Source organism: Tiliqua scincoides, chromosome 2 (genome assembly GCF_035046505.1).
Source record: "Tiliqua scincoides isolate rTilSci1 chromosome 2, rTilSci1.hap2, whole genome shotgun sequence".
In the NCBI taxonomy this organism is placed as follows: Eukaryota; Metazoa; Chordata; class Lepidosauria; order Squamata; family Scincidae; genus Tiliqua; species Tiliqua scincoides.
In genome coordinates, this window is record NC_089822.1 from 105,667,040 (window position 1) to 105,793,806 (window position 126,767).

At 43.7% G+C, this 126,767-nt stretch overlaps 4 protein-coding genes and 1 pseudogene across 9 annotated transcripts in view; 3 read left to right on the forward strand and 2 right to left on the reverse strand.

The window, feature by feature from the left end:
• The first annotated feature begins 18,819 nt into the window (after positions 1 to 18,819).
• Positions 18,820 to 58,702, forward strand: SIDT1 (SID1 transmembrane family member 1). 4 transcript variants are annotated; one of them, XM_066613744.1, is made up of 24 exons: positions 18,820 to 18,896; positions 22,019 to 22,064; positions 23,337 to 23,438; positions 24,259 to 24,342; positions 25,946 to 26,039; positions 27,588 to 27,659; positions 28,906 to 28,999; positions 30,407 to 30,450; positions 36,913 to 36,984; positions 39,767 to 39,915; positions 41,354 to 41,427; positions 42,064 to 42,130; positions 42,889 to 42,962; positions 44,009 to 44,132; positions 46,364 to 46,481; positions 49,604 to 49,740; positions 50,266 to 50,374; positions 50,897 to 50,911; positions 52,915 to 52,991; positions 54,152 to 54,198; positions 55,009 to 55,114; positions 55,697 to 55,807; positions 56,434 to 56,547; positions 58,317 to 58,702. In XM_066613744.1, the coding sequence occupies exons 1-24, from the start codon at positions 18,835 to 18,837 to the stop codon at positions 58,377 to 58,379; spliced, it is 2,055 nt and encodes a 684-aa protein (XP_066469841.1). In that variant the 5' UTR covers positions 18,820 to 18,834; the 3' UTR covers positions 58,380 to 58,702. The 4 variants fall into 4 exon arrangements, with proteins under 4 accessions (XP_066469841.1, XP_066469840.1, XP_066469842.1 ...); XM_066613743.1 differs by lacking the exon at positions 50,897 to 50,911; XM_066613745.1 differs by lacking the exon at positions 24,259 to 24,342.
• LOC136642428 (5S ribosomal RNA) lies at positions 34,427 to 34,543 on the forward strand (annotated as a pseudogene).
• A 2,662-nt stretch (positions 58,703 to 61,364) lies between the features above and the next one.
• USF3 (upstream transcription factor family member 3) lies at positions 61,365 to 89,398 on the reverse strand. The gene is made up of 6 exons (XM_066615890.1): positions 89,327 to 89,398; positions 81,425 to 81,486; positions 76,751 to 76,779; positions 76,488 to 76,570; positions 75,049 to 75,145; positions 61,365 to 72,331 (listed from the first exon to the last, which is right to left on the reverse strand). The coding sequence occupies exons 1-6, from the start codon at positions 89,375 to 89,377 to the stop codon at positions 65,838 to 65,840; spliced, it is 6,816 nt and encodes a 2,271-aa protein (XP_066471987.1). The 5' UTR covers positions 89,378 to 89,398; the 3' UTR covers positions 61,365 to 65,837.
• Positions 89,399 to 97,663: 8,265 nt separating this feature from the next.
• On the reverse strand, positions 97,664 to 113,093 carry NAA50 (N-alpha-acetyltransferase 50, NatE catalytic subunit). Of its 2 annotated transcripts, none has more exons than XM_066617834.1 (5): positions 112,967 to 113,093; positions 104,571 to 104,704; positions 103,162 to 103,281; positions 102,578 to 102,644; positions 97,664 to 100,701 (listed from the first exon to the last, which is right to left on the reverse strand). In XM_066617834.1, exons 1-5 carry the CDS (start codon positions 112,972 to 112,974, stop codon positions 100,521 to 100,523), a joined length of 510 nt encoding a protein of 169 aa, XP_066473931.1. In that variant the 5' UTR covers positions 112,975 to 113,093; the 3' UTR covers positions 97,664 to 100,520. The 2 variants fall into 2 exon arrangements, with proteins under 2 accessions (XP_066473931.1, XP_066473929.1); XM_066617832.1 differs by having other exon boundaries at positions 104,571 to 104,707.
• Positions 113,094 to 113,270: 177 nt separating this feature from the next.
• ATP6V1A (ATPase H+ transporting V1 subunit A) overlaps positions 113,271 to 126,767 on the forward strand; it is a 31,597-nt gene continuing 18,100 nt past the window's right edge. The window contains exon 1 of one of the 2 annotated variants that reach the window (XM_066616193.1): positions 113,271 to 113,345. The gene's annotated coding sequence lies outside the window, so the exon portion shown is untranslated. Of the gene's footprint in view, positions 113,346 to 118,401; positions 118,485 to 126,767 lie in introns of those variants that run through there. The other variant, XM_066616192.1, reaches the window with a different exon arrangement.

The window sequence follows — 126,767 nt, forward strand, 5'->3', positions numbered from 1 at the left end:
TCACTGTACTGTTGCCCAAGGACAATGCCCTGGAATGCTTTCCAGAGTTACAAAAACCAGTTTGACTGAAGTGGCTGCATTCAGAGCCTAATCCTATGCATGTCTGCTCTGAAGTGACTCACAGATAAGTGTGGATAGGATTGCAGCCTTAGGGCCCAACTTTCCGACTTGGTGCAGTTGCAATGCAGCAATGGAGGTGAGAGAACCAATGTTCCCTTATCTTTCGGAGGCCTCCATAACTAACCTCCCACCACAAGATGCAGTGTATACCCACTGAGTTGGCAACCTTCAGTCTTGGAAGAATATGGTATTGCGCTCTGGATGGTGGTTCTGGCACAGCGTCTAGTGTGGCTGAAAAGGCTGATTTGGGAGTGATAATCCCTTCCACACTGGGAGCAAGTACAGTCTGTCCCTGGTCTGTCTCCCTGGCTATGGGCCTTCCTTCTTTGCCTCTTTGCCTCAGCCTGTTGGCCAAGTGTCTCTTAAAGGCCATGCTGCACAGCCTGCCTCCAAGCGGGCCGCTCAGAGGCCAGAGTTTCCCACCTGTTGAGGTCCACTCCTAAGGCCTTCAGATCCCTCTTGCAGATGTCCTTGTATCGCAGCTGTGGTCTACCTGTAGGGTGCTCTCCTTGCACAAGTTCTCCATAGAGGAGATCCTTTGGGATCCAGCCATCATCCATAGTGTATACCCCACTGGCATGACTACACCAGGGCTGGAAAGGGGGATAGGATTTGGACCTCACAGCCCAATCCTATCCACACTTTCCTGGGAGTAAGCCCCATTGACTCAAATGGGACTTACTTCTGAGTAGACGTGCCAAGGAGTGGGCTGTCAGTCATTTATCTCCTGTTCAACATAGGCTGCAATCCTCACCACACTTCCCTGAGAGTAAGCCCCATTGAACGAAATAGGACTTACTTCTGAGTAGACCTGGTTAGGATTGCGCCCTTGGTTTTCAAACTTTAATGTTAAATACTGTTTACCGCTGAAAGCCAGTCAGCCTGTGTGCAAATGGGCAGGCAGGAGAGGGGGAGAGAGAGAGAGCGAGAGAGAATGGACGTGTTTGCAAATGGGTACGTGGCACGAAGTGGTGCAAACTGGCGTCAGCGTAGCCATGGCTTTAAACCAGGTAGCCAGGATTCTCAGTCGAGGGTGGGGATTTGTTTTGTTTTGCAAAGTGGTCGCTCCACAGTGACGCCTGCAACTGGAGAGAGACCCGACCCGTGTTCCCGTTCCCGTTCCCCCCATAGGATGCAGTGCAGGCGATCTGAGCGCAGGAGATCTGTGCGCAGACCCCCCCACCCCCCCAAAAGAGAGAGTCTCGCCTTTTGACGCGCTCTTACGCAAGACCAACTTGGAGAGGGACACATTCCACGGCCAAGGTGGGGAGGCAGCCAGTTCGTTCCGCCAGCGAGCGATCCTCCGTCCCCAGGCAGTGTGTCCAGCAGGATCCCGGCAAATTGGATGCGCAGCTGCAGGACTGGGCTGGGAAAGCGGCGCCTGGACCGAGCACTCGCCTCCCCAGCTCCGCCAAAGGAGATCGGCGCGTAGGGTCAGGCAGGAGACGCGAGGAGGCCACGCCTCGACCCAGATCCCTCCACCTGGGTGCCTTGGACATGCCCCGGGCTGCTGACGGGGGCAGCCCCGGGCGTGGTGGGCAACCCCTGGCTGCGGCTTGAGGAAGGAGGCGGCAGGCCCCGGGGCAGACCGTGCTGGCCCTCGCCTCTCCACCTGGAGGACAATGAATGGCTGGGCCGGGCTCGCCTGGCTCCTCCTGGCCGCCGCCAGGGCTCAGGAGTTGGCGGCGCGGCTGCAGCCCCGGAGATCCCCCAGGGGCAGCGCCAGCCCTCCCGCCCAGGCAGCCGAGTTCGGGCACCGCTACAAGGGGACGGTCAGCCGGCTTACGGAGCAGCTGTACGCCTTCAACTACACCAGCAAGGCGGGTCAGGTAAGGCGAGGCGAGCTGGGTTGCCTCTGGCTGTCTGCCCAGCAGCGGCTTCGGAGCCCAAGCCGATGCATGCCTACTCAGCAGTAAGTTCCATTCTAGTCAGTGGGGCTTACGCCCAGGTAAGGAGGGATAGGATTGCAGCTTCAAGAGCTCGCCACCACTGCGCTGCAGACTATGCTACATCTGCCCCCGGGGTATAGTAGCCACACCACAGCATCTCCATCAGTGTGCCCACTCGGTGGGACCCACGGGTTGGACCCACCTCTGGCAGGATGCAGTTACAGACCTCTGCATACTGCCCTCTGCCCATCTCAAATGGAACCTCCTTGTTCAGGGGCACTCTATCATGAACAGGAGAATTGTTTGCCTTGATGCCCTGCCTGCATCTGGCTTGCTGCTGGGCTAGGTGGACGTTATGTGATCCGGTGGGAAGTCTTACATTTTTTGCCTTCCCTGGATGTGGAACTTCTTGCCCCAGGATGTGGTGATGGTACCTGGCCTAGATGCCTTTAAAAGGGGATTGGACAATTTTATGGAGGAAAATTCCATCACAGGGTACAAGCCATGATGAGTATACTTCCTGGTTCTAGAAGTAGTCAACTTCAGAATTCCAGGTGCAAGGGAGTGGCTCCAGGTTGCAGGTATCTTGTCTTGTGTGCTGTCAGAGGCATCTGATGGGCCACTGTGAGATACAGGAAGCTGGACTAGATGGGCCTTTGACCTGATTCAGCAGGGCTCTTCTTATGTTCTTATGAGTTCCAAAGGGATTGGCTTTGGGGCTGGTGTGCGGCCACACTTCTTCCCTTACATTAGTTTTTGCAGCAGCTCTAAACTTCAAAAAGAACCCCAAAACTGAAAGGTCCAGTTGTGCGACTCAACATCTTCCCAACCAGGCCTCCTGTGCTCTGCCATCGGTGCCCAGGAAATCCATGAACTTCTAGCCTCTGCACTTACAGTACTCTGTGTGAAACATGTTCTGTCATTGCTGATTTGGAAGCTTATGGAGAGGGCAACTTCCCTCCATTTTTGTCCTGAGACTTTCAAGCCCCCCAAGTTGTTTACTACCTCCTTCCAGCTGTCCCCAGTCAATCAATTCATGCCAGATGTATTCATCCTGGCCAGAGGAAGGGACAGTTTTTGGTGAGAATGCAGGACAAGGCCATGTTGGAATAGTGTGATTCCTAGGTGGCAGTCCTATACACACTTTCTTGAGAATAAGGCCCATTGAATTACTTCTGAGTAATGCACAGGATTGTGCTTTTAGTCTACCAGTTTCATATCTCATTTGTTTTTCCCATTTTTCTACCACCTTTCCTCCAAGGAGCTCAGAACAGTGTACATTGGTGCTCCCCTTGTTTTCTCCTCACTACAACCCTGTGAGGTAGGTGAGGCTGACATATAGTGACTGACCCAGGAAGCTTCATGGCTGAGCAAGGGGATTTGAACCTGGCTCTTCAAACTTCCAACCCCTTACACCATCCTAGCTCTTAGTTATGAATGATATGAGCTCAAACACTGGAGCTTTGTATAGAAAAGGCTTTCTGCAAAGAATAGTATCTAATTTTTATCTATTGTTGATTTAAATCACTGCTGGTCCAGCCGTGAGGTAAGGGTGAAAAGATTGATGCTGCAATCCCAGGCTTAATCCTGGGAGTAAGCCACATTAGCTATAATGGGGCTTACTTCTGAGTAGACATACCTAGGATTGGGTTCTGTATCAGTGGCAAATTGTGAGGGGTTTGAGGGGGGCAGCAGATCTGGGGCAAGCTTCACCCCAAGTCTGCCACCACCTCTCTCCAGCCCACCACTGACTACAATGATCCACTTCCCACTCACTCAAGCGAGAAGCAGATCTATCTCCTCTCTCACCTTGCTCCCCATGCAGTTTCCTTAAACCTGGTAGTGCAAGACTTCTGGCTTTATTTCCCAAGGTCACATATGGAAGTGCAGAAGTCTCATGCTTCTAGGTTTGATGAAACCATACAGGCAAGTAAGAAGCAACTTTTTTTATTTTCTACAGTGCCACGGCAGATACAACAGGTGTGGCAGCAACATGGGGCAGCACTCCCAGTCATACTGCCTCTTATCTAAATGTACTATTTCCCCTGAAACGCCAAGAATATTTTAGCAAACTTTGGACACATGTGGTCTGTTGAACCTGATCATCAAGATTCCTTGAATAATGTTTTCAAGTTCTTAACTTCATAGAACAGACAAAGAAGACAGATCTGTCATATTTTGACTGCAATCCAATGCATACTTTCCTGGGAGTAAGCCCCATTGAACACAATGGGACTAAATTTTGAGTAGACATGCCTAGGATTGTGCTGTTAGAGATGAAAGGGATGTGCAAATCTTCTAATAATTCTATTTAAACTGCTTTTAAATAATACCTGTATACATTATTTACTACTGAAATATCAATTTAGCATTTGAATTTAATAGCAGAGGCCAACACAAGAAAATGAACAACACTTATTTCCCCTTTCAGTAGGATAAAACACACACAAATTTTATCATTTTAATACTCCCAGCTATGGAACCGGAGGAGGACTGTAAGAAATTTACCACAATAAACACTCACAAGGGTTTGTACCAGTACAGTAGATTGCCTGCCTATGGAGTATCGTCAGCACCTGGGATATTCCAGAGAGCCATGAAAAATCTACTGAAAGAGTTTGCTCATCCCTGACAAAAGTGATCAGGAACACCTCTCCTCAGTGGTTAGCATTAGAGGAAGCAGGGCTGCACTTAAAACATAAATGTCTTTTCGTGAGGCCAGAACGATGGTACTTGGGTTACAAGGCTAACAAGGATGTCCATCCTGTGGCAGAGAAAGCCAAAGAGAATGAAAAAGCATGTGTTTTGCAAAACTCATCAGAGCCTCATGCATACTTGGGTATGTTAGGGCCCAATCCTGTGGTCCTTTAGCACTGGCACTGAGCTCCAGCACTAGGTGTTGTAAGCATGCTGTGAAGCATGTTTACAGCACCATGGGAGGAAGGAGCGCTGGCACTGGACCCAGTGCTGGAAGGATGCTGCCTGGAGCAGCTCTGGGCAGTGGTGTAGACTTTTATGGTGGGGGAAGGTGTTCCAGGGTGGGGGAGGGCAGGGCGGGGGGGGGGGGACTGGCCTGGGAGGGAACCCTGGTCCATCAGATCCTATCTTCCATGTTGGACTGAAATGCATGGCACAGAGGTTCTCTAATCCAGGGGTGCCCAAACCCTGGCCCTGGGGCCACTTGCAGCACTTGAAGACTCCCAGTGCGGCCCTCAGGGAGACCCCAGCCTCCAATGAGCCTCTGGCCCTCTGGAAACTTGCCGGAGCCCGCACTGGCCCAATGCACCTGCTCTCGGCGTGAGGGCGACTGCTTGACTTCTCAAGTTAGCTATGGCATGAGGGCTCCCTCCACCACTTGCTGTTTCATGTCTGTGGTGCAGTAGTGGCAGCAAAGAAGAGACCAGCCTTGCTTTGTGCAAGGCCTTTTATAGGCCTTGAGCTATTGCAAGACCTTGATTCATTCCTATAAGTTCCACCTCTAGTATATTCATTTATGTAAACTTATGTAAATTTATTCAAATTTTAAATGTAAATTAATTATTCCCCCCCCCCCGCCCCCAACACAGTGTCAGAGAGCTGATGTGGCCCTCCTGCCAAAAACTTTGGACACCCCTGCTCTAATCTGAGGAAGGACACTGTGGCATTGGAGAAGTATTCCAAGAATCTAAAGGGCTCCTGGTTCATTTTGAGCCCCCCCTCCCCTGCCCAAAGAATTAATACTGTCCTGTGGACAGTATTCATCCTATGGAGTAGGGGCTCTTTTCCTCATAAAATGGGGAATAAGGAAGAACGAGCTGTTTAGTGTCCAGGGCACTAAATAAAGCTGAACAGGCTTACTGTACTCTCAACTGATAAAGAAAATCTAGGCATCATATTTGCCATTTAAAAAATTCCTGGGAAACTTTTCATCATTGCAACAGATCACAAGCCAGTGGTTGGGCTTTTCAGTGCAACTACTTGTGGCAGCAGCACAACTACAGTGTTGGGCATGGACTTCAGAATACAAGAATATTTACACCATGGGAGGTGTAACAGCATGGCAAACTGAGGCTTTAAGCCTCTGAAACAGCCTGAATCGTCTCCAGCTGAGGAAGTTGTACACCTGACTTCTACACCAGTGAAGGCTCTCCAGGTAAGAATATGGACTAGAGAGGACCTTATCCTGTCCCAGATAATTCAGTACATATTATAGGGCTGGGCAAAAAAGAAAAATCTCAGAGAACTCCATCCATTTTGGAGCAGGAATATAAAACCAAGCATAGAGGATGGCTGGATATTGTGGGACTTCCAAGTTGTTTTCCCCCTCTCTGAAAGGCTAACTCCAGGTTCTGGCAGACTTGCATAAAGACCATCCAAGAATTTCACTCATGAAGGCTTAGCTCACAGTTGTGTTTGGTGGCCACACTTGGATGAAGACTTGGTAGTCAGGAAGTGTCTCCAAAATCAGGCACATCAACAGAGTCCAGCACTGCCCCCTTTCATCCTTGGGAGTGGTCAGGACAGCCATGGTTTTGACAGCCTACACTTTGCAGGGCCCTTCATAGGAAATATGTTTTTGATTATTTTATTTCTCATTTTGATATCATCCTTCCACCACAGAGCTCAGGGTGGTATACATTGTTTCTTCTCCCTTTTTGTCCTCACAACTGTGTGAGATAGGTGGAGCTGAGAGATAGTGACTGATCCAAGGTCACCCAGGAAGCTCCGCGGCTGTGTGGAGATTTGAAACTGGTGGGCTCTCCTGCCCGTTCAAAGTGGTTGGAAGTGCACCCAGTGAACTCAACCATTTCAGCAGCCACCTGTGGTAAAGCTCCAACAAATCTTTATCACTCATGGACTGCTCACGGATAAGGGACCAAATTTTATCAGCCAGGAATTTAAAAAGTTGTTTAGCCAAAATAGAATTACATATATTTAGACATCACTATGCCATCCAGTATCTAGTGGACTAGCCAAAAAGCTATATGAAACTTTGAAGAGGGGCTGGAAAAAAATCACTGCAGAATTTGGAGATAAAGCTAGCCCAATTCCTTTTGGAATGTAAAATCACAACCCAGACTGCCATAGGTTTGAGTCTAGCCCAGCTACTGATGGAGAGGAAGATAAGGATTCATCTTCCGTTAATGCCTCCAATTATGGAAGGGGTGCAAAAGAAACAGGTCCTTCAAAAGCAAATCCATGATTATCATGCCAGGGAGAGACTTGAGGGTCTCTCCCAGAATCATGTCAATACTGAAAGTTTTAGTACAAGTCAACCTATTTGGATTCCTGTCAGATCCAAGAACAACTCTAGGCTTTCTCTTTTGAAATCTGTTTAGGTCAGCCATTTTCAACCACTGTTCCGTGGCACACTGGTGTGCTGCGTGAATGGTGCCCAGGTGTGCTGTGTGGGTTTTATTAATAGGACCATTGGGGAATATGAACCCTCCACCAACAGCATGGTGTGCCTTAGCAATTGTCCAGAAACTGATGGTGTGCCTTGACAATTTTGGTACCTTGTCAGTGTGCCATGGGATGAAAAAGTTTGAAAATCACTGGTTGAGATGATGGACGAATGGTCTGGAAAGATCACATCACATGCGAACCAATGTGCCAGTGGCAGAAGAATGAGCTACAGAGTCCCAATAGTGTTTCTGCAGCATCAGAACTTGTGATGACTTGCAGCCATCTACTATTGAGGAGACTGGATATGAGAACATATCCCATATTCCAAAGGAGATCCTGGTTTCTGCAGAAAGCCATTATCCAACAAGAGAACAAAGAACTCCTTGTTATTTGAAATGCTACATTTGAGTTGTAAGCTAAATGAGAGTGATATACCAACATAGGCACTAAAACCTTAGAACAGGGGTGTCCAAAGTTTTTGGCAGGAGGGCCACATCAGCTCTCTGACACTGTGTCAGGGGCCGGGGGGGGGGGAAGAATTAATTTACATTTAAAATTTGAATAAATTTACATAAGTTTACATAAATGAATATATTAAAGACGAACTTATATGAATGAATCAAGGTCTTGCAATAGCTCAAGGCCTATAAAAGACCTTGTACAAAACAAGGCCGGCCTTTCCTTTGCTGCCACTAAGGCATCACAGACGTGAAACAGCAAGAAGTGGAGGGAGCCCTCATCCCACAGCTCATGTGAGAGGTCAAACAGTCACCCTCACACTGCGAGCAGTTGCATCAGGCCAGTGTGGGCTCCAACAAATCTCTGGAGGGCTAGAGGGTCATTGGAGACTGGGGGCTTCCTGAGGGCCGCATTGAGAGGCCTCGAGGGCCGCATGTGGCCCAAGGGCCAGAGTATGGGCACCCCTGCCTTAGAATGTCTATTGTGGGATGGAGCTACGTATACTCTGTTTTTAGACTTTTCTTTCTTGTTCCTTGTATTTGCTAGCTTAGGGCTTGTTCTGCCAAGCTCCCTGTTCTGAGCTTTGCCTAGAGATCCTAGGCCCACTTTAAGGCTAATTAGTTCCCCCAGCTTGACTACAGCTAAATCTGCCTGTACCAGCAGGAAGGACACCAGTAGGTGGCTTGCCTATAAGTCTGCAGGGTCACAGCTCTCCAAGCAGCAGTCCTTCCAGGTAAGCAGCAGCACCTCAGCTTTCCACCACTCAGCAGTCTGTTTGAGTAGTCCATTAGTTGGTCCGTGAGCCAGATAATCAGTTCAAAAGTCCAGTGCATCGGTAGCCAGTCTGTTGGTTCATTAGCAGAGTCGTGGGTCAGTCATAAGAACATAAGAACAGCCCCGCTGGATCAGCCCATAGGCCCATCTAGTCCAGCTTCCTGTATCCCACAGCGGCCCACCAAATGCCCCAGGGAGCACACCAGATAACAAGAGACCTCATCCTGGTGCCCTCCCTTGCATCTGGCATTCTGACATAACCCATTTCTAAAAACAGGAGGTTGCACATACACATCATGGCTTGTACCCCGTAATGGATTTTTCCTCCAGAAACTTGTCCAATCCCCTTTTAAAGGCATCTAGGCTAGATGCCAGCACCACATCCTGTGGCAAGGAGTTCCACAGACCGACCACACGCTGAGTAAAGAAATATTTTCTTTTGTCTGTCCTAACCCGCCCAACACTCAATTTTAGTGGCTGTTCCCTGGTTCTGGTATTATGTGAGAGTGTAAAGAGCATCTCCCTATCCACTCTGTCCATCCCCTGCATAATTTTGTATGTCTCAATCATGTCCCCCCTCAGGCATCTCTTTTCTAGGCTGAAGAGGCCCAAATGCCATAGCCTTTCCTCATAAGGAAGGTGCCCCAGCCCCGTAATCATCTTAGTTGCTCTCTTTTGCACCTTTGAGTCTGTGAGTCAATAGCCAGTAGGTCAGTTAGCCAGAAGGTTAGTCCATAACATAGAGCCGGAACTCAGTCCGTGAATCAGCAGTCCAGTAGGTCAGTTAGCCAGAAGTTCAGTCTGTTTAGTCCACAAGCCAGTCTCCTTTCCCTTCTCCACTACAAACCAGGAACCCTTCCTGCATCAGGTGCTCCTTATATCACTAGGGACCTCATTGCCTCTAGTGGCTGCAGCTGTGCAGCACACGTCTGCTCAAAGCCCAGGCCTTAACCCTTAAAAGGGCCACTGCTGACACCACACCTTAACTCCTTGCCGGATCTTCCACAATTCCAATACAGGGCACAATCCCATCCAACTTTCCAGTGCTGACGTAGCTGTGCCAACAGGGTGTGTGCTGCATCCTGCAGTGGGGGTGCAGGCATAGAGGCCTCCTCAACATAAGGGAACATTTGTTCCCTTACCTCAGGGCTGCATTGTGGCTGCACCAGTGCTGGAAAGTTAGATAGGATTGGGTCCTTAGTTGTTGTGTTCTGCCCTACAATAAAGAAGTATGCGTGTTTGATTGCAATAAACAATAAGTCTTCAGGAACATGATACCCTAAACCAGTGGTTCTCAAACTGTGGGTCGTGAGCCAATTTTAGGTGGGTCCCCATTCATTTCAATATTTTATTTTTAATATATAGACTTGATGCTACAAAGAAATGTGTTAAAAGTTTGAGAACCACTGCTGTATCCTGAGATCCTGCAGGGATCCTTGCATTGATTACAACTTGCATTGATTGTGGCAAGTGCTTATGAGGGCCTGGAGCCCACTTGGGCATATGCAGCCGAAGCTTGGGCCACAAAAACAACAGATTCTCATTCTAAAAAGTGGGTCCCAGTGCTAACAGTTTGAGAACCACTGCCCTAAACAAAGCAAAAAAAATGGAAAATGGCTGCCTCCTGCAGTAACCTAAAGCCACATTTTGTGGCTTTATAATGAATTGATTGGTGTCTGGGGTCTCTGTTATTTGTGACGTTCATATGTGTTTGATTTTGTTGAATTTATTATTTGTTGTTTTAATTATATTTTCATTAGCTGTCTTGAGCTCAGCAATGTAAAGTTGGATAGAAATGTAAATATTGAAAAACAAGATTAAAGAAACATAGTTTGTAAAGGTTTCAATTCTACGGATTAGTGTGAGATCTAATCACAAACTGAATGAACACTACACATTGCCATGGGATGGAAAACAGTACACTAAGCTGTGTACAAAGGTAACATTATTTGAGCGGTGAGCTGCTGTAGAAGTGTACGTCTGTATTTTCTTCAGACAAACATTTATTTATCTCTAGAATTGAGCTAAGGGAAAACTGGTTTTGTAAGTTTACAGCAGAAACTGGCAGTGCAAGATGCTGGTTGGCTTGCACCAGTGACATCACAAATGTACTCTTCCTATCTCTGGAGTCATTTTGCAACTGTTTTAAATCAGTTTTTAAAAAAATATGGCAACAAATAATAAGTTTAAAGCTGCAATCCTATACCTTACCTGGAACGAAAAGTCCAATCCTATCCTAAGCCATCCCAGAGCATGTGGAGTAGTTACTTACTACTTACTGCCTTGTCCCCAATGGGCTTACTTTAGTGGTTCTCAAACGTTTAACACTGGGACCCACTTTCTAGAATGAGAATCTGTCAGAACCCCCAGAAGTGATGTCATGACCGGAAGTGACATCATCAGGCGGGAATATTTTTTGCAGTCCTACCCACACTTATCTAGGAGTAAGTCCCATTTACTATCATTGTTAAAAGTATATACATAGTAGTCTATCAGATGTGTAGCATTTTCCCAAATGCAGTCACATACTATGTTAGCATCAAGTCTAATATATTTAAAATATTGAAATGAATGGGACCCACCTGAAATTGACTTGTGACCCACCAAGTGGGTCTTGACCCAGAGTCTGAGAAACACTGGCTTACTTGTATCTGCACCAGCTCTTTGGCTGGCATAAATCTGAATGGGTCCAAAGGGGGTTGTTGAGGCTAGGCTAGGGGCATAGGATATCAGCACTGCTGCTTCCATCGATATCCACCTGCAGCCCATTCTCAATACGCCCCTGGCCTGTCCTGATCCCTGACCTGATCCTGTTCTGAGTAGAACATGCCTAGGATTACACTGTGAATTGATAAACATAATACAGAGTTTTAAACATGAGTGTGCAAGTACACTTACGCAAAGATGGGGAAAACCAGTGATTTATTCATTTTGTTTCCTGCTCATCCTGTAGCCATTCAGAGTGATTTTCAATATTACAGTGTAATAATAAGAAGCAACAGTAAAGCATAAAAGTAGTTGAAAACATTGCATAACATAAACATAGTAGCACTAAAAACAAATTTGAAACAGCTGACTGCTAAAATCCTAAAAACCGGTAGACAAATTAAACCAGGGGTATCAAACCAAGGCCCGGAGGCCGGATGCGGCCAGTGGAAGCTTTTTATCTGACCGTCGGGCTCTCAGCTGCTGAGCAGTGCTAAGGTGTTACTGCTGAAAGGGTGGCCTGCATGATACTTGGGCTCCCCCATATCTTGAAATATGATCAAGATTTGTATATTTTCTCTTCTGTCATTTGCAGCTAATGTGTTCCTAACTGAGAAAAACTGCTTGTTTCTGGTTATGACCTGTTAATGACATCAGTTCCTGCCTAATGACATCACTTCTAGCCCTCAGCAGGTGTCATAAATGCCATTTGGCCCACTGTATGAAATGGGTTTGACACCCCTGAACTAAACATTAACAGCCTGAAGAAATGAATAGATCTGCAATTTTCAGCCTATGTGTTGTGGCACATTGGTGTGCTGTGAATGGTCTGCTGGTGTGCCATGGGAGTTTGGCAGAGGGTCATTTATTATTAAGGCCATGGGGATGGGGATGCCATGGGGATGTAAATCCCCACCAGCAGCATGGTGTGCCTTGTCAATTGTAAAAAAAAAAATTGGTGTGCCTTGACAATTTACTGTCTTGTCTGTGTGCTGACAAGATGAAAAAGTTTGTAAATTGCTAAAATAGATGGTCAAACAGTGACTAAAAACACAGAAAGAAGGGTTCCAGCAGATTTTTCCACATCATTCCACAACTTTGACACAATTATTAACAAGGTCTTGTATCTTGTATCTGTCCGCCTAATCTGTCATAATGATGGGATGGTGAATGGGTCCCCATAGTTAATAGTTAGGCTCATTTAAAGGAAGTAAATGGCTCTTGCTATATAATAATAATAATAATAATAATAATAATAATAATAATACAGGTATTTATATACTGCCTTTCTTGGTCGTCAGATTTCTCCTCAGACTTTATTCAAGGCAGTTTACATAGGCAGGCTGTTCTAAATCCCCATAGGGATTTTTACAATTGAAGAAAGGTTCTATCTTTCAAGAACCACAACATTTCAGATGGATCTTTCTGATCTGGTATCATATAGGACCATATAACCACATAAGACCATATAAGCTGATCCTAAACCATTAAGGCTTCAGGAGGTCTTCAGAAAAGTGCCCACTATGGGCCTCATTCTACTTGGATGGGCCCTGAGAGAGATGAAGCCACTATGAACACAAAAGTGACCTCAGAGATAAGCAGTGGGCCCTTCTGAACACTCTGGGCCCTTGACAGCCACCCAATAATTCCAAGCCTTGATGCTAATTGTGGTTAAGAGCTTTATAGCGGAGGGGAGGGGGGAGGTCAATGAAGCTGCAGCATGATCAAGGATACGTGAAATATCAGAGATCTTTCCATCTCTGGGTAGCAGGTGCCAGGTCTCAGGGCATTTGAGACCAAGTGCAGTTTTGAACTGTTAATCTCGTATAGCGAACATTGCAATAGTCCAACCTGGAAGTAGAATCATAGAATGTGGGAGATCATCTAGTCTGACCCTCTGCTCAGTGTAGACAACTGATATAGCATCCCTGGCAGTTGGCTGTTTAGCCTTTACTTGAAAATGTCAAATGAGGAAGCGCCCACAATTGCACAAGGTAGTATAGTTCCAGTGCCAGACAGCTCTTACAGTTAGAATATACAGGGATGGAAGAGTGGGATAGAATTTGTATGTATAAATAAATAAATGTATGTTCCTTTGGGTCCTTATTAGAGAATAGTGGTGTAAAGCTTTAAAAAAATTAAATTTTGAGACATTGGACTGAAAGCTTGTACTGTACTGCATTAATGAAATGGACAATAATTATATTTTTAAAGTGTGGATCTTAGCTCAAGCTCTCCACCTGTTTGAGCACATTTGGTTTGCCTATACAAATTATGCATAATTTTCTGCCCATCTTCCATTGTTCTTTTCTATTCCAAGTGTAACTCATCCTATCTGGAGAGCATAAAAGAGATAGGGGAACCCTGAGAGCAAATTATCACCAGGGATCCTGGACTTAAAATCACTTTCCAGCTTGTATTAAGCTTTAAAGAAGGAAAAAAATCTGTTAGGCAAGCAGTTTGTATTGCCATAGCAACATAAACAGACGTATGTCATGAGGACATCTGGACTCTTGAGCCATCTCTGTCCTGCAGATGTCTGACAGGCTTTTATAGGCTCCCCTTCATTTCTTGTTGTTACAAGCCACTGAAAATTGAATTTACGTGCTAGAAATGGTTGCAACGGACAGAGTACATAAGAACGTACCTCATTCTAAGTACATAATTTTTTTTATGTGTTATCTGAAATATATTGTGTTTGCTGTTAATTAGGAACCAGAAGCCAGATGCAGTCTGTTAAAAAAGCTGGAGGCTGACCAAAGAGAGTACTGCCTAGTGGGCTATGCTCAGGAACCCCCCTTTCCTTTTCTCCCCTTGTGTTAAATACCCAGTTTTTCCCCCCAGTTTTTCCCCCCTATTTTTTTTCCTTATGTTAGTTCTCTTCTAACTCCCCAGAAGCTCTAGTGCAGGTTCAGTGGTCGTGGACCTGCTAGAAGAATCTCCTGCAGCATGCTTGTTCTTTGTTTGATCCCCAATTCCCGTGAGATGTGTGCGCGCCTGCCAATTGGGCAGCAAACCTGGACCAGTGGTTTCCAATCTTTAGGAGCCTACAGACCACAGAGGGGAAAATTGGTATCATTGTGGACCACATGAAACCCTCAGCCCACTCCCTGCGCAGAAAAAATGCAATTAAATTTGTCAGTCTGCAGGGGCGTGCTCAGTGAGACACTGGAAGGGCCAGCTGTGGCTGTGGTCGGTCTGTTCTCCACCTTCTATGGTGGTCTGTGGAGGAAGCTCTTGCTCTATGAGACAACAGAAATGATCAAAGACCATCTTTTTTTTCCTGAGACCTCGCAGACCACTTCTCAGGGTCCCTGTGTCACTGATCTAGGTAAAGGGGTGGGGCTGAGAAGCCAGGTGGGTTCCATTCCTACATTTCACTTGATGATGCCTGGAGTCCAGTTCAGTGTGCACCAGATCCTTGCCTTCCTTTCCAGTCTGGGCCTGCTGCCTGAGGCTCCTCCAACTTATGCCATCTAAAGTCATTGTTACGATGATCTGCCCTTGAAAATGTGAGACATTGTGGTTTGATCCAAAAAGTCTTCATCCTTCTTATAGTGAACTCATTTGAGCTGTGCAGTTTTTAAAAATAACTTAAGAACTTCTCCTTTATCTGTGATAAGGGGTACATAAGTAGAACCCAGTGTCTACTACCCAATGGATAAGGGAGCAATAGTGTCTCTAATGTATCTATGGTTTTCCATGTATCCATGGTTGTGGTTCTCAAACTTTTAGTGCAGGGACCCACTTTTTAGAATGAGAATCTGTCAGGGCCCACCAGAAGTGATGTCATGACTGGAAGTGATATCATCAAGTGAGAAAATTTTTAACAATCCTAGGCTGCAATCCTGCCCACACATACCCAGGAACAAGCCCCATTTACTACTATTGTTAAAAGCATATACACAATATACCCTGTGAAAAGTATAGATCTGTAACATTCCCCAAATACAGTGACATACCATGGCAGCATCAAGTCTAATATATAAAAAATAAAATACTGAAGTGAATGGGAACCCACCTGAAATTGGCTCGCGACCCACCTAGTGGATCCTAACCCACTGCATTAGAGACATTCTACCACACATTGAAGGATGGATGGAGGCTAATCACTTCGTCTCTCTCTCCCCAACTCAAAGCAATTTCAAAATTTTTTTATAATGAAGGTAACCAGTATGTCCCTGCTGCTATTCAGGTTTTTCAGTCTAAAATTCTCTCCCATTTGTTTTACGGTGCCCCAATATGGATTAAAGTAATCAACAAGGATATTGATCAGATTGCAGCAACTTTTTTCGTAGAATTCTAGGGATCCCAAATTCAATTCGTGTTTCCACAATTATTTTAGAATTAGGTATACATCTTCCAACAACCACAGCCTGGTTACTTACTTTTAGATTTTGGTTTAAACTGTTTTTAAATTCTCATTCTGGGTCCCTTTTATACGATTTGTTAAGAGACTCTTATTTTTTTTCTTGGTTTCGTTTGATAGAAAACAAACTTGCTTCTCTTGATCTTCCATTAGAATCCCTGGCAGATATGAGTCTTTCTAGAGCATATTCATTGATAAAAGACAAGCTTTTATCATCCAAATTCAATTATCTAAGTAATAACCTTAATCCTACTTGTTCTTCTCTTTCTTTTGGTTTGGCCCCATCTTTCGATCATGCCCCTAATTATTTCTGTACATTAACCAACCCGTTACATAGACGAGCCTTTATGTTAGCTCGTTTTAACATTTTCCCTTCAGCAGTTCATTCTGGCCGCTTTTTTAATATTCCACGGGAGAAAAGGCTCTGTCCCTTCTGTCACGAGTCTCCTGATTTTTTGTCTCACATTCTCTTTTTTTGTCCAGTACACCTTGATATTCGTAACCATTACCTTACTTCTTGGATTTGCTCTGATCTTACCCCTTCTGATATTACCCTTTCCAAGTTCATGAGTGATGTTTGTGTTTCTCTGAGTGCAGCTGTGGCTGGTTATTTATCTGAGATTCTTAAAGTAATGTTGTCAGAATTTAAATAACTTGATATCCTGCTTTTAATTGTCCAGTTTGTTATGCAAATTGCTGTGTCAATTGTAAATTTTAATTGCAAATCGTGTTGACATGCCAATAAAGGTTTCAGAACAGAACAGGATGGAGGCTAATAAAAAGATTGTCATATTATTGAAGGTTGGGACAGTGAAGGTTGGCTCTTCACTGCCAGGGGCATTTTGGTTAACAAGAAGCTGGTACTAGTTCTAGAGAAGTGATAATTCTCTTTTGGTGGAAACTGTGACAGGTATGTGAATGGGAAGCCTCCGTATTACATAAAGAAGGTGATCTAGTGCTTGGCAGGCCTGTTGTCCAGTCATGGCTCAGATTGAGGAACCAAGCCTGGAGCAACTACTGTCTGGGATTAGCTATGCCCCTGTTGGTTCCTCATATCACCTGGGCTAAAAACCTGTAGTCTCAGTGTCACTGGGTCGTACCAGGGCCCATGAGAGGGAGTGCAAAGGGGTAATTTGTACCCAAGCCCAGAAGCCAAAGAAGGGGGCCCAGAAATTTCCTGGGATCTTATATTTTCCTGTCTCACCTGGACTCGCTACCTGTGTAGAATGCTGGATGTGCGGCTACTGCTGCTACATAAAGCGATATGTGCTATCCTGTGATTCCTGTTCTGGTGGAGCACAACGGACACATCAACAAAAAACTCAAAATGTCTCTTATAATTGATGCAGCACTCTCTTGTAAACAGTGTCTTTATTTACTCCTGCAGATATGCAAGTCCTTTTGCTTCTTAATTCTGTTATATTGTTACGTAACAGCAGCAATCTGTGCATCCCAGATGGAAGTTAAATGGTCCTGGTGTGGTGTTGCTTGGATCTCAGAATAGCAGTATCACATAGCACATACTTGGCTTTGACAAAACTGCTTCATTTCAGTCTGCCCACCCAACCTGCAGTGTCAGCTGTACTTCTAGCATGTCGGTTGGTAAAATTGTTGGGGGTGATGGTGGTGGATTGGGGCATGAAGAGAGCATCTCTAAATAACTTATACAATTTAATGTGGCGCACATTTTGCTTCCACTCACTGCCTGCTCTAGCCACATAGCAAGAGTTGGTGGTGATTTCTGGCTCAGGCTGCAGTCCTATCCACACTTACCTGGGAGTTAGCCCCAGTGACTATAATGGGACACTTCTGAGTAGACATGCATAGGATTGGGATCTCAGTAATCTGTTTGTATGGGCTACTGAGGCTATACTAAGGGACATCTCAATCTATTCTGGATACAGTTTTGCTGTGATGGGATCCAACCCCTACCATGAAAGATTTGTGGGACAGTTTTCTTGTGAGGTTGCCTTGTTGCTGTGGGGGGGGAGGTGTCATGTGGTGTAGCAACAAGCAGAAGGTAGAATTGAAAGGACCGTAACAAACTTTTGAATGAAATGGGATGGTGGGGGCGTTGTATTGTTAAGTTGTCTGTGTATCTCTCCACAGGTTGATGCCGTCCGAGTTAATGTAAAGAGCGACTCTGAAGAGCTTCAGTATCCAGTGTTGTTTGTAGTTCGGCAGCAGAAGGGGGTCCTGTCCTGGCAGGTTCCTCTTATTTTTCGAGGCCTGTAAGTAGTCATAATACTGTTGTGTGCTACAGAAAGCTGTGAAAAAGGAAGTTGTCTGTGATAATTTAGACTCATAGCTGCTAGATAAATGCTACAGGAGGCAACAGTGAGGAGTCTAATGTTCTCGCTTTCTGTCTGCTTCCTGGGCTGCCCAGATGCTCATAAAGCATCCAATCAGATGGGGCAATAATCTCATTGAAACTAGGTTGCTTAAAATCAAGCCCAAGGATTCTCAGGTGCATTACAACGTGGCTTCCTCAAAGTTCATCTCTGATCAAGTCTTCCCACCTTGCTAGATCAGAGAGGTGAAACGGGGTCCAAAACTGATGCCCAGGTGTAAATCCAGATAAGTGGTATTGTCTCATAATGGATTTTATTTTGCTTGAAGATTTCCTTGTAATTGCTTGCTTGCTTTGGTATTTTCCTATCATCCTGGAGTCCTGGCTACATGCTACTGAATAGGCTTTTGGAAATATTTCATGCAACTGGGACAGAGGGTGTGGCTTTGTTTTCATGGTGGCAGCACAGCCTACCATTTTGACCTGAGTTAATGGGCAGATCTGGGAGATGGGGAGAGGCACCAGCTTCAGGGCTTCCCCCTCCCCTCCTCACCACACCTTTCCTCAATAGACCCCGGGAAAGTTGGCCGGGGGGGGGGAGTGCTCCTGGGCCTAGCTTTCTCTTTTCTTCTTATCCCTTTCACATCACTATTTATGTCTTTCCTCTCTGGAATTCAGTGGTATGAATTTTCTTTGACATAAAGATCAATTAGTTTTGTTTTTGTGTTTGCAGGTACCAAAGAAGTTACAATTACCAGGAAGTGAGCCGTACCCTCTGTCCGTCAGAGCCCACAGCTGAGAGTGAACCTTCAGAGCAGGTCATATTTGTAGATGTGGCTTCCATGGCCCCCTATAATGCTCACTATCAGCTACAGGTAACCAGGCTCAAGAACTTCCAGCTTGGGTGAGTGCTCAAGGCAACTAAAAACACAAAATTTTTTAAAAAAAATAGTTGTAGAATAAGCCAAAAACATAAAGAAACAAATTGCTAACACATCCATTTTCAACCATTTTAGTCTCACGGCACTCTGACAAGGCGCTAGCATTTTCAGGGCATACCATCAGTGTTTTGACAGTTGACAAGACACATCCCGCACTGCTGGCAGGGGGCTCATATCCTCCACCGGTCCAATTAATAAATGTCCCTCTCCCAACCTGCTGCAGTACAACCGCAGACCATTCATAGCACACCAATGTACCACTGCCCTGTGGTTGAAAATCGCTGCAGTAAAACAAGTAATCAGCAGCATAATATTCAGCAACAAGATTTAGGAGCCAACCAAACCATAAGGCTTCAGGAATACAAATGTTGTGGTGCAGGGAGTTCCAGATCCTGAAGGTCCCAATGAAGAAGGCCCTCTCATCTCCCCACCAACTATGGCTGCTTTCCTTTTTACAGCTTCTAGCGTTTTTTTAAGCCTTCAACATGCTTGACTTGCTTTCTTTTTATAGGTTCTAGCGTGCTACCTGTCGTACACTTGGCCTCACTCCTAGGGTTCTGGGGTGCTCAGAGTTGTTGGTTCTGAACCCTAGAGCCCTCAAAGATCCCTGTTCGGTAGTACTGCCACCACCCTGTAAGAGCCAGTGCCTCAGTCCAGGGACACCAAGACCCTCTAGGCTTAACTATATCCCTTGTAGGCACTGAGCATTTTCTTTACTTAAAGTCTCAGTCCTCAAGTTACTAGTCCACAATGAGGATTTTTGGTAGCTTGCTGAACGGCTAGGCAGGATTCTGAACCTTTGTCCCCAACAGACAATGAACCAACATGGTAAAAGGATTTTTACTTTATTAAGTACATAGGGTTACAAAAAGTTACAAAAGGCAGCAAATGCTAGAGGCAGAAAAACTTCTAGGAAACATATCAGCATAAAATAATAAAGCTAACTGGCTAACTCTATTATTCTCTAAATCTCATCTGGGTCAGCTTCTTTTGTAGATCCTCAGGTCAGTTACCTAAAAGGCCACATGGTCCTGGCGGGGCAGGATGTGCACCCACCTCCTATCTCACCAAGAGACCAAGACCAAAGACCCTGTCCTCCGGAAGTAGGGCTGGAAGCTCACCCTCTCAGCTCTTCCCTCCCCCCTGGAGATCTACAGCTGCATTCCATCCTTGATGGGCGTCTTTCTGGCTGCCTAGGTGCTACATAATCACCTTCCATTGAGTTGTAAATAGCTTGCAGCTAGGAACTGCAAGCCACTTCTGTGTTACTGTTTTAGCTTGGTTCAGGCTTTACATGTTACTAGGCCTAAACTGTACATATTCATGACACTACCCATGCTAGAATTTTTACAAGTGAGCTCCGTGCTAGAAAAAATGGCCGCCACCATGCTTGGATCACTTCCGCCTATTTTCTATCAAAATGAATTCAGGAACGTGTCAGGAACCTGGCTGCCTCCATAGTTTATTGAGTGTATGGTGAAAACATAGTGACCTCCATACAATTGATTTCAATGAGGGAACACCATTTTGCCTTTTTTTAAATTAACCTCACTGGAAGCATGCTAGGAGCATGCTGGAAATATCGCTTCTTCATTTTTTTCTAGCTAAAAAAGAACACAGCCTAAATCTCTGGCGGAGGCAGAACGCAGAGCAGAGCCTCCCCCGAGGAACTGAGTGAGCAGGCAATATAATTTGGGAGGAGACAGTCCTTCAAGTAACTGCTCCAAAACTTCTAGGACTTTAAATGTAAGAACTAGCACTTTAAACTGAGTTGAGAAACAAACCACAAATTCAGGGCAGGTGCAATATTAGCAGAGTGTTCTGTCTAGTCTATCTTAGGACCAGTGCTTGCATCTGTCTGTTTGTCTTTCAAGTGTTTATATACTGCCTTTCTCATAGACTCAGTGTGGTTTACATAGGCAGACTGACTATAAACCTCCCTTTTTTTTTAATCAAATGAGGTTTTTACAAGACTTGTTCTAGAAGAGAAACTCATAGAACCCTCCATTTCTCCAGGTATTTACTCTCTTAGTGCAGTCATCATCCTGGCTGCACAGCTGTTGTGCTTTCCAAGCTTCCACAGGTATCTGCAAATCATGTCCCAGGCTGGTTCTTAATACGTTATCCGTTCTTGCCAGCTGACTCCTGTTTCTATAGCCACAGTTTCTATGGCCGGCCCTACTACTTTCATTTCATTCCATCAACTGCAGGGCCCTTGCCCAGCAAGAAGAGGGAAGCAACAGGAATAGGGGAAGAAACCAGACTTCAGCTGAGTGCTTTCCACTTGTCCCCTACCCTTCACTTTCCCACTCTTGCAAGGACAGTACTTTTGGTGGAAGGGTTGTCAGGATCATTTATGTGAGCACAAGATGCCATGATGTACACCACCAGAAACCTTCCAAACGTGGGCTGGTTGATGATATGCAGCTTGTATTTGTGCAATTCTGACAACTCCACGAACAGGAGGTAAAAGTGTGACAGGACCAAAGAGGTCCTCTGGTGATGCAGTTAACCCATTATTGCCCAGCCCACAGTGTACACATATGGTCCCTGTTGCATATATGCAACGTTGGGCAGAAATGGCTTAAGCTGACTGTTTTCCTTCTGAAAGAAGGTTCTGAGGATACTATTGAGGACAAACACTGTTCCTGCTCAAGGTCATCTGGTTCAAGTAGTCATTTTGCCCTTCAGCTTCTCCTTAGTTTTGGTTCAATACCTGCTTTCCCACTCTATATTCATTTGTCTTATCTAGACACGGATTATTTGAAAAGATTAAGGGCCCAAACCTATCCAGCTTTCCAGTGCCGGTGCAGCCGCAGTGCAGCCTTGAGGAAGGGGAACAAACATTCCCTTACCTGGAGAAGGCCTCTGTGGCTGTCCCCCTACCATAGGATGCAGCGCATGTCCCATCGGCACAGCTGCACCAGTGCTGGAAAGTTGGATAGAATTTGGGCCCAAATCTGCCGTGAATATACAGTATATTACTGAGATCTGGATGAAGCTTCAAGAAAGCTACTGCCTGTCAGATCTGTGTGTGTTTCAGTTTTTATGCTATTTCCTCCCCCCCCCCCCACTTTTGTTTCAGAACGGGTACTGCTTTTAACTTCACTGCCAGCCCTTCCCAACCTCAGGTAAGCAGGACTACTGATTGCCTGTACTGGTTACTACTATTACTACTACTACTGGTTACATATGACTTTTTCGTAACAAATGAATTTCATTCTTATCCAGCAAGTGAGACTGCAAGAATCAAGACCATCCCTTTTTAAGGCGGTGTTATGACCTATTTACATAGCACAAGACTAGACAATGTAATCCAACCACCATAGGACAATCAAAATATGTTTGTGAAACATCTGAAATCTCTCACATGAAGATTCTTGTGACCATGGGGAGTAATTATATTGTAAAACAGATGCCTGTTTTATTAATCGCTTTTGATCCTTGCAAAATATATGGATTGTATCTGGAGCAGAGCTCCCCATGAGTTAAGGGGTGGGAGAGTTCATATACACTTAACAAATCCTGGCAATTGTACTTTAGAGAGACTGCAAAAAATTCTCTTAGAGCGCAATTCAGAGTTGTGCTTAAGCTGGTGCAAGTCCCTTGTGCTGTCTTCTAGGTGTCATGAACATGCCATAAAGCACGTTCATGCCACCACAGGAATCAAGGAGGCCAGTGCAAGGACACACATTGGCCTCCCCACAGGAATGCAGTGTACACAGGCAAAAAAGAGCTTTCTTGTTTGCCTTAATAGCAAGGGAACAACCATGTTTGCATCCTGTAGTATATGATACTGCCCAGCATTTGTTATATCTGGGAATGCACCTCTCAAAAAGAGACAGAACAATGCCAATATGTGGACATTGTACTGCTGTACTTAATATTAATGGACAGCACATGTTTCAGCTTGCCACGTATAAAGTCAGTCAGCAGTACTGGGGGACAGAAACATAAATTGTCATGTGATGTGAAGGTGTCATGTGAAGGTGAAGAGTTCTTAAAATTAAAGCTTGCACAAAAGTAGCCAGAGTAAATTAAATTTTAGCAAATAGTAGTATTGTTTAAATTACAAAATGGCTCTGGAGCTTCACAGTGGAATGCAAGCAGGGGAATCTTCAGGTGCAAACTTGATTTTGCCATCAGAGAGATCTCTTTATTACAGTTGTATCTCATCTTTTGTCCATGGTGCCCAAAGCTGGGTACATCATGTTCCTTGAAAGTCTCCTATCCTGGCACTGATCTGAACCAAGTTGCTTAGTTCAAACAAGGTTGCTGCATCATGTTTTTGGGCTGTCATTAGAAGTTTGTACTCTCTGATATGTGGGATTTTTCACCTTTCATAAGGATGTCTTTATAGTTTATCACAGCAAGAATCCTAAAATTATTTCCTCTTCTTGAAGTATTTTCTGTACAAGTTTCCTCCAGATGTGGATTCCGTTATAGTCAGAGTGACTTCTGAGACTGTCTATCCCTGCTCTGTTGTTTCCATCCAGGACATTGTGGTAAGTGCTTGCAGAGTGGGTGGGGCCAATAAACTCCAACTAGTAAAACAGTTGGTGTAGTTTTCTAGACCTTGGTTTGCACATTATTAATAAGATTAGAAGTACTGGGGGCTTTATCTTATCTTATTTACAGTGCAGTGCTATCCAGTGGCATGACCAGGGGGTGCAGGCCACACCAGGTGACACGCACAGGGGGCTGAGACCACTACTTGCCAAAATTTTTAAAATCTTGGTATTTTTGAATATCGCAATGTTATATATCAATCAGTGTGTAATTTCATGCAGAATGCAATAAATTGCATTGAAATATCTCTATTCATCAAAAATGATAGTCCCTAGAAAATAGCAGGGCAGGGTAATGGTACATGACCACACCCACTGCCTGGGGCATTGCCCCGCCTACTGCATGGGAGGATGTCCATCATAAGGAGTGATGCGCTGGACTCCTGCAGCGGGTGACATAAACCCTAGTGACACCACTAATCCTATCCACACTGGTGCCGGCAGAGTGAGTGAGTACAATTTTGTAAATGTGCCCTAAAGCACATTGCAACAGTGCAGACTATTAGGCACCAGCGGGACGGCCTGCGCGGCCAGAGCAGATAAGTGCCATACTTCCTGACAGCCAGTAAAAGGAGGTTTCACAATATGCAAATCTCCATTGTCACCAAGACCAAAGTGAAACTAAATTTTAACTAGTTGCCCATTTCATGCAAGATAGAATACCAGTGAAGCAATGGCTCTAAATTAGATCCTGGAGCAAATGGTAACAGTTTGCGAAATGCTTTTTGAAACTAATTCGAAAACCCATGTGTTGTAGTGCCCAGTTTATGATTTGGACCATAATGTGGAATTTAATGGAGTTTACCAGTCCATGACAAAACAGGCAGCCATCACTGTGCAGGTGAGTGGGTTATACTGTCCTATGCATAGTTGTAGGCTATGCACTGTTTGATATTTTGTCCCGTATGTATGTATGTATGTATGTGTACATGTATTATGTGGCTTATGATAACAGCGCAGAAAAACCCAGGAGCCACTTAATACTCTGGCTGATGGCAGAGGACAAAGGATGCCTCCCCTCACTTCTCCTGTCCTTTGCCACATTGGAGCAGCATTCTTTTAGGCAGGGAGGGAGAAACATGCTCCCTGCAGCTGCTCCATTCTCTGGCTAATGATGGGGGCTGGGTCGAGTGCTTCTGATTTCAGGAAAATACAGGAAGTGAAAGCATTTTGTGGAAATGAATGAAAATCAGTTGTATCACTCTTTCAGGGTGCAGCAAGGCAAAGATGCCATGCCAGAAGCTGCTCCTTCCAGAAGCACAGATTGTCGTACAGTGCATACAGGTTGGCCCTCCTTACCCACAGGTTCAGGACCCATGAATTTGATTTCCTGTGGGTCCAAACCCTCATCGGGAGGGCCTCACAGAACCTCTCGGACATGACCAGAAGTGCTTTCCAGCCGTGTCTGGAAGGTGTTCTGAGGTGCGGGGAGGTCACACACAACCTCCCCTATCTCAGAAGGCCTCCAAGTGCCTCTCAGAAACCTCTAGGAGGCCTTCTGAGGCATGTGGTGGCTGCAGGCAACCTCAGTGCGCCTTAGAACACCTCCAGATGCAACCAGAAGGCCCTTCCAATCCCGTCCCAAGGTCCTCTGAAGGCCCCCTGCAGATCTCAATATCTGCATGTTCGGTATCCATACATGGTCCTGGAACAGATCCCCTGCAGATACCAAGGGCTAGTCTGTATTCGCTCAGAAATAAATCAGATTGATTTCAGTGGGACTTGTTCCCAGGTAAATATGTGTAAGAGGATTCCCTAGACCAGGAGTCCAAGTACATGTGTCACTCATGACATGAAAAGAAGTCGTGTATAGACAAGGCTCTGACTGTGGAGAATTCCAGTTCCCCTGGAAACAGGCAGAAAAAACTGGAGGGGATTATAGAGGCACTCCCAGTGTTATCTGTGCTGTTGTTCCCTAGGAATTTAGAAGTACAAGGACAATTAACCATTAACAGATGGATAAGATAAACAATGATAAAATTAGATAAACTATGGTTAGAGAAGGGTGACCAGCAGCTTAACAGTCCTCTCTGGCTTACTCTGCCTGCTTTTCAGAAATTCTTTAAAATTCTCCATCAGAATTAGGACTACATGTGGCTACTTACCACATGGTGGGTAGTAAAGTGTATCAGTCCCAGCCTCAGAGGCTTGTGAGATTCCTTAAGTCTTGTAGTCCCTGACCCTTGATTAATGCCACAGGAGGTCAGTAGGAGAATAGCAACATCCTGAAGGCTGAGCCCAGATTTTGCAATTTGAGTCCTCCCAGGAAGGAGCAAAAATCACTAGCTGAAAGGTAAATCAACACTTGTGAGAGTCATGGCTATTGATCTCCAACAACTATGAATAATATAGTCCACAAATAAAGTAATGGAATTACTTTCAATTTATAGACTCCACTTATGTTTTGGAAGAACCAGCCTTATTTTTTCCCTGTTTTTGTGCAGAAAAAGGACTTCTTGGGTGAGCAGTTCTTTGTCGTTTTTGTCATAAAGCCAGAAGATTATGCCTGTGGAGGCTCAGTGCCTTTCTCCATTCTGGGTAAGATGGACGGAAAGAATTGGGAAAAGACTGTATGTAAGAGACACTTGGACACTCTTGGTTTTCCACACCGTATTGCAATGGCAGTGTCCCCAGGGAATTGTATCAAAACAAGATTCTTTGGGCCAAATGTTACAGGAATCCTAGAGCTAAATGACACCTCATGTTGGAACTCTGTGATTGGGACCCCAAAGCTAGTTTTCTTCTTGCAAAAGCAGTTGCAAGGACTCCAAGACAGCAGCTAGCCAAGGGCAGTGTTACCTGGGCCAGTGATGTCACACAACATTGTGAAGTCACTTCTGGGTTTGGAGGAGTGCGGCAGCAGCTTTGCAATGAGGCTGCCCCCCAGTGGCATACACAGGGGGAAATGGGGGCAAATGCCCTGGGTGCCAGGCTTGGGGAGGCAGCACCATGACTCATTCCCCCACCACTGTCTTTTTGGGCAGCCTGGAACCACCCCTACAGTGGCTGTGCTCTCACTGTCAGCATGGTTCTGCACCAATCCGAGAGCCACCCTTTTCTACTCTCCTTTCTTTAAAGCAGAGGAGAGGAGGGCAGCCTCAGATCTTCGGAAACCTCCTGCAGCCCCTGTCGGTGTTGTTCCCGACCACATCTGCGGACCACTCTCTTCTCCTCCCCTTTAAAGAAAGGAGAGGAGAAGAGGGTAGCCCTCAGAATGGCTGGGTAGCCGGCTGGAACTGGCGCTAACCTCCTCCGATTTGGAGGAGACATGCACCGCTTCTGGTTCAGGTGGATCCTTTCGTGCCACTGTTAATCAGCATGAAAGGCTGTGTCAGAGCTTTCTCTGATGAAACTCTGATGGAGCCTTTCGTGCCACTCAGCAGTGACGCAAAAGGCTCCATTGGAGACTGTGCTAACCTCCTTCCTCCCCCCCTTTTTTCCAAAGGGGGAAAGGAGGTGGTGACATGGAAGTTATCGCAGTGACTTTGGGGGGGGGCCTCTGGTGGGAAAAGCACCAGGACCACCACTGACCCCCTCCCCCCGATTCCTTCTCCAGCAGCTTCCTAGCTGACTTCTGGCTTCTACTGAGCTGCTCCAGACCTCTGAGCACAGCGCTCTGCTTGGAGGCTTGCAGCAGTTCAGCTGAACTAAGAGTTGGCTGGTAAGCTGCTGCTAACTCAGAGTCTCCAGAGGATGAGGAAGGGGGCAGTGGCCACATTGTGAAACCAGATGGGGATTCCAGAAGGGGGTGCATGAAGAAGCCACCACTCTGAGTTAGGCTAAGTGACTTCTTTTGGAAAAGGTTCAAAATAATGTTTAGTTTGGCCTCTACTAAAGCCCAACAAAAGGATGTGAAAAAAGCATAAGGCTTCCAAATTGGGAACGTTCCTGTGTATTCTGTATCCATATAACATCAAATAGAATATTATAGAAAATGAGGTACCTGGGCTGTGCTGCTAGAGCACTTCTAGGTATGGGACTCCTTATGCCTTAATCTTGCATGTATGGTGCTACTGCTCAGAATTGCCCTTGAACTACTCTTGGATTACCAACAAAGTAATCATCTTTTTAAAAACCTTCTTACAGGAAAGACTAACGAAACCTGGAATCTTCGGAGAATGAAGAGACTTGCAGTAACCGTTGTGCCGTCCATTAAAGGTTATTGTCTCTGAGTAGAATTCTATGACTTCTCATGATTAGCCTCATAATCTAGCCTCTTCAAACGACTGCTCCTTTAAATATGGTCTGTACGACATTACTACAGAATGGTTGTTGAGCATGTAACTGCACCGTTCTCAGGAAGAAGGGCCAGACCACCACTTGGTGTGGGATCCAGGGCTGGTGTCAGATTGCACCAAGACCTGGGGCGCGGTAAGGACCTAGACCTCTGTGCACGTGGCTCCCGTGACACTCCCTTCCTGTGCCAAGGTTACCTGGCAGAGGTAACACCTTGAAGGGTGGAAGAGAAGGAGTTGCAGCCGTCTTTGCAACTATCTTACTCCCAGAGATCACTTGCAATAAGGCGGCACCCAGTGCTTAGGAGCAAGACTGATTGGTTTGTTGGGAGAAGAACTGCCTGTGCAAGACTCATGTGGGCATTTCCCCCTCCCCACCAGCAGATCACATGTGCTCCAGGCAGTGGCCATTGCACGATCACATGGAATGCTGGGAGCAAACATGAGTCACAGAAGCATGGAGCTTAGTAGTAAGAGTCAAATTTTGACTTCAGATTGCACATAGAGTTATATACCACTTTTCATCCAAAAAGTTCACAAACTATTTTTTTACATAACAAAATTAATGAAAAAAAAAAATGTTTCCCACCCCAAGGGGCCACAGTTGTTTTTTTTAAAAAAAGCAAGCACATACGCAAGAGAGAAATACCTGCAAACAGCCACTGAAAAAGATACTATGCTGGGATTAATAGGGAGAGTTGCTCTCCGCCTGCTAAATATAAGAAAACCTCATTGTAAAAGTGCCTTAAAAGTTAGTAGGAGTAAGAAAAATATAGTCACCCTGCAACTCTATTTTTTAATTATGTGTCTTCATGCTGTTGCATTTCACAGGGCAGTTCCTTGCAGGGCTGGATCCCATTCCTGTGTTGGCCCCTGTGTGAGTGTGGGCCTTGGGCTCAACCAGTCCCCCTGTGTGACACTGCCCTTCCCTAGGTAGGATCAGGTATACCAGCTTCCTTCTGATCCGTTTCAGTTGTGGGACCTCAACACATCTGTGTGATAGAGAAGAAAGTGGATGTTTACAGTCCTTGGTCAGTTCTAGCAAGGAGATGAGGCTTTGGAGAGTTTAAGAAACATATCTGAAGGAGCAAAAGGTTGATTGATTGAGGCTCAGGGATGGGTGATGGCTTCTGCCTTGTATGTTGACAATAGGTTCATTCTCCTCACAGGGTCCGTTTATGTGAATGCCATGCTTTTCAGCCTCCTGAGTTTCTTCTCCTTCTACCTGGTTGCACTGGTGGTGGCATTTGTGCACTATATCAGGTAGGTCAGGTTCAGCAGGGTCAACAAGGAGGGCAAACCTCTGCCTCTTTCTCCATTTACTGAAGTGCCTAGTGCTGTATGAAGTTCAAAAGAGGCTGAACAACACAGTTTACAACTGCTTAAGTTGCTTGTAATCCAGAGAGTAAACTGGTTTGGCAGGCTTCTCTTTTTTTCTGAATGGCAAAGAATATCCATTGGAAAATCAGGTTGCTTTCTTTATGTCTTACATCATCCTTGTGTTTTCTTATAAAATAAAGACCGAATGTTATTAAATCAATAGAATTGAGAAATGTCTTGCAATGACATATCAAGGGGGGGGGGCAGCATAGTAAGTACTGCAGGTGCCTCAATGTGCTGTGTAAGTGGCCCTGCCCACTTGCCATCAGAGCCATTCCAAGCAGTGATGGCAACATGGCAGCACTCCCATGCATTGCTGCCCAGGATTGCTCCAACAGCGAGTGAGAGGCTGCTTACACAGCATGTTGCAGCACCTGCAGTACTTGCCACCATCACACACACTCCAGAGCCATGCTACTATGGTCTGGAACACAGGTGTCAAACATAAGGCCCAGGGGCCGGATGCAGCCCACGGAAGCTTTTTATCCCGCCCTCAGGCTCTCAGCTGCTGAGGTGCTACTGCTATAAGGGCAGCCCACATGAAAATTGGGCTCTCCCATATTTTGAAATATGATCACGATTTTGTATTTTCTCTTTTCATTTGCAGCTAATGAGTTCCTAAGTGAGAAAAAGTGCTTATTTTGGGTTATGACCTGTTTAATGACATCATGACCTGTTTAATGACATCACTTCCGGCCCTTAGCAGGCACCATGAATGCTGTTTCGGCCCTTGGTATGAAATGAGTTTGACACCCCTGGTCTGGAATATCCTTCCATTACTAAATTCACTTCTTTGCATGTGACCTTTTATTAATGCAGCTTCTTGATCAACCTACTGTTATTCTTCCCTGTAGGGAAGGAGAACGCTCCATGCTTATTTGCCCAGCCAGGTTGTCCTCTACCATTGCTGAGGAAAGGAGTGTAACCCCCCAGTTCTCTCTATTATGTTATGGTTATTTTCCTTGAAGTTAGCATGAATTCCAGTTACCTAATGGTTCTGGAGTTTGTGGAATCTACAAAACAAATTCGGTGCATGACGAAAGCAAAAGTTTGTGTTGGTCAGACCTCATCAAATACATTCTGCTTCTGGCTCTCCAGTGCCTCATGCATCAGAGGAATGACTATGTGTTCCACCTATGCAATTTTAGAAGCAAAGAGCTTTAAGCAACTTGGTTTTTAGAACCAAACTGCCATGCCTTCTAAAGCATAGAAGCATCATTTTTTTCACATGAGAGTGACAATTGGGTAGTTTGATGGATAATAATTAACCATGTTTGTATTTGCTTTCAGGAATCAAAGGAAGACCTTGACTGGAGGAATCAGTCCTGATGATGGTAACATGATAATATATACAATGATCGGAGACTCACATTCCAATCCTAACTCATGCTGAAACGGGGAGGCTGGCTGGCCTATCTCGTATCCAACGCAGGGCTGGGGCGGGTTGCAGCTCCAAGGGCAAGGGGAATACATTCCCCTTACCCCTGGTAATGCCGCTGCAGCCCCAATGGAACTCCAATGGAACTACTTGGATCTGCTCCACCTAAAGAGGTGGCACAGATCTGAGAACTGCTCCAGGTTGCCCAGAACTGGGGCTAGGATCTGGCACTTGTGGCCCCATCTCCCCTATGCGACTGCAGCCTGCCAACGGGTCTGCCCCCCAGACCCCCTGCGCTGGCCCAACACAGCCAGCACGGGCTTACCTTTACTCCAACGCAATGGCACCAGCGTCAGTCTCCAGAGGCCGACACACATCTGTACACTGGCCTCCCTCCTCTCCCTGTGGCACGATAGTGCCTTACAGCACTTTTGCAACATCTCTGGGCTGGCGCAAGGGACTTGTGCTGGTCTACTGCCTTTTTTGGATTATACTCTAAGGCGGTGATCCTATATGCACTTTCCTGAGAGTAAACTCTGTTGAACACAATGTGATTTACTTCTGAGTAGTCATACAATTTCAATAGACAATCTCAGGTGATTGTGTCTAACATTTTGCCAACAGCTGGCATCCTACTAACAATACCTGTTTTGGAGGAAAAGAGAAACTCTCCATTCTCAAACTACAATATTGAGAGAGCTGATATAGTGCAGTGGCCAAAAATCTGAGCATTGAATCAGAAAGTCCCCAGTTGGAGTCTCACTTCTGCCACTACTTCTTTAGATACCTTTCTGCAATATGGGGATAATAATTCCGACCTACTGTATGGGGTTGTTGTAAGGATTATAACAAAATAATGCATGTGAAACACTTTCAACCAGTGCTTCCAAACATTTTAGCACTGGGACCCACTTTTAAAAACTACAATCCATTACAACCCACTGGAGCAAAAAAGAGATCTAGAAAGAAATATTTATTAATTATAAATTAATAATCAGGGTTCTATATGCCTAAGACTGCTAGAGACTTTACATATATATGTGTGTAGACATTTGTTAGACTCTCCCTTGAAATGGAGTTCAAGGACTGTTTCCCCAAACTTTTAGTCATTCCAGCGTACCCAGAAGGCGTAACTGGGCAGGAAGATGTGCTGTTAGGGACTTCCAGGCCAGGCCACAAACTGAAACTGGGTTCACATGTGATCAACAACGTGACAATTACTAGAGAAAGTTGGAAATGTGACATTTTAATTTGGTGGTAAGAATATTATCTCATACCACAGATTAGCATTCCAGGTAATGATTTTCGTTTGCAAACAGGTGCTTGTAAAGTGTTTTTTTTTTAATGTTTCAAAAAAATTTTGCGACCCACCAGAAATCGGCTCATGACCCACTGGTGGGTCCCGACCAACAGTTTGGGAAACACTAAGCCTTTAAAAACATTGTATCGCTTCTAAATGTTATCAAGCACCAGCAGATACCAGCTGATAATTCCTTGACTGCTGAAGGAATAGTTTACTTTGCTTATCTATGTCTTCCACAAACAAATTTAGGGCAAGCCTAGGGAGTCTCCTTTCTTAAGTACACAGGCAGGAAACATGGAAAGAAACTCCTTTCTCATATTCAGCGCTGCTTTTCTATACTGTGAGACATGGTGTATGTTATCATGGGCAATCCATGCTTTAGTCATGAGAGCTGGTGCATTGTAGTGCCAAAGAGACTGGGCTGTGAATCAGGGCTCTGAATGACGACATTTGAATCTTATCTCTGCAGTGAACTCACTAGGTGGCCGTATCATAATAAATGTAGTGCTTTACACACTCAAAAGTGCTGTACAAATGCTAAGTATCTTCTTTCTGGTCACAGTACTGTACAGTAATAACCTCTGTATGGAACTGCCCTTGACAAATGTTTAGAAACTTCAATTGGTACAAAATGCAGGAAAGGCTTTGGCTGCAGCTCCTAGTTGGTAGTAGATCCTAGTAGATCCTAGTAGATCATCCCCACCTATGATTTGCATTTGTGATCTGTTTGTTTCTGGGCATTGTTCAAGGGCATTGTTTGTTTCTGGGCATTGTTTATTAGGGTTAAAGCCCTAATTTTGTCCTGCTGCAAAATTTGGAACCTGGGTGCCTTAAGACCCCAGGGTTCTTATTTGGAACCGTCTCTTGAATATGGGAACTTCTCCTTAATGTGCCATCTTGATCACGTACTTGGATTGCTATCTTTAGTTTCCATTAGGTATATGGTGGACATCTACTAGGAGCAGATAATTTTTGGTACTGGCACTCATCCTGTGGGATGTCCTTCCTCTTGAAGCCTGACTAGCTTCAATGGCTAAAGAGGGTGCAAAGCACTCAGTTTTGCATGGCACCTCACTGTGGCATGCAGGCACTCGTCCCCTTCGAAGCCAATCTGGGCCACTAGGGCCAAACAGACTAGATGCCTCCGCTTTGCTCTAGTGGCCCAGAATGGCTCTGAGGGGGAGGGGCTGCCCGCATGCCACAGTGTGGTGCCCTGCAAAACTGAGTGCTTTGAACCTTCTCTGGCTATGCTACTGGTGTTCATTTCACAAAGTAGTGATCTACACATTAGCAGCTAAACTGGACCAATGGTTTGAAATTCCTGCTTTTGTTCTGAAAGATACATACTAGTGCTTTGGGAGCCTCTGTGTTTTGTGGAATGCACTTCTGGGTATACCAAGCCTTATTCCTTTCACCCTCTCCTAACTTGTAATGCTTCCTTTTGGAAAGGCACTCATTGCTCAGTTCCACCTGCCCTCCTGCTCAAAGCAAATACCTTGTAAGCTTAGGTTGTGCCCTTATTCCTATTTCTTGCCTCCCACCTGAGTAATCTGTGACCAACTGTTGACCATCTTTCCCTTTCTGTTATTTTATTTAGCCTCACCCAATTAAGGTTCTCACTTCGGCTCCTCCCATCATTTACTTCAAGGAAATGTAGAAACCAGTTTTGTTTCATTACAGCATATTAAATCAACATTGGCTATGTTGTCTGCTGACTGGTCAGCAGTTTCTTGTACACAAACACACACATCCCTCCCTGTTAACTCCCAGAGTGACTTGATGAAGCAGAATTGACTACTAACTGGGAAAGTCTGCTACAAAATGCTTAAGCTGGTCTCTCACAGCCTAGTCCTAAGCTGTGTGGCATCCAATGCATTTTAGGGGTAGGCTAGAGCTCTCCTTGAAGTAAGGGGATTTTCCCCCCCCTTACCTCAAATAATGTCCTAGCCACCTCTATGGAGCTTCTTGGATCCATACCTACTATATCGTTGGTGCAAATTTGGGAAGCCTGTGTAGGGCTGCCTGGCCTGGGAGTGGGGGTTAGGATATGGTGGTGGAGGAGGCCCCCTCCCATCCTCCAATTCACCATCCTGCCACCCTCCCCATTCCCTGCAGTGCCCAATATGAACTTACCTCTGCTGGCCAGCTCAGGGTTGGGATCCAGTGTTGCACAGGCCTTTGCGCCAGCCCAGTCAGCTCCCAAGTAGCCACAAACGTGCCTTATGGCATGTACGCAACACTCTGAGCCAGCACAGGGATGGCTGTGCTGGCTCAAGTTACACTTAGAATTGTGTTGCTAGTCACTTACCACAGACAGTTCCTTTTGCAAAGCATATTGTTTTTTAGGACAGAGCATGTGTGCAATTCGTGCAGAATGTGTGGTGACTACTGAGGAGGCCAAAGTGAGGGAGTGCCGACAGCTACTAGCTTCTTCTCTAGTTCTTTGTGGTGCAGTCTGGAGGGACAAACACTGCCATTTGCACTGTTTTTCACTTCTTGCCCTGATTCTTCCTTTCAGGGTAGTGTTGCTGCAGATCTCTTGTTAAGGCCAAACTACATATGACAAAGAATATGCTTGCTTGCTTTAAAAAACAAACATACATTGGGGAACATGCAAAATGTCACAAAAGCATGAAACTGTTACCCTGCACATGCCTGATCTCATCTGATCTCAGAAGCTAAGCAGGGTCAAGCCTGGTTAGTACTTGGATGGGCGACCGCCTGGGAATACCAGGTGCTGTAGGCTTATACCAGAGTCTTTCAAGACTGAAGCTTGCCAAACAAACAGAGGTTTTTAGTGCTTAACCCCTGCCATGCTTCCTATCTTGATCTTGTGTCGTCGTCCCCCATTCCATTCTACTCATACAGAAGTTTCAATAAGCTTCAACTGGCTTTCAAAAGAACTTTTTTTCATTAAAACTGTAAATAGCACATGGGGAAAGCCACATGATTGGGTATAGCATGTCCCTGTGCTTTAAAGAAAAAAAAAATGGAGTATTTTTTCTTTATTCACTGTATTCACACGTTTTATAATGCATAGTTTGGCCCTTATCCTCTGCCTTTAATCAGCAGCTCTCAAGCTATCCTTGCTTCTTATTTTATTTTTCTCCTAGAAAAGCATCCAGGCATCCCTGTTGCCTTGGCAACAAGGCATCCACCACCATCTCCTTCCATTTTCCCTTAAGAGTGGCACAGACATTAGCCTCCTACAGATCCATCAGGTCCCACCATTCTCCTACCTCTTTGCTTTCTTACACTTTTTAAACAGCAAACTCAAATAGTCAAACAGAGTAGCATCACTTCCAGCTTTATCCTCTGCAGCATCTTTCTGGTTTTATATTGCCCGAAACCTTTAAAACACTCACCTATGCTCAGTGGTGTCACCCAGTGTGGGGCAAGGGGAGGGTGGTGATGAAGATGGGTGAAATAGGACGGGGGGGGGCAAAATAGGCCAGAGAGGATAGCAGCAACCAGAAAAGTCTCAGGAGCCCAGATGGGTTGACCCCTATGGACGAAACTCCAGCCAAGAGGCCAGGTTGATCAGGCTTCCCTATGCAGGACCAAAGTCTACCTGCCAGCTAGACCTGGCCTCTTGGCTGGAGTTTTGTCCATAGGGTGAAGTCAACCCATCTGATTCCAGAGCCCAGGTCCACCAGGCTTCCCAAGGCAGAGCCCAGGTCTACCTGGCCTCCCAGTTGGCCTGGTCAGGAAATTTCCAGCTCACCGCCATGGTGCCACCCAGTGTGGTCCTCACCCCCCAATGATGTCATTGGCTGTAATAGGTTTTGCTTTGCATACCCTTCTCATGCTGGAACCAGAACTAACAGGATTTGGGAAGGTTCCATTTAAATGACTTCCCTCAACCAGAACACAGGGTTTTGTTGAGATAGTTTTCAATATTCCCCTCCACAGAAGGGGGGTTGTGTTTGAGCATGGGGGTGACGACTAGACCTCTCCTTTGGTCTGAACCAGAAACAAAAGGAGCACCCAGTTCTTTGTCTGACTGTGGTGCTCTAGAACTTCTTACTCTGCTTTTTATACATGGATCTCCTGCCAGGCTCATTTTCTAGCTTCCCTATGTCACTTGTGAATAGACTCTTAATAGAGAGCAGGGGTACTTGTGAGTAAGCCATCACCCAGGATGATGGCCTTGGGAAGATTTTCATATCATCATAATGGAATATTACATTATCCCTACTGAACAAGCTGCTGGGGGGGGGCGTGTATAGAAAGCCCCAATATAGCAGCATTACTACTTCTCCCATCTCATTGAAATGTATTTCCCCATTTCTGTTTGACCTTAACCTTCCCGCCCCCTCCCCCAATGCCCTCTCACCATCTGGGATCTTCCTTTTATGTTTTGGGACCCCAGCAAGGCAGGGCTTCCCCCTGTACCTCACAAAGGCAATCTATGTAGAGCCCTGTTTGACAGTGTCAGAAGCTACGTGGTAGGAAGAATCTGGTCTCTCTTCTTAAAATTAGTATAGGTTGGGTATCCCTTATCTGGAATTCTGAAATTCAAAGTATTCCAAAAACCACAACATTTTTTTAGCACTGTGTTTTGCCAAATTTCCAGTCCAAGCTTTGCCTAGAGAACCTAGGCCAACTTTAAACTAATTAGCTCCCCTTTGTTCCCCAACAATCACCCTAGTTCTGCATTGCTGAACCCTACTTCCAGGGTAACTCACCTGTTCAACTTACAAAGGTTCTCCTGCCAGCACCTTCTCCAACCACGACAGCAACACCTTAGTCCTCAACAGGTCTTGGGTGTGGCAGCCCAATTGTATAGAAAAGGAATAAGCTGCACCTACTGAAATTCTCTCTCCAGTCATTAAAGGTCCAGGATCCCTAAAGTTGAAAGTTTGCCCACTCCTAAGGTACATATGAAACATAAATAAATTTTGTATTTAGGTCTCCCCCCCCCAAGATATCTCATTAGGTATAGCAAGTATTCCATGATACAGAAAGATGTGATATCCAAAATGTTTCTGGTCTCAAATACTTCAGATAAGGGATGCCCAAACTGTATCTCCTCCCAGTCTATTTTGATGGTCTGTGTGAGCTGTTGGACCAGTCCAATGTAGAAGAACATTCGCTTGTTTGTTTCCATTTCAGGGACTGGAACTGTGGCTTCTTCTCATCCTATCACTACCAGCATGCCTGAGGGAAGCAGCTATGGAGCTATTGGTATAGTATTGTTTTAGTTACTATAGTTATAGTATAGTTACTATTGGTATAGTAACTCAGGACTGGAATTCCAAATTCAGTTCCACAGAGGCAGTTCAGATAATACATCTGCCAGCCCCTCAGAGTTACATGGAGGAGGAGTGTGTACACACAAATTCCCAATGCACAATTATGCTGCTGCATAGTTGTGCAGAGGAGCCGTTCATTTGACCTTCCCCTCATTGTGCCATTTAAATACTACTTTAATATTTAAATTATGAATGGCGACTTGAATGAACCCCATGCACACCCCTGATTATGCCAGCTGAATGATAAAATGCCAGTATGGGGGAGATGCACATGCATGCACTCCTTCCCCATGTAGTTTGAAGGGGATCAGTATATGTGTTGTCCAAACCAACCCACTGTGACATATGTCTGTGTGGTCCATGTAGCTGATAGTAATTTTATAGCAGTGTTTGAGTGTTAAAGAAGTTAGCAAAGTGTGACTGTAATACAATGACAGCAAAATCCAAACCTTGTCTTTGATTGGCACCTGGTGAGCAAGCAGCACTGATGGGGAGGCCTGTGTCACCGGACAATGCTGCATCCAGAAGTTTAGCTACCAGCAGAGGTGACTGAAGCACTGGGTGGAGAGAGGGTGAAACAGAGGCAGGTTGGAGATGTTTCTGGGTGGGGAAGGATGGAACAGGTGGTGGATCAGACCCAGGAGGGGAGTGAGATTGATGGAGGGGTTGCTTGGACTTATGTCAGTGAATTAGCTAGTGCAGATCTGAGTAGCCCCTTCAGATTGGCTGTAGCATTACTCAGAATAAGGAGAAAATATCCCTTATCCTGAGTACTCAAGCCTGCTCACACTGGATATAGTGGAGGCTGTGCCACCCCACTGGCCAGAGCTAGTTAGGATTGGGCCATGAGAGGATTTGGTCTGAGCTAGGATCCTTTCAGCACAAAGAAGGCATTGTTGAATTAGATTGCATTACTGGATACAGTGAAATAATGCTTAGTGTGTGGTACAGGATTTGCTAACAGTGCTAGCAGACCAATTATTAACAGAATCTTTAATTAGGAGTAATGCATGCAATTCCTCTTAGTACAGGAAATAAATTCTAGCACTAATTCTAGCATACAAGTAAGGGAGGTCTAATTGTTACTGAGTTTACTACTAATTTGTTTTTGGGCTGGCTCATATCCAACTGCAGGGAGAGACTCACAGCCCAATCCTATGCTTTTCTACTCAGAAATAAGTCCCATTAGAGTCAATGGGGCTTACTCCCAGGAAAGTGTGGATAGGATTGGGCTGTCAAATGATTGAATGCTTATCCATACAAATGTTCTGTCTACATAGAAAACTGGTTTTTTAAAGGGAAGACTAAATTAGAATTTCTCTCTAATTTAGTGCCAGTTTTCTTTGTGCAAGTTTTATTTGTTTTCTTATTTGTATGGAAGAGCTACATTTGGTTACATGAGCTTGTGGTCAGAAATGATATAGCATGTGACTTTTACAACCTCAGGCCTGAAAATTAAACTAGGAGGATTTCCTGCTATAGGTGGCGGCGGCAGGGGTGGGGAGGGTGGGGGGGTTTGATTAGATGACCTTATAGGTCCCTTCTATGATAGATGTGGCCAGAATAGCCACATATGTTTATCCATGTATTTGCACATAGTAAACAGGAGATGGAAACCTCAGCTTTCACCATCAAAACAGGTGAATAGATTAAGAGAGTTGAACCCTTCAAATGTTGGTGTGGGGTTTAAAATAGTAACAGAGACCATAGGTTAAATTTCAGATGAAGTTCAGGCATGTGGCAGAGCCCATTTGAGATTGCATGCGTTTTAGACAAACTGGTCCACATTGGGGGACTACTGTGCAGGAGAACTTTGTCAGTTTAAGGTGCAGTTAATTTCAGATATTTGTCCAAAATTTGCTGCACAAATGTTCTCAAAGTTTTCAGGTGGCAGTTGAGGAGGCCTTGCTCCCAGGATATCCATGCACCATGTATTGCCCAAGGTAGAGGTGTTCAAAAATGGTGCTATTTACTTTACTCAGTCAGAGGTTGGTAGACCTTGAATTGAGATCTGTGAGAGCCAGACTTTCTGTGTATGTTTTTCTTGGGGATCAAGCTCTTGCGTTTTCTCCTGGCAGATATTTTTATAATATTGTTATTCCTAAATTTAGGATTGCTTTTACTAAAGCCAGGTGTAATGCACTTTTATCAGCAGTTCTTTTGGGGCGTTATGCAAGGCGTCCCTACTCAGAGAGACTGTGCCCCTGCCCTCAAAATGTGGTGGAGACAACTGCCCACATTGTTTTGCAATGTCCATACTATGATGATTTGAGATCTAAATTTATCTCTCCGATCTTCGGTATTGAAACAGGGATGCAGGTGGAGGAAAAGCTTGCTTTTCTGCTTTCTGATGTATGCTCAGATATATCACTCAGGGTTGCCCACTTCTGTTATGCTGCACAGTTGGTAAGGAAGAAAATTGAGAGTGTAAATCTCTGATTTTATGATTTTACATATGCGTAATGGGGTGTTGGTTTTAATTCTGTGTATTTTGTTTTGTTGTTTGTGATCAGCTGGTCGGATGACTGTAAATAAAGTATCTATCTACTTTACTCAGAAGTAAGCCCATTGTGTTCAGTAAGACTTAGGCTCCTTTCTTACTCACCGGAAACAAACACCGCTAGTCATAGGTTTCAATTCAGAGCGTGATAGCCCACCAGGAGTCCCTGCAATTCCTTCTCCAGAGAGTCACTTCATTTCTGTATTATTTCCAGATGAGTCCAGCTCCAGTGGGGGGCAGCAGTTATCTCCTCTTGGTCAGAGGCCCCCTTGTGGCTCTGACACAGACAGCTCCGTGGAAGAGGAAAGTGACTTTGACACCATGCCTGAAATTGAAAGTGACAAGAATGTCATCCGCACTAAGGTATTGCTCACCTTTGTGAGGAATGTCTCCATTGTATCCTTCACTAATGTATCCTGCATTAGAGAAGGCTCTTTTTTCAGGTGTCCCTGCCATCTAAAGTGCCTGAGATCTAGAGACTTATTGAGGATGGCACCCAAGGTATGTAACACCCTGTGTCCAGGGAGTAACACTTGGAAACTTTCCGTCTTCAGGGAGCAAGTGAACACTCTTTTTATTTTAATAACATGAATTCTTGTGCTACCTTAAAAACAAACAAATCTATTGTACTCCATGAAAGCTTGTTTATTTAAGAGATTTTTATCCTGGCATTCTTTCCTCTGGGGGGGGGGGGGACCACCAGGGCAACTCACAGCAATAACAATTATTATTCAATTTCTATGTTGCTCTATCCCTTGGGTTCATAGAGGCTTGCACTATTATGCTATAATAAATTGGTTAATTTTTATTGGGTTTGCTGCAGCAGAGTGAAGTTCTTTGGAAGTTCTTTATTTTAAAGAGCTTTTGATTTGTGTTTAGCTTGTCCTCATTATGAACAGTGGTTTTGAAGAAATGTCTTGAGTATTTCTTATTATTGTATTTTTACCATAAATCATTCAGAGAGCTTTATTAAGGAACATTGTAAATAAATATTGAGTGGATTCTGCAGCAGTTTAGGACCTGCCAGCAATAATTCTGACTGGGTGAGGCAGTGGTCAGATGGGGCACCACCCTCTGTTCCAGCCAGAGGGATAAGAGCCACTACAAGACTCTCCCAGTTTGTACTTTGCAGCCAGATGGTATCAGAAGCAATGTTAGAACTCTTGGTATGGCTAGCGCTGCCCCTCTAACCAAAGTGACAGCAGAGAAGACTCTGCATTCTTCACACTGATGCTAAACACGGATGTAGGGACTGCACTGGGAAGAATTCCAAAATTACCTAATGTCTCGTTATCTTATGCTTTTCTCTCCTCCCCCACCTCTTTCATCTCTGTCAAATGCTGATCTCGACTAATAATTTTTTTCGACTGCAGTTTTAGGTGGAAATATTTAGTTAATAAACTCCAAAACTCTGGTTGAAGTATGAAGTATGAACTTATACTTGAAGTATGATTTCTAAGATCGCTTCTCCAGAAAATGTTTGCTACCAAAGGCTGGAAAGAAACAAATCTGTTTAGAAGTCATTGAAGCAGATTTGGACCTTCGGCTTGGGTGGTGTTAGCTGTGGTAGTTCTTATTGTTCTTTGTGGTCTCAGGGCAGGCTCACCTGTTGATTCTGTACCTGCTCAGAGCTGACATTGGCAACTTTACACAACTAAATCCCAGGAACATACTCGCCCTTTGAAGATCAAGTTGCCTTTGCCAATCAAAGTTCTCAAAGCACTCGACTTGCACTAGGCTTTTTGCTCGATAGCTGATAATCCATTAAAGCATCACAAAATATAATGGTCTCTCATTCTAGGTATTCCTCTATCTGTCAGATTTATCCAGAAAAGATAGAAGAATTGTCAGTAAAAAGTATAAAATTTATTTCTGGTAAGTATTTGACACGCAAAATGAAGTTCTTTTTGCCAAGGTGAAAGCCCCAGCCCTGGGACTCAGACCTGTGCCAGCAATATCGCTGGCATCGTCTGAGTTGTCCTGTGTCAGCGAATCAGGGCCAGAAAGGGGAATAGGATATAGTGTGCACTGGTGTCACATATCCCAGCTTCATCCCAGGCTTGAATTGCCCACCCCCTACCCCCATCGCTGCCCCCTGCCCCAGTCTGACCCCGTGGCGCACTCACCTGCTCCAGTGGGCAAAGCTCCAGCCACTGGCACTAGCAGGAAGACTCAGGCCTTCCTGCTGGTGCTATTTGAAGGCATGCTGTTGCAGAGTGCTTTATGACATCTTTAAACAAGAAATGAGCTCCCTAAGGCATCAAATAGATAGAAGGTCCTGAGTTTGGAGGATGAGCGGATACAGCATTATGTGTATAATGGAATTCATAATGCAGACAGTCGTAGTGCCCGTCTGTCTCCTTTTGCATTTACCTTTCACTATGTTCGCAAACAAGTTTCATTTTTCTAAGTCTATTTAGGTAAAAACACCTAAGACCCCTTAACACCCAGTAGAAATGTGTGTATGCCTTTTTATGCTCATGTATAAGTAATGCTCTTCTCGTTATGTAGGAACATCATCACAATTGCTGTCTTCTACGCACTGCCTGTGATCCAGCTGGTGATCACATACCAGACGGTGAGTTACCTGCCTTCTCTTAGTTTGGGTTTCCAGATCAAATGGACTCTCCCCCACTTCCATTTCATGTTTGCACCACTTAGCAAACTATTTGTTCTGTTCAGTTCAGTTTATTTTCTTTAAATTTTTACACTGAAGTTCAGGACTATACAACATGTTATGTTAATCCCATCATTACAGCTGATGTGCTTGATTTTTTTTCCTTATTAGGAGCTGGGGGGAGAGATCTAAGCTGAGAGTATGGCATGAGGTAAGGGGCTTTAATCCATTGCCCTGCCATAGTCCCAGTCTGCATCTCCATATCGCAGCTGCCCTGAATAATCTCCTCTGCAATAGAGGAAATTCACAGATTTAATTCAAAAAAGGAGGGGGGCAGCAAACAGTAGCAGCTTGGCCACCATTCAACCTTGCCCCAGAAATGCCTGTACATTAGATAGAATTGGACGTAAAGGAGGGCTTGGGCTTTGCTTTTACAAGGGATAATTCTGTTAGGCCAAGAGGAGTACTGTATTTAAGAAAATAAAACAGCACTGTGTTGATTAATCCCAAATAGGTACTTTTGTAATATTGGAGTATCTAGCCAATGGAGTGCAGGAAACTGTGCGAAACGGGTGCATTTTTCAGTTTGCTTTTTATTACGCCACTCGTTTGTCTCTCATTTTGTCATTGTCTCTTTGTGTTTATCTCTGGCAATGATAACTGGGATGTTGTATAAAAGATGCAGGTGAGCCCCTGTACTGTTCTTTCCTCACTCCTAGGTAGTGAATGTGACTGGAAACCAGGATATCTGCTATTACAACTTCCTTTGTGCACATCCCCTGGGAGTCCTGAGGTGCGTATGGATAAGTTCTAAGGTATTTCTTGAACTTTACTGCCCAATCTATGCCCCGGCAGCACCCAGAGGAGGAGCAGGGCCAAAATGGGCACAGCTGCATCTTATCGGGCTGGGCAGCTGCTGGAGTCTCCTCAGGGTAGGGGAATGTTTGTCGCCTTAGTCCAGGTAATGTAGCTGTGGGCCCAGTGGGTCTCCTCAGAGCTGCACCAGCTATTTTGCTGGCCCAGAACTGAGGAGGCCCATGTAGGACTCCGTGGGCCAGGAGGGGCCATAGGATTCAGCAGCAGAGTCTGCTACCATCTCCTCCCCCCTCCTGGGCCCAATCCTCCCTCCAGCCTGCCCTCCCTCCGTCTTGTTCTACCCCTTCCCATTTCCCCCCCCTCCCCAATAAGCCTCCCCGCCAGCCAGTGGGAACACTTAGAGCTGGCTGCTCATTCGCAACATCTTCTTGGTGCTGAGACTTGGTGCCAGAGCAGAGGTGTCTTATGGTACTTTTGTGGCGGCAGTTGCCAAGAGTATAGGATTGGGCCCTTAGATTCGTTCTCCTTTCTTGAGTATGTAAAAGTGGAGAGGAGTATTTTTCTAGGTACCTGTGTGGAAGATAAGATATATATTCACGTCGTAATAGTTTCAAATTATCAATTTGTTGTGGGTTTTTTTTGTGAATTTTAGCTGAGTTTTTATGCTTTGGTGTTCTGCTTTATTTCCTTTGTTAAACTGTTGTCAATCAATGTTTTGGTTTGTTGTTTTAATTGTTTTGTGATTGTCTAACACCAAGATACAACTTTTAAAACAAATAAATAAAATGAATCATGAGTAAGCATACTGCCCTCTGCTTTTCTGAAGTTCTTCGTTGGCTCCCCACTCTAAGAAACCTTGCTGTCCCCTTTCATCAGTGTTAGAGTGTCCCCACCATCAAAGCATACATCCAAGAAAATGCTTTCCTCTGTTTCCAGCCATATCAGAACTTCAGAAACCAGCAAGAGACCCTAATCCTTATTCCTTTCCCTCCTTCATGGTATCATCTTCTTCCTTCTCTGTAGTGCTTTTAACAACATCCTCAGCAACGTGGGCCATGTGCTGCTCGGTTTTCTCTTCCTGCTGATTGTACTGCACAGAGACATTCTGCATAGGCGCTCCTTGAAAACCAACGACACCCACACAATGGTATGGAATATATCTGATTTGGGCTTAGTAAAGAAAGGGGGAGGGGCAGTTGAAGTGGAATTCTGCCACCACCTGTCCATTCCAAATTGACCTCCCAAGTTTGTTTTTATCCTTACCAGGGAAAGATCCTCAGAAAAGCAGTTTGGGAAGGGATCTCTGGACTGTGTACACTCTTGCTCTCCACCATATGAGAGGCCAGATCAGTGCATAGTGGGCAAGAATGCACAGTCATTCTTTCAACTATTTTGAGGGGGATTGGAAGCTCCCCTTTGGAGCTTAATTTTTAAAGCAGTGAACCTCTGCATACCTTTGTTGCCTTCCTACCACATGGCCATACTGTGTTCATACTGTGTAGGCCCTATTTTGCCTACAAAGCTATTAGCACGCAAGTCCTGAGTTCAGAAATAGAGAGAATAATGGTGACATAATGAGGCCGCAGTCCTAATCAACTTTCCATCACTGACATAAGGGCAATGCAACTCCAAGATAAGGGAACAAACATGGCCTTACCTTGAGGAGGCCTCTGTGACTGCCTCCCAACTGCAGGATGCAGCACATGTCCCACTGGCATAGCCATGCCAGTGCTGGAAAGTTGGTTAGGATTGCACCCTGAGTTGTTTGCTATGAGTACATATATGATAAAGTATGCCAGATGCAAGGAAGGCCACCAGAATGCAGGTCTCTTGTTGTCTTGTGTGCTCCCCGAGGCATTTGGTGGGCCACTGTGATATACAGGAAGCTGGGCTAGATGGATCTTTGGCCTGATCCATCGGAGCTCTTCTTTTGTTCTTATGTTCTGAGCTGAATTTTGTAGGTCCACCACTTTCACTAGTTTTTTGGGGGGAGGAGGCGTTTGGAGGAAAGTTTGCTTCTGAGGAGGAAGTAAAAAAAAACTTATGTGATTTCTGGGGCAAGAGTGGCAATTTGGGGGGTAGGTGGGTGTTAGCAGTAGTGTTTTCTTCAATGGGTTAAAACATGAAAAACAGCCACTGGTTAGGGCAGCAGCAGCCACACCAAACGCTCTGCTTCTCTTCTTGGAGTCAGATGTCGTTTCCTGTCCTAGAATACTGTGGTGAAAGAAGGCACAAACAGAAAGTGCAGGCAGAGGTCATCCCTGGTGCAACACCTCGTGGTTAGTAACAGCTGTCCTACTCCCTTACCCCTGCTCTCTCCCTTCTCTCTCCTGCTGGTTTGTCTGAGGGTCTGTGGAGATCTGGTAGGATTCCACTGCCACCACCAAGGCTTCCCAGCTAGACCAAGAGGGATTTCCTTGGAGAACCTTCCTCCTTCCCTAATCTGTAAAGGGGCTCTCAAAATCTGAGGGATTCTTACTTAACCAAACACCAAAACCAAGCAAGAATTGAGGAATCTGGAGAAGCGTGGACAACTCACTCCCTGCAAGTTGAGCCCAACCAGGTACAGGCAGCCCTCATTATTTGCGGGGTTTCCAATCTTAGAACCCCCGTGGATGAGAAGAACTGCAGGTATTTGAAACATGCATTCCCGTCCCCTGGAACTTGACTGGAACTGAGCTCCAGTTGTGTCCAGAGGTTCTTCTGAAGTCCACAGAGGAGTGCAAACTACAGCTCCCCTCACTTCCAGAGGATCCAGGTTGGCCTGCACTGCAGGTTCAGAGACCCATGGATGAAGAAATTCATCCCAGAGATAACATGGGCCACCTGTAATTAAGAACAATAAAAAGAGATCGTAAAGCTGGAAGCGGTTTTCTGTTATTTTTCTTCAGTCTTAGGCTTGGGGCCTACGCAGGGCTCCCCGCACTCCCCGGAAGCCAGTACAGATAACTATGAATAAACAAACCCCCTTCTGACCCTGGCAGTGGCACAATCCTGGGGATCATGTTGCTGCCATTGCTCCATACTGCCCCTTTAGGGGCCAGGGAGGAGTGCTTCCCTGGCTGGTGGGTTGTGACCCACCAGTTTGGGAACCACTGTCTTAGACCAATTGCTGAACAAGAAGGGTATGTTTCTGCTTTTTCTAAGTTGAAATTGAAGTTTTACTTGCAGAGATTTGGCAGTTCAGGCAACTTAAGCATCTCCTGACTCATTTTTGAACCATATGTACGTGCAGCTAATGAGACTCCACCACCACGATTCGATTTGGATAATATGTTTTCTGAAGCTCACATTCTTTCTATATGTAGATTAATGGCCCTATCCAAGCTTATAAGTTCTAATAACGAGTGGTATTGTTTTTGGTACTTTCTCTTTCAGGAATATGGAATTCCCAAGCACTTTGGCCTCTTCTATGCCATGGGTATCGCTTTGATGATGGAAGGCATCCTCAGTGCTTGTTACCATGTCTGCCCCAACTACTCCAATTTCCAGTTTGGTAAGAGAGAGCTTTCTTCCATCAACATGAAGTGAAGGTTTTCCTTCCCTCTGTTGTGTTTGGAGCAGGGTCCCTAGGAACTCCTTTTAGTGGTAGCATTAGGGTTTCCAGAGTTTCAGGCAAACACTTGAAATCAGCTTTAATGTTCAATCATTATTCGTGTACATTGAATGCTGAAGAAATGCCAGTCTGAGAACTTGTTCGCCTGTATGCACTGATCTCATTCCTGTTTCACAGCCACTAGCATACCTGGAGAGGCGGGGGGGCAAACGCCCTGCGGGGTGCAGCATCGCACCCTCCCTCGCTGCCCATTTTTTTTAAACTGGCTTTTCCAGGCCTTTGCAAGGTCTTTTGAGGGTTGGGGAGACTGCCCATGGCCTCCCCTGCCCCCAGAAGGCCCCCTGAGGCCTCTGGAGGGTCTTCTGAGGCCTCTGAAAGGCCTAAAAACGTTACTTCTGGTTTTCAGCAAAAACCAGAAGTAGCCTTTTTAGCCCTTCCAGAGGCCTCAGAAGGCCCTCCCAGTCGGGGAGCCCCCAGAAGGCCCCCTGAGGCCTCTGGAGGGTCTTCTGAGGCCTCTGAAAGGCCTAAAAACGTTACTTCTGGTTTTCAGCAAAAACCAGAAGTAGCCTTTTTAGCCCTTCCAGAGGCCTCAGAAGGCCCTCCCAGTCGGGGTGGGGTGGGGTGGGAGGTGGCGTTTTGTGGTCCAAGGGCCAGGATTGCAATTGTTTACAGCATGCTGGGTTTGCAGGCCTATGTTGACTTTGCTCTGTGTTTAGCTTTGCAAATAGGTTGTTGTTATGCATCAATCGGGAATGAATTAGGAAATTATGCTACTTCATTACAAATAAATTCTCTCACAGATTTATTCAGTTTGGCTTAAAGATAATGTAGGCAAACAGTACAGTGTTCGATGATCCTACCTGCAGTGCATTTGTATGCCTGCCATGTGAACGGTCCATGTAGCTCTGGGAATTGCATCTTCCACATACCGCTGATTCTTGGGGGCCACCCAGGGTTGGTTCCAAGGTCTGTTGGGTCCTAGAACGTGATTCAGTTCTGGGCCCTTTTGCATGCCAGCCTGTCATACTCCCCTACCCCAATTTTGGGCCCTCTGTTTACTAGGGGTTGACAGCAGTGGGTGGGCATGGGGGCAGCTGCAACCCCCCTCACTCTTCCTGCTGGACCTGCACACAGTGACCACTTCCTCCTCTTCCCCGGAGGCCAATCTGAATTATTCCCAAGAGCCCTAGAGGGCAAAATTCCATTGGCTTAATTAGGAAAACCCAGAGTTGCTCAATGAATATGGGAGTGGGGACTATCACTCTCGGCATATGCCTAGGTAGATCCACCCTCTAGGGGTGCCCTTGGGATCACCCCCTCTATCATATGCTCTTCCACACATATGAATTCCCTGCTGTGATTCCCCCCCCCTTCCACTGTGTTAAGGATTAGAGAGGAACCTTAGGTGTGTCCCAGGGTAGAGCAGCGTGCACAAAGACCAGCAGACACAGCAGAGTCCTTGAATTAGCTGATGTATATTAGAGCAAGGGGGTTCACACAAAGAGTAGGCAAAATACAGACCAGGTCATACAGGTAGAGCATAGCAGTCCAGTTTTACCTTATCCAAATCAGTATCCACAAAACACAGTCAGTTAGTCAGTCCAAGGTCTTTCACAGCATATAGACACACAGTTGTCAGTTCATCAAAGTCTCCGGCAGCAGTATCACAGTTTAACAGCTACTGCACTGGTGGAGCTGCAGACTGGGGTTTAAGTATTATTATTTATTATTAACAGTATTTATATACCGCTTTTCAACTAAAAGTTCACAAAGCGGTTTACAGAGAAAAATCAAATAACTAAATGGCTGAACTAAGTAGTCTGAGCACCCAATCAGATTCTGCTCTGTTAACTAGGGCGTGGCAGGCTCAGGTGCAGAGTAATTCTGCTGACTCAGTGTGACTCAGCTGCCTGCAACTTTCCATGAACCAACTAGGTTAGCTTTGTCTCTGGCTCTGCCTGGGCAGAGAGCTAACACACTGGTGCAAAGCTTTGCGTACATAATTTGTTATGCAACCTGGATTAACTCCCTCATTGTCACCGTGATTTGCATATTCAGAAATATGCAGATACAGCCCTTTTATGTAAAAGCCTATAATTTAGGATTCTTGATAACAACCACAAATGATTTGCTGTGAAGTTCTGTGCATGCTTACTCAAAATGAAGCCCCTTTGCGTTCAATGAAACTTACTCCCAGGTAAATGGGCATAGGATTGCATGCAGAATATTCCAATTACTTCATATGCAGTATCTCAGTAATACATCTGTACATCCCAATTTCTTGTTATCTTGATCCTATTTTGAAACATATTTTCACATGATCCTAGTAAGATCATGACGGGGACAGGGAGGGGGCAGAATGGGGGTGGGGGGAGGCTGCAGGAAGGAGTAGCTCTGGCTGTGGTGGTATGCGCCAGATCCCATTCCTTTGGGCAGCAGCCTCACTACCCTGTCTTTCCTTGGACTTGCAGTAGCAAAATTGCTGGCACAAGTCCAAGGAGACCTATTGAGGAACGGGATGCTTACAATTATAAGGGAATTTAAATCCTCTTCCCCCCCCCAAAGCCTCCCATTCCACCCCCACCCACCACGACACAGTGTGCCAGTTTTTTTATGTGGCTGCAACAGCTTAGGATTGGGCTGCCAGTTCCGTTCCCAGTGCAGGCCTCTTTTAAAATGCACTTACAGACATTGACTGCTTTGACATGGCAAATTAAAAACAGAGCAGCGTATGCAAAAGACAGTGAGCAAAGCTGAAAACTGTGCCTGAGGAAAGAGAAAAAAGTATGTGCTGAAGGCTGCAGACACAGAACTAAACTACATCTTACGTTCACTGCCAGTGTGCCTCTACCTGAACTAGTAGTTAAAGCGGACATGTGACGCACTTGGTATTTCTCTGTTCCTGAGATGCAGAGAGGAGATGAGGGTTAGCCATAGGAGAAGTGCTCATGGGTGGGCTTGAGCAGAGGCCGCGGTGGGTGACAGATTCAGGTGACATCCTGTGGTGTAAAAAGGTCCTCTCTGTTCCATAGCTAGTAATGTCTTTTCTCCTCCTTTGACAGACACATCATTCATGTACATGATTGCAGGATTGTGCATGCTAAAGTTATACCAGGCCCGTCACCCTGACATCAATGCCAGTGCCTACTCTGCTTATGCGTCCTTTGCGGTGGTCATATGCCTCGCTGTCCTTGGAGTGGTATGTCTTGCCCTTTAGAGAAGGGCTGATTCAGCAAGAGTTGGGAGGAAGATGGAAGCTGCTTTGTGAACCTTTTTGTTGAAAAGTGGTGTATAAATATTCTTAATAATGATACTTTAAATTATTATTATTATTATTATTATTATTATTATTATTATTATTATTATTATTATTATTATTATTAATTCATTTAGAACCAGGATTGAGCCCTTGCCCCGGATCTTGAAAACATGCAAGGGAAGGAAGGAAGGATTCTCCTTCTGATCCTGGCTTGCAACAAGATAGAATTTGTCATGCCTTAATTAGGGGGATCCTAACTTATTCTAACCAGAATTTACAAATAAGCCTGGATCTGAAACCAGCATTTTATTAAAGAGGGCCGAAAGGAACAGATAGAGTAAAAGTCAATAAACTGGATAAATAAGACAACTGTAATGTGTCTTTAATCTCTTTAATTGTATAGGAGTAGACATCTTTTTAGAAAGCAGGGTTTACTTACCCAGAATGATATTTGTTTGATTCCAGGTTTTTGGAAAAAATGCTGTGTGGTTCTGGGTCCTCTTCTCAATTGTACATGTTGTCGCCTCACTCGGTCTCAGCACCCAGATCTATTACATGGGCCGTTTCAAGATAGGTAAGTGAGGACAAGTAATTGGCATTTCAGCTCTCCTAAATAAATGCATTTACCTGGAAGTCAATCCAAGAAAAATCCATGGACTTGTCTTTGTGCTTAGATTTGCAACCTTAGGCACAAAATGAGAGCAGTGCTTGTTCCCTTCCCACTATATCTGTTTCTTCAACTGAGGCTTTATATTGATATTTCTGCTGGCTCACTGCCTGACAGTGAGCTTTAGCACTAGCGAATTGCACCTCAGCTCCCCATAGAAGCTGGTACTGGCTTTGCCTCTGCCACAGTATTTGACTGAATACCAATACTGTGCTATGTGTCCAAGGCCTTGTTTGCCTTCCTGCAGGTGGCACGATCCTCAGGGCTGTTGGTGCATACATCCTTTAGGAATCAAACCACTCTCTGCTTTGGTAGACATCCTGGGGAGCCTCTCAGCTACAGCATACATGTTGATCCTACACTGCTGTACCATTATTCTCCTCTCACAAGCACCTTTTTTCCTTTCTCTTCTGCTTCATTTGGCCACAGATGTCTATGATTCAGGTAATGAATGCTTTGTGTTAACCCATATCTTATTTGAACTGAGTAAGCAGGAGCCAGAATAGTAAGCACTGTTTTACCTTCTAAAATGGTGGTTCTCAAACTTTTTAGAGGTCCTAGAGGCTGCTGCCTGAAGGGGTATGGCTATAATGGTGACTGGACAGTAGTTCTCCTCCCCTCCCCCGTAGCAGTTTGTTTAATCCTTGTTGCACTTAGCCACAAGTGAATCTTGTCAGTTTCACAAACCACTCAAAACTTGGTCATGATACATAGGTGGATCCTGGACCCAAAGTTTGGGAAATGCTGTCCTAAATAGTGAGAAAAAGATGCAAGCTTGAGCTGCAGATGCAACCATGAGTGCCATCCCTCTTCAGGATAGATACAGTAAAGCCACCTGGAGATGCTGGAGCTGCATTCTGTGACAATCCTGTGGAGATGTCTCAAATATGCCTGTGGGAGCAGAGTCGCATATGAATGTGTGGAGCCAACAACACCTCTACCAGTACTCTGAGAGAAACCACTTTGTTTATTTATCTAAAACATTTCTACCCCATCTTTCTATTTAAAAACATCCTTGGTGCCCAATTCTATCCAACTTTCCAGTGCCAATGCAGCTGCAGTGCAGCCCAAAGGTAAGGGGACATATGTTCCCTTACCTTGAGGAGGCCCCTGTCACTGCCCCTCCCACCATAGGATGCTGAGCATGCCCCATTGGCATGGCTACATCAGCACTGGAACATTGGATAGGATTGGGCTCTAAGAATAGCAATGAAAGCAGCAAAATAAAATCAACAAGCAATAAAATAGTGGCGCAGGTTAAAAGAGCACCCAAAACCAACTTTGACAGCTTCACAGTTTAAGCTCTCTGTTAAATTAAGCTCTATCACAGTTAAGTTTAAAGGCCTGAGTAGCTAAAGCAGCCATTTTCAACCACTGTGCCGTGGCACACTGGTGTGCAGCAAGTGGTTCACAGGTGTGCCACAGGAATTTGAGGGTAGATCATTTATTAGTAGGGCCAATGGGGAATGTGAGCTCCCACTGGCAGCATGGTGTGCCTTGTGAATTGTCAAAAACCTGATGGTGTGCCTTGACAATTTTATTGCCTTGTCAATGTGCTGCGAGATAAAAAAGGTTGAAAATCACTGAGATAAAGGCTGGATAGATAAGCAGGCATTTGCCTGACACCTGAAGGCCTTTAAAATCAGCACCAAGTATGGAGACTATATTTCTTAGTCTTAGTGCCAGAGTGGAAAATTTTTTTTCTTTGGTCACCACTGCCTAGTTTCTGATGACAGGAGCATCCTTAAAGGCTGTGAAGTGATTCTCTTAACAACTGGGCCATACATGTATCTAGGTCCCATACAGGCATCTATGTCCCAAATATGTATCAGTGGGTGAAAATGGTTTTTATTTTTTCACAGATTTCAGTGTTTTCTGAAAATAAGAAGTGCAGAAAGCAGTGTTTTTATCCAGTTTTATACATTATAATCAGTTTGAAAATGTAGTAGGTAGGTGATATATGTGGTGTAATGTCAGCAGATGCAGCCACAATCATTACCAATATGTACAAGTGTTAGAAAACTTTTTTTTCTCCAAAAATGTTAGGTATTTTTAATTCATTATCGCCCAGAAACCCACTTCTACAAATATATAATAGGGGTGGCAGTTGTAGTTGGTGGAATGTGCTTCGTGCTGCAGATGCCAGTTGGGCATCAGGTGATGCAGTTGGATCACCACTACTAAACTTGAGACCCTTGATTTTTAGGGGGAGTGCAGTCCCATCCAGAACAGGTTGATCACCACATGGGGGTAACTTGGCTAGCTGGCAATCAGCTCTCTTACTCTGCATTAAGAGACTCTTACAACAACAACTCTATTACCATGTGTATCTTTGCAACACTTATAACACTGGGATAAATGGCTCCCTTACTAACCTGTTGGTACATTATTGGCTGTCTGCTGGTGAACCACCAGGTTTTGATCCCCTGTGCTCTTGTCTCTCGTAGACATGGGGATTTTCCGACGTGCAGTTATGGTACTGTATACAGACTGTATCCAGCAGTGCAGCCGGCCAATGTACATGGTAAGTACATTGCGTCTTCCAGAAACTCTCTAGCCAGTCTTGAAAGCTGTTTATGTTCTTTCCCATGAGTATGCATCAACTGGGAACAGGAATGTCTTTACTATTACTGGTCAGAAAAAAATAGCGGCTTTATGTTTATTAACATAAACTTCTACAGGTCAGGTCCCAAATTCAGAACGTGACAGATTCTTTTATCGGTCCATAGTCATTCTTCCGAGCAAATAAAGCCCTTTTCACTCATTGTCTTGTGAAGATGTAATTAGTCAGTATAGATACATTTCCCCTGAAACGTTTCTCACTATAGCAGCAATTTTCAACCGCTGTACCACAGCACATTGGTGTGCTGCAAAAGGTCCATAGGTGTGCCATGGGAGTTTGGAGCATCCCGGCACCCAGGGCTGCAGTAGCACCGAAAGGGTGAATGCTGTATCCAGCGGGGCTGGGAAGCAGTGCCAAGTCTCCTCTGGGTAAGGCAGCTTGATTGTGCTCTGGGCACACTGATTGTGCCTTAGGCACTTGTGCATCCAACTTATGCTCCCTTACCCCCATAAGACCTGGGCGGCCCCAATGAGTCTCCTTGGATCTGCAGGCACAGAATGGAGAATCATGTCAGGTCTTCTGGGATGGGAGGGGGATCAGGATACGATGGCAGAGACTACCGCCTTCTCCACCCCTTCCTGCACTACTCCCACCCCCGCCCTACCTTCCCTCTGCCCCCACTCACCATTTTACCGCCTGGCGCTCACCCAGAGCTCCAGGCAGTGTTCAACCAGACTCCGCCCGGCGCTGGTTCAACTTAGGCTCACACTGACCCAGTGCTAGCGCCGGTCAGGTGGCAAGTGTTGCAGGCATGCCTTACAGCATGCTTGCGACACTGAGCACCAGCCCAATAGGATTGGGCCCTTAGAGCTCAGCCTTTGTGCTCTTATCTGCACTGTGCTGTTCATGTTAAAATCAGACATCACTCTGCTTTATATGTGAACAAGGCGGATTAAACATGTTTAAACAAATATAGTTTCTGCCATCAAGCCGACATTCATCAGAGCCAGATAGCTTGTGCCTTAGGCGCCTGTGCGTCAAACTGCATAACAACATGTTCCGCTTGTGATTTCCTGACCATTTCTGGTGTGCTAATTCAGGGTTTTCTTTCTTTTCCATAGGACAGAATGGTCTTGCTTATTGTTGGGAACCTGGTGAACTGGTCTTTGTAAGTTGTGCGCACGCCTGTGTATGTAATACTGGCAGGAGGGCAATCAGAACAGGACATGGGAAATGGAGAACTGGGTTTGGGTTTCTTTTCCACTCCAGAAACACTGTCCACTTTCAGGCTGTAATCAGATTTTTCAGCAGCCTTGAAGGTTAGAAACATACACGTTAAAAAAATCTCATTTAGGAATCTCCCCTTCTAGGGTTGGTTCTTCTGCCCCCCCCCCATAAATTTAGAGTGTTTCTCCAATCTCAGTTTAATTACTGTTATTTTTTTTTTTTTTAAAAAAACCTCACCCTAAAGAGGCATACAGGTAACTGTTAGTATAGTAGGTGCTAGTTGATTCCTCCTCCTTACATCTACATACCTGGTTTCTTCTACACTTGGCTCCAAGATGGTAGGATTTTACAGGTAGACTATCTGTGACATGCCAGGAGCAAGGGAATGACAACAGGATATGGCTATCTTCTTCTCATGTGTGCTCTCAGAGGCATCTGGTGAGCCACTGTGAGATAGAGGAAGCTGGACTAGATGGACCATTGGCCTGATCCAGCAGGGCTCCTCCTCCTTGCCTTATGACATGAAGGATAACTTTGATTAATTGATTGAGACTTTTATTGGCATAAAATGAAGGATAACTTTATTCTAGGTTCATATGTAGTTGCTGTTTGACTGGTAGAGATCTTTCCCCACTGTTTTGATGATCTAGATTAGAACATTTTACTTGAGTGCTTGAATTTCATCTTATGTGGGGTTCAGACTAGGTACTAGGTGTTAGATTAAGTTTTCTTTATCCTTCCTCTCCCGCAGTGCTATTTTTGGACTGGTGTATCGGCCAAAGGACTTTGCCTCCTATATGTTGGGCATCTTCATCTGTAACCTTCTGTTGTATCTGGCCTTCTATGTCATCATGAAGGTAAAGGAGCCGTGCCAATACTGGGCCGGGGGGAGGGGTGCCTGGGGGAGGGAGCAGGGTGGAGATGGTGGCAGACTCTGCTGCCTTATCCTAATGCCTCTCCTGGCCCAGGAGACCTGAAATGGGTCTCCTTGAATCTGCACCTGCTCAGTAGCAGGCACAGATCCGAGGGCCTGTGGGGAAAGGGAGCATAAGTTCTCTTACCCTGAGTAACCCCGACAGTGCTTCCCAGCCCCATGGAATGCAGCAGTAGCCATTTTGGCACCACTGCAGCCTTGGGCGCTGGGAGGCATAGGACTGGGCTGTTCTGTTCCTGGGCTGATTGCAGTTAAGCACCTTGCAGAATGACAAATAGCTTCCAGAAAATTCAAATTCTCTAACTCCAGCTTTGTGACTGGTCTGAGCAGAATGCCTCTGTCAGCTTGCTTTCCATTTGTATTTGGGTGGGAATTGAGGACTTTGTGATGTGCCTTTTGGCTTAACTGTGTGCACATGTAGTTCTGGACACCTGGAAAGTGCCCACTCAACCATCATTTATTTGGGAGGTGCCATGTTAAGGTCTTCTGCCTTTTGTCTTTTCAGCTCCGCAGCTCAGAGAGGCTTCTGCCCATCCCCCTCTTTTGTATTGTGGCCACTGCTGTGGTTTGGGCTACAGCCCTTTATTTCTTTTTCCAAAATCTCAGCAGCTGGGAGGTAAGATTCTTAACTTTGCTTCTTGTACTTCAGACTACTGAAAATGAGTGACAAGGCTGGTAGACAAGTCCCTTGTCAGAGCAGCACAAGGGTACTTTTGCAGTTTAAAGTCTGAAAAGGGAAAGGACCATCACTCATAGCATATGCTTTGTGTGCAGGAGGTCTCAGGTGCCATCCCTGGTGTTTTCAGTAAAAGGATCTTGTCAAGCAGGGCTTAGAAAAACCTCTGCCTGAAATTCTGAGTCAGACAGTACTGTGTCTGATGGACCAATAGTCTGATATGGCTTATTTAACAAGCTTCACTTTTTTTTTTGAGTGACTATTAGCCAAACTATTCCTTGCCCAGGCCACTCAATATGCTAGTGGGTCCTACTATTCATATAACTGAGCTTGTAACAAAACTTGGCTTCCTGAGAATTCCCATTTGCATGTTCTTTGTAGCAAGTCTTCATCACTGTAGTCAAAAGTTTACGAGTATTTCTGGAGGGCTGGACTGTTTTTACTGCAGCTCTCCATTCCTGTCTTCTCATTCCTTTGAGGTACACGCAGCTGCTATCATGTTTCAAACCTCTCTGCAACAATGAAGGGACAGAATTACAATTCTCTGCTGTGTCCTTTTGCACCAGGAAACTCCATCAGAATCCCGAGAAAAGAACCGTCCATGTATCCTTCTGGGTTTCTTTGATGACCACGATGTCTGGCACTTCCTCTCAGCAGCTGCCTTGTTTTTCTCCTTCTTGGTGAGGAGTGCATTTTCACACAATGCTAAAAATACTTTTAACACTTTTGTTTTCCTGCTTCTTAAGTAGAAATGCAGGCCCATCCATGTCATGAAGTGAGAGCAAAGTCTCACTTGTTTTGCAAGGCACTATGTCCTTCCTTCTGCCAAGGAAGGAAGAGGCTGCTTCTCCCTCAAGGAGGATACTAGGCCTGCCCTTTTAATACAGTTCTTAGTGAGGCACAATGAAGGGGAACAGGGTCCAGTCCTCAGTCAACCTGGGCAGTGAACCAGGCTATCACTGCCACTTATAAACCACTATTTATAAGCAGATGTTATAAAACCTGGGCTTGAAAAGCCTAGATGTTATAAAAGCAGATGTTATAAAACCTGAAAACCTGGGCTTCATAAAGGTTTTATACCTGTCTTCCAGAGATTTCTTTCAGATTGCAGCTCTGTCTAAGACTATCTCCTTGGCTAACCAGTTGGCTAAGAAAAAGCCACCAAACTCCTTGACATTCTCCCAGAGCAGTTTCATCCTCTGGTGCTCCCATAGCACTGTAGAGCAACAACAAGGTTTTTGACCATCAGTATTCATTGAGCATTATACCCTGACCATGAGGTTGAGTGCTGATGCCTCATGTTTGTGTGCCATTCTGCATAACATTTTGCCCTGATTGACCTGCACACTCCTCCAGCTAACAGGGGAACTAGCTAGTTGCCATTAGGCATGACTGCACAGGGACCACAAAAAGAGGACAGGTTGCTTACCTGCAACTATAGGTCTTCAAGTGGTCTTTGTGCAGACACATGACCCACACATTTCCCATATTCTGGGCATGGTTGTGAAGTGTCAAGAGGGTCTAAGTCTATTACTAGTCATCCTCATGGCTGTAGGTTCTATAGAAGAGAAGTACCATGCAACATAGTTCCTTTCATAGAATTTGAATTGGGTTCTGACTGTGCTTATAGATTCCTCTTGTTCTTTGATGTTGCTTACACTCAAAACTGAATTTCTAGTGACTATGATGTCTGTTCAGAGGGTGCCAGAGTTGGGAGACCTATCATCCAGTCCACAACTGTGCACATTCCATTAGGGCAAACTAGTAGTTCTCAGGACAACCCCATACTGCCTTCCCAAAATGAATTCAGTTTTTCATAAGACTCAAAAAATGGTTTTGCCATCATTTTGCCCTATGCCAGCCAGCCACAGGAGACAAAATGGCACATGCTCGATGTGTGCAGGGCTCTTCATTTTTATTTAAGTTGTACAGTGGCGTTCATCCTCCACGATGACAAACACCTAAGAAAGGTGTCCCATTTCACTATTTCCAGGTATGTGTTCAACTGGTATATTAGTCAATGGGGAAAACTGTTCCAACAGATGGCTAAACCCTAAGAGGAGCAGCCTTGACTTCTGCTGTCCAGGGTTGATTTACTCTTGAGTTTTTCAGAGTGCCTACATGGGCCTCTGTGCAACAGTGCAGAGTGGTTAAGTTTGCCTCTGCAGATATACTTTTCAGCAAGAAGATCCCACAGAGGTTATTTGTCCATTGATTGTTTGGTTCCATTGGGAAAGTTCACTCTGGGATGGTATTTTTTTAACATCTTGTTGGTCATGAAATGCCCCCCAGAGAACAGGAATGCATAGTAAGAAATTTTCCTTTTCCTGTCTGCACAGCTGCTTGTGGGCAAAGGATAGAACTTATTAAATTGGGCTGTAGGTTTCCACTGGGAGGGTATTCGAAAGGCCCATTTAAAAAAGACTAATCTCTTTCTTGCTTGTTCTAGGTCCTGCTTACTCTGGATGACGACTTGGATTCTGTGCGGAGGGACAAGATTCCTGTCTTCTGAGCCCTGGGAGAGAGCAAAGATGATTTTCAGAGCTGCTCACTGAAGCACAGTGTTGCCAACTAGTGCAGTTGATAGAAAACGTGTCAGCATATACCAAGCACAAAAGCACAAGCCAGGAAGAAAGCAGCTTTCAACTGGCATGTCTGGAAGGCCACTTTAAGAAACAAGAGCTTAATAAGCATGTGAGAGTCCTTGCCACTAGGTGGCTCAGACTCAATACAGAATTCCAGGACAAAGCAAGGCAGCCTGGAGGGTTGAAAATCCTCTCCAATTGCTTTCCAGGAGTCATACAAGGGACATACTTTACTCTCAGCACCTGATTTTGGAGGCTGGTGGTTAAAACGTGTAACAATTTCCACTGCCTAGAAAGAACAGCTACAATGCAACAGCAAGGCGACTCCCTTGTACTGAAAAAGCAAGCAGGGATGTAGTATCCACTTAGGCTGTGGTGCTTAGTTGGTGATTTTTCAGCCAGCTAAGCACTGTAAGCCACTATTCCTTTTGCTGCCTGGACCCTACTGCTTGATTTGTCAGTCTGTTTACATTGGAGAAGCCCATCTGCTTCTCCCCAAGACAAGACAAGGCTTTCCATTAAATTATACAGGAGCTAGTTGAGAACAAGAAACCATTTATTTATTTTTGTACTGAAAAGCATATCCCTGAGAGATGTCCCAAGCCCTTCTACCCTGTCTCTTAAGTTGCTTTCTCTAAATAAGATGAATAGCACCACTCTTTCCTTGGAGGAGGCACACATGAGGAAGATGGTCTGCAGTGTGGCTGTGATTTCTTCATACCATTCATGCTATGTTCTCATTTAGACTCTGCCTCTCCCCAATCGCATGCATTATGAGTCCTTGAAGCCTTTTTAAAAATTTCAACAAGCTCCTTGTCATTAAGTTTCCCTTCTTAGAAGGGAGCACCAGGGAACAGTGCAATGACAGTAAGCTTCAGAGCCTTCAACCTCTTTTGAGAAGCTCCTGAATCAGATTCTCTATAGTTTGTTGTCGGACAGTGTTGTGAACTTGAACCCCAAGATAAATGAGGATTTGTTTTACTGATGGAAGCCCTTTTCCTGCTAAGACAGACAGGAATGATGAAGGACATCACTTCAATGTTTTAAAAGATTATTGTATGGAGCAGGCATTGTGTAGAATGTTCTCCCGCTTTGCTAACTTTTTGAATAAAATATGTCTCAATATTGCTAATACGCTTATAGTAATTATTCAGATATGTCAGCTGACTTTGTAAAAGTCAAACCAAACTCAACTTTTTACAAATGGCCCTCGAGTCAAAGAAGTGAAACAAACTTTTTTTCTTAATTCTGGGACTTCTTCATGCACCCCCCTGAATCTTGAAATGGCAATGTACGTATATATTCCAAGTACCACTGTTTATCAAATGTCTACCCACTTGAAGTGAATGAATATGCATGTGCAGTGGTACCTCGCATAACGAATGCCCCGTGCAGTGAAAAACTCGCAGAACGAAAGCGTTTTGCGAAGTTTGGTAACTCGCACAACAAATTTTTATGACCCGTGCTTCGCAAGACGAATTTTTTTTGTTTTGCTTTGGTTTGTTTTAGGGGGAAGATCTTCATGTCAGTTTATGATCCCGTCCACCCTAGTAAGGGGAGGATCTTCATGTCAGTTTATGTAAGTAAGTCCCATTGTGCTTGCTCCCAGGAAAGTGTGCACAGGATTACAGCCTTCAAGCTCCCCACTCAGCATCCGCCCCGTTTTTGAAATCCTCAGTACAGTATGTACGCCTTTAAAAAGCACTTAAACACTTTGTAAACCAAATTTGACTTTGTTATGACTTTTCTTGCCCATAGGAACTCATTAATTAAATTTCAATGCATTCCTATGGGAAAACGCGCTTCAGAAAATGAAAAACTCACATAACGAAAGGACTCACGGAACGAATTAATTTCGTTATGCGAGGCACCACTGTAGTTCCCTTTGCCGAATTGTATGCAACTGAGTTTAGAGCAGGGATGCCAAACGCAAGGCCTGGGGGCTGGATGCAGCCCCTGGAAGCTTTTTATCCAGCCCTCAGGCTCTCAGCTGCTGAGGTGTTACAGCTGAAATGGCAGCCCACATGAAAATTGGGCTTTCCCAAATCTTGAAACATGATCAAGAGTTGCATACTTTATCTTCTGTCATTTGCAGTTCATCAGTTTCTATATGAGAATAAGGTCTGATTTCTGGCCATTAGCAGCTTAATGATGTCACTTCTGGCACTCAGCTGGAGTCCTGAATGCTAACTTTAGCCCTCTGTATGAAACAAGTTTGACACCCCTGGTTTAGAGCTTCCCTTAGTTCTATGTGAAGAGGCTCTGAAAAAGCAAGTTTGCTTTTGGTCATTGGTTTTGGTCTTTGTCAAACTGGATACAAGGTGGTCCATTTTAAATGCAGCATGTTACCCAACTTGCTTGTTTTATTTTACTGTGCCCAACACTAGAAAACTCTAGAAGGAGGGATCCTCAGACGCATAAGCCAAACAGGGCATCCTCCTCCTCTTATTTTGGTCAGATCCTCAGGTTAATCTTCAAGATTCGAGTCAGGCAGTTTGTGTGTCTAAGAAATAGGCAGAGCTTGCATCAACCAACCAAGCTGGTACTTTCAGTCAGAAGAGATGCTTATGAGTGTAAGATTATGGGCCCGGTTTATAGATCTGCAGGCATTTAGTTCAACTTTTTAAATTGAAAGTGTAACTACAAAGCAGTATTCAGCAAGTCTAAGATTAGTGAAAAACCACAGTGAAATTTCTTGACTTTACATTATTTACATGTCTTTAGTTACAAGTTTATAAACTTTGGTTGTGATGCTGCGCCCTTGTTTTAAGTGTAGGATCGTGAGTTTTGCCTGTTTTCCCAGAACCATATAGATTATAGAAAAAACAACAAATGTGCACAAATCACATTTTTAAAAATAAAATACTATTTTGTTAATATCTATACAATTTTTACAATTAATAAAATGTTACACTTAATAAAAAATCTGAAAACTTCCAACAAAATCACAGCTGCAAATATTTACATCTGAATGCAGTGAACTTGTAAAAAAGATGTCAAAATAAATTGGAACAAATTCTTATTTACAACAATAATTTATGATACTAGTCCAACATTGTTAGACATTTGTGTTAGGATAGCAAAGAATCTGAGGGAACCACGAATAGTAGTGAGAATTTTAGAGGCTACACAGCAGAAACACTGTGGCACAGATTGAGATAAATTGCTAAAATTATCAAATTAAGTTTGACGTTGAGAGAAGGGGCGAGGTGCGGCTTGCTCTCTCAAGTGATTAAATGAATCCTCTTAAGGAAACGAGGCACAGCAGCATATGGCTTATGGAGAAGAAAGGACTTGCCATCACACAGAACCTGGCAACCCATTTCACACTGCCTGACGTACGTTTTGCATATCTGCTCCCATTAAAAGCGCAAGACCTTGCTGCATGTACCCAGCAGAGACAAAAGATGCAACGTGCACTCCTACATGACTCTAAAGCTTCCATATTTACATACCATTCACCTGCTGTGGCAACTTCATGTTTAGGGAAAAGCTCAATGCTACATGTATCAAAAATTGATCATTCCATGAATTCCACCAACTCAAGACCCCAGCTAATGATTCTCCTTCCCCCAAGAGACTGGAAGCATGAGATTGTTCCAGTGTTGATAAGGTAACCCCATATTTTAAAAATATTTTGTTTCATTCTAAATTTTTTGAATGCAATGCAAGAGAAACTGAATCTTCCCAATCACAGGAGGTGGCAAATAATATGTTCTCTATAACCAACTCTACAGCTTAATGGGGGGGGGGGGAGAGAGAAAGGTGATTAAACTGCAGGTTATACAGTCTGCAACTGAGATAATACCAGAGCAGAGCTAAGGCACAATATACTTCCCATAAAGTTGACAGTTTAGGCTTTTCTTCAGTGTCCAAGGCCAGATACAGCCAAAACACAGGTTTTCAACATTTGCAGAGAAATCTTGATACGCTAACGATGAAGAATATCATGCTTTTGTAGAGGTTAAGCCAAACGCCATAGGTAAGATTTTCAAGTGCTTTTAAAATAGCTCCATGTCTTTCTGGTCACAAGTAGAATTCCAAGAGTAATACATGTTTGCATGTCTGTTTCACTAGAATGCAACATGCATATGGATTTCTGCACAACAGACAAGCACAGCATCTGCTGTATCTAGAAAGAGCATCTTCCACCCTCCTGCACTGAACCTGCATCAGGAACAATCAGCACACTTGCTACAGCAATATAAAATATAAAACTATAAGACAGGCTTACTCTATAATTAGATTATAATTTGTTGAAAAATTGTTGGCTTTTCCATGGGCAAATCATATGGAGCTGCTGGTTTCAAAAACTACAGACATTCAAAAATGGTAAGAATGCATCTTATCTCAATTGTTATATTGCTACAGGATCCTGACATTCTTGTGAGGGGTGTGCGTGAGAATGGGGGGGGAATAGAAAAGGAAAATTTTCTGACCTCTCATAAAGAGAGTTTTGGAGAATAAGAGTTCCATCACTTTTGCTTCTTTTCCCAATCTAATGAAAAGTATTGAACAGATACAGAACTATTGTGTCATCTTACAATAAGAGATGAAGTCCTACATCAAATCGCTAATGTTTTCAGATACAGCCAATCAGAATTGTTTAGTAACTATTTTTAGTAATGTAAACATGATCCACCTCTAGCATGCCAGTAAGTTGCTGACCTGTATTACACACCAAGACATGCTTCCATTCTCCAAAGTGAACTGAGGAATTGCTGGGCATCTATCTAGCTGCAGCAGATGCTTGCAGACATAAGAGAATTGCCTCTAAACAACTTCATAGTCCCTGAGTGAGAAGTGATCAGCAAAGTACAGCCTGAAATAATTGAAAGCACTGCTCACTTGGAAGCTACTTTTAAATTGAATGTTGGGAACTTGCAGGGTCTTGATGTCTATGCCTATTGACATACACATGCTCCATGCCATGATACCTTTTGAAAAGGTTTGCCTAATTTATACTTTTGTGCATTGTCAGTGTACAGGACTTCAAGTTTGCTGTATCAACACTGGTAGCATGCATCCTTTCAGAGAGTAATGAATTCAATTAAAATTGCACTTTGTGCACTGGAAGAAAAACCAGAGGCCAGACTGAATGAGCCTGCAAAGTCAATAAAGTGAAACCAGTACCAAAGCTGATTTTTTTAAAAACATGCTAAGTGTAACCAAGGGAGTGTTTTACAGTTTTAATCACCAACTGCACTCCCTGTGACATGAAGTCCGTCTATGTGCACTAACTTGCAACTCACTGTGCTGCTGCTTGGTGATAGAATGTACATTAGGTGGTGGTTACTAGATAAGGGGACAGCACCACATGAGGTCCTGTCCCCGAAAAGGTGAACTAGAAGCCAGAGTTTTGGAAGTGTACCTTTGTGTGCTTCAGTGTAAAACGAAGGTAAGACCATGCAGAACAGAAACACACCACTACCAATCAGTGACAAGATTTCACACCCCCTCTTTCAAGGATACATTTCAGTCAGAGCACAAGATGCAAATTCCTCCTGCTGTCAGGAATTCATCACACAAGTTTCAGGATGTCTTACTACACTTGTGAAGCACACCACTGCAATATTGAAAAGTGAACTTTCAAACAGTTTGGGTAACTGAAGCTCAAGCTCTTTTGATGCCAATAAAGTTTAACCAAAGTAAGTCCACAGATATTCAGAAAGAAAGTCCTGATTTTGCAATTCTAGCCACTAGCCAATTCCGGACCAGCCATCAGATTTTTATCTGTTCCAGTTCAATTGACATGGAACAGGAGACCCTCAAAACTGCTGCTGAAAAGTACTTAACTGAAAAAAAGCTTTTCCACATTTTTTAAGACACACCCATACTGTTCATGCAGCATTTTGGCTAAGTGCCAACTAATGAATATGCTCAAAGTTTTCTATGTAGGAAAATCCCTACGAAGAGGAATTTATGAATATGAGAATCAGACTGACAATGTGGATAAAAGTTACAGTTATCTATTTGTCAGAAGCTTAAGCAAAGAAGTTGTTCCCGAGCAAAGAAATAGCCTAGTTTAATGATCCACTGCCACCATAATAGTTTGGCTACCAGCACCACAGGGAGATGTATGGAAGCAATATGGTTGTCTGTTCAGAACCATGCAAAAGGAGTGCCTACAACTGGCTGCTTTCTCTTTTTTCTGTCGATCACTACAAACACATCCCACATACATCACACTTTTATATAAAGTCATAATCACCTAGCGCTTTCTTCTTTTTCTTTTTAAACCAGCCACTTCCAGCTGGCCTTCTTTTATTCTCAGCTCACCCACCAACCATCCCAATTTGCCAAGTGCTTAAATTCACACATGTTTTTCTTATGCTCACCAGAACCTCTGGCTCAGACAGAAGGTGCTACAGAAGTGCAAAGCAATACAATTTAAAATTAACACTCGATATTCATCTCGCATTTGCCTGTCGTCTCAGCCCACAACATTCCTAGTGCAGTATTATTCATATGCATTTTGTATTACAAGATGAAAAACTTAATGGGGGGATATAGAAAAGCATTGTAGGAAGGATTCACTTTAAGAAGATGCTAAGTAAGAATACCCTGAGAACACTCACAGCATACAGGCCAGTAATAGCAAGAATGAATGCCATGTCTAAGGGGCGAAGCCACCACCTTCTAAGGGGCGAAGGTATAATAAGTTACATTTTTAAAATATATCCATTGTTTGCAGGAACAGTTAATATAAACATAAGTAGACCCTCAGAAGGAGAGTGTTAAGTGTTTTAGAGGGGAAGCAATGATTTCCATCACACAATTTTTATACAGCTCCTCAGAAGCTAGATGTGAAATTAAATTTTGTACACACACACCCAAATTTACCACACTGAGTGAGCCCTAATGTAGATGCTTATGGTAGGTTGTAATACAAAAAGTGATCAAAATGATCTAGGATGAACAGCCTTGAAAACATTTGTTCCAAGATGAGGTATGCATTAGACCCCTACAGATCTACGCCTTGAGCAAAAAATTACTGTTCAAGAATTATAAATGAAATCTGAAGAGTTTGCTTTCCTGTTCCTCATTTTGCTCAGGACTAATCTTTCCACAGGAGGGGAGGGAACGGAATGACAATCTGAAATGACCAGATAACTGTATAGTCATGAATGACCTATTAAGACAGATCTGGGTGTTAAATTCTTACTCTTACAAGTAAAGAGTAAGATAGGCACTGATGCGTTAAGTTGGCATTGTGGGTATGCAGAAATACAGTAGCACCTTCCCAAGAACACACATTTCCCCACAAACAGTGATGTTATAAAATGGTCTCTTCAAGAATGGCACCCTAAATGCATACGTATTTTTGTGTACATATACACATACAGACAAACAACCCACCATTCTAACTTCTAGTCCACTACGTTTCATACAGCTGAGCTGCAGTCATGACCTAGAATATGGCTTATGTTATGAGCAGGCCGGTTTGACGACTGCTTGGAAGAGTCGGAGGCAGAAGTGTTTGCTATTGAGAGCAGAGGTGAGATTGCCGAGCCGTCTGGAGGAAGAGCCGTCGCTATTTCCGGGAACAAAGAAGTCAAATTAAAATTGGACAGGTGTGATGAATTGGCCATATGCATTGGGGGCATATCTGTCAGAAGGGGAAAACTTGGCTGAGCAAAGCCAACGGGTCTGGGGGGAGACAAAATGGAGCCAAACCTATTGTTTAAGCTGCCTCCGTTTGGCTTCTCTGTGCTTGGATTAGGAAACATCTGATTAGAAAAATAAGGAATTGAAATATCATTGGACAGAGTGGGATGAGCAGGAGAATATGGTGGATAAAACGATGGCAACGTATTTTGGGGGTCTACTGGAATAAGGGCTGGAGTTCGAGTCGCACTGGACTGAGTCACTGGTGGAATGAATGACGTGTTGGCATTTATTGGAGGATTCATTCCACCTTCTGGAATAAAAGGAAATCCAAAGTTTTGAGACAGACTGTGCTGATCAGGAGCTGCATTATCATTAGCCATTTGGGGTCCATCAGGCATGAATCGCATAATGCCACTCCTTTTTTCTAGGGTAGGCTGTTGCCGTCCAAGAATCATACTGCCACTGGCAGGCAAAGGAAGGTGAGGCAGACTAGGATCAAAGGCATTCCCATGCCTTTGATTTCCAGACCGACTTCTTTCAGTCTGGCGGATCTTAGAACTGCCGTTATCCTGCAGAGGATGTCTTGATCGCTGAGTAACTGAAGAATTGGGTTGCCGAACTGAAGGCGGGACTTGGTCAGCGTTCCCATGAGAGACCGGTGGGTGGGGGAGTCCTGGTCGAACAATTCCATGCACATTGCTAGAAACAGGTGTGTTCATATGACTCTTGGTTCCGTGACTCTCTGTCATTCTCATGGAATTGGATTTCTGAATAGAAATATTGGGACTTGTGTTGCGACACTGAATGTCTCCGGAAGAACTACTTGAAAAAGGAATATTTAATGAATTGTTCCTATTATTAAGAGCACCAAGAGACATGTCACAGCTTTCCCTATTTTGACCATCACCATCTCTGCGAATATGAATGCTTTCTCTTGCTGGGGAGCAATTATATTCAACAATGGAAGAAGGACCACACTGTGGATTTCTCTGATGCTCTGATATTGATCTTTGGCTTCCACTGGCTTGATCTCCAAGGTGAGGGGCAAGCAAACTCTGCATGAAGCCTTGGTGGCATGTATTTTCATTGTCCCTTGGGGGAGGAAGAGGATTTCCTGTTGAAATACCTTGAACTGGTTGATAGGGCATCCTCTTTGGTCTGTCAATGGATGGCCCAGCATGGTGAGCAATTCGAAAAGTCTGTGCCTGCATACCCCTGAGTGAAGGCATCAGATTACCTATTTCACTGTTCCTTGAGGCCTGCACATCAAAATTGCCTGTGGGCTGCTGGTTAGGGCCATTTGTCTTGAATGTCTGGCACTCAGCGAGCTTCTGAACATCTGATCCAACTGAATGATCTACAGACATGCGACCTTGCATGTTGTGGATTACCAACCCTTTATTCCTGGACATATCAAGGTAATTTCTCATTTCAAGCTGGTCTGAAATCCTTGAACTCTGAACAGATATTCCAAGTCTCTGTTCCGAGTTAGGGGGCGACTTCCCAATAAGTGCTTCTGCAGAATAGCTACTAACTCTGTTCCTTTCTTGTCTATGGGGGGTCATCTCTGATGGTCTGGTGACAATGCTAGGCTGGGATACCATTTGCTGTTCCAAAGCCCTGGAGGTCATCAGTCTCTGCATCTGACTATGCCCTGTCACATGTTCAGAAGAAACTCCTGAACCTGGCTGCCTGTTGCTCACATCTGGTGGCTGCTGATGGAGAACATCTTGATTCAGATGGCTCTGAGGACGGCCATGGTGGGCTCTGCTTGCAGCAGGGTTCTCGCAGCTTTTCTCCGGCTGGGAAGATGCAAAGTGCTGCTGCATCTGCTGAATCTGCGGGTGATGGGGGTGAGGCTGGCTGCTTTTCTGCCGTGCTTGATCATTGCCATGATGCTTCTGCTGTAAAGCAAGCTGGCTTTCTGCTGGAAAGGACTGGGCACTTTGGATGAGGGTTCTTTTCTTTTGCATTTGTACCTCTTGATGCATCACTCTTTGTTGTTGGTGCACACTGTGGGCTTGAGAGTGGATAGAGCTTTCTGAATAAGAAATGTGATGCTGAAGCTGATACAAGTGATGCCTGTCTCTTAACTGTCCAGCCTGTTGTTGCTGTTGCTTTACGTATGGGTGGTTACTATGAAGATGAACCATTCCTTGAGCAGGAGGATGTTGAATAGGCTGTAGGTGCTGTCCGGCTTGACTGGGCTGATCCAAGATAGAAGGCTGAGAATTACACTGAACTTCTGCTTGCCTCAGAGAAGGAGGCACAAAAGTGCTGGTTGGAAATAACCTACTATGACCATCTGAGTGCCCTTGACTGCTTACCGACACTGCTGGATTGGATGAATTAGGGGGGACCTGAGTGGCAAGGATTTGGGTTTGATCTGAAATATCACTGGTTGTTTGGGTCAGCAGAGCAATGCCTTCAAGCTGCAGAGGTGTTGTCTGGCAATGTTTCTGTCTCTTTGATGCAGAAGCCAGGTGGTCATCTTGAACTGAGCGCTTGGCTGAGTCTTTACGGCTTTCCTGCTTTAAGTGTGGGTCACACATTTGAGGGGCCTGCATGGTGCTGGTCCGAAGGGCAGACAACTGTTCCGGAGCATAGTCTGTCATCAGCACTGGAGATTGTCCTGGAGACCGACTCATATATGAATTAGGAGGTATGGATTGAGTCACTGTTGCAGGAACAGTTGCTTGGTTTGAAGGTGAAGGCAAACCTGAACAACTCACGGGTGGGCGGATGACGCAGCTTTGATGTATGAGGTTATTGACACTCAAGCTTGATGCGTTTGAGGACTGGGGGGTGGCAATTTGCAATGCTGTGTTGGGCATTTCCATTCCAACAGAACAGCTTTGTTTTTCTGTTGACCTATCAATGTTTATTTGCACTGAATTCTGGGTGCTGAAATTGCTTGGTGCTATTTCTATCTGATCTGTGTCTTTCATTGAGCGGGTCTTGAAAGGCTGATCTCTTCCTAGAGATACCACATCATCTGTCTTTGAACTTCCTGGAACTGCCGCTGTGCCTTTTGCTAGGGTCTCTTGGTCAAAAATGGCTCTTGCTGCTAGAGCTACAATATCAGTTTGCTCTGAAAATGTGCAGCTGCTACACGTGTTCACCGAAGAACTGTTGGGAACATTTTCCCGACATGAGTCTGGCAACATGGATGCAACAGAGAAGCCACAACTGCTGCCTGAACTAGTTGACATGGGAGAGTCTGACTGACGATTAGCAGTCAGAGAATTAGCTGCCTCTTGCTCAGAGCTGCAGGAGTGAGACTGTGCAAGATTTTCCCCTTCAGTGTTCATCAGCAAGAGCCCTTCCTGCTTCCCTGCCAAATCAGTTGAGTCTATAATCGGTTTAGCACTTTGGGTGCGAAAGTCAGGATGCTCTACTTGGACTGAAAAGTGTTTTTGCACTGCTTCACCCTCTTTGCTGAGATCAGAAAGCATCTTAGTTAGGCCTTGCCCTTCTAACAAATCTGTGGCTTGCATTATAATGGAACAATTTTGTTCCACCCTGCAGATTTCCGAGACCTCTGCTCGGGGAATGCTCTCTGCGGTTGTCCCACTGTTGGTTACAGGGGTCCCAGAAACCCAAGAAATTGTCACTTGAGTATCAGCAGAGGATGTTAAGGAGATTGTAGGAATGCATTTGGATTCAGATAACTGAGAATTTGTTGCTAACTCAGGTTCAGATCTACACGTTTGAAGAGGTGGAGAAGCACAGTCTTTGGAAACTGTAGCAGCCACTTCAAACTGTCCCGACATGGCTGATTCCAAGGGCGATGCTCTTGTCACTGCAACTACACTCAGGTCAGGAGCTGGGGTAGATTCTATATCCTGTTCAGTTCTCAAAGTCTCTTTGGGATGAGAATTGGTCACATTTATGTCATCAGGTGCTACCCTACTATTTGTCTGTGACACAGCTAAGTTTTGCAATACCACATTCACAGATATATTTTCAAGCAATATGTCACTTCCGGAATGTTCAGGTGCAGCTTCTGTATTCCCACTGTCAAGCTTTTTGGAATCTTTGCAAGGATTCATCCGACATGCAGGATTGCTACTGCCTGCTAAACACTTCTTAGTACTTGGTTTTTTATTAGACCGTTTTGAGCCCAAACTCGAAGACATGCCAAGAGAAGCTTTGGAGGAAGGAGTATCCACTGGCTGCAAAGCACTGGTTAATACAGAGCCCTCAGCAGCTGAGGAGGATGTTGAAGTTGGTGCTAGTAGAACACAGTTAGTCGGAGTAGTCTGGCTGCTGGTAATGGTTTGACTGGGAGGTTGGCTGATCGACAGCTGCAAGCAGCTTTGTCCAGCCATCTGCGATATGCTCTGATTGAGATTAGCTAAAGCACCAAATGTGTTGAGGGCAACATTGGTATTTGGATCTTCACTGGTGGTAGGCTGTATAATTTGCATAGGGGCTTGATCTGAAGCTCCAGAGCAGGACTTGACAGGTTTCAATGCAAACAGTTGTCCATTTAAAGAAATAGTCTGTGGAAGCTGCTGATTCGACATGGCAACAGAAACTGTTTGTGTTGAGTTAGACGACTGTGTAGAAGATGATGGTCTTGGTAAAATATGGACAAGATGCTTCCCGCCAAACATATGAGGACCAGGGGCATTTTGCGTAGAATTGTTGGTACTTGCTGTGGAAGAGGCCCCATTAACAGGAACCCTAAGAGAAGGTGGTGGGGAGGAGAACAGGGAAAAAGGATTTTGGTTAGCAGTTTGTATAATTACAATCTGTTGGCTAACTGTTTGGTTTGGGACTTCAGCTCTCAGCACTGGTGGACACTGATGAGTATTTGGGGGCTGGAGAATGATCACGTTCTGATTAGCAGGTGAGGCAGCAACAGCTGAACCTACGGGCTGGGACATCTGAATCACCTGCATGGCCGGATTCACTGGAAGAAGGCTGCCTGGAGGCTGTGCTATAACCTGCGTCTTAGTGACTAGTGGCTGCATAGGTAAGGACTGGCAGGAAGGCAAAGAAACTGGATGTTGTTCAGGTGTGCGTTCCTCTGCAGGTAGAGGATTATTTAACATGGCACAGGTAGCCAAACATTTGTTAGGAATGGAAGTTATAGTACCAGCATCAGTAGCCGACTCATTTAACAAGGCAGTCATTATACTGGGTGGTGTATGATTTAGAGGCTGAACAGTATTCCCTGCTAGCTGCAAAGTAGTCCAAGTAGTCTGGGTGTTTCCAGCAGAGGCCATTCGTGTCAGGCTACCCATACTTTTCGAGCCTGGAGTGCCAATGCCCGAAGAACTTGAAAATGGCCACTTATCTAAAGTAGTTGTGGGTAACAAGTTCATTTCTGTTACAGCTTTCAGAACCTCTACTGCAGGTGCTACCGATGCTCCACTGCCACTGATCGCATCTGCACTTTTGAAGACACTTCCCGATTGAACACTGTCCATGGGGGAGAGCCTTACTGATGAAGTGCAAGAGGTGGCTGCTGCTGAAACTACAGGGCACTCTTGGGATCTGGTCCTTGAATTCTCTTTAGGGGGTGCACCTGCCAGCTGAGCATGACTGGTGTCCAAACCAGCACTGGAAGCAAGGCTGGTGCTGGATACAGCCGCTTTCTCAGGTAACTGTGAGCTCTCTGGCCTGTTCTTAGATTTAGGGGTGTTTTCAGCTTGCAGCTGACTCTGTATTTCAGGTTGTCTCTCTGCTGGCTGCAAGGCACTCTGGGAGCTAGTAGCACTGGTACTCATCAATATGTCTTGCTCGTTCTCAGAGGTAGGGGGCTCAAGAGTTTTCTTGGCTGAATTTGGTGGACTGGACGCCACCGGAGAAACTGAAGTCTGTGCCCCTGACTTGATTTCCGTGGAATAAATACCAGAAATGGTCACAGGAGTCACAAGGTTGCAAGTTCTCTGGACCGGAACAACATTTGCTGTTTGCTTCTGTAAATTAGGACTGATATTGAATGTTATTCCCTGAACAGGCGCCCCCTGATTACTTCCACCAAGGGGACTCCCATTGGAATATACAATGATATTCTTTTGCCCCTGATCACTGGGGATAACCACAGAAACGTTTGCATTTTTGAGCTCTCCTTTCTTCTTTTGCACAGGGTTATTTGGTATCACAACAGAAACTTTTGCATTTTTGAGATTTCCTTTCCAATGGATGGTGGGATCATCATACAGGCAAATGTCATTGGCTTTCAACAGTGCTATATAGCGCCCATTTTCTTTCTGGAGTTCATCCAGCTGCTTCCGGAGCTTTTTTATTTCTTCAGCTACAAAGCAAACAAAATAAAAATAATAATAATTCCACTGATCAAAGATTTTTGGAAAATCTACAACAGTTGAACAGTTTTAGAAACAGGTACAACTATACTGAACCACTAGACACCTCCTTCAAAAACATATTCTACACACAGCACAAGAATCCTTTTTGCATTAGGTCTTGCTCATTTGAGTACTATTACTCCAAATGTGAACATACTGTCAAATCTAGATAATTTCTCAGGGAATTAGAAAAAAAAGGAGAGGGCTACAATACAGTGGGAAAGTATGGTATATGCCAACAGATTAAAAAAAAACTGCACATAGCAGAATAAGGAAAGGTCCTACCTCAGGCCCTGCAGAGCTGTGGCACATTAGAGTCAATGATACCAGGCTAGACTGACCAATTGTCTGAGTCAGTGGTGCCCAAACCCCGGCCCTGGGGCCACTTGCGACCCTTGAGGACTCCCAATGCAGCCCTCAGGGAGCCCCCAGTCTCCAATGAGCCTCTGGCCCTCCGGAGATATGCTGGAGCCCACACTGGCCCGACGCAACTGCTCTCAGCGTGAGGGCGACTGTTTGACCTCTTGCATGAGCTGTGGGATGAGGGCTCCCTCCACTACTTGGTGTTTCACATCTGTGATGCAGCAGCAGCAGCAAATGAAAGGCTAGCCTTGCTTTGTGCAAGGCCTTTTATAGGCCTCGATCTATTGCAAAACCTTCATTCATTCATAGAAGTTCATCTTTAATATATACATTTATGTAAACGTATGTAAATTAATTCTTTTTTTCCCCTGGCCCCCGACAGTGTCAGAGATGATGTGGCCCTCCTGCCAAAAACTTTGGACACCCCTAGTCTGAGTCAGGCCCTGTGCTCGTGACATGTTATTTTATTGTTCACATTTTTATACTGCCCTTCCTCCAAGGAGCTCAGGGTAGTATACATTGTTCTTTCCCCTCCTTCAGTCCTCACAACAACCCTGTGAGGTAGGTTAGGCAGAGAGAGAGAGAGAGAATGAATGACTGGCCCAAGGTCACCCAGGAAACTTCATGGCCAAGTAGGAATTTGAACCTGGATCTTCCAGAACTAACTCCCAAACTCCAAACTATTACACCATCCTAGTTATTTGAGGCAGCAGGCAAATATTTGGACAACATTCTTGTCTGCACATTTTACCTTCCTATAATTTGGAGTGTTGCGAAATACATTTTTTTTAAAAACAACACATAGCTAAATGTCTGCCCAGCAAATGAGGGCCCAATCCTATCCATTTTTCCAGTGCCAGTGCAACTGTGCTAATGGGGCATGCACTGCATCTTGTAGTGGGGCAGCAGTCACAGAGACCCCCTTAAGGTATGGGAACATTTGTTCCCTTACCATGGGGCTGCATTGTAGTTGCACCGGGGCTGGAAAATTGGATAGGATTGCGTTCTGAGTTGCTAGATTACAGCAGCTCCCTCCCACTTTAACTCTGTACCCCGCTGTTCAAAACAGCAATACACACTCCCCCTGGTGGTTATAGAAGTCATAAATCAGAACGGAGGCAACTTAGCTTGATGCAAAAAGTGTTTACTGGTCCAGTGCAGAGTGCATTAGTCACATGCCACCCAGAGGAAGTTGTCATTAGGCCGTGATAAATTTAACAAATGTGTTTTTAATGAAAACAAACTGGGACTTTTATATAAAGATTACAATTGGAGCCACAAACAGCATGAAATTAGCACTCAAGTCGCTAACATCTTTTTGATAGCAGTTTATGGGGGAGGGGGAACAGCCCTGTTAAAAAGAAATCTTTGAAATGTGGGCGCAGCAGCAAAGGCATACAAACTCAATAATGTGTTGGGAATAACCAAAGCAGCCTACCGCAACCATCACCCATTACTGCCAGCAAGGGCTCCAATGTGTGTGTAGGCAATCAAGGGGCACTATGCTTCTCAGTCCTCAAGGACTGGCCTGGAATCAGAATTGACCTCAGATGACTACTGAAACCAATCCTGGAGATTTTAACAGGTCATTCGTGGCTCAATGACATTAAATCATGCTGGGGAAAATAACCGTCCAGGAATAGCATCAGTCACAGCTGACAACCTGCGGGGGCATATTCACTACAGCTACAAGATGATTCACATGCAGGAACTTGAGGCCTTTGTGCCTGGGGTTTGCAGAGTTACATAACTCCTTCCTACCATAACCCCTCCTTCCTGCAACCTCCAAGGTGCAGATGTAAGGGAGAGGCAATGTGGAACAAGATTTGATTTTGTAATACCAACCTCAAGAGGAAACAATATCAAGAAGCAATCATAAATGTATACAGACATAAAGACAAATTCGGTAATGACGCAGGCTAAAATCTGCCAGGAGCAGAAGAAGGTGGAGAAGGAGGATAATTTCAAGCACAGAAAATGACGTTGTTTATTTTGGGGCCAACTTTTCTTTAAAAAGTGTCAAATGTGGCAGCTATGATCATGAAGTCAGTCACTTGTGTATGGGCTCCAAATATTATCATTACACAAGCCATCCTATCCTATAGGAACATTCACGTCATCAAAGAGCTAATTTACAGTCAACAACTAACTGAGAGCTGCCACAGTGGAAGTCTTTACATGACACCCACAAAATAAGGGGTAACCAGTTTTCACTCAAGGAGTTTGCTCTTTCCTTTGATAGTAAGAGTGTAAGTACATTAAACAGGCTGGCCTTGCCCCAACTGATGCATGATCTGTTCACCTTGCTCACTGTTTCCTCCATTCAACAGGAATTCATCATTTTGCCTCTTCATTTCTGTTATATATTTATATGCCTGATCGAGGATCATGTTCTTGCTCTGTAAGTGAGCATACACAGATCATTAGAAAAACACTCTGCGACACTGTTTGATGTTACAAGCAGGTCTGTTCTCAAAACAATTCCTGCTGGCTTTTCATTTGATACATTTAAATTTGTCCATCAGCATCTAAAGTTTTTGAACTTGCATTTTCAGTTGAAAAAGCCTTTCTATTGTTCCCACAATTTCGCCTGAAATTACATTAGTGTGAAACAACCATAATGTTCTCTTGCATTTTTCCTGAATTTTGTAACCCTTTACAGACATGCATTTTTATACAGCTTCAAAGACAGGACTAGGAACCCGTTAAGGGCACAATCCTAACCTGTGCTGGAACAGGCAGACCAACTAGCCTGCGCTGTATCCAGCGCAGGTTTGGTGCAGGTTGGGGTGCAAGTCAGATTAAGGGAATTTCCTTCCATTTATCCCTATAAATTCCCCAGACAGCCCCATGGGGCTACTTGGGTCTGCACCTGCAATTTTGCAGGTGAAAAACTGAGTGGCCCAAGTAACTCTGCTTGGGCCAGGGACAGGGGTTGGGATCCGGCCTGTGCCGCCGTGACTAGTCCACCCACTCCCAGGCCTGATCCATCCAAAAACACCCCCTTCCCACCTTAGTTTCTACCTCCTGCCACCCTCTCCCACCCCTGTACCAGTCTGCCCGAACTGGCACAAGCCTACCATCTCCTACAAACCCACGTCTGCATGCTGGCCTGTCCTACTCCCAAGTAATTGCAAACGTACAACGGGGTTTGGGAGTGGGTTTGATTGTGCTGTAAATTGGATATTTCAGTATTCAGAACAGCATTATGAGCTTTATCTTAGTTTAGTGTGGCACTGAGAATGTAAGAACAACCGACAGATGAAATGGCCACTAAGGCTTGCTCTGCTGCTGTACATGAGGTGCTGTTAGTTAGGTGTCCTACTAATCTGGGAGATGATCCTCATGGTGCTGGTATTACACTTCCCCTTAAAGAACAGGATCGCAGGATCGCAGTCTGGGTGTGCTCCTTAATCCAGAACTTTCCCAGATACTGTGATCATGAAAATTGCAGCTGGCCACAACAATGATTGTCAAGGTCATACGGATTTTGTACATACAAACATATAGCCAGAAAAGGCCAGGCTATTTCTTACTCTTGCAAGAGAAATACTGTGTGAACCAGCTTTATGATATTTAATGATATTTAAATTTTTTTAAATTATGTTTTTTAATTTATGTTTTTAACCTTTGTTGTAAGCCGCCTTGAGTCCCTCCGGGTAGAAAGGCAGGGTAAAAATAAAGTTGTTATTATTAACAACATACTTCTATGTATACTGAGCAAGTTAATGGCCCACTTGCCTGTTTTAGTGCTGGGGAACATGGAATTAGCTCACCAATTCGGTTTATTCCAGCATTGATCTTCTTCTTTCGATGTCTCTCCACTGGGGAACAGAGAACATAACATGTATCATGGCCTGGCAAAACCACATTGGCAACATGCTCAGAAACCAGGAGATTTTTCTCTTGTGATTGCAAAGGCACTTGTCCTTGCATGTTTAAAACAAACAACTCAAAGACTAGCACCTTGTTCACTGGGACCAGAGCAACATAGAAGTGCCTACCTGCATTGTGTGTCTCACGGTTTTTCTTTCTGTTAAAAAAAACATACAGATGAAATTTAAAAAGGCTGCATTATGCATCTTGCATTCTGAGATCATTTCTCTTTAATCCAGAGCTATTCAAACTGTGGCATTGCGACACTCCAGCCTGAGAGCCCTGGCCTCTGCCCCCTTAAGGGACAGGGGAAGGGGAAGGCAGTGACATGACCCCCAGGATCACGTTGCTCAGGGGGGCTACAGGGACTGGGATGCACTCACCAGTCCCTACAGCAGCCTTCAAGGGGTGCAGCCTTGTAAAAGTGAAAGCAGAGTGATCACGCTTCACTTCTGCGAAACCAGAAGTGGAGCGCAATTGCTCCGCTTTCATTTTTGGAAATGAAAAAATGCACCCTGTATTTGCACCCTGCCTTTTTCATTTTGCATAAAATACTCAAAGAAGCTAACAGTATGCAAATCAGAGAGGAATAAAAATACTTACAATAAAGATCCTTAGCTTTATTGGCATATTAGACTGCATTCCCTGCAGAAGGTGCTATGTGCCAAGAGCAGAATTATTTATGCCCTACAGCAGGGATGCCCAAACCCTGGCACGGGGGCCACCTGCGGCCCTCAGGGGCTCCCAATCCGGTCCTTGGAGAGCCCCCAGTCTCCAATGAGCTTCTGGCCCTCTGGAGACTTGCTGGAGCCGGTGCTGGCCCAACGCAACTGCTCTCGGCATGAGGATGACTGTTTGACATCTCACCTGAGCTGTGGGATGGGGGCTCCCTCCACTACTTGCTGTTTCACATCTGTGATGCAGCAGTGGCAGCAAAGGGAAGGCTGGCCTTGCTTTGTGCAAGGCCTTTTATAGGCCTTGAGCTACTGCAAGACCTTCATTCATTCATATAAGTTCCATTTCTAATAAATTCATTTATGTAAATTTATACAAATTTTAAATGTAAATTAATTTTTTTTCCGGCCCCCGACACAGTGTCAGAAAGATAATGTGGCCCTCATGCCAAAATGTTTGGACACCCCTGCCCTATAGCAAAGGAGACCTGCAGGGTCATATACCTCTGGAGAGCAAGTGCTCTCCTCTACATTCTACTAGAAATGAGATAATTAAAGAGCACTAAAAACCAAGTTCTTTACCCTTGGGTGGATTCAAACCATGAACAAAATACTGCAATATGCATAGTTTCTTGCATCTAGTAGGTCAGCTAAAGGGAAGAGAAGGAAGCACAATGAACCCTCGATTTAACAGACTTCAGAGACAACGGGCTCTTTCTCCTTCATTAAAAACTAGTCACACATTTTGCACATGCATTCCTCCCCCATCTTCAACACATTCAGATTTCACAGCTTTCGACATTAACGTACACCCCTCCTCCCCATTAAATTGAGGGTTCACTTTACCTCAGAAGCATGAAGAAACTGGTATGAAGTGTCACAACTGAAGTACGTTCTTGTGTTTACCAGAAAGATGTAAGTCTGGCTAATGGGCTAATTTAAGATGTATTTGTAATAGTCCTATAATTTCTTAAGTTGACCAAGAATGAAGAAAAAATGCATCTATATTTGTTTCTACCTGAAGAAAATTAGGATGGATATTGTAGGATTGATGCCTTCTTTTAAAACTTATTCAGTCCTCTAAGCTCAGACAGCTGATTAGTCTTCACTGCCTGAACTCGCTGCTCAGAAGGGTCAAATCTAGGATGTTCGTGCCTTTCCCAGACACAACAGAAGTAAACCTGGTTTTAATTTCCATTTGGGTACTTAGAGAAGGAGACCATCAGCCTCTTCAAGAGCTGAAGGCTGCAAAAATTATTAAACTTAATTATCAAGTAAGCTTTTCAGCACAATCTCTAATACCCCAGCAGACTTCAAGATCTTTCAAACCCAATCCTAAGCATGTTTGTTGAGAAAAACTCTTGCACCAAGTTCATTGGGGCTTATTCACAAATGTGGATGCACAGCATTCTTAGTAGTTTAAATTACCATGAAGAGGCAATCAGCATTAAACTATACCTCAGGGAAAGCAATAAGAAGTTTGTTCAAGGTTCCTGCAGTTTGGTGAAAATAAAGCAGACTCCTCCAATTACATACCGTGGACTCATAGCACTTTGGCTCTGCTGCTTTCAAAATGAGAGTGACAAATTATATACGCTGTCCTAAAATCACATGGCCATGTTTGCCTGTAGAGCCAGAAATAAATCTGAATAACTAACATTCCAAGGCTGGATCACAAATAGTCATGTTACTCAATGGTAAAAGCAAACTATGTTCCTCTCTCCAGCACTGTTCATAACAGGATATCTGACCTCAGTCTAAGGTACTACTGGAACTTTTCATTTGCAATACTGTAACAAAGTAACATTTTCATATTTTTTCCAAAAATTAAACAATTACTGCTGTATCAGATAGGTTTGTACCAGCTCTGTATCTTTTAAAAAGTGGTGACCAAGATTTTTCCATTCTCAGCTCCTATTTACATTTACTCATATTTCAGCTGTTTTGTCAATAGTGGTCATAATAGATGAAGAATATAAAAATGGTTATTTTTGACAAAAAGAAAAAAGCAACAGATTTAGGAAACATATCCTAATACAGGGCAGTGTGAAGGAATGTGCCTCTTTCCTCTACTTGGTTTTAGGACCTTTAGGTATGTAAGTATGCATGTATGTATGTTGTGTTGTAAAATGATTCTGGTAAGCTTGAGTTCAGTTCAAGGCAGAAAGGTGAACAGGTCAAACAAACCAGAAGCATTGGTCTGGAAAGTGAAAACAGGGCTTTTCACTTTTCAGACCAAAGTAAACTATCACCACTATTTTGTGGAAATGAAACTTCAAACTGACCAACTAATTACCGTAGTATGCAATTCTGGAGAAAAGGTCAATGGTCTATACCAGTGGGGCACAAATCAACTCGGAAAGAAAGCATCAGCTGCCTCAAAAAGGGGAACCAGTACAGCGAAAACTGGACAAGAAGTTGAACTGAATAGGTAAGAAGTTGAATAGGTAAGAAGTTGAACTGGGTCAGAATGCTGTTTTGTGAAAGCTGGCTACAATAAGGAAGTAGTCTGGTTGGGCTTAGTTGGACATATTTATCTCCATTTTATTTTCTGCCCCATATGCCTTTTCTTAAAACTGTTTTTCCATTTATTAATTTGCTAATCGAAGTCTTTTTTCCAAAATCACTAGGAATCATTTATTCTTACTGCTTATCTACCTTTATTTCTGAGAGCTGTTTTTTTCTTTTCCTACCCCACAACAAATAGCCTACCCCAATCTATCCAGTACAGGTGAAGTGGCTGGACCTTAAAGTAAGAATTGTCCAAAGGAGAGGGCTGCTTTAGAAGATGCCATCTTCCAAAAAAAGAACTTCTAAATGCTGACAAGGAAGATCACAGAAGAGGACAGAAGGAAGCTAAGCAAGTTGCTTTTGCTCATCTTCTCTCCCATTCACAGCATGGGCAGTAACCTGTCTTTTGTTATGCTCCTGTGTAAAGCAGCTGTGTATATTGGTGGGGCTGTATGGGGGAGGCAGAAATCTTTTAAATAATTATTTTGGTGCAACCAGTGTTTCTTGTCAAGATAACTAGTGTTTAAGACAGGGAGAAAGGCAGAGGACTCAATTACACCATGACACACTTGAACAAGAAGCATCATGTACCAACATTTTGGAGATGCTCTTAGAGAAGATTTTCCTGCTTCAAGAGGAACTGGACCAATAGGTCAAAAAATTATGGGATCAATTCATTCTCATTAACAAAGTGTGCAACAGGACAATGGACCACCACAGACAAAGCTTTGATGATAGAAGAGGGAGGCAGCTGAAATATTTTAACTTTAAAACCCGACTGTGGTGGAGTTTGCCAAACAGTGACCAAACTCCACGTGAGGTAGGGACAGTCTGGAGAACTGGATCCCTCCTTGCGTGGAGTTCCTGCTGTCTTTGATTGGCAGTATCTCCAGCAAGGGGATCAGCCAATTGATGTGGAATGCCCCTGCCTCACCAGGGAAAGAACAACTGTCCCTGCTCATCCAGCATAGCATCCCTCCCAGTACGTTTTGCTAGTCTCCTGTCTTTATTTTTTAGATAGACGGTAAACCCAGAAACATTTTTTCTTTCCTTATGTTATGTAAATGACATAACATGCATTATGTTCAGTAACTTTTTTGTTGAATATCAACAAGGTGGTATTCTCAGTGAATACAGTCACAAGCACTGTACAATCACAAGCACTGTACAATCAACAGCTCACCTTATACTGGCACCAATGAGGGAGGCCAGCTGGGGGAAAGTTGGATTTAATCAGCAACTCTGATTCCTAGTCTAATAGCTGGGCAAACAGCAATGAAACACAATGTAGAGAGATGTCTGCATGCAATGCTGCAGTGGCATCATTGAGAATCATTGAAAAATGTTATTGTCTGCACACAGACAGTGTGCACAGTGTAGTAATGCAAGTTCTAATATAAAAAAGCAAAGAGCTAGCCAAATACAAGGCTCTCACTGAAGTCTGCAAACTATCAAGCAGGAAATATTTTAATCAGCCTTTGTTCAGATTTCAGCAGCCATTCACCTTCAATTTTTTTTCAAATCAAGTTCAAACATCTGGACAGGAAAAAATAATGGAAGACAGACATCTATAAATGCAAACCAACTTTTTTTGGTGATCAGGATACATGCACTTACCGGTGCTGCTTCTTAAGAGGAGCTTTCTCAGTCATCTCGGGCATAGTTTGAGACAGAAGAATCTAGAAAGAACCACAAAAGCTAGTAACAATTCTAAAGCACCAGTCATTATATTTACATTTGAACTCAGATATCTTCCTTTTCTCACAGCTAAACGGTCACTGGTTTTTCATGGTGCTTTCACAGCACTGTGGCCAGCCTTCTGTGTTCAAGCCACATTCAGATAAAATACATGTGCTTGTGTGGTTTTTTTTATTGGAGCGTTTTGGGGGAGCATTATTGCAATTTGTAGAAAGCAATGTTTAGAATTGCTGAACCAATCAGGTTCTCCAGCATGCAGGATCTACAGCATGTAGCACTACTTTGGAGTGAATGCATTTATCACCTAGCTCAGTGGTTCCCAAACTGGTGTGTCATAACTCACTGGGGAAATGGAAGAAGGTCATTCCCCCTTAAGGGAAGTGACCAAGAAATTGGCAGCAAATGCAATCGCCATGATCGTACTGCTGCTCAGAAGGAAAGGTTTTATTAAAAAAAAAAAAAAAAACTTACCTGGGGTCACTATTTCTTTCCGGTGGGTCCAGAGAGCCTGCGACCCCTCTGCAGCCCTCCCCATGCCTCCAAAATAAGGGGCTATAAAAAGCGGGGAAAAACTTTTGGTTTTACAATGAAAACAGGAAGCTTTCCCCCCCTTTTTACAGTACTTTGGAGGCATGCAGAGGAGGTCACAGGATCCCCAGACCCTCCGCAGAGCCATAGTGACCCCCAGGGTAAGTTTAAAAAACCCTTTCCTTCCCAGCAGCAGCACGATCAGGGCAATTGCTTTGCTTCCCCCACCCATGCAATGACTTAGTAGGTTTGAAAACTCTGAGGGTTTAAGTAGGACTTTGAGAATCACTGACCTAGTTCATTTGTGAGAGTCATCTTGAGACATTGGTTCCAAGCTACCTGAACTTCTCTGCCTGTGGCATACAGTACTGTGAACTGACTTGCTTAGGTTGATCTTTGGGTGAGATGCTCCAGCCTCTGGCAAGTCCCTTCCAGTTCTGAAGTGTGTGTTCCACACAGTGGCGTAGCTAATGATCATGTAGCCCAGTGCCAAGCTCAGAATGTTGCCCCGGAAGTGATGTCACACCAGAAGTGATATCATGCCCGGGCTTTTTAAAAAGTGAAAATTGGGAGGAACCCACCTCCCCCCCTAGCAGCTCACCACCTACTTGCTCTGCTGCCTCCCCCCAGTCAATGGCATAGCTAAGGCATCCATCTGCTACCTGGAGTCAGAGAAGATTTTGTAGTCCCCCTCATGATAACATCAAATTTAATTAAGTAAATAAATAAAAAGTTATTAGTTCCATGCTGCATCATAACATCTTATTGGCACTCAGAACAATCAGTCTCATAGGTCAGTTTGGAGTTAAGAAAATCCACTTTTTGTTCCACAAGGCAGTTGTGTTTTCATTTTCTGGTTAATTGGCCATAACTTTTGATAGAATACAGATATTCCAGTGCAGTTTGTTTCATTGCATTCTGCATTAAATTATCTTTCCAATGATATATAACATGGTGGTATTATTCATACATACCAAGATTTTTACAATTTTGGTCAAGCTCAGCTTGTTGCCCCCCTAAAACTTGATACCCGGTGCAACTGCTACCCCCTGCACCCCCTTAGCTACACCACTGATTCCACAATGAAATTAGGAAATTCAATTTTTAAAAAAATTGATAGGCCTGAGCCACAGTTGTGGGGTACAAATAAGTAAAGACCACCTTGAAAAAGCATTTGAATACTTTATTTTGCATTTCTAGCCTTGTGCTACTCAAGAAAACTGATCAAGTTAGAATAGAAATACTCAATGGTCAACTCCATGAAATACTTTTCTGACAGGAAGCACCAGTTACCTCAGTGGTAACTCATAGCTGAGTAAATATGCACAGGAGTGGCCTGCATAAGAGATAAACACTGTTACTAGAAAGAAAGAAAAAAAGAGTATAGTTCAATTCAAGTGAGGCCCAAATCCTAACCAACTTTCCAGAAAGGACACAGCTGAGCCAGTGGAACATGTGTTGCATCCTGCAGTTGGGTGGCATGGACGTGTCACCTCAAGGTAAAGGAATGTTTGTTCCCTTACCTCACAGCTGCACTGCCCTTACCTTGGTGCTGGAGAGTTGGTTAGGATTGTGCCCTGAATAACTGAGTATAGAATACAATATTTTCAATTGCAAACCCCTAAAATTACCAGGTGCCAAATAATAAATATAAAGTTACAAACTATTAATGATAATTACTCTAATAAAACTGATTTCTAGGTAAACAGAACATTTTTCATATGCAGCATTAAACACGATACAGATATTAAGAGATACCAAAATATATGGTTGGAGCAGTTTTAATTTAATATAAAAGTGGCAGACAATTGGAAAGTAATTACAGTATGAACCAAATGAAAAGTGGCTTTATGTACTTGCCTTTTTGAAAAGTTTAATAAGAAGCACCATCCAGTTAAACCTCAGAGATTCTAAATAATACAAAAGGCAGAACTAGCAGTTCAGCAGTGATTTTATAGGTTTGCCTATATTATTACTGCTACTTCAAAGACCACATGGCTGAATTAATGAATCAACAACAGAATGCCTTTGAAACTGCAAATAAATATTATCACAGCAAATAAAATAACTGGAGCCAGTTGAGACTTTTATTACAATTCTTCCTTCAGACAAGAAGCCTACAGTAGTTGCACATTCCCAAATATATTAAAACACACCACATTAGAAGCCTGTTACCGAACAGCAACTGAACTTACAATACACAAACTGCCTCATCACATACCTTCTTAATCTGAAGCTTTATCTTTTCCTGACTCCTACTGTACTCAGGGCTGTTTGCCAAGTCTCTAGTGACATTATTTTATAATGTAAACCACTCCATGAACCTTTTTCTGAAAAGCAATATATAAATATTTTTAATAATTATTATGGTGCAACCAAGTCCTCTGGTCTTTCTTGTCATGATAAATAATGTTTACAACAGGGAGAAAGGCAGAGAACTCATTAAACCGTAACACACTTGAACAAGAAGCATCAAGGGCCAATATTTTGGAGATGCTCTTAGAAAGGGTTCTGATTCAGGCAAAGCAGAACCAACAGGTGAAAAAAAAATTACAGGAGCAATTTATTCTGATTAATGAAGGCATGCGGCAGGTCAATGGACCAATGCAAGTGGTCCACTTTGGTTTGAAGGATAGTATATAAAATATATCAGGGAGATAGCTTGCCTAAACATAGCAGTATTCAGTCACAAGAAGTGATACCAACAGCAGTGTTCTGTTTGACTTGTAAAATGCACGTAGCAATTTTCAATATGGAAAACTTGAATCCAGTTCTCACTGAGATGGTAAACCTGTGTCTGGGCTATTTCACTTCAGAGGGGAGCTCATATAGAATCAGAGAGCTGGAAGGGACATTCAAGGCCATCTAACCCAACACTACCATCCGGCTTGAAGCAGGAAAATACTTTCTAAGAGCATCACCAAAATGTGCCTGCTGTGCCTCAGCTTGAAAACTCTCCAGTGAGGGAGAACCTATCACTTCCCTTGATTATTGGTTCATTGTTGAACTGCTCTTCCCATTAAGACATTTTCCTGATATTACACCAAGATCTTCCCTCCCCCATCTTAAGCCCATTAGTGGGGCAGCAGGGACCAACTTTTGCCCTCTCCTATGTGACTTTAAGTATTTGAAGAGTGCAATAATGCCTCCCAGCCTCCTCTTCTGCAGAGTAAACATACTGAGTTCTCTCAGTCTTTCCTATGACTGAATGTTCCTCCACAAACAACCAAAACAACACGAAACTAGTGCATTTTCTGGAGCCTTGCCCTCCTTATGATTCTATTCTGAAAGAACTGCATCCCCAAAACATGCATACCACTGTAAACAAACAATATTTGATGAGTTTGTTGAAAGCCACAAATGACATGGCCAGTTGAGATTTCTCACCTTCTCCCAGTGCAAGAAATGGCATGAGCATCACATTAACAGGAACATAACTGGTAGAATGGACCACCACATTTCTCCTCCCACCTCACAACTTCTAACCTCTGGTCCAGACTGCCTTCCTTCTGGGGGGACAAAGTTCACATAAGAAATGTACTATATCAGTTTGGCTGTTCTTGTTGTAAGAGGCGACTAAACAGCCACCGGGTAGATGGGGCTCATCAGCTTGGGAAGGCAGCTCATCTGAGAGAAGGAAAACTCTGATCCCAAACCTCCACTGCCTTGTGGCTACATCCAGTTATGGAAAAGGCTTCAGGAGTCAACCTCGAGGCAAAATTCGGAGCCGGAGTCCCTGAGGCAGTTCATGGCTGAACACAGTCACGTTCTGGCAACTCCTGCGACGTCGCTGGAAACAACCATATTGGCCTTTGCCTTTCCATTGGACCATTTCAGCGATGTGGAGAGGGGGGATTTGCTGCATGGGTAACAGCCTATCCTCCATACCTACTTTACCCAGGCTTCGTGCACTGGAGAGGACACTCTGTTCCAGAACCACCATTCAGAGCGTGACACCATAGTCTTCCAAGACTGAAGGATACCAACAATATCCAAGGAAGAAACTTAGCCAGAGGGCCAAAGCAGGCATGACAGGAACAGCCAAATTTGTTGGCCACTCACAGGGCACCTTAAAGCAGGACAACTTATTTTTACATTAAAATGGGAAGGAAGCCAACCCCAACTGGCACCACCCTGCACACCTCTGGTATTTGAATCAGATGGGGGGGAAATGAGTTTGGATTGCAGAGACATAAGGTAGGATGGACACTCACCCTGCTTTATAAAGGAACAGGGCAACTGTATGAACAAGCATTGCTGTCCTACTCACACGAAGTTTAGCCTTCTGTCTCACTCCCTTTCACATGCACCATTCCTACATCAACTCAGATTCCCCAGAATCCCACTGCAAGCTCCTGGTCATGAATTATCCTTCTACAATAATGGACCAAAAATGAAACTGCCAATCAAATTTTAATTCTTAACCGTGATTACTCAAAAACAAGACCCATAGACTGAGCTGGCAAGGTTTGGATTTCTGCCTGTGCTTGTTAGTGACATGGTTGCCAAAAGGTAAATTAACTATACAGGAGGAAATTCCAACACCTACAGTCATATAGCCTAACCACAGAGAGAACTATAAATGCATTCTACAAGAAGTGGAGCAAAATGCATATATATATATAACAAGAACACTTTAACAATGAGGAGGAGAAAAACAAGTCAATACAGTACTTTCTATTAACACATTTAGCTTAAAGTACATTTTCCTATCAGAGTACAACTCTGAAATAATTCCTTAGGACAGCCAAAAGAGCAAGAAACATCACTAACGATACAAAGCAGGAGAATATATTTTGTATCATTTGATGTCTCATATCAATGTCAAACACTTTTTGTATATTTTATCTCAACAATCTTTGCAAGAGTCCTGAAAGGAAAATCAGTATTAGTATTTTCCCCATATTGTTAAAGGCAGGCAATGAAGCAATGATTTGCTGAGGACACTTATAAAGATAAGATTTTAAAGTGGGACTTCCCACTTGACATTTTTATAGCAGAGTCTATATCTATTTACAGAGAAGTAAATCCAACTGAATTCTATTTACATGAATTCAACCCTTGAATTCAGTCCTGTGGAGTAAACTGCACAGGGTCGCAGCCTTAACAACTACACCATACCAGAAGCCTAGATTTTCCCATTCTTCTGATATGTACAATGCTAGAGAAATGGCATCCAATTATGTGGCAGCGAAGAGTGACGCTGGAGTGCTAAGCCTAGAGCACACATAGACCTGCTATGCAAACAAGATTTCATACTTGCTGCAATAGAAGAAAACAATTCTGTGAGCCTGTCCCATTGTGGATGCAGAACTGTTCCTTCTACACACACAACTAGAGTTTTGGCACCTATAAAGAACAGCCTGACTAGAACATGAGGTCACAGGCCTCACGTACATGTTCAGGGTCTTATTGATCGCTGTGTATCTAAACAATTATTCTTTACATCTTGGGAAATACCATTTGCTTTGATACCTAGATCCCTTGACCCATATATGCCTGGCTTATTCTTTTAAGAGGCGAGCGTAACAAAAGATTATAAATACTGTATGATACACTAGTAAATTGACAGTACGTGGGTCATATCCTACTCTATAATGTTACAGTCTTCTTATACAGGCCAAGTATCCTTTTTCCATACTGCCTGGGATGGGAAGACATCTGGATTTTTCTGGATTTTGTATAATGAGAAACGCTTCCCCTTGTTCTTTTCACTATTACCCATACGTTGATATACCGATTAATGTTACCCATGCATTGATATACCGATTAACCTATTTCTGCTCAGCCCACAGGTGTACACATTTGATCCCTGTTGTGTATATGCAACGTTGGGCAGAAATGGCTTAATGTTTTGTTCGTGTATATTTGTTCTTTCACCATTTTTTCTCTTTTTTCTAACATTATAACAGATCTAAGTAATGCTCTTTTTCTGTTAGTTTTTTTATTTACACAGAATAAAAAATAAAGCATTGATGGAGTGCCTTGACAATTTTAGCACCTTCTCAAGTACACCATGACATTTAAAAAAAACAAAACTGAAAACCACTGGGCTTAGACAGACATTGTATTGGGGTATCCTTGACCCAAGTTCTGATCAATCCCCACCTACAAAATGCTAACAACAACAAACCTCACAAGGTTGTGGAGAACCTGGTTCATGCCACACCTTGGTATCACCTGCTTAGACACTTTGTGCGAGTGACCAGATGTCCTTTTTTCCCAGGACTCATCCTCTTTTTTAGCCTTGTGTCCTGGAAAAGAACTCAAATGTCCTCCTTTTTCCTGTGAGCAGGCAGCGCATAGCCTTCTTGTAATTAATAAATTATATGTAATACAGTTTTATATTTAATAAGTAATATAGTGTTTATATCAACACAAATAATAATATAACTTTATTTTTACCCCGCCTTTCTCCCCAAAGGGACTCAAGGCAGCTTACAACAGGTTAAAACAAATTAAAAATATAATTTTAAAAACAGTTAAAGCATATTAACACATGAGTGTTTTTAGCTTTTATTTTGTCATGATCTACATTTTTCTTGCATGTCCTACATTTTGGGGTGCCTGGCCCCCTTTTGCGGGTTATGACATCTGGTCACCCTGTACTTTGTGCACTTTGCGCTACAGGAATTATGGGCTGTGAACTATCAACACACAAGGTTTTTTTTTATAGAAAAATTCAATTCCCCACCTACAAAACGGAAACAACAAACCTTGCAGGGTTGTTGCGGAGAACCTGGTTTACGCCACACCTTGGCGCCAGCTGCTGAGGCACTTGGTGTGCTTGACATGCTGCAGGAATTATGGGCTCTGGGATGCCACCAGGTAAGGTTTTCACAGGAGACTTCAATGCCCATCCTACAAAATGCAAACAGCCAACCTCGCAGGGTTGTTGTGCTCAGGCGCTTTTGCACACTTGACATGCTGCAGGAATTAAGTGCTCTGAACTGCCAGTGGGAGTCCCACTGGCCAGAACAGTCAAGAGGCTCACCTGGCCCAGTATCCGCTCCAACAGAGGACAGCCAGCTGTTGCTGAGGCTTCACCAGAGGGGAGGGGAGGGGGCGACCTCCGCCTGTGGCCACCGCCCGGGGGGACGGCTGCTGCCAGCCCTCCCCTCCTCAGACCCCCCCTCCACCCACCCCAACTGCCACCAGGCTGAGGGCGCTGCAGGGCTACTCGAGCGGGGGTAGAGCCCAGAGAGGCCCACGCGGGGGGAGAGGAGGAGGGAGGGAGGGCGGCGGGGCCTCGAAGCGACCCTCCCCGCCGCGGCCCTGCCCGGAGGGACTCACCGAGGGGGCACCGAGCGGACTCAGCAGCTGCAGCCCCGCCGACGGGACCATCCTCCTCCTGGGAGGCTTCTCCGCTCCCTCCCCTCTTGCTCCCTCACACACGGTCAGCCCCGCCCCGCTAGAGCCAAGCCAGCCAACGGCACGCGACTTCGCGCCTCACCTCCGCCAATCAGGGGCCCCGCCTCAAATTAGGCCCAACTGGAGAGAGGCGGGACTTACCCACGACGGCCCCCCATTGGTGGCGCCTTGAGCCAATGAGCGCTCTGCAGGCTTGGGTTGGATGCGCATAGACATAAAAAAGGCCAGAGTCAAGCATCTCCCCGAGCAGAGGTCATTTCCGCGGTTTCAAAGTGGAACAGCCATTTTTAAATGCCGCCTTCTTCCTGGGGTGCAAAGGAGACCTCCCTGTGGAAATCAATGGGGGGAAAAACTAGGGTTCCCCTGAAAATGATGACTGGGCATCACTAGGACAGATGAGTTATCAGAGCCCAAGCCCATGCATGTCTACTCAGAAGTCATCATTGGCATCCTTCAGTCTCGGGAGACTATGGTATCGCGCTCTGAATGGTGGTTCTGGAACAGCGTCTAGTGTGGCTGAAAAGGCCAATTTGGGAGTGATCCCTTCCACAATGGGAGCAAGTGCAGTCTCTCCCTGGTCTGTCTCCCTGGCTATGGGCCTTCCTTCTTTGCCTCAGTCTGTTGGCCAAGTGTCTCTTCAAACTGGGAAAGGCCATGCTGCACAGCCTGCCTCCAAGCGGGCCGCTCAGAGGCCAGGGGTTCCCACCTGTTGAGGTCCACTCCTAAGGCCTTCAGATCCCTCTTGCAGATGTCCTTGTATCGCAGCTGTGGTCTACCTGTAGGGCGCTTTCCTTGCACGAGTTCTCCATAGAGGAGATCCTTTGGGATCCGGCCATCATCCATTCTCACAACATGACCGAGCCAACGCAAGCGTCTCTGTTTCAGCAGTGCATACATGCTAGGGATTCCAGCATGTTCCAGGACTGTGTTGTTAGGAACTTTGTCCTGCCAGGTGATGCAGAGAATGCGTAGGAGGCAGCACATGTGGAAAGCGTTCAGTTTCCTCTCCTGTTGTGAGCGAAGAGTCCATGACTCGCTGCAGTACAGAAGTGTACTCAGGACGCAAGCTTTGTAGACCTAGATCTTGGTATGTTCCGTCAGCTTCTTATTGGACCAGACGCTCTTTGTGAGTCTGGAAAACGTGGTAGCTGCTTTGCCAATGCGTCTGTTTAGCTCGGTATCAAGAGAAAGAGTGTTGGAGATTGTTGAGTCAAGGTACACAAAGTCATGGACAATCTCCAGCTCATGTGCAAAGATTGCAATGCAGGGAGGTGAGTCCACCTCCTCAACCATGACCTGTGTTTTCTTCAGGCTGATTGTCAGTCCAAAGTCTTGGCAGGCCTTGCCAAAATAGTTCATGAGCTGCTGGAGATCTTTGGCAGAGTGGGTAGTGACAGCTGCATCGTCGGCAAAGAGGAAGTCATGCAGACATTTCAGCTGGACTATGCTCTCAGTCTGGAGAGGTTGAAGAGCTTTCCGTCTGATCTGGTCTGGAGATAGGTGCCTTCTGTTGCAGTTCCAAAGGCATGCTTCAGCAGGACAGCGAAGAAAATCCTAAACAAGGTTGGCACAGGAACACAGCCCTGCTTCACTCCACTTCGGATGTAACTCAGAACTTCGGATGTGGACTCAGAAATAAGTCCCATTATAGTCAATGGGGCTTGCTCCCAGAATGGTGTGGATAGGATTGCAGCCTGAGATCCCAAGCTTATACAAGTAAGTTCCAGTATAGTCAATGGGGTTTACTCCTAGGTAAGTGTGGATAGGATTGCAGCTTTAGTTTTTTATCCCAGTGCCGATTCCTTGTGAACAATTGTAGTGTTTCTGATTTTTTAAAATGAAAATTAAAACCACACCCCATTGCAAATTCCAGTACAAATACAACCCATTATTCCTGTAAAACAGGTGATGGCGGCTGTATGATGAACTTACAACAGAACTTCAGTCTAGTGTTAATAGATTGTGGGGCAGGCCAAGACTGAAGGAATAGCACACAACAATCCTGCAGTATAGAGTACACCCTTATTTCAAGCAAGGAGGGTCAAGCTTACAACAATCCTGCAGTGTGGGACTGGAGGGAGTGGGGGGAGGCTGACTGAGACTCAGGAATTTACAACAACACTGCAATGCAGTCCACCATTCATACTTCTGGTTAGAGTTGGTGCTGCAATAATTCCTGCAGCTGCAGCAGTCAGTCAGTCATATGACTGTTTTCTGCTCAAACTTTCAGCCAATTCAGTTCACATAGCCAATTACATGGAATAATTTTCTCCTCCAACTTACATGCGGATGCCCTGTGCTTTAAAAGGCTGCAAATATTCCATCTTTAAACTCTCTCCCTCCAGTTTGCAGCATTTTAAAGTACAGGGCATCTACACATAAGTCAGAGGAGAAGATTATCTATTTTAAGATTATTTATTTATACAGGTATTTATATACCGTCTTTCTTTGGTCCTCAGATCTCTCCTCAGACTTTAATGCAAGGCAGTTTACATAGGCAGGCTGTTCTAAACCCCCATAGGGATTTTTACAATTGAATAGTTCTAGTCTTTCATAGAACTCCACGCTCCAGCTGCTGTCATAAAGCAGTCAGAGCCAGCTGTAAAAGGGGCTCCAACAGTACACTCAGTGCACTGTCAGGAGCACCTGTGGAAAGGACTGTGCCTTTCAGCCTGCACTGTCACTTGTCCTGCCACTTGTTGGAGCAGGCAAGGCAGTGGGAGGGAGTGGGGGGGAAGCGGAATGGAATGAGGAGGGAGCAAAACAGGTCAGGGAGGGATAGGGATGGCGGCTTAGGTCTGGAAAAGGGGGTGGGTTTGGTAGCAATGGTGGCTACTGAATCTTAAATCCCCTTGCCAGACCTGATCCCACAGTGCAGATCTATGCAGACTTGCAGCAGCTACTTTGCTAGCACAGGACTAGAGCCCCCTGTGCTGCAGATACTTACCCCTAGGTAAGGGAAAAATTCAGAGGAGGCCTCTTCAACTGTTCCCCCATCATAGGATGCAGCAGCTGCTATTTTGCCACAGTTGCACTGGTGGGGAGGGGAAGGATAGGATTGGGCTCCTAATTTAGTAATCTTATTCTCTCTCTCTCCAAAGACCAGAATTAGATATAAATTCCTCTCTTTGATGGTACTTTTCATTTCAGGGGAGCATGCTACTTGCCAATCATGGCTACATCAGAGCATGTACCACCGAAGTATGAATGTATACTTGCTATAGTTACTAACTTCCATAGTATAGTTACTATAACTTGCTGTAGTTACTCTAATTTTCATCGCCTTTTCTTTGTTTCCCCCATCTGCACCCATTATTTGAGAATATATTAATGCAAAACCCCCAAAACTTCTTGTTATGCAATCACTATTTTTGTTTTACTTATCTATGTTCAGACTTCTGTATATATAAAATTGTGTTTTCTCTCTAACTAGAATAGTTCATCTTGTTTTTGGAAAAAGAAAATTTATATAATGAAGTTGGTCAGAAACCATACAAGCCTGGATTTCTCTATCCAAGGCAGATTTCAATGGCAACTTTGTCTTTTGCTCAGAGCTGAGAGGAGATAGCCCAGAAACCAGTTCTACATGTAAGCCTGGTGATTACAAATCTCTATGGAATGATGTCAGAGGCCATATGCTGAGGAGGAACAGGAACTGCTTGAGCAGCCAATGAGTACTGTAATGGGAAATGAGGTGGAGGAAGGGAGATAAAGCAAGAATAGTACCAAGGCCAAAATCAACTTCAGAAGTACATTAAAATTATTTTCATATTTCACATTTAAACCACAAACATACCTGGGTGAAACGGCCCACCATTCTCAGTTTGGTCTGGTTGCTTGTGGAACACCTGCCAGATTCTAAAAGGACTAAAAGCTAGTGCTGCTCTTTGCCCAGATCAAGATCTCACTGTTGCTATGCAGTAAATTGGTGCCTACAGAGGGGTACTCACCTGATTGAATATTCTCCATTCAAACACACTTACTACATATGAAAAATTAGGTGTCTTTACATGAGATCAGACTAAACTATCATTTGGCTATAAACAGAGTCCATAGGGGTAATTTTCTCTTTAAAAGATTAAACGGTTCTATATAGCTAAGGGTGGTAAGCTGGTTTCTCATGGTGTGGCTACTTATAAGTGCCTTGATTAAAGAGAAAGGCAGGGTAGAAATTAAATAAAAAATAAAAATAAAAAATAAATTCTATTCTGCTGGTAAGAATGGTTCCACAAGGCACCATACAATCTTCCCTACTAGTCACAAACTGAAGAGTCCACTGGTTTAAAATGTACGTTTAAGCCATTCCTGCCTAGCACTGCATATACACAACAAGAACCAAATGTGTACAACTGTGGGCCGGGCAAAAACGGGTTCAAGTTCATGATCAGTAAATATATTTAAGAATTTAAATGCTTCTTAAATACTGCAGCTCTCAAACATCTCTCTTGCAGCTCTCAGACATCTGAAGTATATTGTCCGTGGTTTTTATGTTAAGCAAGTTTGGTCACCCCTGCCATACAGTCAGCCAATTCAAAGAAAGTGGATCAGAGAGGTATCTTGAACAGTGCTGGACTCACTTTAAAGCCCTGGTCTTTTTTTGCTATGCCCCCCCCCCATGACAGGTTCACTGATTTAACGTGACTAGTTGAAAACTGCTTCATGACTGACAGCCTCAGCAGCAGCAATAGACTGAAAGATTTGGGAAGAATTTGCTGCTGAGAAAGGTGGAAACAATTTGGAACAAGTAAATTGGCCCTCCCTGCACAGAGAAGACTGTTGCAAAGGCATCTTGTCATGCAAGTCTCTAGTCTGCAGGCCACACCCTCTTTCCCTAACAGCCTTAAAGAAACCTGAATGAAAAGCCATCTTGAAACTTGACTAGACAGAAGAGAAGCAGCAGTGGGATTGGACAACCAGAGGATTAATTAGACGAGTGATTTTCAACCTCTCTCATCTCATGGCACACTGGCAAGACACTAAAATGGTCAAGGCACACCATCAGTTTTTTGACCATTGACAAGGCACACTCTGCTGCCAATGGGGGGCTCACATCCCCCAATGGCCCTATTAATAAATGACCCTCTCCCAAATTCCCATGGCACACCTGGGGACCATTCATGGCACACCAGTGGTTGAAAATGGCTGAATTAGACAGTGACTTAGCCTAGGTCACCCAGGCTTTAATTGATTTAATACTATTAAGTCTTTAAATGCATTTTTTCCTTTCCTTTTTGTTTTTTCTTGGAGGGGCTGAGACAGTTTGCACTGATAGATACAATTCTGTGGAAGCTCCTCTACTATTGAATGGCCTCCCTGAGCAGGGTCATTGGTTAATAATGCCAATACCAAACTACAGAATAGCTGTTGGGGGGAAAAGGGGATTTGGATGCAAATTAAGCAGTGAGTTATGTGAGCCCCACCAGCTCACATAACTTCACCTGTGCTGGTGGAAGAGTGAGCTGGTGAAGATCCTTCTTCTGAACTGTGAGCCCCACCAGCCCCCTCTGGTTTGCTGAAAATTAGGAGCAGAGGCAGAAAAAGGTTTCAAATAAAAATAGCTTATTTACAGTTGAAACATGTACCCTCCTGTACATGGTCTAGAGACTTTGGAACAGGGAATCCAAAAGTTTTCCCTTTATGGTAATGGGCAGAGATTTTTATCTTTCAGCTGCGAAAACTTAGCAAAATGCACTTGCATTTTACGTGCTTGCATGTGTCACACACTCAATCCAGCCTCCAGGCAGTCAACAGGAGGTGGATGAACTGGCCTCTTAGGACCTAAGCATAGTGAACTTTGCATGTGTCCTGGCTTTGAACTGCAAGGGATTAGGAGTGCCAAAGGAAAAGGACTACACAGTTTCTCAATGTTTGTCCCCCGCTGTACCACTTCACATGGTTCACCTATCTGAAATGACCACCAGAAGTTACATCATTGCCAGTTACTTCCAGGTTGGGAGGTCAAATGTGACACTACAGACACCAGTTAGAGGCACAAAGCAGACAGGAGGGCTTTTTTGAACTTGCAAAAAGCACACATTGGAGCTCTGCCCACAAAGCTGAATCATCTACTGCTGTTTGTCAGGGTATGTTGCTGTCTCACTGCTGGGCAGCAGATGTCCAGGGGTCCTGCGAATACCACCAGACACTACCTCAAAGAGCACCAGTCACCCATACCACTGGTTGAGAAACACAGGACTACAGTAACAAGTGGACTCCTCTAAGAGACCTTTGCTTACTCTTCCTTAAACAACTTTCAATATCATGAGTACTATAGGCTACTTCCTAATCATGTATCCAATTCCTCTTTACGGTGGCAGGTTTACAGATAGACAGGTTCTTTACTCCATATGTGGCAGTTCTGTACAAGGATTTTTCAATTTTGGTTCTCAAATACTTCAATTTGTCAAGTCTATTACAGCATTTGTACCACCTCAGTTCTGAAAGTACGGTTAAGATTATATTTTTTCTCCTATTTCAGTTCTAAGAAAATTTGTGCAGTTACTTCTTCTAGCTGTCAAATGTTCTCTGGCTAAATTTTTGGAAAATATATTCCATCTATTAAGATTAAGATTTGATAGATTTCCTCAAAGAAAATACAAATAAGTTGAAAGATTCTGTTGCTACAGTTTGGAAACTACTGCAATAGCATATTTCAAGCCAGGGGGTTTCTTTCCTCAAACTACTTGTTTCACATTGTTACAACACTGACACTTGAGGCGTAAACAAGTTGGGCTCCTGCACAATCTTTTAGATCAACTGGGTGTACCCTTTTGATTAATATATGAGAAAAGGCAAATAAAACAGCAGGGGCCCACAGAAAGTGTTGTGCAGGTAGTCCAACAGCTGTGGAGTTTCTGTTCCCTGGAGATTTGTTAAGGTCAAGATTGATGTGTTTCAGAAACTCCTTACCTTTTAGTTCCACAGCATTAACAGAGTGCAAGGTAGTTTTAATTGACATTCATAAGAACAATTCAAACTATTATGTTGTGATTTTAATGTATAATTCACTGCCAGAATAAGTGATGTATATCACTTACCTCTTAACAGGATTTCTAGAAAACCTCTTCAGAGCAATTTCCATTGAATTCAGGGGAACTTCTAAGTAAACAACATCCATATGTTTTAGCTAGGTTTATTATGGCTCCTGCCACCCAAGTTCATTGGCAAGGAGTCTCTTATGCTGCTCTTGCCAGCTCCAAAGCTCAACAGTGACATAAGGAAAACCACAGCTTTCAGTAGGATTAGGCAGAGAGAAAAGGGGTTTTTTCATGCAGTGCTGAGCAAGGGCTTTTACGGTTTGCCCTAGGCAAACAGAAGACTTGCTATAATGTTGCTTATTCTGAAGTGGCCGACTATAAGCCAAACAAAAGTAGATAATCAAGAATGTAAATAAAGCAGGAACCAAAAGTCCAGGTTGAGGGCAACATTATTCACAGGGCACATTTAATCAGAAAAAGGTTTCTAAAAGTTTTACTTCCAAAAACTTCAGAAAGACAATCTATGCTCTTTAAGACCCCCAAACATCATAAGATTTGTAAATAATTTATTTTCTCCCTAAATTTTGAAATGCATGTTTTTCCTCAAGACACAGGGACATTCCACAAGTACAATCTAGTCATTTCTACTGGCATGGGGCTACAAACAGTAGATCTGGTATCCACAGATCTGAGGTCCCCTGCACCCATGACTGACAAGCAGGCAGGCTAGAAGGGAAACCAAGAATTAACATTAACTTCCTGCTTCCTGTTAACATTCATTCTCCACTCTGGTGTGTGCCTGCCTGCTTGTCTGTTAGAACAAGAATTATGTGCAACTGTAATGTAGAGAAACAGAGGTAATGGGTGCGGGGCAGAGATAGGGTTCCATTTTATCTGCAGTTTCTGTATCTGCAGGGGAGGGGTAGTTAGAGTATCTCTGCTCACATTAAGGTAATGCCTGCTAAATAAGCCATGATTTCTTTTGTCCAAGAGTAGACAGCAGATTTACTCCAGATCAGAACATATTTACAAGCACATAATGAACTAACATCTTATGAATGTCCATTTAAGCTGCATGTCAAACACATTCAAAGGAAACTAATCAAGAAATCAGGTAGTGACAACTTGAGACAAATGTTGCAGCTGCAAACTCAAAACAAAGTTAGGGAATGCATTATAAAACTTAATTTGTGCTTTGCTACTGACCCAGGATTCACAGGAAGTGGATAAGTGGTTTTTTTTGTTTGTTACATTCAAGTTTGCTAGACATCACAGGGCACCATTAAAAGTTAATGAAATAACTAGAATTTATTTCAGCTGTAACAGTTTGTCATCTTTAATGGACATATTTAACCATTAAATGAATCAAGTAAACCCAGCCACTATGTGTATACAAAAATATTTCCCTCCCTAAGCCCCAGTAAAGGATGTCTGTCCTGGGTGCTTCTTTCCTTCTTGTTGCATATCATGGTTACCTAATACTGAAAGTTTCTTTATAAAAAGTTCATAGTTCAGCTATGTTCAAAGTTCATCAGTTCATAGTGAACTATGACTGATGACAAAACCTGTTGTACTGAGCCACTTGTCAAGTACGTAGCCTATAACTAGGTAAAACCTAGTCACATACATACTCGCTGCAAACTTTTACAAGAGAAATGATGCTGGTGATATTTTCAGAGAACCTCACAACCAATTAATATATTTGTATATATGCCGATTCGCAAGAGAAAGTTCCAACAATACACGAAGAATTAACACACCATTTTAAAAACCACCCCCTATTTATTTGTAGAGAAAAACATTCTTCCCAAACCAGCAAGCCTTTGTGGCAAAGAAAGATGCTGTCAGGGCTGATCATCATGAAAAAAAATGGAGACATTTGATTTGAAATGTCTTCTTTCACCTCATACAGAACATAGTTACTAAGGAAGGTTGACCATACAATGGAAATTCCAAGAAACATTAAGAAATACATTCATAGAACAACAGTGATTAAGAAGTCATAAACCAAGGTTAACTCTGAATGTTCGTGCACTAGAGTTTTCTTGCAATCTAAAGGAAAACTGCCTGTAACACAAAGGGTTGTATACCAAGCGTCTCTTGCATGAATGGAAGGCACTTCCATTTGCACAAAATAGCAGGGGAAGAAGATTTTCACTACTCTCCTCTCCCATTAGCAGTCCTCTGTGCTTCACACAATCCTGTTCTGGAGGTTGTTCCCCCCTCTCCCCCAAGTCTTAGGAATAGATCTTTGGAGAGAACAGGTGCTGCTGTGCTGAAAAGGGAAGAAATTTGCTTTCACTTGTGCTCCAAATTGCCCCTGATCAGTATGTCAAGGGAAGCCATGCAACTCCCCATTGTAAATATCTACAAATCAATTTTAGAAAAAAGGATATTAACAGTTAGCACCTGAAGGCAGCTATAGGAAAATGTAGACTCAACTATACATACATTCTCCAATGTAGCACCTTCTCCCTCCTGGCCTCAGCAACAACTGACAGAAATGCAGAGGTGGCATCTGAATGCTGTATTTCAACATCAACATTGAAGGATATCATCTCAGGAACTACAGTACAAAATTGTCTATATGACCAGGGAAGCAGCATGAAAACCTTTCCAGAAACAAGGCCACTAGCAGACAAGCAGAATGTTTGTTCTGATCAGAAGAATTGACATGCAACTGTTAGCCTGCATATACCAAGCAAGCAGATGTCAGGCACACATTTTAGGACATTCTGCAAGCCTAATAATGAATTGTGACTGTAATTTTCCCAACTCTTCTGCAATTAAAGGCTGATAAATATTGCAAATAACTTGAGCTTTCCCAGTCTTTATCCCCCTGGTTCTCAATTCAGCATCACAGTGAAATCACAGCACCAGCTAGCAAGATCACGCTGTAATAAGCTGTCCCCCCACCTCAGAAAGTATTTTTCAAATTAGAAAAAGCGCAAAATACAGCTTAGGTTCAAAAACAGGAAAGTAATACAGTTTAATATTGATTTAGATGGGGCAGATTTTGTTTCCAGTACATTTCCCCAGATAAGGAGAAGAGTCATAAGATTAAGCTGGCATTGTTGTACTGAACACTATAAGCTCAAAAATGAAATTACTGCATACAAAAGCATAACACAATACAAAGCAAGAGCTCAGTAAAGGAGGCTACAGTTCTCACATTACAATGTTAGGAGAAGCTAGTTATTTCCAGAATCCTTACAATGCTCTCTCAAAAAACCACTTCCATAATGTTTTCCCCACCACCTCCTTTAACAGGATACCAAGACGAGTGCCAAGTCTTCAGAAGAGTGGCGGGGAAGCAGCTTTAGCCATCCTCTAAGCCATCCTCTAAGTACCTTAGGAAGAGTACAAACTCAGCAAGCAAGCAGAGTCCAAACCAGCAGAGTCATTTCCAAGGCAAAGCGTTTTTGTTTTTTGTTTTTTTTTAAAGAAAAAAATATGGGTCACATACTGATCATCTTTAGCAGTCTTAAAATGTTTGGCTCTCCCATTGTTGTCCGAGCCCAAGGGTCGTTCTGCTGCTAGCACAATACCTATAATGAATGGGAGAAGAGTGGAAGATAGTACAGCTCTCACCTACATCAGTCAAGGAACATGGCACCAGCTGACCAAAAGATGGACAACACTGGTTATTCAGCAAGATGAACCTTCTGGTTAGCCACTGCACCTTTCTCGGCACACAACGGAAAAATGGCAACTCAAATACTGTGGATCAACAGACGGATGATGCACGTTTAGGTTCAAAATGTCAACAGGGCCAGAGAACCGCATAACCAAGTTCAGAAATAGAGAGCAATAGCCTCCAGATATTATGGTATTGGGAGTCTGGATACAAGGTATTGCTTAAATATTACCCTTCAATGGGAATGCAGAAGGATCAAAACACACTGAAGAAAAGCTGACATTTGGAAGACCAACTGAAGGCCCCTCTCCCTCACAACTAGAACTGCACACTATTCATCCCAAAGAAGATCTATAAAACCCAAACACACAATTGGACAATCCATGGAAAGTTATTAATTTGTTGGAGAGGGCACAAAACATTAGAAGGGGGAAAAAAAACCAGGCCTCTCTTTCCTTATTTGGTGACAAGCAAGTGCAAGAAAGCGTTCATTGGATTTTGTTCAGTTGTCGGACTTTTGCACATCTGTATTCTGGCCAAGACAAGGGACTTTGAGGTTTTTTTGCAGCACATGAGCATCTGCTGGTTCTATCCTCTTATAGTAGTTCTTCTTTGTTTCAATGATCTCAAAACCAAACTTTCTGTAGAAGTCAATTGCTGACTCATTGCTAATCTGGACGTGCCTGGAGCATAAAGAAAAATCAAAGAAAACTGGTCTTAGCATTTGCGAAGACAGAACTTGGTTCTATATAATGAACTGCATCAGAGAAAAGACAAGCTGCTGTTGTCCATTACTTGCCTTGATATTCCTCATTAGATGCATTAGATTTAAAGCTTACACTTAGTCCGTCAACCATTAACATATGCAAAATGTTTCAAAACACTGATCAAATTATGGCTTTTTCATATAATTGCCACCTATTAAAAACTAAAGGCTAACACAAAATCAATTCACACCACATTTGGATGATTTGACATTCTTGTGTGGTTAAGAAGTCCAATATCAAAATTCGGGGTCTCCCCACAAAATTCAACTCCCATTTCAATTGCTCTAATTCATATACATTTCACTATAGAAAACCTGCAATACTCAAACTTCTAAGGGAAGCAACTGATGTGTAGAACCACCCCGCGCACACACTGATGGATGACTGATGCCTTTAATCAACAGTGTCAGAGGTTCACATATGCCAATGGGGAACAATTTGAGCATATGGTCTTCTAATTCATTAAGTAACTGGGTGAAGCAACTGCTTCTGTGTACACCACATGCAATATATTTGTGAATTACAATAGATTTGACCCTATAATGTGTGTGTACATTTTCCTGAGATGCTCTGTAGTTATTCTTACTAGGGCTATAAAAATCCCACACGGCAGCATACAATACAAGTGCCTAGACATTTTAAATATTTATATACTCTATGTATAGGCAAAGTCTATTTCAGTCCAATCATATCCCCAAGATATGCCACCATACAACTGTGCATGTTGGCACAATGATGGTACACAGACTAAATCACTGGCTTCCACCAAATGCTCAATAGAAGAGCCATTTCTCTGCTACATGGTGGAGAGCCAATAATGACAAAACCAGATGAGCTCCTTTAGGAACACATTCCATAACTCTGGTGCTGTAACTGAGAATGGCCTTCCTCTTGCCTGCCCACTTGCTATATCTCAGATGGTAGGGAGAAACAACAACCCTGAACATATTTAAATTCCAACCAACTTCATTGAAGGCCAAGTCAGCACCTCAGACATACTTAAAAGCTTCTATTTGAAATATTTTTCGAAAGAATATGTATCAGGTTTAACAACAGCCATTTGCTTGATTGTCTAAGGCAGTAGTTGTGAAACTATGAGCTGTGGCTCCTTGGGGAGTCTCAGAAATCAGCCAGGGAACTGCAGAATCTTTGCAAAAAACTCCCTTGGTGCTATTTAAAAGGTGCTATTTTAAATAGCACCAAGGGGACGAGCTTTTCAGGATTTACTTAAGCGTTAGATTTACATGCATTGCCATGTTCTGTACTGAGATCTACATTTGATGTTTGAAAGATCTTTTTGGACCACAATTCATTTAGTTTAGCCTGTTCTACAGAGTCAGTCACTGTTCAGTAACTATGAGCCCAATCCTATGCATGTCTACCCAGAAGTCCCATTATAGTCAATGGAGCTTACTCCCAGGTAAATGTGGAGAGAATTGCAGCCTAAGTGCACTAAAAAGGAAATTGGAGCAAACAATCCAAATGCAGCAATGAGGGCATTATGTGCCAAAAAAAGTAGTTAGCTTAAGATGATTACATCTCAGAAAGTTTAGTCCAAGCATTTATACCACACTGTAAGGCCAATATGCTCAGACTACAGTGCCCAAAGCAACATAATACTGCACACTTGAGTGTAAAATACTTTTATATCTGCTATTACCATAACACAACTCAATTTCATTCATGCACAGTCCCAGTGCAAAGCATAACAAACTACAGATAACCAACTACTTCCCTCTTTGTGAACTCTAGGAGACCTACAATATCCAAAATGACAGCAATGTGTACTTACAGATAGATATTGTCAAAAGTGCCATCTTTTTCACAGATGTTTAACACATGATTCAACATTTTAGTTCCTACAAAGGAATCAAGACAAAAGGGAACAAAATGTTATCCCTTGTATTTCCACAGTTCTGAAGATTATCATAACACATGTGAAGAAAACTGCTACTACAGTCTTAATCCCAAGAGAATGATTTATGGTCATTTCACACAAAAGCGTTTACATGGTTACTGGAAACCAAACCAGTAGTTACAGATGAATACCACCTCCACCCTTATTGTCCTTATTTGTAAAGAGAAGATTGAAGTGGCAAGGTTTTTGATACAGAAATGTAATCACTATTTTGCTCATTTTTGAAGATTTATTCCCAATATGGCTCATGAACGGGTCTACGCATCAAGATATTATATTTCACATAATATATATTTAATATTGTATTTCAGTGGGCTACCAAGAAGGTTTTGGGGTTCACAAAACTAATCAAAATTACCATCCTGAACCATTTTCTTCTTCAAATGAATGGCAAATTTTGTTCCTATAAGCCCAAGAGCCAGCCAGGAGCCACCTGATCATTTGCTAGATAGCCTTACCTATTCCCAGCCTTCGGTAAGGGGCCAAACATCCAAGTGTCATGATGTACAGTCTTTTCTGATTTTGAGAGTGATCTACTCTACAGCATACAGCACCCACTGCAATGTCATTGAAATAAGCTGCCAAAGAAAAGGGAGAGAGTGAAATAAGAAAAACACATTTATTTTGATTTCTAACAACTATAGGGTTTAAAGCAGATAAAGAATACAACATGATATCAAAAAGATACAGTTTCACATTAAATATATGAACATAGACTAACAGCCCAATCCTATCCACACTTTCCTGGGAGTAAGCCCCATTGACTTTAATGGGACTTACTTCTTAGTAGACTTGCATAGGATTGGGCTGTAAAATGACCCAACTTCTACTTAACTCCATTCAATATCAAACTTAAGTCAGAAGGCCACAAGTTTAAGGAGGGAAGTCTGTGGGTCCTGATTGCATCATTCCAGACTGAAAAAAATGGTTCCAAACAAAAAATAATTCTGCACAAAGAATACAAGCACATCCCCAGCATGGCTGTTTCCTATGTTCAAGGAATATTTTGAATTAATGGGCATTCAATCATGTCCGTTCTCAGATGCAGCCTGAAGTGTACAAGCAAAACACAAGTTTACAACCTCAGAGAAAAATAGGCTTTAAGAATACTTCTGAAAAGCATTTCAGTTGACCTTGAGGAATCTCTAGTAGGAGAGACTAAAACTGAAAAGTTGATGCACAAGTACTTAAGGACATGCGGATTCTCTCACTGCATATCATTGGCATAGAGTACATGAAACATTTTGAATACTTAGACCAAATGCTGTATGAATAGGTCATAATTCATTTTAAAGGTAATGATGAACAGACAAGGATGTCAGTGACAAGTCACTGAGGGATTCATAAGTTGTCAGTTCAATATAATGAAGTCAGTAGGAAACCAGTTCCAATGCCAAAGATCTGATGTCACTTGTCATGACACATGTTTGCACCAGAAGCAGCTTTTAAATAGCACCAAGGGCTGCTAAAGACATTATACAGTAGTACTGTACCCTAATCGCTGCAATGATAGACGGCAGATTTTTAATATTATAATAGAGAGACTGAAGGGACAGTGGGAAATAAAGTGAGACAACAGCCTCTTAAAACCAAAAAAAAAATCTGTTGACACTTTGGGTGACCTTACCGGGAAAAAAGCAGGCTAGAAAGCAAGCGTGCAAAATGCATGCGCGCGCACACACACACACACCCCTACCTACCTGGCCAGGAGGAGCCACTTCCTCCACAGTTCTATGCAGACCAAGACTGCATGGCATGTGAGGTTTCTCGTTAATTAAGATATCTAGCAAACCAAAACTCAGGTAACATAACAGCAAGTGAGCAACCATTCCACTCACTCAACCATATAAAGATCAAGATCTCATACCCAGCTTGGCAAGCTCGCCAACTTCTAACACATCCTTGTAGAACTTGTCATTGTAGCTGACAGGAAAGATGACTTGATTTAACCGCTTCAGCTGCTTAATGTTGTGTGGTGTCACGTCACCCAGCTCGATCCGGCTACTGGAACAAATCAAAACATGCTCAATACCTCTAGGAATCTCATTCTCATTAACCTTTTGCAGATGCAGTAGGGCTGCTCACTATGACAGGTCCAAGGTCTTTGCTATAGTATCCTTACTTCAAGTGTGGAGTACTTCAGCACAGAACTACCTAGTTCACAGCTGCTAATACTGACATTTGGCCCAGTTCTTTAGGTTACACTGATCTTGCTGTACTCCACTTGCTCATATCAAGAATGAATTTTATCCAATAAATGTACACAAAGCAACAGAGCTCCAAAAGTCATCTTACTAGATCACCAATAAAGTACAGCAAGTAGCCCTCCCATGTGAACACAAAGAGTGGCCTATATCCCTTTGCCCATCTTTACAGAAGGCTACTGCCTTTTCCAAAAGTTCTAGAAGAGGTTAAAAAACATCCAGACCACGCATCCACCCCTCTTGCCATCAGATGTGTGAAGCCCTGAGAAGTTTTGGTTAAGGTGAGAAAAGGCATGCCTCAATGTCTCCACTATCACTTTTTGCTTTCTACATATCATGCAAGTAAAAGCAACTACTTAGTGGTCTACTGTGACTAGTCAACTTTAAGGAAGACCATTCAAACTTCTTGGTACATTTTATACAAATATCACCATGTGGCTTTGGGATGGAAAAGTGAAGATGGCAAGGTACGAGATAAATTACTCCCTCTTCATTTCTCTTGGCATTGGAGTGATAAGGCAACCCTGTACATCACAGAAAATTAGGCTGATTTAAAGTTTAACACATTTATACATATTTATACATATTTTTTTTAGACCCTCAGATCACAGATGAAGTTTGTCAAAGATCATGTCAGTGAGTTCATGGCCAAGAAGAGATTTAAATCACGGACTGCACAATTAATTGCTCAGAACCTAACTATGCCAGCACTTGTGCCAGGGCAATTTGGTACAAAGACACAGGGCAGCAGTGAAGGTGAATTCTGGCCTTAGTACAAACTAAATTTAGAAAATGATAGTACGCATATTACAAGTGCATTGGCACACTGCTGAAATTTGGCAAATCCCCAGTACTGTACTTTCTATGAAGATACCAGATTGTTTTGACCCAAGTAGCCTGTCAAGCTATTGAGGACAAACTATAATCTTTCCACACAATCCTAATTTTTATTTGTAAGTGAATCTTAGGTGAACAGAGTATAATTCTGAGTTTTAGGATTTGTATTTTAAAGACTAGTTTCCAGGACTTATGGCTGCAGATTGTAATTTGAAACACACAGATAGCATCTGGCAAAAGTAGAATCACAGAAACAGTAGGCAAGTTCAAATGGTCAAGGGGCGGAACTTAAACCATATAAGTACTATTCCTTCCTTCCCCCCCCCCCACCCTCAGCTTATCCTTAAATAACTCCCCCCTATTAGCACTAAGTTTCTTAGAGGCCTTTGAGCTGAATACACCATTAAATAAACTTGAGTTATAACCTCATCTCACATAACTGCACAGGTTAACCCCTTACGATAAGTTTAAGAAATAAATAAGTTTACTAATATACTTCCATAAGTTGTAAAAAGGACACAATGCTGCCTGAACAGAATTTATACCTCAAGTGTTCTCTGGAGTCTGGATTCCTCACATCAACCCAGGGTTCTGGAAGCCAAAATCTGCTGCTAAATTCTAATCAATATGCAAAATTCAGTCCCACCCCATATCCTAATCCCCTGGCCATTTCTTCGAGTTCAATAACCCAGCATTACCAAAATTTTCATGCATGTCCATTCTATTCCATTTATGTCAATGCAAAAAACCATCCCTGCCCTGTGTTTGGGATATTTTTCTTCAGTGTGATGTTCCTACTGACATCACATCGATTTTCAATGTCCCCTTCCAATGTCTCAATGTTTTTTCAGGTTATGCCTATTACTTAGATTCCTGCTTCTCAGGAAATAAGTATGTTGGGCACACACACTCCAGACCCAATATAACACACTTAAAATTAAAGATGCTAGATCAATTATCTTTCTGTTTGGAAGTTAAGCATAGCTCTTACCAGTACAATTAGGTGCTGGTAAAGAAGCATAATTCTTCTCAACAAAAATTCACTCCTGGCTCTCTCCCCCTCTCATTTTCTTTTAGTAGCTTCTCACAAATGGATTTTTCCTATCCTACAACTCTCACTCTCTAACCCTAAGCAGGCAAGTTCTCCATTATTTGCTTCTACTCAGTGCTGCATTATGGCAAGGCTCAGCCAAGAAATCTATTTCCAATATAAGGGCCAAAAAGTCCTTGTGTTTTCATTAAAAAAAATTTCTTCTTCCTCGCCATAGCAGGTGAGTTCTTCCTCAAATAGTCACGCCTTCTGAGAAAGGCAAGAGCAGCTCAGTAAAAACTTCACTTGCCTCAGAACAGGCAGCCAAAACTGCTATGCCAGTATCTGGGGCTAAGGAAAGAAGCAGTTTTATTAAGTTTGCTGGGACAGATTTAAAACAATACCACCACACACACATGTACCACTCTACACTTTTATCTAACTGCAGGCCTCTCACTCTCTCGAAGCACTTTTTTTTTTTAACACCAATGCGACTGCATAAGTACCATAAATAAGGAACAGGTAAATGTTTCCGTTATTCTTTTGGTAACCTACATTTACCATAGATATTCAAGTTGAAAAGAAATTCTAATTTTATACTTGCGTATTCTTGCATCACTATCTAAGTTTTATTTAATCATCAAGATTCCTTAAAAATAAGATAAACTGAGGGGGAAAAATCTTCAAAGTGCAGACTTAAAAAATTATCCTAGGTTTTTCCTTTTTGGAACTCAAAGAAGTTTTGCAAGATGTCAAAGCAATACAAAATATCATAAAAAACAATAATGTTTAACACACCACAAAGGTACAGATGATGAAAACATTGGGGAGAGAAACAGATTACAAAATGACAAAATTTGCCTGCAAAAAGATCCAAGTCTTCAATCTCCAACAAAACATGGGCAAAGAACAAGACAGGTACACAGTAGAAGGCAGGAAAGTCCCCAAAACTGAATTTTAGAAAGCCTTGCAACACATAAGAGAGGCTTCCTCCCAGATCTTGGGGGTAAGTAGACTAATAAGGAAAAAGGCAGTCCTTGAAGTACCTGGCCCCAAGCCAGTTAGGGTTTTAAAGGTAGCAATTAACACCTTGAGGTGTGCCTAGAAACACAATGGGCACCAATGCAGCTGAAAGCACCACAAGAAATGATCTTATCATCTGGCATGGTTAACATCCAGGCCAGGTGAAGATTCCAGAGTCCTCAACCCACTACAGTAAGTGCACTGCACTCATCTAGGGGTGAGGTAACTAAGGCATGGCTCACCACAGCCAGGTCCACACAAAAGAAACAGGCAGAGCCAAATGCTGCGCAAGAGGGCTTTCAGCCACAGCTACCACCTGAGCATTTAGGAGCTGAGCCAGGTCCAGGAGTGCTCCCAAACTATGAACTTGTTCCTTCAAGAGGAGCACAGCTTTCTCTAGAACAGGCTGATTCACTGATCTGGCAACAATATGCCTCCTGGTCTGGCTAAGATCTGCCTTGCACAAGTCTAATTTCGGTTTGTTTGCCCACATCCAGCTTCTCACTGACTCCAGATGCAGGTCTCTACAACATTAGGTGGCGGAGCGGTGGGGCTTTCCAAACCCTGTTGCTGCTTAAATTGGCTTTTGAAATCTGCTCAATACTGAACCCAGAGGCTCTCCAACTATGGAGCCTCTTCTGTGCCCTGAATTACACAAGAGGGTTCTTTCTACAATTGTATCTGTCAGGACAAGGTGTTTTTTTTGGTCTGATCATGCTCCCAGAAAGTTGCCCAAGACTTACAATAATTAAACATTGAAAGAAATTTTCATTTCATCTATTCACTGGAATTCTTACCCCAATGTTTAAAAAACCACTGGAGATGTTTTAACAAGTTTAAACATAACACACACAACTAAAAAGTGGATTATCTGACATCTCTATTCAAATCCAGGGACCTATAAGTTTGAAATCAAGAGGCAGAATGCCTGTTAGGAAAGGAACATCATCTGCACATGACAGGCAAAAGGCCAACAAAGCATGCTGAATAGTAACCAGAGCATTAGTCTGTTCCTAGGAAGAAGCAAATTCAAATAGCTGCTCAATTACAGCAACACCACTAGATGATCTTGGGCCATTCTTCCTCTCACACAAGCTACTTTACAGGACTGCAAAGATCAAAGGTGATGCTGACCTCTGCTCCTTGGAGACAGAATTAAATTTTAAAAAATTTACTTCTATCTTCTTCTGTTTGCGTGACCAGAAAAATAATTAAAGGAAAAGCTTCTGCATTACAAGGAATTTTCTAGTAGTCATGAAGCAGACTACAGCTCACAGCCAACACCAATGGTCATGCTCTACTTGTATATTTGTGATTAGAACACCATAATCCACCTAAAGTGTATAAGGTAGCAATCCAATTCCAATTTACCTGGGAGTAATCTCCTTTGACTATAATGGGGTTTACTTCTGAGTAGACATGCATAGGGTTGTGCTCAAAATCACTTTAGTAGTTTGCATCTTCCTTTACACAGATCTCACAAGTAATTATAACCTTGGGCTGTCTGATCAGAATCCTAGAAAGAATTACCACTGAAGACTTACTTCCAAGTAAACACGCATAGGTAAAGCCGAAAGAGTTATATGCAATTTCAGTACTTAACATTTTTTTTTTTTAACAGAAGCTGGTCCAGTATGAATCTGCACCTAAGGGCTAGTGCAAATATAATAGGCTCAGTTACAAAATCTATTTCCCCATCATGTGCACAAGCATCTGCTCTTTGCATCCAATACCAGAGCTTTCCTGCCAATTCTACCTATTCCCCTCAAAACAATAAAACAGTCTGAGTTGACAGAATTTCACCAGTCCACATGCAGTTCTAAATCTTTTTTTAGTTTGGAATAAGCCAAGGCACTTAAAAAAATCTAGTCTAGGGCATCTAAACACAAACTGAGGACTGCACTCATGTATTGTCTACCAGTTAGATATTTCATACATTCCTGGTGAACTGGGCCATCCAAATCAGCCCATTTTTTTTTGTTTATACATACAGTAACCGCTTTGTTATCCAACATCCATTGGGAGTGGAGGTTGCTGGTTAACCAAATACTTTTACAGTACTTAACAAAGCCCTCCCCTGGTTCCATTGCTTACCAGGTAGGGCTCACCTCTGTTCCTTTGGTGCTCTTCCTTCCTTCTTCACAAAGGACCTCTGCTTACTATGCAGGGCAGCACAACAGAGAAAGTCCTGTCCAGTAAATAAGGGAGGGGACTGGCAGGTGGGTAGATAGCTTGTTAATCAGCAGTTCCCTCAGCAGTAAACTCAGTTAAATGATCTCTGCCTGTTGCTTCAGATGGAAGGAAATGTTACCTTAGCCATTTTCTACTCAAGCTGTTACAAGCGCTGCCTTTTTACACACAAGTGGTACTGGGGCCATTTCCTAATTGCTTTAGGCAGCAATCCTTTACACACTTACCTGAGAGCAAGTCCCACTGAACACACTGAGACTTGCTTCTGAATATCTGAGTAAGATTACTCTGTTAAGTCCAGTAGCCTTCAACCCATTTCAGTTTTAGGACTCACCTTTACATTGCAATTCTAAACATTTCTATTTATTTGTCTTATATCCCTACTATACTTGCTGTGACCTATCCCATGGACTCAAAGCAACTTACATTTTTTCCCTTCTTGTCCCCAAGGCATTCACAATCTAAAAATCCTATTAGGGGCAAGTCTATTAATGAGCAAGTTAATAAGCAATTGAACACAGTGGGACTCACTTCCTGGTCAATATGCAAAGGATTGTGCTGTTACAATCAACATGCAATTTTATTTTTTACATGGTGTATGAAGAAGTTGAACTGAGTCCAACCCAAAAATCAGTTCAGAGAGATGTTTTTAATAAACCATTACTGGATCCAAACCTAAACTCTCGTGGTTACCTTGAGCTGAACCCCTAAATACAAAAAGTGAACAACAATTCAATATATAAGTAGTAACGCAAGAAATTCTTTTACAGGGTAGTTTTAATCTTCTCTGCTCCAGTTATATTTATGTATATATATGTATATTTCCCACTAAGCATCTGAAAATGGGAGGAGAAGCAAGAGAAATTGATAGGCAAGGCCTAGAACTGCTAAGCCCCAGACCTAGAACTGCTTGAATACCAGTCCTCCTGGTGTTCAAGTAGAAGCTTGCCCTACCACAGGCTGTTGTCCAGAAACAAGGTCTCATTGCGGAGAATTCTGAAATTAAGGTTCTCCTTGGCCTCTTCTTTGATGCCATTCTATCATTCATCCTACTAGGATGGATTGTGTTCTTTTTTGCTAAGTTAGTGGACCTTTATGAAAAAAGGTAGAGCTTGAGGGATAGCGAAAATAATATTAAAAGAAAATGCAAGATTGCGTAGGAGAGGAAAACTCAATCCATTTGCGGAGGAGATAGTTTAGTAGTATTAATGTTAATAAAATATACAGTAATCACTTTGCCTAAAGCCTCCCTGGGTGGTTGGGCCTAAACATTGTTCTCTGTCCACTACCTTAAGAGAAGCCTTTCCTCCCAAAATAGAATTACTGCATATTACTACAAATATTCATGTTCTGCTAATCAACAAAAAGCAGCCTACATAAGGCAAAGAATGAGATTATGGGCCCCAGTATTTGCTGACATTGGAGAAACAGGACACAAAACTCAACACTGATTATAGTTATGGTCTTACAGATTGAAGTCAGTTCTATAAGTATGCTGTTGTTCTGCATGAAATGCACTTAAAATTGTTTAAAGGGTCTGAACCACATTGATATGCCAATAAAGGTTTCAGAAAGAAGAAAGGGTCTGAACCATTTTTCCCCCTTGTATTTAGGCTGAAAAGTTTAAAAAGACAAATGAACCAGAACCAAACCCAGATTTTTAAGGTTTCAACTCCCTGATGTATACAGCCATCTTTTGCAAATGTACTGCACCACATCTACCAGAATGCTTTTTTCTACACACATACAGGAGCTCCTCTACATGTTATGCCAACCCATCTGTTTTTCTTCTCTCTGATCAAAAAAGGTACAACTACTTCTGCTGCCCTTTCGCAAATCCACCTTGGAATGGCACATGGTACACTTTATCAGACTCAACTGACGCTTTGCAGATAAGGGTGTTTGTTTCCTATGAGCAAAATAAGTTTACACCCTAACTCAGTGGTTCCCAACCTGGGGTACATGTACCACCGGGGTACTTGCCAAGACCTTTAGGGGGTACTTTAAATAACAGCCGAAAAAGGCGGGTCTGTCTTAGAATGTCTTGCAGGGCTGGTGAGGCTGAAAGAAGGCAGCTAGCTGGCTGAGAAAGCCCCAGCCACTGCTAGATTTGGTGCATTGATTCATTTATTATCAGATATGGCTCAGTAGTTGAAAACATATAAACTTGAAATTAAAGGCAACTATATATTAACTACAAAACATTTTGCTAATATAAAGGGGTACATTTATGGAAATAGCCTGCCAAGGGGAATTCAAGGGGAAAAAGTTGGGATTCACAGCCCTAACTGAACACAAAGGGCTGCTTATTATTATTATTATTATTATTATTATTAACAGTATTTATATACCAAAGGTTCACAAAGCGGTTTACAGAGAAAAATCAAATAACTAAATGGCTCCCTGTCCCACTTCTGCAAATAAACCTCATCCACATGTGCTGAGAAAGGCATCCCAGGGAATTCAAGCAGAGCAGGATACCAAAGAACACTGGGGTGGGGAGGGGGAGGCAACTGCCTTCATGCCCTTATAGGGGACTTATAGGAGAAAGAGGTCTGATTTGGCAGGGGTTTTGCTGCCATCCTAGCCACACTTCCCTGGGAGTAAGCCCCACTGGTTATAACAGGACTTGCTTCTAAGTAGACGTGCATAGGATTGGGCTCTTAAGCTGCAATCCTCTCCACGCTTTCCTGGGAGTAAGCCCCATTGACTCTAATGGGGCTCACTTCTGAGTAGCCAGACATAGGATTGGGCTCCTAACTCGCCGCCACGGGTGGCCACCACCGTCCCCGCCAGCAGCTGCCCTCCCACGTGGGCTGTTCCCCCGCCCCGCCCGGCCCGACGGCTCGCTGAGCGGGCAGCCGACGGGGAGCCGCGGGAAGCAGGCGGCGCCCTCTGAGAGCGGGCGAAGGGCGGCCCCCACCCGGGGCCGGGAGACAAAGACCCGCCGCCCGGGGAGGGGGCCGGTGCCGCACTCACCCCTTCATGGCTGCCACGGGCCTCGCGATCCGGCGGCGGTTGGATGAGCGCAGCTGCCGCTCCACATGGGCCGCGGGCCGCCCTGGCTGATCAACCGTGCGAGCGTCCCGTACGTGCGTCCCACCCCCTCGGCGGGTTCGGGCGCCGACGTGACGCCGGCAGCCGGGACCGCAGACTCAGCGGCGGCTAGACTCACTCACGTGGGGCAAGAAGGGGTTTTAAAACGGGAACACTGTGCAGGTCAAGATGGCAGCCAAGAGCCCCAGCCTGTGCATATCTACTCAGAAGTAAGTCCCATTAGAGTCAATGGGGCTTACTCCCAGGAAAGTGTGGAGAGGATTGCAGCCAAGAGCCCAAGCCTATGCCTGCCTACTCAGAAGTAAGTCCCATTACAGTCAATGGGTTATATACTATTTTCAACCTAGGTCGTTCCCCAATGTGTAGCATTATCAGTGGACAGTATTGCAAGGGCTATGGACTATAGCAGGCCTCCCCCTCAGCCTCAGAGCCCCCCAACTTGTGGGGAAGGATAATGGAATATAATGGCAGGCAGTCCAGTGTTAAAATGTTGAAAACCTTAATTTTTTGTCATGTAAAATAAGGCCGAAATTAGAAAGAGCAAGATTTCAACCTCCTGTCATTGTACCTTCTGGTTGAAGATGTTGCACAGGGTTGGTAATTCTCACCTGGAAATTCCCTACTCAGACATGAGATTCATCACTCTGGTCTTTCTCTGGGGTGGTGATTCCCTCCCACCAATTTTCTCCAGCAGCGCATGCTTAGATCAGTAGCTCCAATTTCTTACTAGTCCTACATAGAGCCCTTTAGTCGTGCACGTGAAAGTAGAAATTTCACCACTAGAGGGCGTTCAGGACTTTAAAAAAAAGGCTTTTTTCTGTCATTATTAACAGGAAATCTGCCTGAATTTGATCTTTTTGAGACATTTTTTTAGAAATAGTGATTGACACTCCCAAATTAATGCCAGAACTATGACAAAAGGTGATTTGCAAGAACTAGGGCAGGAGTTCAACCTTTGGTTAGTTTTAATTGTGAAAGTCCTGTCCTCTGAACAAAATCTTCCCATCCCAATCTCCAATAGGAATGCACTGAAAAAACTGAGAAATAGACCTCAGTTATCACTCAGATCAGGGCCAGCCCAGCCACGAGGCAAGGTTAGGCAGGCTGCTTCATGCAGTTCTAGATGTCACCCCCATTGGCCACCTCTGCAGCCTCCTCAACTAGCCCTCATTTGCCCCCTCACCACTCTGCTGCTATATGCCTGCATCCAGTGCTGCAGAGCAGCGAGGGGACTGTAGCTGTATGAGGGCCCAATCCTATCCAACTTTCCAGCAGCAGTGCAGCCACAATGCAGCCGCCCAGGTAAGGGAACAAATGTTCCCATACCTTGACAAGGCCTCTGTGGCTACCTCCCCACCACAGGATGCAGTACATGCCCCATGGGCATGGCTGCACCAGCACTGGGAAATTGGATAGGATTGGGCCCTGAATTTGAATTTCACCCCCAGGCCAGTTTTTCCCAAACATTTTAGCACTGGGACCCACCTAAGGGTCCTAACCTGGGTGGCAGGTTGTTTAACCCTTTTGGGGGTTCAGAGGCTGTGCACAGAACATGGGAACTCTGATCTGACACAGAAACCCACAAGGGAGTTGTTGTATTGGGGACACCACACCTGACTGTTCAAAACATCCCAATATTTATTTATTTTGGGATGCTGCCTATGTGTGAGCTCTTGGGGGGATAGGCATTTTGTGATGCCTTAGGGCCTGATCCTATCCAACTTTCCAGCAACCGCAATGCAGCCCTGAGGTAAAGGAACAAATGTTCCCATACTTTGAGGAGGCCTCCAAGACTGCCTCTCCACCATAGGATGCAGTGCACACCCCATTGGCATGGCTGCACTGACACTGGAAAATTGGATAGGATTTGGCCCTTAATCCCTTACTAGGGGCTTAATTTTGTGGGTGTCCTTTTTGTTGGGTTAATGTGTGACATACAATGAGCTTTCAAAAGATACATCTGAAATACAAATGCAGGCAAAGTGAAATTTACATTTCCATTGGTATCTGTTTGAGAACACAATGAGAAATTTTCAATATATAGAAATTCCTTTTCCCCAAAATACAAAACAGTTGAGATGGCATCCAGTAGCAAACAGAGATCAAGACAGAGTCTTGCAAGCTTCACGTGAGTTCTGGAAAAGCTCTGCATTTTCTGCAAAACCAGTGCCCACTGTTCATGTTATTGTCCATTAATGTACCGTATATAGAGAATTCAGAAAAATAGTTCAAGAATATCAGTGCAGTTGATATCGGCAGGCAGGATTGACACGAACTGTGCTGCTTGATATAAGTTTATAAACATTTGTGATACTATTCATAACTGACTTAGGTTATGTGGGTATAAGAATCCTACAACTACAATCTGATAAAAGAAAAGCATAACTTGTAACATTATGCAGTAAGATAAACTATGTTAGGCACAGCTCTTTGCTTATAGGAAAACAGCAACTGTGGGGAAGCTTCAAGCCTTGCTAATTAAAGCTTCAAGCCAATACACACTTTCCTGTGAGGTAGCTTACTTCTAAATAGGCTTGTGCTCTGAGGGCCCAATCCTATCCCATTTTCCAGTGCCAGTTCTGCTGTGCCAATGGCGCATGCACTGCATCCTGTGGTGGGGAGGCAGGCACAGGGGCCATCTCAACCTCAGTAGGAACATTTGTTCCCATACGCCTGGGCTGCATTGTAGTTGCACCGGTGCTGGAAAGTTGGATAGGATTGGGCCCTCAGTAGGCAGACAGGCAAAGCGTGAAAGGCCTAAGTCCTAACCAACTTTCTGGCACTGACACAGCTGTGCCAGTGGGGCATGTGCTGCATCCTGCAGTAGGGTGGCAGTCATGGAAGCCTCCTCAAGGTAAGGAAATGTGTTTTTACTTTACCTTGGACTTGCCTTGCCCTTACCTTGGTGTTGGACAATTGGTTAGGATTGTGCCCAAAGTCACCTGAACTCCAGACCTCAATAGGTTTGTAGCTTGGAGGTTATCCTGGACTCACAACTGTTCCTGGTTGCCCAGGTGTTGGCTGTGGCCAGGATTGCCTTTTCCAAGCTTTGGCTGGTGCGCCAGCTGCGGCCGTACCTCCCTCAGTTGGAACTGGCCGCGGTGGTCCATGCCATGGTGATATCAAGATTAGACTATTGCAATGCGCTCTACGTAGGGCTGCCCTTGAAGACAGTCTGGAAGTTGCATCTTGTGCAGAATGCAGCAGCTCGTGTAGTTGCTGGAGGTCGGCGGTTTGACTCTGTCACACCACTGCTCCAGTGGCTGCACTGGCTGCCAGTTCATTTCCGGACCCAATTCAAGGTGCTGGTTTTGACCTTTAAAGCCCTAAACCGCTTGGGACCAGCATATTTGAGAGACCACCTTCTTCCATATAGTCCGGCCTCTCCTCTTTGGTCATCAGGAGGAACTCTGTTGGTTGTGCCGCCATTGAGAGAGGTGAGGGGGATGGTGGCCAGAAACAGGGCTTTCTCAGTGGTGGCTCCTGTACTGTGGAATTCCCTCCCCTTTGAGGTTTGAACAGCTTCTTCATTACTAAACTTCCAGCGAGGCCTGAAGACTTTCTTATTTCAGAAAGCATTCAATGCCTGATAGAGGGCATGATGGCTGCTTTTAATAATTGCTTTTATATTGCTTGTTTTATTGCTGGTGGTCTTTCTGTTTTATTATTTATTTTATCATTATTGTATTTTATAATTTTATGTATTTTTAATGTATTTTATGTCTTTCTAAGTGCTGTTAGCTGCCTTGGGTGCCCTTCGGGGAGAAAGGCGGATTACAAATCCACTAACTAAATAAAAATAAACAGGACAAATAGGGAAGATAGGACAATTTGTGAAAATTCATTGACTGCTTATGTTCACAGTTTGTCTTCAGAAATACAGCTACTACAGTTAGGGCCCAATGGGGTATGCTGCTGTTCCAATGGGGTATGCACTGCTTCCTGTGTTGGGGAGGCAGTCACAGAGGTCTCCTCATGGTATGGGAATATTTGTTCCCTTACCTTGGGGCTGCATTGCGGCTGCACCAAAGCTAGAAAGTTGGATAGGATTGGGCACTTAGTCAGCCGCACTCTAGGGTTGGGGTTCTGGACTATTTTTTCTGGAATACCAATTTTTGCCCAGAATGGATGTTTTGCATTGGAAATTGCTGGCTGGAAATCCAAATCAGCTTCAGCTCATCCCTTTCTAACCTGCAATATTAACAGTGGGTTATGCTGCAGGACTGTCATAAACTACTCTGGGTCCAATCCTATCCAACTTCCAGCACTGATGCAGCTATGCCAATGTGGGGGGGGGGGCCCTGCATCCTGCAGTGGGGATATGGGGGGGGGACCTGCATCCTGCAGTGGGGGGGCAGTCAGGGAGGCCTCCTCAAAGTAAGGAAACATTTGTTTCCTTAACTCAAGGATGCATTGGTGCTGGAAAGATGGATAGGTAGAGGTGTTTGTTTCCGGTGATAAAGACAGGTTTACAGCCTAAGCCTAAGAACACAATGGGCTTACATCTGAGTATGGTAAATAACACCATTTTCAAATCTCTATGGATTGGAATCTACATTTCTCTGTTGTTTTTTTATGGCCGACACTCACTTCCTCCCAAAGGGAGACCAGCAAATATAGTCTGGAAGGTCTAACGTTTTCTACTCTCTATGCCACAGCCTAAGACTTCCGGGCCTTTTAGATCAGTGGTTCCCAACCTGGGGTACATGTGCCTCCAGGGGTGCTTGCCAGGACCTTTAGGGCACTTGAAAAAGAACTGAGAAATGGTGGGAAAAGGCAGATCTGTATTAGCATGTCTTGTGAGGCTGGCAAGTCAGGAAGGAAAGTAGCAGGTTGGCTGCAAAAGCCCCACAACTGCTACTTTCTGGTCATCAATTTGTGTAGTATTGCAGCCAAGAGTCCAACCCTATGCATGCCTACTCAGAAGTAAGTCCCAATAGAGTCAATGGGGCTTACTCCCATGTAAGTGTGGATAGGATGGCAACCCCAGAGCCCAATCCTGTGCATGTCTACTCAGAAGTAAGTTCCATTAGCGTCAGTGGGCCTTACTCCCAGGAAAGTGTGGATAGGATGGTAGCCTAAGAGCCCAGTCCTATGCATGTCTACTCAGAAGTAAGTCCCATTAGAGTCAATGGGACTTACTCTCAGGTAAGTGTGGACCGGATTGGAGCCTAAAATTCCCGCACTCTTCTTAGCTGGCTTCCGCCGGGGGGGGGGCTTGTAACGTCACCCGGAAGGTATTATGGCCTTGCGCGCCACCCTCCCCTGAGAGCGGAAGTGGAAATACTTCCGTGGGCGTCCGCAGTGGTCAGTCCCTTGAAGGAGGCGGTGGATGGCAATGCGCATGCGCGCCTTCTTGCTGCAGCGCTGATCAGCTGATTCCAGGAGCGCGTTCCGGGCTGTGGCTGTCCTCGGGAGCTGGTGCTGCCCTTGCTGCGAGGTGAGGGCTTTGCGGGCGCTGGGAGTGGGACCCCTTCCTTGGGCTGGGGGGCTGGAGGGGGAGGAAGCCCTTCTAGCTGCAAGAGCCCCGGCCTCACTCAAGCCCAATCCTATGCCTGGCTACTCATAAGTAAGTCCCACAGTAGTCAGTGGGCCTTACTCCCAGGTAAGTGGGGCTAGGAAGGCAGCCTGAGAGCCCCGTCCTGTGCATGTCTACTCAGAAGTAAGTCCCATTATAGTCAGTGGGCCTTGCTCCCAGGAAATGGAAAAGGTGCAAAAGAGAGCGACTAAGATGATTACGGGGCTGGGGCACCTTCCTTATGAGGAAAGGCTACGGCGTTTGGGCCTCTTCAGCCTAGAAAAGAGACGCCTGAGGGGGGACATGATTGAGACATACAAAATTATGCAGGGGATGGACAGAGTGGATAGGGAGATGCTCTTTACACTCTCACATAATACCAGAACCAGGGGACATCCACTAAAATTGAGTGTTGGGCGGGTTAGGACAGACAAAAGGAAATATTTCTTTACTCAGCGTGTGGTCGGTCTGTGGAACTCCTTGCCACAGGATGTGGTGATGACGTCTAGCCTAGATGCCTTTAAAAGGGGATTGGACAAGTTTCTGGAGGAAAAATCCATTACGAGTTACAAGCCATGATGTGTATGCGCAACCTCCTGATTTTAGAAATGGGTTATGTCAGAATGCCAGATGCAAGGAAGGGCACCAGAGTGAGGTCTCTTGTTATCTGGTGTGCTCCCTGGGGCATTTGGTGGGCCGCTGTGAGATACAGGAAGCTGGACTAGATGGGCCTATGGCCTGATCCAGTGGGGCTGTTCTTATGTTCTTATGAAAGTGTGGAGAGGATTGTAGCCTAAGAGCTCAAACCTATGCATTTCTACTCAGAAGTAAGTCCCATTGTAGTCAATGAGGCTTACTCCCAGGTAAGTGGGGCTAGGATGGCAGCCTCGCTCCCTTGCTTGCCTGTTACTGCTGCCTCCCTTTCTCTTCCTTGCCTCCTCCTCATGAAAGGCAGGCAGCTGCAGCCCCCCTCGTCAGCAGCATTTTGTCCACTTGCTGAGGAGTGGGATTTTTCTCTCCCTTCTTAAAAAGGGGAAGGTGGTTGCAGACAGAGCCCTGGCTCCTGCCTTGGACAGCAGTGTGGCTGTTGATGGTTCAGGCTTGCAAGCTGCAGGAAAGCCTGAAAACAGTAAGGGATCACTAACTAACCTGTTTAAAGACGAGGAACAGCCCAGGCTACTCCCCTGTGAAACCTCTGCACCAGTTACTTCTCTGTTGCATGTGCATATATTAAGTGAGGAATGGTTGAGGTCTATTGTTTTTCTTCCTAAATTTTCTTTCCTTGATTTTATGGGAAGTCTCTTTTTTTCTGTAGGATATGCAAATACTTGACTTGAGTTTATGTATTTATTTATCCATGTGAAATCTCCATGTTATGCCAAAGTTTTCAGAGCAAGTTCCTTTTTGATGGTGCTAAAGCCATTGACTGTAAATCAAACAAATTTGTGTTGAATGAAGTACCATAGTTGCTTTGCTTAGATCTTGTGGAGTAGAGCTCCTGAATTGGAAGAATGAGTGCTAGTGGGTCACAGTGTTCATTTTTCTTCTCTTTATCTATTTGTGTAAGATGTAAAACCACAATGGTGTATCTTGAACAACCTCTAAACTTCTAATGAAACTATGTACAATATACTGAATTCAGTTGGGGCTGCTCCATCAGTACAAAGTGTTTCATTATATATATGTTACATTTAACAGTGAAATTGGTGGGGGCTGAGTACTTACGGTATATTTTCTCCTAGACTTCCTTGATATTAAGACAAAGATTTTTTTCTTAATATGCTGCTCTCTTTTCGTATTTAGTTTTATAATACCAATGTAGTATAAGGATGATCTGGCATAGTTTTGTTCCACCAAATATAAGTGTGGCTGGATTGAAATGCATCCATTGTACTGTTGCTTCCAAATGAATTGCATAACGGTATGTCATACGATGTAAGAATTCAGGCCACTATTGCAATAATATGCAAGTTTCTCTCCTTTTTACGCATCTTTCCATAAGGTGCAGTGAACGCTTGCTTTGAATGCAAATAACGGCATCATCTCTCTCTTTCTTAGTTGTCTTAATGTGTTTCCACAGGGAATGACTGAGAGGGAAAAAGAACTCAAATTGGTATTTCCTTAAAATCGTAGACAGGGCTTAATTTATCTTGGAAAACTTTATTCTCCTGAGCTACGTGGCTGATAGAATGGAACAACTTGAACTGCACAAGAGTATTAGTAGAGAATCATGCTTGTATTGTTCACCATGAATAATTCTTTCTGATCCAACTAGTGTCTGCTTTAGGTTAGTGAAGCTTTAACAGAATGGGAAGGGTATTTGGCATAAAGCTGATTTTGCAGAAGAAACCTTAGTTTCATAGCATCTAATTCCTACTTACATTCCTAACTTCTTCTTCCTCAAACAAAAGCTACTTATGTTCGTAGGGAGTGGGGTGAATTTTCACCTATGTCATCTTTAACTCTTATGCCCCATACGATCCTGTTCCAGGTGTCCTCAACCCTCTGGATTTCCAGCAAGCACAGAAATGCTGCTGTGCCAAGGAGAAGGTATAGGGAAGCTTACACGCACATTTTTCCTTCCATTTACAGTACATTTGACAGTAGATATAAACATTCATACTGTTGTTTTTGTGGATTAACAAGCCTCTGTTAATTGCTAGTATTTTGCAAGTAACCTGTCTGAGTATGAAACAACTCTTATTTGAACACTTGTCCCTGCAGTCCTGGGGGCTTCTGAGGCTCTGGGAGGGAGAGACTGAAGGAGGTCTTGGCAGGCAAGGAATGCTATGGGGCAAGGGGCAGACCAATTAGGGTAAGAGGGAGATGCTGCTGTGGTGCTGGGAGAGCCCAGATATCACACAGGCTGCTCTTATTATGCATGGGAAGGATAAAGTGGATAGAGAGATGCTCTTCACACTCTCACATAACACCAGAACCAGGGGGCATCCACTAAAATTGAGTGTTGGGAGGGTTAGGACAGACAAAAGAAACTATTTCTTTACTCATCGTGTGGTCGCTCTGTGGAACTCCTTGCTGCAGGATGTGGTGATGGCATCTGGCCTGGATGCCTTTAAAAGGGGATTGGACAAGTTTCTGGAGGAAAAATCCATTATGGGTTACAAGTGCAACCTCCTGATTTTAGAAATGGGCTATGTCAGAATGCCAGATGCAAGGGAGGTCACCAGGATGCAGGTCTCTTGTTATCTGGTGTGCTCCATGAGGCATTTGGTGGGCCACTGTGAGATACAGGAAGCTGGAATAGATGGGCCTATGGCCTGATCCAGTGGGGCTGTTCTTACGTTCTTATGTTCTTTCAGCAGCATGACTTCTTTCTAAGTGTTACTTCACATGGTGCCTCTCAGCTGCTGAACTGTGAAGTGATGCCATGGTGGAAGCGGTGCTGCTGAAAGTGTGGCCTATGTGATAACACAGGCCAACACACATTTTGCTTCCTTAAACGTTACACCAGTTCCTGGGTATATTTGGGGTGCTGATTCAAAAAAATGGCATCCGTTTTGCCCTGTCACATCTGGTTTTGGAGACACGGCATAGCCTCTTTATTGAATAGTTCAAGCAGCATCCTTATGAGGAAGCCTACACCTTGGCTTCCTTATGAGGCTGCTTGAATCATTCACTAATGAGGCTATACTATATCTTCAAAACTAGACGTGATAGGGCAAAACAGATGCCACTTTTGGAATCGGCACCCCAAATTCATATCAAACCACCATAAAGTTTGGGAAAAACTTTTCTGACCCTCAATTTTGTAGGCCTGTGTAATTTGGCTTTCCCATATCTTGAAAATATGATCAAGATTTGCACATTTTCACTTCTGCAGCTAACAAGTTTCTGTTTGAGTACAAAGTGTTTCTTTTTTTAATAATGTCACTTCCAGCTTAATGATGTCACTTCCAACCTTCAGCAGGTGCCATGAATGCTATTCAATCTACTATATGAAACTAGTTTGGCACTCCTGATTAAGGAATTCAGCTTCTTCTGAATTCTTGGGGCTTTCTAAGGAAAGGATAAAATGCACATTACATCTAACACTATTATTGTAACTAAGAAAGACAACAGAGCTGTAGGTTTGCACCAATAAATTTGTACTTGGTATCATCAGAGGCCAAATGTAGCTTATCCTGAACTAGAATTAACAATCTTTCTGGAAATAAAGGGGTTGACTGTGACAGTCATTGGAGGCTTATAGGCATCTTCCCACAGAATAGTAGAAAGATCAGAGTCTGAAAACTAAGCCGCTCATAACAGTCCTAAGCATATGTACACAAAAGTGAATCTCCTTGAGTAACTGTGTTTAGGATTGGAGCCTCAGGGACTTGGCAGAGATTTGTGATGTTCATATATGATGGTGTTAATGAGTGAAAATGTAGGCAAAGTTTTTAATATACCTGGATTATAATTTTGTAGGGCCAGATCTAGACCACCATTTGTCAATTCCTGTACTGTACTTTGCATACCATACTGTATGGTTGTTGCTTCTTTAAAGTCAGTGTTTAGTTCCATAGAACAGTGAGGACTACAGGCAAAATGTGTTATGGTTTGAAGACTAGAAGAACCCAGTTGCACAGTGTTAGTGATAAAACTGCATGACTCCCCTCCTGCAAAATGTTTTGAATAGGGCAGCATCTCCAAACTTTTTGCCCTGAGGGCTGCATGAAATATCTGGCACAGTGCTGAGTTCTGGAAAAAAATTTAAATATAAACTTTAAATAAATAAATTAGAGATGGAACTTAGATGAATGAATAAATGAATGAATGGGCACTCAGCCTCTCCAGCCCTCAGAACACCCTCCAGATGCAATCAGAGCACAGCTCTGGTCATGTTCAGTTGAGTGGGCCAGAGGCTTTCAGGGTCAAGAGGCTGGCCGCGGGCCAGATAGAGGCTCGCTGCGGGCCGCATCTGGCCCCCGGGCCGGGGTTTGGAGACCCCTGGAATAGGGTAGTGCTTTCTAAAACGTTGGGGCTGAAGTTGATCTTGCTATCCTCTCATTCAGCCCACAGTTGTGTGTTGAAATCATAAAGAAAAAGGGGGCATTTTTAAAATATAGTTGGCCTTGAGCAAGACTAGCTGCTACAGCAGTACATTGGGAAGAGACTGATGAGTCATCAGGTCAGATGACTGTGTGTTCCTCTGTCTGTGTAATTTCTGCACCAAATTTCTCGTATGTGCATGAAAGAGTTTGAGGCTAGGCAGGGCAAATCATTTGCTAAGTATTACTGATTTCATGGAGCCTGGTTTTGCACTTGTTTCATATGGTGCTTGGATTTTTTTATTCACAAGGTATGAACCTTCTAGTATTTTTCCAATTACTACCTAAAGGACGATTGCTTGTGGAAGGATACTTTGTTTGGGATGCTTATAAGATTTTAATTTTAAATACATTTTGTATTCCTATAATATGGTTAGTCTTTTAAAATGTTGTGTTGAAAGAGATCTATGTCTCATCTAAACGGGCAGTAGCTGAAAGATTTTCAAAGTCTAGTGGAGGAAAATCCTAAGTGGAGAATTGCTTTTGTTGGGACCAGCCTTGCTATGCACTGCACTATAAAACTTACTGTTATGAATAATTATATGCCTCTCTTCAGCAAAACATTCTCAAAATGGTTTATATAGCCAAAGAAATAATAGGTTTCCTGTCCCTTAAGGTTCACAATCTTAAAAAGACAAAAGGGAGTACCAGTGAGAGTTGCTGTGCTAAAATGAACAGGAATAGTTGCTTTTACCTGCAAAATATAAGAGAACTGCTTTTAAAAGAGCATTTTTGCTTGCTTAGCAGGAGTTCATAAAACCGATATTTAATGCGGAGAATATTAAACTGAGACAGTCTACTTTGCCATGAAAATGAGGTCTTATAAAGATAAAGATGTGAAATTAAAAAAGTCAAAACGTGGTAAATATATTTAGAACCAATTCTGCAGTACAATAATGCTTTAAATTCATTTACCACAAGCTCTGCAGATATGGGTAAACATGATCTTGGAATTTATAATCTCAGCACTAAATATATGAAACAATTTTTTGGAATAAATTTGTCCATTTTACTTGCTTTTGAATATCTAGAATGTATAAAGTTAAATCATAACTGCAGTTGATCATGTAATACTTGGACAGTTCTCAGAAGCTGCTGTTGCCAAATTTTAGAAACTACAAGTGTTCTAACTGCAGTGATTAAATGAGGAACCAATTCTAATAACTTCTTGTATAACCAAACAACATATTAGGGTGTGAATTTAGGAGATAACTTATTAGGTTCTTAATTGAGGTTAGCACTTTTTTCAAAGATGTATAATCCTAGGCCACTGCCAGAAATATATACATGCCTAGGATCTGTGAAATCTCCAGCAACCTGTACATAAGCTTTAAGTATGATGGGGTTGAATATCACCTATATTGCAATTTATAGAAATTCTTAGAGTAACATTAAATAGATTTTGCCACTTTCTCTTTCAATCATTTTCATTTCTCTTCCAAAACTAGGTGGTATTCCCATTTCAATATGAAATTGGGTTCCGTTTCAGTAGCAGTTGAACTCTACAGGGTGAAAGTGAAATTAATATGGCTGCGTTTCTTAAAAGAATGTAGCAGAAGTGGATGTCTTCAGTTTGCAGCTGCTGTATTTGCATTAGTGATATTAGCAGATAGACAGTGTATAGCTTGGGTAAGCTTGCTGCAAAATAGGAATTGACAGTGGCATGTAATAACCTTGATAAGAAACTCACTGCAGTGGTGAAAAAAATTGAATTAATTGCCATAGATATCTTCTCATTATGAATTTGGAATAGTACCTATATTTTCCCCTTGCATAGTGATTTGGATTCTGTGTCATCATCCCCACACTTTTAAAGGAAACTCTTGAATTTGACTTTTTTGACCCAGGTACACCTGTATTACTAATGATCCTGTTTGGTTTTGGTCTTGCAATGTTTTCAATATGAATTCTAAATTAGGTAATATTTATGTTTGTAGTGCCTGAGAATGTATGTGACATGCTTTGAACGTTGCGCTCAATAATTCTTACAATATTCCTGTAAGGTAGGTCAACGTAATTTCCCTATTACAAGTAGAGGGCAAAGGGTGAGGAAATAGTGACTTGCCAAAGGCTGTTGAATAAGTGCTTGTGATTTGAACCAGGGAATTTTGTTTATTACCATCATGTTGCTAAACTGAACTTCATTTTCTCTTTGTCCAGTGTTGAAGAATGTGGGTTACGGGCTGTCTTGTTACTAGGCATGCTGTAAGGCATATATAGTACACGCACAGGGGGAATTGACTACATGTGCGAGAACTGAATGTAGTGGATCTTGGAACGGCTCAGTGGATTAGCGTGAAATGAGAATGAAGGCAAAGATATGGGTGCAACAGTGTATAGCTTTGATTGGGGGGATAAGCATACAATAACCAGGAAGAGGGATTGAAAAGGTAATGTCATGTAGTCGATCACATTTAATCACACAACTAGGCCCTAAAAGTCAGCGATTTCTTTGCAGACAAAAAAGAGGGAGAAGAAATCCATGCGAAGAGAAGGTGCAGCTTACAAAATGGAGGAAGGCAGAGAGGAGGGGATGCGGAGTGTTAACTTCTTATGTAGACTTCTGGGGTAGGGGGATGATAACAGACAGACAGGAACTGAAGAAATATAAGTTAGTCAGTACTTGCTACCTGCGGATTTGCTTATCCACGGGGAGCAGGAGTGCCACTTCCCTCATTTGCTGCCTGTTCTCAGTTATCTGCGCCATTCTGAAGCTATCCGCAGTGGCCATTCACTATCTGCAGCAGCTTAGTTTTAAACTTATCCTAATCTCACGTTACTGTGAAGTTACAAGCATTAGTTTTTGTAAGGTTTGTTAAACTATTAAATCCTTTTCTTCTGTACTCAAGTAGTATCCTTATCCAGAGCAAATCATACCATGTTAGGTGTGATGCCAAACTACTTCCTGAAGTTTATAACCAAGTTCAGGGTTTTCAGACTTCCTTTTTTGTTAGATTTTCCCAATGTTGTTGCTGAGACTTACTGCCTAATCCTATCCTCTCTCGGACCACCGGGTGCAGCAGTGCCACAATGACTCGCTGTATCCAGTAGCCCTACGGAGACCACCGAAGGTCTCCTTGGGGGAAGCAGATGTTTGCCCCCTTCCCTGAGTTAAAATTACAGGTCCCGCAATGGGGCTACTCAAGTTTGCACC

Excerpts from the sequence above, each read along its gene's own strand:
- NAA50 (XM_066617832.1), bottom strand. Across the intron at positions 103,282-104,570 it reads TGGCGAGCTTGCCAAGCTGG|CTTATTTCAATGACATTGCA; the intron begins GTATGAGATCTT and ends TTTCTTTGGCAG. Across the intron at positions 100,702-102,577 it reads ACTTTTGACAATATCTATCT|GCACGTCCAGATTAGCAATG; the intron begins GTAAGTACACAT and ends TTTATGCTCCAG.
- USF3 (XM_066615890.1), bottom strand. The coding sequence starts at position 89,377 with ATGGTCCCGTCGGCGGGGCTGCAGCTGCTGAGTCCGCTCGGTGCCCCC. Across the intron at positions 75,146-76,487 it reads GTTCCCCAGCACTAAAACAG|AGCAAGAACATGATCCTCGA; the intron begins GCAAGTGGGCCA and ends GCTCACTTACAG. Across the intron at positions 72,332-75,048 it reads TGGAGGAAACAGTGAGCAAG|CTGAAGAAATAAAAAAGCTC; the intron begins GTGAACAGATCA and ends TTTGCTTTGTAG.
- SIDT1 (XM_066613744.1), top strand. The coding sequence starts at position 18,835 with ATGGCCCCCTATAATGCTCACTATCAGCTACAGGTAACCAGGCTCAAG. Across the intron at positions 22,065-23,336 it reads CCAGCCCTTCCCAACCTCAG|TATTTTCTGTACAAGTTTCC; the intron begins GTAAGCAGGACT and ends CTCTTCTTGAAG. Across the intron at positions 23,439-24,258 it reads TTTCCATCCAGGACATTGTG|TGCCCAGTTTATGATTTGGA; the intron begins GTAAGTGCTTGC and ends CATGTGTTGTAG.